Source organism: Vipera berus (genome assembly GCF_964194415.1).
Source record: "Vipera berus genome assembly, chromosome: 2".
Classification (NCBI taxonomy): Eukaryota; Metazoa; Chordata; class Lepidosauria; order Squamata; family Viperidae; genus Vipera; species Vipera berus.
Window position 1 is genome coordinate 134,575,078 of NC_138203.1, and position 140,093 is coordinate 134,715,170.

The 140,093-nt window shown below is 41.0% G+C and overlaps 5 protein-coding genes across 12 annotated transcripts; 1 reads left to right on the forward strand and 4 right to left on the reverse strand.

Annotated features, from left to right (window-relative positions):
- Positions 1-8,830: 8,830 nt before the first annotated feature.
- PTGES3 (prostaglandin E synthase 3) lies at positions 8,831-26,805 on the reverse strand. The gene is made up of 8 exons (XM_081320639.1): positions 26,524-26,805; positions 17,853-17,966; positions 17,645-17,714; positions 16,908-17,006; positions 14,924-15,013; positions 14,457-14,519; positions 13,581-13,605; positions 8,831-10,264 (listed from the first exon to the last, which is right to left on the reverse strand). Coding segments are annotated over exons 1-8 (483 nt in total). The 5' UTR covers positions 26,526-26,805; the 3' UTR covers positions 8,831-10,244.
- Positions 26,806-37,301: 10,496 nt separating this feature from the next.
- NACA (nascent polypeptide associated complex subunit alpha) lies at positions 37,302-61,791 on the reverse strand. Of its 8 annotated transcripts, none has more exons than XM_081317945.1 (11): positions 61,604-61,672; positions 60,036-60,107; positions 53,195-53,302; positions 50,862-50,939; positions 46,044-48,752; positions 44,038-44,123; positions 42,250-42,327; positions 40,936-41,082; positions 40,296-40,424; positions 38,031-38,153; positions 37,302-37,413 (listed from the first exon to the last, which is right to left on the reverse strand). In XM_081317945.1, exons 2-11 carry the CDS (start codon positions 60,103-60,105, stop codon positions 37,399-37,401), a joined length of 3,543 nt encoding a protein of 1,180 aa, XP_081174071.1. In that variant the 5' UTR covers positions 60,106-60,107; positions 61,604-61,672; the 3' UTR covers positions 37,302-37,398. The 8 variants fall into 8 exon arrangements, 7 of the variants coding, with proteins under 7 accessions (XP_081174071.1, XP_081174069.1, XP_081174070.1 ...); XM_081317943.1 differs by having other exon boundaries at positions 46,044-48,755; XM_081317944.1 differs by having other exon boundaries at positions 46,044-48,755; positions 61,487-61,616.
- Positions 61,792-68,021: 6,230 nt separating this feature from the next.
- Positions 68,022-99,338, reverse strand: PRIM1 (DNA primase subunit 1; the record flags this gene model as incomplete). The annotated part of the gene is made up of 13 exons (XM_081315602.1): positions 68,022-69,979; positions 71,356-71,454; positions 75,145-75,236; positions 75,609-75,678; positions 77,204-77,324; positions 78,404-78,477; positions 80,132-80,244; positions 88,750-88,811; positions 90,660-90,796; positions 93,037-93,110; positions 94,250-94,356; positions 97,882-98,039; positions 99,236-99,338. 13 exons carry the CDS (start codon positions 99,336-99,338, stop codon positions 69,960-69,962), a joined length of 1,230 nt encoding a protein of 409 aa, XP_081171728.1. The 3' UTR covers positions 68,022-69,959.
- Positions 99,339-110,057: 10,719 nt separating this feature from the next.
- LOC308661777 (17-beta-hydroxysteroid dehydrogenase type 6-like) lies at positions 110,058-112,884 on the forward strand (the record flags this gene model as incomplete). Its single annotated transcript, XM_081316957.1, has 4 exons — positions 110,058-110,370; positions 110,778-111,036; positions 111,623-111,786; positions 112,664-112,884. The coding sequence occupies 4 exons, from the start codon at positions 110,058-110,060 to the stop codon at positions 112,882-112,884; spliced, it is 957 nt and encodes a 318-aa protein (XP_081173083.1).
- A 4,817-nt stretch (positions 112,885-117,701) lies between these two features.
- Positions 117,702-132,746, reverse strand: LOC308662820 (retinol dehydrogenase 7-like; the record flags this gene model as incomplete). Its single annotated transcript, XM_081318965.1, has 4 exons — positions 117,702-117,919; positions 118,527-118,684; positions 122,510-122,768; positions 132,431-132,746. 4 exons carry the CDS (start codon positions 132,744-132,746, stop codon positions 117,702-117,704), a joined length of 951 nt encoding a protein of 316 aa, XP_081175091.1.
- Positions 132,747-140,093: the final 7,347 nt, after the last annotated feature.

The window sequence follows — 140,093 nt, forward strand, 5'->3', positions numbered from 1 at the left end:
GTGCAAAGTGCCGCTAAGCTTCTATTTATACGGATCACTGCTAGGCGGCAACCAATAGAATTAAAGCAGTCTTCCCGCTTAAAACACAAGTAACAACTCTGGAGACAAGCAGTCTGGAGTTTGAACAGACATAGTAGTTAACTAACAGTAATGGTTTCCAAGTATTTTACACCAATATTTAATATGTGTTTATCAAAATGCCCAGAAGTTAATTGACTCAATAATTAACTTCAATAGAGTTAGATTTAGCTCTGAAAGACACTGAGCATGCACCAAAATTCAGGACAGATTATTTTCTCACTGCTCCTGCTGGTCAGTGAAGAAGGGCTGCTGATGTTTTGAAGCCTTACAAGTACTTTCCTAGCTGAAGATCTTGTGCATATTAGACGTTTTGAATCAGTTAGCATGACTTGTGTGCTGCTAAAACCACTGAAAAGCAACTTGACTGGGTGGATGAATGTGTTTCTCTGTATTTTTTTTCTAGCTCTATGGCTAGGCCTTTGATGGAGGCCGGATCTGCAGAAGTTGGCAGGTGCAGATTATTGGAGGAGTAAATTAGTTGTGGTCTAGATCAAGCCACAGTCAAAGGCAAGGTACAGGAGTCGTTTGAATATCTGGCAAAAGCTTCGCTTGATGCCTCTTTTTTAATTTCAAAAAGTTGACAGAATATCAATGGTAGATGAGCTCAAATATAATTATTTAGCCGTGCCTTCCTTAAAAGCACCATGAACCCCACCCTCTTCAAATTATTGGCAAGCCACAGAGAAATCTATATTTCAACAAATGTGGAAAAACTTTTAAAGACTTAAAAGAAGAGGAGCTATTACAGGTTTGTACAACTCAGACAAATTGCCACCAATAATGTTGTTTGTGTAATATTCTTGGCACATTAACAATTTTTATTGCTTTTAGGCTCTTTTGAAATCAATTCCATTACCACTTTTTAAAAATTCTACCTGATTAGCAGGACAACATAGTGAGTACAATATGAAGCAGATGTTCCAGATAGTTGGATGCAAAAATGCCACATTTGTTAAAAAATCTCACTGGACTAGCTAATCCAATTGTAATCTTTATTATTATTTATTTTATTTTATTTATTTATTTTATTTTAATTCCATTTATATCCCGCCCTTCTCCGAAGACTCAGGGCGGCTTACAAGCTTAGCAGTAGCCTTCCTTCTATGTATATGCCTGCTTATTAGGGCTTTCACCCCCCCCCCAAGCGGCATTATTACAAAGTCAGCTTATTGCCCCCAACAATCTGGGTCCTCATTTTACCTACCTCGGAAGGATGGAAGGCTGAGTCAACCTTGAGCCTGGTGGGATGCGAACCTGCACTAATTGCAGGCAGCTGGTGTTACTTAAGGAGGCATTAGCCCACTGCTCCACCAAGGCTTCTTAATTTAAGAAGTCAAGGGGCTATAGTAACAGAGTTCTCCATATTTAGCCTCTCATGTTTATGTTTAACATAATGTTTTTGGCTCCTAAATCCTTAATATGTGCATAGACATATATTTGGAATTGGATTCTTGATGTTGTTTTGCCAACATCAGCTTGTAAAATGTGATTCCATTAGGCAGCAGTCCAAAAACTGTCCCTGACAAAATACTTGTTTTGTATAATAGTAATTCTATTGATTGACTGCCAACATTTCAGTCTCTGTTATGCTAACAGCAATTAATCTACTGCAGATATTAGCTATCTCCCTGCTTTAGAAATATCTTGGCTGATCTCTGCTGTTCAAGATCCTCTTAAAGATCAGCTCCTATATCTTCATCTGGGAATTGGAGGTACAATCTGCCTGGCCAATGCAAGACGGGTGGCTAGATTCTGTGAAAGAGGGGATATTAACAGTTAGCAACATTATTTTCTCAAAAATCAGTCCTGCAGAAATGAAGGTTCTTTTACATTTCTTCTAATATTTGCCTGGAAACTGTAATCTGCTCTGTATAAAGGTAGACAAGTGTGCCAGTGGACAATTTCATTGGCACTCACCAGCCTTCCTTTTAGTTTTTAAGATACTTTTAGCTAATATAAATTAAACAAGAATCTGGCATTGGCAAAGCATAAACCTTCACCATTATTTGCAAGAATATTGGGGGCTTCTCCCAGCCATCTGGAAAAAATAAAAATAGTGTGTGTATGAGGTCATTGCAGCCCAGGGTTTAACGTGTTAGGAACAACTGCAATGAAAGGGACATGATTAAAAGAGCTACATTATTCTGATGAAGGGAATGTAGGTTTTTTCCCCCACCACAAACCTGGTGCAAACCAATGTTGATTTCAAATATTGTGAAAAGCCAGGACTTGTTTTAGTCAAACTCATTTTTGGAATGCCTGATTCACACACAAAATACACTTGAATTCACAAACTAGAATGGCTGAACTTACACATAATTTAACTTTAATTTAATATAATTGATTTGTTATAATTGCCAGCCCCATTAGATTGTGGGCAGCTTACAACACCTAGAAAACAGTAAAAGCAATTAAACACACATCAAGAGGTAGTATGGACTAAAACATCCAGAACAATAAACCATACAGGGCACATACCTCAAAGATCCCACAAATACATTAACCCCACATCTGGAACACAGGCAGGTCTTAAATGCTTTCTGGAATGTGAGGAGACAGGATCAACAGGGATGGCCTACTTCAGTCCACAAGATGGCAGAAGGGATGTGGAGTGCATCCACTCTATCTGAATGTATGGGTGGGCAGAAACAATTGGAGACAGTTGTCCCTCAGATAACTGGATCCTGAATCAGGAACGGCTTTATAGATGACAATCAGCACCTTGAAGTACACCAAGGAGTGTACTGGCAACTATTGTGGCTTGCGTAGCAGCTGTGACATATGTGAAGTGTCCCTTATTGCTCACACCATGGTATCTTGTACCAGTTGTACCTGCCAGATGGTTTTCAAGAGCAGCCCCATAGGCAGCACATTGCCATTGTCTAGTTGTGTGTTGGCCAGGGAACAAGTGACGACCTGAAGGACTTTCTAGTCAAATAAAAGGCACAGCTGGTGAACAAGATGAAGTAAGATGAACATCACGGTAAGCAAAAGCGAAATACATGTGGTGTGAACCCAGTACTTTTGCTGCGGTTCTAACCTCTTTACGTTAACACATTTTGACTAAAATATTTGGAATGGTGCTTCACTCAATATATGAAGCCATCATGTGACTTTTTGGCTTTGACTTAGTATGCCGTGTACATCCAGATGCATTGTTTGTAATCCATAGTTCATAATTTGGCACATTTTATGAGCCCAGCCAATTAATGTTTATTTTATAAACCTGTATGGCAATAATGTTCCATTTTCAAAAGAATGCTTGCTATAATTAATATAATGGTATCTCCCAAGATTATCTTTCTTAGATAATCTTGGGAGATACTATTATACTAATTATAGCAAGCATTCTTTTAGACAATTCTTTAGATAAGCATTCTTTAGATAATCTCAGTAATTTTTTAGGTTTTTGCATATTTCAGATTGAATTTATAGTATCTGTAGGTATGTGTCAGAGATCAGTCTGACAAAAGCAGCATTGCCCTTTGATGATGGAAGCCTTTTTGTATATCATGACTTGACATGCACATTCAAAAGGGACAGAGTTGAGATGCAGTAGTGTTACTGATGTAGATTATCACCATAGAACCACATAATCTGAGGGGAACAAGAGCTCCTGTTTTAAACCCTGGAAGTCTCTGATCTTGGGACACAGCAACGCTTATAAATAGGAACCAGTTGCCAAGCATTTGAATGTTGATCACATGATCATGGGAATGCTGCAAAGATTTTAACAGTGAAAAACAATCATAAGTCACATTTTCCAGTGGCGTTGTAACTTTGAATGGTCACTAAATGAACTGTTGTAAGTCAAGGACTACCTGTACTCCTTTCTATTGCAGTCAAACTCAAAGCCAATATCCAGGCTGGAGTCCCACCAGGTTGTACTGCTCATCATAGCTTGTGATCCCTCCAATTGAGTGATAGTCCTCTTGCCTGCCTGTACAGGTAGTCCTGGAGTTACAACCACAATTAAGCTCAATCATTTATGTTGCTAAGTGAAACATTTGTTAAGTGAGTTTGCCCCATTTTACGACTTTTCTTGCCAGTTGTTAAGTGAATCATTGCATTTCTTAAGTTAGTAACATGGGTGTTAAGTGACTTTGCCTGTCAGATCACAAAAGTTGATCACATGACCCCAGGACACTGTAAGTCATAAATGTGAGCCAGTTGCCAAGCATCTGAATTTTGATCATGTGACCATGGAGATGCTGTAAGTTGAGGACTACCAGTAATAGCTGCCAATCTCCAAACGTCACCTCCACTTCTCCGTTTTGTATATCCTGTTTTCCTACATACACACACACACACACACACACACACACAGAGAGAGCGCAAGCAGCTTTAGTGTTCGCTTTTGTAAGAGGAGTGGAGGAAGGTGGGTGCCTGCATGGCTCAATTATTACAGGCAGCTGGAATGCCGCTGGTGTGGATGCTACTGTGTTTCCCTGAAAGTAAGACCTACCCCGAAAATAAGCCTAGCTTGATTTTTTGGGGGTGGGCCTAATGTAAGTCCTACCCCAGAAATAAGCAAGGTGCATGCCTAAAAGTCAAGCTAGGGCAGGGATGGGTGGAGCTTATTATTGGAGCCACACCTCCCATGGATCGACATTTACGTTGCTGGCCCACTTCTGTGGCCAAAGGAGCAGTTTCATTCTGCAGCTGAGAATGGAGCTTCGGCCTGCATTTCGCAGTCAGAGGCCTTTCCAGAAGCTGCTCCTTTGGCTGCAGAAGAAGTGAGCCGGCTGGGCAGGGCTATTGGTGCCGCTGCCGTGAGATGAGTGGAAAAGACACCCCAAAATAAGACCTGGTGCCTCTTTTGGAGGGACAAAAAAAAGACCAGGTCTCATTTTCAGGGAAAAACAGTAGTGAGTAAAGTTGTGACTGTATGTATGTATGTATGTATGTATGTATGTATGTATGTATGTATGTGGGAAGTAGAATGGGAAGCTTGGGTGTAGTAGTTTTTCCCAAGCGCAATCAGGAATCCTAGCATTTTCATGCAATATCTTGTTTTTCCTAATTGGTATTATTTTGCAAGCTGCAGAAATTCAGAATTTTGGTTATGACATCCAGATATATTGATGAAAGAGCTGAGACTCAACAATCATTTTGCAGCCATTACATTTGTCTCTTTAAGCAAGATTCTGCTGATTTCAGTCTTATTTTGGTGTTTACGGCAGTTCTACATTTAAGCCCACTTGACTTGATTGATGTTGCAGCTTACTCTGGACAATTTCTGAAACCTAGAACAATAAATAGGAAATAGACCAATCCTTTCTGTTTTCTTAGAAGTAAATTTTATTTTATTTATAAAATTTATTAGCCACCCATCTTAGCATAGGGTAACTCTGGGCAGCTTACAGTTACATATTAGTTAAAACATAAAATGTTAAAAACAAACATTAAAACTAAAGACACATGGGGAAGGCGGGGATGGAATGGGGAGGAGGTGGGATCTGTTCTTACTCAACCACCTCCATTGCACTGTTCCCCCACTGGGGCCCCAAGCCGACTGGCAAAGCCACGTGTTTAGACCCTTACAAAAAGATAGGAGGGTTGGGGCCAACCTCATATCGGGGGGGGCAAGATGTTCCAGAGGGCAGGAGCAACAGCAGAGAAGACCCTCCTCCTAGACCCCACCAGCTGGAATAATTGGACTGATGGGACCCACGGCATGCCTCCTCTGCTGGCACGAGTGGTACGGGCCAATCCCAATGAGGTGAGGCAGTCCTTCAAGTAACCTGGACCCATGTCATGAAGGGCTTTAAAGGGGATCACCAACACTTTTAGTAATCAGTGCAACTCATGGAGCATTCTTGGGGCCTCCAAAACTACCTGTGCTGCCACACCAGCTGTAGCTTCCAAATGGTCTTCAAGAGTAGCCCCATGTAGAGCTATTCAAGTTAAGTTTAGTGGGACTACTCCAGAAACCAAGATTACCACAAACATCCATGAAAATTCTTGGCTGGTTTTGCAACTCAGATAATAGGGGACTTTCCCCCCCCCCCTCTACTGAGCCCAAAGATCTGTAAACTGAATCTTCTGATAGTGGGAAGTGGAAGACAGGAAGGGCATAAGAAAAGCCATATTTCTGTCTTGTCTGCAACATCTTTCTGAATGGTGAATTCTCATTCCCAGCTTACCATTCATGCGTTTTGTTTTTTGAATCTGAAAGCCAAAGATTTGCTCATATCATGCTGTGTAATTGTTTGGTATTAATTCCACAAAAAGTCATAATATTGTGACTGAGCACCATCGGGGAATATGTCCTTTCCTATTCCTTTTTAAAAATATGTTAATATGCGCAATCCTGTAGAGAATAAGGAAGATAACACTGATGGAAATATACAAGAGCCATCAAAGCAAAGGAGGCTGAAACACTTTTTTAAGCCCTAAGAAAGGAAGGTAATGTTTGGAATTTGCTCAGGTGGACACTTTCCTGATTCACTCAAATATAAGAAGGGAGAAGACTTGCAAGTTTGTTAATATAGGCAATCTCAAAGTAGCCTTCTAGCTTTCCTGTAGAGTTGATATTCTAGTGTGGCTGACAAGTCCAATTATGTGTGTTTATTTGGAAGTAGAATTTTGTAAGTGATTCAGATGATTTACTTTTACATGAGTGCTTCTGGTAGTGTAGCATGCAGTTAACAAATGAAAAAAAATTGTAGAACTCTTTAATCATGAAAAAATTCCAGCACCTGTCATGTACCATATGCAAGCTGATATCTGTTCAGATTTTTTTTCATTCCAAACTGAAGCCAAGTTCTCTTGGGTGGGAGGTAAACTTTCAATCTGGCCCTGGTCCAATCGTGTATTAGGCTGCTTATTTTTTTACCACGTAAGAACTAGCTTTCCCACAAGTGCTCTTGTAGCTCTAATCCTAAAACAAACTACAGCAAAATACTGCAAAAACTGGCTTTATTTACAGTATGACTGATCCAAATGGTCACCATATCACAAAAAAGATGTTGAGAAAGGCAACTAAGATGATCAAAGGCTTGGAGACTAAAACATACAAAGAAAGGCTTTGTATTGGGTTTGGTTAGTCTAAAGAAGAAACAGAGGCAACATGATAGTGTTCCAGTATTTGAGGGGCTGCCACAAAGATGAGGGGTTACGTTATTCTCCAAAGCACCAGAGGGCAGGACAAGAAACAATGGTTGGAAACTGAACAAAGACAGAAGCAACCTAGAATTAAGGAGAAACTTCCTGACAGTGAGGACAATTAACTAACGGAATAGCTTGCCCCCAGAAATCGTGGGCGCTCCATCACTGGAGATTTTTAAGAAGAGGCTAGACACTCACTTGTCTGAGATGGCACTATAGGTTCTCCTGCTTAAGCAGGGGGCTGGACTAGAAGATCTCCAAGGTCCCTTCCAGCTCTATTCTATTATTATTAAATAGGTGATAGCATTTGCATGATGTAATAACAATGTCATCTTTCCCTCTCCAAATGCCTCTTCTGGTAGTATAGGAAGGCTGTGCCCAAAGAGATAAAGGTACCCCTTTGATGCATGTAGAATAGGGGTGGGATCATTACTTTTACTATCAGTATTGTGACTGTCTTGACTCCCTCTTTTAGATATCTCTAGACTATAGGAAGTGAGGGACGGACTTGGGAGTAGGAGGAATCTCAGAAAGTCAGATGTTTGGAAGTGAGTGGTATTGGGGAGGCATGAGAAAAAGAATGGACAGGATTTTTTTATACTTGGAACACAATAGGTGTGTGAGAGAGAATAAGTTCTAGTCAATGAACCTGAAAGAGAAGTGAGCAGGCTGAACTGATGTGTGTCAGAGCTGGGGAAAATTCTGAGTAAGAAAGTAAAAGTTTGGGTTTAAAGGAGTGCTTTGTATTTTGGTGCTCAAGCCACAACTTCTGGTTAGTTTTTGGTTAAAATAATTAGATTTTAAGTGAAACGATTGGTTTGAAATTGGCTATGATAATGGCATCCATTTTGAATGAACATTTCTCACAGCAACCATTTTCAGAGACAGCTCACGGCATGTAGAGTTTCAACTATGACTCTGGGGGCTTTAGGTTAGTGCTTAGAAGGGAAAAAGAGCTGGATGAGAATTAAGCAGTTAAAGGAATTTGTAATTCAACCGAAGACAGAATCTTTAGAAAAGATACTCCCCTTGAACAACCAGATCTGTAACAAGAGATTTAAAGGACTTTGCTAAATGACCATGTCAAAGTGTCTATTTCTGAGGAATTCAGATCTGAACTAAAGTATATAGTACCTTTATTGTATCAACACTGAACAATTATAGTGCACACTACTTGTTTTTCAAGTCTTTAGAATTTGTTGATCCAGAGAGTAAAAGCCAAGCTGTTACTGAATATGGAAGTCATGTCAGTTAACAATTTATAGGTTATACCATTTATAAGCTCTGCTTATATGGTAGCTACCCAAATGAGATATGAAATATTTTGTCTTTTTTTGCCGGTACATACAGCCTGTGTATCCCACAAATTAAGTCAGCAAAACATTGACTCGACTAACCTCCAAACTAAAATAATATAAACCATTCCAATCCATAATTTAATTTTCTAGCTTCTTTGATTTTTAGTTTAAATTACAGTTAAAGGTTTCTTGCCTAACCTGCTTGTGCTGAAATGGAAAGATGTTTGTCCAGGCTAGAACCTTATTTGCCAGCTTGTCAAGCAGAGAGATGACTTGTGCCACTTCTACAATTCAAGATAGACTGTGAAAACAAATCCAGCTGAAAAGACAGGATTTCCCCCTTGATTTCCAAGTAATTTTATTCCAAATACCTTCGTTTGACCTCCATAAAATGCACATAAGATTACAGCTTAACTGAAAACACTGAATACATCAACCAAAATATGGAAGTGGGAACAGCATATGACAAGATCTTGGGGCAGAGTGCATTGTAACACACCTTTAGAAACGCTTCTCTGTTCAGAATTAGAGTCTATATTTAATATTCTTCAGTAAATTCTTGTCGGCCAAACTGCAGTCACATATGCTCATTTTAAAAAATAAGTGTTGCATTAATCAGGTGTGAAATGCAGAAGCTCAACATTTTAAGGGATGACCGTTTATATATTAATCAAATTACAACACTTCTTTTAAATTGCTGTCAGTATTCAAAACTTAAAGTCCAATTTTGTTTAAGGGGAATCATTTGGGAATATTAATTTTTTCCCTCCTTCAAACAGCTTGAACAATCCTATATTATCCCAAACTTGAAAGAAAAGTACTTCATTCCAACAAATAGTAAGAATACATGAAGTTACAGCCAGCCAATTGACAGTCATGGAGTCTTCAACAGTTTATTAGAAATAATGTAGACATTAAAAAATCCCCACTGCTTTGAACACAAATTGAGGTTTCCAGGCTTATAAGCTGGTCAAAAAACAAAAGATCCAATAGTGTATTAACATTTTGTCACTCGCTTTCATACCAACAGTGCAAATACAATTTGGTCTAAATGTACAGATTGATAAGCAACAATGTACAGGCTCCCATCTCCATAGCAAGAGATTCATGAGCTCTGAGGATTTAACAACCAAGTGTACACGCTTCACCCATTTTAAGTTTTAAAGGGGTTGCTAATTTTAGCTAGGATATCTTGAACACTAACTAGTGATTAAATACAACAAAGTGAAAAGCATTAAACATTAGTGGAACATACCCTGAAGACACCCCTGGAGGTACAGCATGTTACCAGCTTAAATTTCAAAAGCCAATTAGAACATTGCTTCAGCCAGTTTTGTTCCAGCTACAAAACGTGAGAGGTCTGCAGTCCACAATGTGAGGGGGAAAATTATACATATACCACTTCATGTAAATTGAATTTACCCATTGTAACATCTTACGATGCAAAGAGGCATTATAAACCCTTTTATTGCAACTGATCTGACTGCCTATACCTCAAATATTTGTGTGATTGGGTTTTTGTTGTTCCTTTTTTGGAAGTCTGGAAAACTTTCATGCTAACATTATTGCCTCATGTAGCTTAAGACTGCCCTGAACAATGGTACGCACCAATCAATGAAGCTGCTTAAAACAGGTTGAAGATGAATTAAAGGATGCATTTTCTGTCTTTAGAGCTATCAACTCAAGAATTCTTATCTCAATTATGAAATGTTGTGATGAAGTCTTTCCCCAAACCCCAACATTTGTCAGTTTCTTTTATTCCAGGTCTGGCATTTCTAAAAGAAAAAAGAGGAAAAAAATGATTTTGGCTTATAGTTATAGCCTAACTATTGCAAAAAATATTTTTTTAAAAAAAGTATAACTTTCGACCTTAAAAATGTGACAATATACCATTTGATAGCTAAGCTAGATAGAGTATACAAAGTTTTGATAGCTTTCACAGATATTTGGATTACTACCCCTAATGAGAATATGTCCAGTTGCATACAGATAATCCTCAACCGGTTACTTAGCAACTGTTTAAAGTTCGGATGGATCCCGAAAAAGGGCCTTATGACCCAGAATCAACACTTCAATATCCATACCAGCCCCCATGATTACATGACTGCATTAAGGGCACCGAGCCCACGTTTGTGGCCATTTGCAGCATCCTGGGGTGACATGACTGTGATTTAACTTTTTTTTGAAACTGGCATTTACTTTCATTTTTCAGCAAAAATCGCCCCAGTGAAGAATAGGTTCATGTAACAACTGTGGTATTTGCTTAACAACTGCTGCAAAAGGTTGTAAAATCAGGCAGTCACATAATGACCCACTTTATAACCGCCTTATAGTCTTAAATCAATGACTACCTGCACCTTCTTTCCCAAATGTGCTAAGGTCTGGATATATAATGACAATTTCCCACTATGTTTTACATTTTCCAATCACAGTGCAAGACACACTAATCCTTTCAAGTTCCTCCAGCATTCTTATTCCACAGGAATAGGGGCCAGGGAAGAAGAATAGATTGGTATGCAAATACAAGAGAGGTTACCTAAAAATCAAAGGCAGTAGATTTTAAGCGGGCAATATATTTCTTATTCCAACAAACTCAAAAGGTTTATTACACTGATGGATAATGCATAATAGTTTATGATACCATCTCTGCTAAACCACAACTTGGAAAAAGAAAGCCAACCTCATGTTAAATATTGAGTGAGTAGTAGTTAGCTGTGAAAAGAATTCTACCACTTTGATACTAGCGTATTGTCAGGTTATAAGGAAAGGACCTCACTAAACATGTAAATAAAGGGAAAAATGTAGGTGGTGAAATAGATCCAGTTCAAGTGACTATTATGTAAACAACTTTGTCTAACCTGGTAGATGTACTGATATCCACTCAAATCCTACATAAGGTACCATATTGAGCAAGGGTGATGTAGAATGTAAGACTCAAGTACTGCCTCTGCTCACGAAGTGTCAACAACCAGAGGAAAACTGAAAATAACTGACTGCAGCACTTAAGGCAGGCATGTCAAACTGTTGGCCCACCGGCCGGATGCGTCACTCTGAAACTGCGCCTACCCCATTGCCGCCAATGGGGAAAGTCGCGATACGTCGCGTGATGTCACGTGATATCACGAGTTTGACATGCCTGACTAAAGGATTTGTAACCTAGTAGACCTCAGCAATAGAAATTATTTCTATGCCACCTAGAGTCATTTTATCAGTGAGATGAACAGCACAGGAATTTAAAAGAAAAAAAATAAATAATTATATTTAAATAAAAAATTAGTAGTGTTTTCTTACTAAAAACAGGTTTCCTATTAGGCCACAACTTTCATGCTTAAAATTACTGGCTCCTGGATCAGTGATGAGTGAGGAATTCAAAGCTACAGGGATAAACTAAATATATATATATATTACATCTGAGCTTATTTGCCACTAGCTGGTTTCCCAAATATTGGTCGTTAATCGAAAAAGCCCTGAATAACATGGGTTTTCATTTTCCAAAGTAGCATTCTACAATCTAGTATACTTCAAATACTAAATCCTATCACCTGCTGAAATTTATAGGAGTGTGGAATCACTAACCCACGTGCAAAATCTATCCTAATAGTTGATTGAACATTTAAAATAGATAAAAAGGTACTTGATGACTTGAGCTGCCTTATATTATACAGTGGATATAAAAAGTTTACACACCAGTTAAAATGCTGGATTTCTGAGATGAAAAAAAATCAGAACAAGGTACATCACTTCAGAATTTTTTCTTTAATATAGCACATAAGCTGTTCAATTAATAAAGCATATAAGCTATACAAGCATATTAAGTTGTACTTAAATCTTTTATGGGGAAAAATAATAATTTGATTTTATGACAGCATTCAGTCTTTTGGGGTAGGAACTTATCAGCATGGCACATCTTGCTCTGGGAATCTTTGCCACTCTTCCTTGCAAAAATGCTCCAAATCTATGAGATTGCAAGGGCATCTCCTGTGTCCGATGTTTGAAACTATTCATAATTTCCTCCATTTTGACAACAACCCGAATTCCAGCTGAAGAAAAGCAGAACCAAAGCATAATGCTGCCACCACTATTGTTCACACCTGTGGGTATGGTGTATTTTTGGTGATGCGCAGTGTTGTTTTTACATAAAACATCCTTTTTGGAGTTCTGGCCAAAAGGTTCAATCTTGGCCTTATCAGACCATAGCACATTTTCCCACATACTTTTGTTATTTGATGTAAGTTTCTGCAAAATGTAGCCAGGCTTGGATGTTTTTCTTTGTAAGAAAAAGGCCAAACTACCCAAAGCCCAAAGTACAAGAGATTTTTGTCACACAATCACTACTTTCTAGAAATTCCTGCAGCTCCTAATGTTGCTGTAGGCCTCTTGAACCAATTTTCTTACTTTTTCATAAATTTTGGAGGGACATTCAGTTCTTAATAATGTCACTGTTGTGCTACATTTTCTCTACTTGATGACTGTCTTCACTATGTTTACTGGTATATCTAATGCCTTGGAATTTTTTTTGTACTCTTTTCCTGACTGATACCTTCCAACAATGAGATTGCTGAGGCAAATTAGTAAATGTCAGAATAATCCTACTAAAACAGCTGAACTTTATATGGGCTTGATCAGAGTCACTTCAGTTGACGGCAAATGTGTGTGCTGACTACTATTTAACATCAGTTGGAATGTGATTGGTTAATTCTGAACACAGCCACATCCCTAGGCATACTTATGCAACCATGTTATTGTATGTTTTTATTGTTATTTCCCCCCTAAAAGATTTCAGTTTGTTTTGCAATTGAATTGTACCACTTTTATGTTATTTTAAAAGCAGAAAAATTCTGAAGTGATTTATCTTGGTTTGATTTTTTACAACTCAAAAATCTGACATTTAACAGGGTTGTGTAAACTTATATTCACTGTACAAAGGAAACTTTTTAAAAGAAAATTACCTACAACAGCAACATTAACTATTCTTGATTGAAATAGAAAGGATGAGGTATGGGAGAGACAAACCAGTAAAGTTCCCAGCATTTTCTTAATTTTACAAGAAGTATAATACAAGAAATAAATATCCTAAAACAATCAACTTACTTTCATCATCACTATCTGGTGAATCCTGTAACAAAAAGAGACAAAGTTAACAAGTAAATTCAATGTACTGCTTTAAAAAGCCATATACTGTGTTTCCCCCAAAATAAGATCGGGTCTTTCTTTCTTTCTTTCTCTCTCTCTCTCTCTTATTTATTTAGCCTCCAAAAGAGGCACCAGGCCTTATTTTCAGGGGATGTCTTACTCACTTCCAGCACTGACAGCCCTGCCCAGCAGGTCCAGTTCTTCGGCAACTGAAGGAGCAGCTTCATTTTGCAGCTGTATTCCGGCCTGCATTTTGCAGTCAGGGCTTTCCGGAAGGCCTATGCAGCCGAGTACTGAGCTATGGGTTGAATCCATAGCTCAGTTCTCGGCTGCAGAGGTCTTCCGGAAAGGCCTGTGACTGAGAGATGCAGGCCTGGCTGCAGAAGACGCCACAAAAGAAGTGGACCAGCAAGGAGAGGCCTGGCTGCAAGTTAAGTGGGTGCAGGGTGTGTGGGGCAGATCTACCCCCCCAGCTTGATTTTTAGGTGTGTGCCTCGCCCCAAAACTAGGGCTTATTTTCAGGGTAGGCCTTACTTTCGGGGAAACACGGTGGTACTAGACATAAAGTTATACTGTGGGCCTCCGTATATAACTGGAATCTTCCAGGCCCCAAACAAAAAGTATGTTTAATTATGTGAAGCTTTTTTTAACATCAAATGTAATATTGCAAAATGTGCAAATATCACCTTTGTTCCAAACTACATTCATGTAGACATTTCCAAAAGAAGTTTCTAGTATGATGTTCATAGAAATTCTTATGCATGTTTACATGGTGTTATCAACATTCAGGGTTGAAACATTCAGGTGAAATATGCCTTATAGAAAGCTACTCACATCATCTGCTCCATCTACTTCTGGCAAATCTACATCTTCATCACCACCCATGTTGTTCATCATCTAATTACAAATGAAATATAATATTCAGTAATGTTTCACATTGTTATTTTGGACCTGAATAACCTGAAGGAACATTTTCTCCTTTTTATACCAAGAATTAAACTTTACCATCAGTAATAGTGCTCAGTACCAATTAAGCCATCCTAAACCACTGAAACCCTTTTCAGGTTCCAAGCACTATCACAGAATCTCTCATGATCGTATACATAAATGGCTAAAATCTTTCACACACAAAAATGGAATCTTGTGACACTGACATTCTTATGTGAAATTTCATGATCACCCTTTTTAAAAAAGAACATTCTGTGTTACAAATATATAAATGTTCTGCAACAGCATTTTAATCAATCCAGCACCGTGGAACCATGGTGTCAGCATTCTTCTTATATAAATATTCCACTTACTTCAGAAAAGCGATCAAAATTGGACATGTCTTCATCAGAATCATCTTCCCAATCTTTCCAGTTGTTAAAATCCACACTGAGCCAATTCAGCTATGGATGTAGAAAGTAAACATTTAATTCAGGCAGCTTGTAATCATGTTAAATATGAGAAGTTTAGGAAACGTGAAAGGGAAAAATGTTTATTTGCTTCTCTCCTACTGATAAAGCTTTCCAATCTTAGGAAAACTAAGAGGAAAAGAAAACAAAATCACCTCCTCTCCACTTTGCTGATTAGAGAAAGCCCATTGGCATAAAACTGGATTAGGTTTCCCCCACTGTTCCAAATAGATCACCAATGATCTATCACCAGTCTTCTCTTCGTTAATACCTTCCCCATTTAATTTCCTAGTATTTATTTCAATCTGATTATGAGAAAAGCAGTCTTAATGGGTCTGTGTCAACATTTATACTTACAAATTTGTTCAACAAATAAGGAAGAATTGGAGCAAAGACCAGCCAATCTATTTCTTGGAGAATAAAATGTTGAATATGTACCATATTCATGGAACATGCAAGAAATGAGTCTGCACATGTGACTGCTTATAAAAGATATGGAATGAACAAATATAGGACAATTGTACAGTAATTGCTAAATATTCTAATCTCAAAACAACTGTTTCAAATGTTCTGATCTTGAAACAAAGCAAAGGTGCTTCATATATTGTGTTGTGGTTTATTTCCCAGGCAGCTAATATTTCATACTCAAAGACAAAGACATACATTTTAAGGTTGTGTAAATGCAATGTCTTGGGCTGGTTGATTTGTTGAGCTTTGGTAACATGCACTTTCTGTACATACTTTTAATCTTACTGATTTTGAGCTTCAGGGTGCATTGTTGGTTTAAATTGGTTTGTTCTACTAGGTGGGCTTTACTCTATGTATATTTTCATGCCCTTTTTGTAATTTCCAAAGTGCTTTTAAAAATATCTAAGAGGAATATAACTCTGGAATTATCATTAGGCAAACTCTTTTTTTAACCTGTATTGAGCTTATGTAATTTACTTTCCGATGACTCAGTTCTGTATTACTTTTTTCAAAATGTATTAGGCTGGCTGATTTAGACCTTGGGACAGGTACTTAATTTATTATTGCATTGTACAATATAGGTAGTTCTCAACGTATGACCACAACTGAGCACAAAATTTGTTGCTAAATGAGACATGTTACGTTTTGCCTCATTTTATGAGCTTTCTTGCCAGTTGTTAAGTGAATCACTGCAGTTGTTAAAGTTCACATGGTTAAGTGAATCTGGCTTCCCCATTGATTTTGCTTGTCAGAAAGTGGCAAAAGATGATCACAAGAACCTGGGACATTATGAGTCAATTGCCAAGCTCTGAATTTTGATCACATGACCATGGCAATGCTGCAGCAGTCATCTCACTTTTTTTAAAGCGTCGTTGCAACTTTGAACAGTCACTAAATGAACTGTTGTAAGTTGAGGACTATCTGTATATTAATGAAATATATAGAGGATTTCAATCAGCACAGCTGCAGTGTAAATTAAAATTGATTATTTTAAAACAATAAGTCGTAACAAAGGCTATGATTTTATTAGCTGGGTGGTTTATTTAGTTATTCCTTCCTGTGGCAATGGAGATATACTCTATTTGAACTAAGTGCTAATTGAAATAGTTGAAAATAGTTCTCTTTGTCCTATGTTAATGCATTTACCAAGAGCCTAGGTATTTAATTTAAGGAAGGAACTGCTGAAAACAGGGGATAGCAGACTTGGGGTTTTAAAAATAATACATTCAATTGTTGAAGGATTTTGAATTTTGAAGCTTAGCTATTCTGTTCAAGCTCAAATAAAATATATTTTCCATTTTATACATATCCCAACATATTGTGTTGGGTTGAGTATTCAAAAAACGTAAAGTGTGTTTAGGAGGGAGACTTGTTTTAATAGTTTAAAAGTGATACAAAATGGTACAGTGAAAGTTTTTACCTTGGCTTTCTCTTTTGTTAACCGTGGCCATGACTGGCCGGATTCTCCTTTTCGTAAACAACATAAAACAGATCTGTCTGTTCTTTTATGCTTGGATTCCTAAAAAAATTTAAAAAGTTCCTTTATAATTAGTGTACGTCTAGTTCTAACAACATGAGATAGAATAAAAGTGTTCCTAGGTTATATTATAAAGAAATCAGATTTTATCCAATTAAATGCTCTTCCATCACATATTCTTGTTTTAATATAATTTGCCATTACTTGGTTTCTCTGAATATAAAAAAGATCATTTTAATATGAAAGTGTATTCAATTACATGGCTCCAAGCCCATAATATGGTACAATAAAAATGATGCAAATGCATAAACATAAGGATACACCATTGGAAATACATAAGACTAAAATTCTATTTCCAATTTTATAGAAGAGCCTGCTCTGCTTAAATCCATCTAATGAACTCCCAAACAGCATAAACTCTTCAATGTATATTACTCAATGTTAACAGAGACAACCACTAATAATTCTTTCCCAATAAATTAAGAATTCTACAAACAAGCAGGTATGCATAATGAGCTTTGTTAAAAATTTGGCGTTATACAAATAAATGAGAATAAACAATAAGGATGAGAGTTTGGCAGCTTAACTTTTCTACATAATCATAGCCTTGACTGACTAAAATGTTACAACAGTGTTTCTGACATGTTAAAATTAAGTATAGGAAGACGAAGACAACTTACGTTTGGATCAATAGAATTATAAAGATCAATTTCATTTAAATGTTTGAAGCTATCATTTCCTCCAAGACAACTGCAAGAAAATAAAAATCAAGTACTCTCAATATCAACAAAAGAGCCAATTTATTCATATCAAGCCTGTTCATACTCAGCTTTGTTTGTTGGAGTGGGCAGTTATAATAAATTTAATGAAATAAAATAATTTACTTACGTGAATGTAAGTTTGGCTTTCTCAAATTTTACATTAACATCTTTACTGTCTTCAACACAAAATTCAATAAAGACGTAATCCCTTCGGTCATACCACTTTGCTGAAGCAGGCTGCCTAAAAATAATTTGAGAATTAGATTAATATTAATATCCAACAACCATCTGACATACAATAATACAATATTGATTGCTTAGAAGTCATTAGCAACCCAAAAATTTTCATTCCCCCCCCCGATTAGTTCTTTTCATATAGTCCTATTTTTTTGTTGCATGTATTTTTACATGAAATTAAGACTGCATACAAATTCTGTTAGTTTAGAGTACACAATTATGGAAACTTGCAGTTTGGGACTGGACTAAATTGACTGTCAGCTAGGCCTCCCCTGCAGCTTTGGCTAAAGGCAATAATAGCAATAAAAGGAAGTGTTTTTCTTTAAAAAAAATTGCTTTAAGGTCAAGCATAAAGATAGGCCAAAATCAATGGATGTATTTGAAAAATTTGCAGTTGATCCCTTTAAGTCAAACTATTAAATTATAGAAACTGGAATTATGTAGATGAGAATATTAATATTGAAACCAGAAAAAAGGCATTTTGTTCATTAACCACATGCTTGTCTACTGCATCCTCCATTCTTCTTTTGTAATCTAGACCGTTGAATATTGGGGCTTGCACTAAAACAGCAGCCCCCAAACTTTTGGGCGCCAGGGATTGGTTCTGTGGAGGCCGTTTTGTCTGCAGACTAGGGGAGTGTGGTTTTGCACGCTGCCTAGATCCTGAAGGTGCATGGATGGGGCTTAGCTGTATTTGTACGGCCTAGTTCCTGCTGATCTGCAGATCAGTGCTGGTCTGCGGACTGGAGGTTGGAGACCGTTGCATTTAAAAAAAAAAAGAAAAGAAAATTGAAACTTTCAACTTATCCTTAGTTTATAACCATCTACTTTTGCCATATTTATTATAGGTAGAATTTAATTTCCAGAGCTTGGACATTTTAAGTGGTGTGTGGATTTGATTTATTCCTATGTGTCTTTTGATCACTGAACATACCTCAATGGCTTAATAACTACACATAAAACTATATTTACATAATATTCAAGAGATATTTAAAAAGCTAAAGCGGAATCAAAAAGACCAGAACATAGTATTTCCAACAGCCAACACAAACAAACAAACAAAAAAACACTCTTACCAACTGGGCAAGCAACTTTATATAAGCAAGGAGCAAACCCCACACTCACCAGCACTGATGATATTACCTAGTAAGGTGATGAAATGTAAGAAAACAGCCAAGATCAAACACCAAAAAGTCCACATATTTTCACATTCCTGATTCACAGAAACTCCAAATGAGAGTGCTACAGAACTACAGCACAATTCTTACTGAGATACTGCTAGTGAGAGATAGAACACTCCTTTACATTTATGCTATTGTGATTTACATTAAGGTAAATAAAGTTCTTGGTTCCACAATAAAGCAAATGCATGGCAATGATTTGGATAATCCTTGCATACTAGCTCTCAGAACACCTATGCAAATACTTTTAGGAGTGGATTACTGCCAGGACTCACAATAGGATCCTACGTTTTGCCCAGGAGTCCAATTATATAGTCACCTACTGAATATTGCAAATAAGAAGCAAAAATATAGAATGTCACAAATTCGTAACACACAAGTTCTATTAAACAGTTGCTCATATCACAGCATATAGCCAAGTTTTGTTGCTATGGTCTTGACATAAACAAAGGCAAAGCCAGCACATCAAGATAACTGCTGCAATCAAAGCAATGAGTATCCAAAGGCAGCATACAGCTATGTACTATTGCATCCTCTTTTACTGATTTTACACCAAGTTGATTCATACTGACTCCAAGGTTCAGTTACTAAAAGGACAATCATTACCTTGAGACCAAAGGTGCATTTTTTTTCCTGGAAGGATTCTTGAATCTGGAATTTCCATATTAAAAAAAATCTGTTTAATTCAATAATGGTCTTCAGGCTTCAAAAAAATGAGGATTTTTTTTAAAAAGGCTATTTCTATTGTAGTGTTGCTTCAGGTTTTTTTCAGTGGGAAGCAAAAACATGCCTAAATTCTTGCAATTGTTGTGCCCTACAAACTAGAGACTGGAGTTATATCTGAATTTGATTTCCAATTCCTGGTTTGGGAGGGGGAAAACTAGTGAAAGTTCAATCTCAGATGTAAAGGGTAAATGTTTGCCTCATTAATTTTTGGGTGGTTTACAGAAAGAACTAGGTAGGGAGAATAGTGAATGGTAGAATTTACAGCAATTGTGGCTTAATGTTTTTGCTTCTTTTAGGCATACTCAAATTGGGACAAAGTTGGAAGAACAATGCTCCCTTCAGGTTTTTCAAATATTTAGTTATGTAAGAATTTACATTTTACAAAACTATACAACCTATTTGTCCATTTAAACTTACTGTTCTTAATTAGGATTCAGTTTTGAAAAAAATGAAGGTAAAATATATTTAAGCCTTAAGAGCATATTAATATAATTATAAATGGAAAAAAACAACACTTAAGACCTCAAAGAACAACTGGATTGCAAACTGGCTTATTTTTATTTTAAATTACTAAGAATTTAAGTCAATTCAATTTGGGCTTAGAGCAGGGTCTCCCAGTCCGTGGACCAGTACTGGGCCGCAGCAGCCAGCAACCGGCCCACACAAACAAGCAAAGCCCCATCCGCAAGATTCAGGCAGCACACAAAACCACGCACCCTCCGGTCCACGGAACCAGTCCCTGGTGCCCAAAAGGTTGGGGACCTCTGGCTTAGAGTATTAGTAGGAGTTTTAATGTTTCAGGTTACAGAAACCTAATCTTTAAATCAACTGCTACCATCAGAGATAAGCAACACACTTCCCTGATCATCGGGGGGGGGGGGTGCGAGACGATATTCCAGGGGGCACAAAAACTTGAGTTTAAAAGTTTCAAAATTAGTGTATATGCATGATTCATTGCTGTTATTTCAAACTTTTATAAAGGGTGCGAAGCATTTTATAAAGGGTGCGAAGCATCAGGAGCATTCTAGGGATGCAGGGTATAGAAAAGGTTGGGAACCGCTGAACTAGATGCATAATATAATTTCTACAATCCTAAAAGTCAATTCTATACAACTTATTTTCTAAAAAATATTTGACATAACATGTAATTTTCAATATTACAAAGTACACTTTCAAATTTTGACAAAGATTTCTACTCTAAAAGCTGGAGGCTTTCCAATTACAATGACCAATTCGAGTTAGCTTACAGAAGTAAATAATGCTCATAGGTATAAAACTGCACAATTTCAGTTTTTGACATCAGCATCATGCAATTGTTTAATTTCTTTTACCCCTTTTCTCACTGAATTTTTTGTGTGCAATGTATTAGTTTCTGAAATCTGCTATGGGATGGTCAAAGCATATGGATTTTTTCCTGAGTTGTTAGGCCCTGCTGCCATTCTATAGGAACGCGCCCATATTTTCTTATAGATATTATACAGGTAATCCTCGACATACAACCATAATTGACCCAAAATTGATGTTGCTAAGTGAATTTTGCCCAATTTTACAACCTTTCTTGCCACATTTGTTAAGTGAATCACTGCAGTTGTTAAGTTAGTAACATGATTGTAAAATGAATCTGGCTTCCCCATTCACTTTGTCAGAAGGTTGCAAAAGGTGATCCCATGACCCTGGGACACTGAAGTTGTCATAAATGAGTCAATTGCCAAGCATGTGGATTTTGATCATGTGACCATTGGGGATGCTGCAATGGTTGTAAGCGTGAAAAATGGTTGCAAGTCACTTTTTTCAGTGCCATTGTAACTTTCAAGTCACTAAATGAACTGTTTTAAGTCAAGGACTATCTGTACTGCAAAGATCATTAATAGCAAGGTTTTTTTTTCTGAAAGCATATCTAACAATACTGATATTCTTCTGTGAGGGGATTTTCAAAAATGGTTCTAAATGACTTTCTTATATTATGTATTTTTAAGCACTCAAAATTTAAAAATACAAAACAATCAAACCCACTATAAATATTGATGTACATGGCAAGAATAGAATTGATATATTAACCAAGTTCCAGAATGCATGTGCTGCTATTCATTCAGATTCAACAACATTGTGTCAGAAAGGAATTATTCTGGTATATGCTTTACATAGTTTAGGAAACAGTTTACCTATTGTATCTTCAAGATTCAATTTAAACAAATCTAACCACAAAATAACAAAAAAAGAATATATTGAGCTCATTTGTTGGACTTTAAAGTACCAGACTGTATGTAGCTAAGAAGCAGTTTTAGATGCTTGTATCTGCATTCAGTAGAGCTACTGGTAATCATTGGGATTATCCTTACAAGGACACAAATTTCACAGGGAATAAAACAGAAAATTAAATTTGCTCAGTAGAAACTCAGTTACAGGAAACTTTCAACTACCAAGCAACAATCTTATATAAAAACAAATGGCAAGAAGTGTCATCCACAGTTAAACATCAAAGAAGTGAATGGTTACTTACTTCACCTTATATTCTAAGAACAATACTTTAAATGTAAGAAGTGTTAAGGATTACTGAAATAGCAGGACTACCAGATTCTGTAATAGCTTTGTTCCCTATGCCATCCGTCTGGTAAACTCACAAGATTCGTTTTTCTCGCCATGCACATGTATACATAATCCAAACTAGACTGTGTTGTTTCTCTGTGTCATATATGTGGATATATGCATAATTCTGTATTTATTTTTGTCATATTTATGTAGTGTATATTGGAGGTGGGGACTCTTTGAGAGCTGTATGAAATGAAATTTCATTTTAATATATGCCAATTAGTGTACATTCAAAGTGACAATAAAGTTTCTATTCTATTCTAAATATACTAATTTCCTCCAAATGCCATACATTCAACTTCTTATATAATGACAAAACTGCCATTTTATGAGGTATTAAGTTCTCACTAACCTAAATTATCATTTGAATTGCTATATACAGGGTTACTATTCATCCTGGAATACCTAGCAGTAAATATTGTTAGCTGTAGTTCCATAGAACAATAAATGTGTAATAGGGAGGGAAATGTGTGAAACCACATAGCATGTTTCATTTTTCTTACTAGCTATGCATTTCCAAGTTTTGACATATTTAACATTGGGATATTATTTTGTGACAGAAACTCCATGTCCTTAAAGCCACAAGTATATATAACCCTGCAGGAGCATCCAATTTCTAAACGATGTTCCTGACAGCAGCTAATGATTTAATGTGTTTTCCATTAAGAACTCCAGTTCCCTATAAAACGCCCTACACAGGACTTAGTTGTTGGTGATTTCAATTATCATATTATGGCAATAGTTTATCTTTAAGAGAGATTTTAAGTGTGTACTAATATAAATAATATAACTAATATAAAACTGTATAGGCTGCAAAGTTAGCCCCAAATGAATAGTCGAATTGTTGATATGCATTTCCTTCAAAACTCCAATATCTTCATCTCTTGATTTGCCTCTACATCTTAATCACACAAACCATAGTTTACATAACATCTCACCCATAAAACTTGATTGCAAACCACAGTTTGAAAGTGGTTTCCAGTTTTAATTGAAGACAAAGGCTTATACAAAATAGTTTATACAGAACAGCTCAAATACATCATGTACTGTACTGGTTTATCAAACCAGAAAGTGAATAATGCACAGCACTTTTCAACTTAATTTCCCTTCAACTTCCAGAATTCCTGTTTTAGCATGGCTATTACTAAGAATTCTGAGAGCTGAATTTCATACTTAAGATAACCAGGTTGGAGAAGGTTGAATCAAAACATTTTCAGGGAAGAGGGAGTATATGAGCTTGCAGACAAGATGTTTAAACAATACAGGTAGTCTCTGACTTATAACCACTTGACCTCAAAATTTCTGTTACTGAGACATTTGTTAAAGGTTTGCCCCATTTTTACCACCTTCCCTGCCATAGTTGTTAAGTGAATCACTGCAGTTGTTCACTTAGTAACATGGTTCTTAAATGAATCTGGCTTCCCAACTGACTTTACTTATCAGGTCACTAAAGTTGATCGCAAGACCCCAGACAATGCAACTGTCATAAATATGAGTCAATTGCCAATGGTCATAAGCAGTGGTGGGATTCAAATATGTGAACAACCCGTTCTCTGTGTGGATGCCACTTCCGGAAGTCCATTCTGGGCTTGGGCAACAAAAAATTAGCTACCGAAGTGGTGTGAACCGGCTGAACCCCATCACTGGTCAAAAGTCACTATTTTCAGAACTGCCGTAACTTCAAATGGTCACTAAATGAACTGTTGTAAGCCAAGGACTATCTGTAGTGAGAATCATGATATGGCTGTAGATTGTTTTCATCAGAGATCAGTAAAAATTCTTATATTAATCATCTTATTATTTGAGAGTGACACAAACAGCAAACAAATGATCAAGGCCACTATGAATGTACTAAGCCAAAATGCCTCAATCTCTCAGACTCAGATGTTCCAAGTACAATTTCAGAACCATCTTAAAACAGTATGTTTTAACTGTCTATTACACCTGTATAGCAAGCAGCATTTTTGCATTCTTATCAGTGTAAATTTATTTTGTCAAATGTGGTTTCTCAAAAAACTTTCTAGCTTGATTGAGCTGAACTTCACTATGAATCAACAGCAATATACTCTAAATACAAAAATCTTCACACACCCAAAAGTATTCAGCCCCAAAACATGTGTCAATACTCATATTTAACGAGGACATTTCTAAATGTTCTTAAATCATTAATGCAGAGCAACTGCTCTTTCCACACTAGTTTGGGTAACAGCAAACAAGGGAGCAGTCCAATATGGATTTTTAATTTGGAATCTATCAAAATTGTTTCTGTTTTTGATGAAAGTTTTCACCTACACAATATATTCTCTCCTAGAATTTTCTTCCCTCAACTGTTTTGTGCCAAACTGAAATCTACTTTCAGCTTGGAATAAAGCTATTCTATGATTAGAAAATAAATTCACTGGAGAGCATTTGGAAGGTGAGGCCTCCCTTCTTACAGCTACAGGAAAAATGAAAATGATTAAGTCTAAAGATTATAGCAAACCCTTAGCAAAATCAAAACTAATATAACTACAAGATATTAAGATGAAATCTTCAGCAATAGCTTAATTCTTGATGACTCCATGAATATGAATGAATATATATATATATGCTAATTCTTGATGACTCCATGAATATGAATATATATATATGTGTGTGTATATGTGTGTATGTGTGTGTACATATATACATACACACACGTATGTAATTTTCTTGGGAGTATAGTATAAACTGTCCGCAATTGTCTTTTTCTAAGATTTCAGTTTTCCCATCCAGCATACCATTCTGGTACATCTCAGTGGTCCAGGCAGTCACCTGGAATCAACACACTCCAACACACACACACACACACACACACATATTCAGTACTAACCAGGCTGGACTAACTTTGAGGTAAACTAAGGTTAACTAGACAAATCATTATAAATTCTTACTTATATTGGCAAGTCCTCTGAACCTTTCTAAAGAATCTAAAAGGCTAGGTAGATTTCCATCTTATGTCAGGAACAGACTGTTGCCAGAGCAAGAAAACTCATTCAAAAATGGATTCACAATTTACTTTGAGATTGGTACCAACACTGAACTATTCCCAAATATTCTCATTTCTTAGTTATTATAAATCTATCAATTAGCACTCTAAACAACAGTAAATAGGATTTGCCTTTGGTTTTGATCTTTTTCACTATTGCTCGTGGGACTTTTTTCCCCTTTAGTACAGTATGTACAAGCACATTCCACAGCCTGATCTTCCTTTTACAAGCCACAAGTCTTATTCCCATATTTAAACATACTTACTTCAGTACAATAAGGAATACTGTGAGGAAAAAAACCAGTTTAATCCAATAAACAGCAAGAACTCCAAGCTATTTCATTCACATTCTGATCTTAGTTGCATTATTTTCTCCCTTCACAGAAATCTTGTCCCCCTCTATGACCTTGTTCTCTTAACTCCTAAAATAAAAGCTGATTTATAGCTCTTCCCTACCAGTAACTTCCCTCACCCTCCGTTTAGACAAGTAACCATTTTATTTATTATTTATTTTATTTATTTAGATTTCCTCACAATTTTACCTAGCGCATGCTTTTAGATCTTATATACCAGATATTGCATAACACAACCAACGTTTAGATCTCCACTTTCCCAGGATTTTGACCGCTCCAACAAGTACCACCTAATCGGTAATTTAGGTACAGATTAAGGGAAAGGGAAGGTCGAATAAGTTGTGGCCGATGAAGGTGGAGAGCGCTTCAAGGCAGTGGCGAAATTAGTGCGCTCCGAACGTGCACAGAGGCACTCTTCTCCTATAGATTTAAGGAGGCAACGCCCAGGTACTGAAGGAAGGAAAAACCGCACCACATTCCATAGCAACCCCGCGTTAGGCCGCCTTTCTCTCACCGCTCCATCCTTAACTACTGCCATCCACACACCCGCTCCCCTATCAGGCCTAGGCTCGATAAAGGCATGGGTGGTCTCTGAGAGAAAGAATTTCGCTTTTCCAGATAGTACACATTCATCCATCCGGCTGCCACACGCGAGGGACCATCCGAAGCCACTTCGACCGTTCCCGGCCCGCCTCACTCACTCACATGGCGAGCAATGTTAGCAGCGACGGCGGCTCCTACTCGTGCTCCTTCCTCTTTCTCCGTCTCTCCAAAGGGCTCGGACCGGAAAAACGAAGGCGGGACTGAAAGTCTCCCGGCAAGGACGAGGTGGTGGCAGGGTGGCGATGGGAGCGGCGGAACGGTAAGAGCGGCGGCCACTCGTCCTCGGGTCTGAAAGGCTGAGGCCTGTTACCCACAATGCCGCGCGCGCACACGCGCGCTCTCTCTCTCTCTCTCTCGCTTGTTCTCCAGCAACGGCAGCTTCCAGGCAGCTGGTGACGCAGCAAAATACTCACCCCCGCCTCCACCGTCCCTTTCAGTCGTGTTAAAGTACGCATGCGCACTACTCGCCACCACCTTGCCGCTTCGTCGTCCGCCACAGCGCGCTTACCAAAAGCCGGCGGAAGTTTTGTTCCGCGCATGCACGTCCCCCCCACCTTCCAAATACTCATGCGCAACACTGTCTTTCGCGCACATTCTCTTGCACTGCCTGCCGTCATAATTCAGATAGCGACGCATGCGTGTTTTTAACTTTCGCGCATGTTCTCGTTTTTTCTGGACCTTCTAGGCTAGGGATTAACCCCTATTTTCCAGCGCATGCGCAGAAGAGAAAGATTTACAGTTTTAGTTGCCGGGCCGCTGTTTGCCGGCTTAGGGTTGGCTGGGATGAATCTTGCCTGGTTTGACTTACGCCGCAGTATTATAAAATGATGCGATTTAATTCCAAAGAAATTGAGCTGTACTTTCCGAGTCATACTGAAACTAATCTAAAAGTCGGAGAGCATCTACAATAGCTTCCTAAGTTTCCTTAAAATAATTGTAAAATAAAGCCTTCATCCCCAGAGAAGTGAATTGAGTGATCTGAAAAGTTATCTCTCCGCTTTACATTTCCTTTCAAACTGATAAGACAATGGGACACAAGATGTGCATATGTGCCCAGAACATATAGTAAAGGTAAAGGTTCCCCCGTACATGTGTGCTAGTCGTTTCCAACTCTAGGGGCCGGTGCTCATCTCCGTTTCAAAGCCGAAGAGCCAGCGCTTGTCCGAGGACATCTCCATGGTCATGTGGCTGGCATGACTAGACGCCAAAGGCGCACGGAACGCTGTTACCTTCCCACCGTAGCGGTCCCTATTTTTCTACTTGCATTTTTACGTGCTTTCGAACTGCTAGGTTGGCAGAAGCTGGGACGAGTAACAGGTGCTCACTGTTACGCGGCACTCGGGATTCGATCTGCCAAAACTGCCGACCCTCTGATCAACAAGCTCAGCGTCCTAACCCACTGAGCCACCGCGTCCCAAAAGAATGGACACTGATTCGAGTCTCAACCTGTAAAAGCTTATCTTATTTTCTTTTTGTGATTGTTAGGAAGACATATAAATGACCACACAAAAAGGTTGACAGGCTTTGAACTACCACTTCAGCAATGGACAATCCTGAATAGTATTTGCGCCTCACATGGCGTCTGCCAGCACTCTGTGTAAATGGGACATAATATCCTCCCCTCAGTATGACTGCGGGATCTGTAGATCACATTGTGACTTGCTGTAAGATGAGGGCATATACTGGTCCATTATCTGATTTTTTAAATATAAACAATGCTACACTTCAATGGTCCGATGGCCTAGACATTGGTATTTGGACAAATTTGCATAGAGAGTAGCTTAATTCCTTTGAAACTGGATCAACAACTGGAATAGCTTTAGCAGGTTGCAGTTTGTAGCCAATAGTTGGAGTTGACTGTTGCAGGTAAAGGTATAGATCAAATTGCCAGTGTGCTGTGTGAACTTCTATCTACCACTTAAAAGCTAGTTTATTAAAAAAACATTTATGTGTTGTCATGATTTCCAGAAGGCATCTGAAATCTCTTGCATTCTTGACATTCTGCAAGGAGCAGTGTTTGTATTTCAACATAACACTGGAAACCCATCTTTGATGCCCTAATTCAGTGGAGAGGAGTGAAACTGGGAAAACACTTTAATTAACTTCTTTGTAATTTGTGAAAACAGAGCAGCCAGGGTTAAAAGAACAATCAATGGATAAGTTTGAGAACCTATTAGTTTAAACAAATTTATAAAAGAGTTTCAGAATGGAGTAAAATCTAAAGTAGTCAAATGCAACCTTTCTTGAGCAAAAAGTCATATTTTCCCTTTATGAGGTCTGCTTGGGGCCACATAAAATAGGCAAGTTCAAGGATTTAATCTTATATTTGATTTATAACATCTATCCCATTACAATTCTGTCTCCATATTATGGTGATTTTAGTATGGTTTTATCCTCAATATTGGAAATAGCACTAGATACAGGGAAGTGTTAGTAGCACTGTATTGTGAAAGTAGGAGAAACATGGTACAGCAAAGTCTTTTACTCTGCATAACAAAAATTCATTTTAACAGGCCATTTAGGGGAAAGGGGTATCTGCTATTCCCAAATGTACAATAAATATGAAAATAGGTTATGACAGCAATTTACAACATCTGTTGCAGATGTTAAATTCAAAGGACTTTAATGTAAATTTAACTGTCTTGTACAGTTAGTTCAGATGCAATAGATTTGTCATTTTGGAAGCGGAGGGATGTCTGAATGAAACTTTTTAAAACATTTTTTATCCCACCTTTATTATATTTGCAATAAATAATTCAAGGTGGCAAACATACCTTACTCACTTTTTTTCCTACAGCAACCACCCTGTAAGATGAGTTGGACCGAAAGAGTGACTGATTGAAAATAACCCAGCTGGCTTTCATGCTTCAGGCAGGACTAGAACTCAGCGGGCCAGATGCATCACAACAAAACTGTGCCCACCCCATTGCCGGTGACGGGGGGGGGGGGAAGTTGCAATACGTCGTGTGACGTCAGGGACTTGGTTAAATTAAGGTTTTATTGTATTACTCTTTTTATCCTACCACTCTAACCTATTGTTTGTTAGCAATTATTGATAGTTCTTGTTGTTGTTGTTGTGATTCAGTGTCAGCCGGTGGTTCCGGCAGCTGAGTCGGAAGAGGAGGAGGAGGGGTTTGGAGAGACTTTGGTGTCAGAGGGAGGTTCTGATGCACTGCAGGACTCTCAACCTGGCCCCTCCCATCTTGTTCAGACTCAACTGTATGAGCACGAGGGATTGGAAGAAGACGATCCACAGCTGGCTCTGTTCAGGGACGCTAGGAGCAGGAGGCAATCTAGCAGAGCAGAACAGAGGAAGGCAATGAGGCAACTCGGGAGAAGGCAATGAAAAGCCACGCCTTGGGACTGCTGATAAAAGGGGAGGGTGTGGGAGGTGCTGGTTGCTGAAGGCAACTGTTTGAAGATCTTCTGCTAGAGTCCTGGTCTGTTGTTCTTGTTTAACTTTTGTTTAACCTTTTGGTTTAAGTCTTGTTTAAACTTTTTGTTTCACTTTTGTTTGAACTCTTTGGAAATAAATTTGGTTGGGTTTTTGGAACAGAACAGTTATGTGTTGGAAACATCAAACTATATTCTTTCATAGTCAAAGAGATACTGTGCTGCTATAAAATAATGTTTGCTCTATTAAATGTATTAATGCTCAGTGTAAAGCTTATATATATTTCTTCACTGTAATATGAAAATAATAAATTGTTAAAGCAAAGCAAAACACTTTACTGTAGAAAAGAGAAATTTTCCTGTCATGTCCTTTCTCCAGGATAGAAAAAACAAGTATACCGCATCTCATTTTGTTTCAGTAAATTATACTCTATTTTGTACTGGTGTAAATGTCTCGATAGGGTATCATCAGAAATTGGGAATCATAGCCAGATCATCGTACCTAGCTGAGGTTATAACTGCTGCACCAAAAGCTGTTTTTGAAGCAAAAACAACAAAAAACAAGAACAAAAAAAGCCCACTTTATCAAAGCCAGACCGTCTAACACAAGAGGTCTCCAACCTATGGGCCGCTCAACCCCTTGTTCCACCATTGATGCAAGTGTTGTGCAGGCAGTGGCAGCACCATTAGTATCGCGCGGGTGGTGGCATTGCCATGAACCTTGCGCGGGGAGCAGCAGTACTATGAACGGCAGGTGGGGGGCACACCACACACAGGTGGTGGCATTGCCATGAACTTTGTGCGGGCAGCGGTGCGAGCCTCACACCAGGGGTGGTGACATGAGCCTCGCATGGGGGTGGCGGCATGAGCCTTGTGCTGATGGTAGCATAGCTGCAACCTTGGCGGTGCTGGCGCCACAAGCCTCACACAGGTGCAGTCGTTGCTGAGAGCCTCGCAGGCATGCTCGCAGCCCCGTTTGCATGGTGCGCATGCTCACAGTCTGTTTGTATGCACGTGCACATGTGGCCACATTCATGTTTGCACATCTGCGCGTAAGGCACCTGCCCCTCCCTCTTCCATCGGTCCGCCAACCCAAAAAGGTTGGAGATCCCTGCTATAACACACAGTTCCTCAAAAGGTTTTTAATCTTCTCATCCACTTGCTTAAACCACAAATTTCATTTGATATTTTAGGACAGTGGTTCCCAACCTTTTCTATACCCTGCACCCGTAGAATACTTCTGATATACTCGCATCCCTTACAAAAGTTCAAAATAATGGCAATGAATTATGCATATACACTATAACCATGGTGGCGAACCTATGGTACGCATGCCACAGGTGGCACACAGAGCCCTCTCTGTGGGCACATGCGCCATCGCCCCAGTCCTAGGCCTTCAGCTGGGTTTTATAAAACCTTTTTGCTTTAGGCCTCCGCCGCCGTGTGCAAAAAAAAAAAGGTTCAATTTCAACTTCTCGCAGGAAAAAAAATCACAAATTGATTGATTGAACTTTTTAGTCCCACCCAATCTGCCGTTACCACTGCAGCCACGGCCACCCAATGGGCCACACCCATCTGGCACCCAACGATACATAAGTGAGTTTTGGGTTGCAGTTTGGACACTCGGTCTCTAAAAGGTTCGCCATCACTGCACTATAATTTTGAAACTTCTAAACCCAAGTTTTTGCACCCCCTGGCATATTGTCTCGTGCTCCCAGTTGGGAAACTGTTTTAGGAGATGAGTAACATTTTGATTTTGGAAGTTGCGTTTAATATTTTGACAGGTGAGGGACACAAAGTACATATGCTGCATCAATGACAGGTTTTTTTTATTTTTTGGAAGGGATTTGGAGAGGGTCACTATTTAACAAAATGATTTGATTATTATAGGATTCTAGTGCTTACACTTGTTTCCACACATTTCCAGTTTTGTAAAGACAGGAAAATTTCAAGAGAGTTGGCAAAGGTCCAAATGAGGGAAATTGGGGGGCATGCATACAGCCTTACAGCCACAAATTGGGCACCATTTTAAGCCATACAAGTTAAGAGAATAATTTTAAAGTTGTCTGTCCCTATAACTGTTTCTTTTGGTATCTGGGGAATATTTCTAAAGAAAGAGCTGTTGCCAGAATGGGATTAAACAAACCTAGCCTCTCCTCCTGGCAACGAGATAACCATGAATGCTGATTTGCAATGGGGACGCTGCAATGGGAACAGAAAACATTGAAACAGGTGCATTTTCTCTCATGGAAGCTAACATAACGGCAGGGCAGAATATCAGACCAGGATTTCAAGGTTTGTATGACCTTATTATCAGGTCACTACCAGTCTCACAAGAAACCTGGATAACTGATGCAGACAACTGCAGATGAACTTGTAAACTACAGGAAAATTACCTTTTAATTCAAGAAAGTGGGAGGAGTGCTAGAAATCAGTCAATTATGGTAGTATCCACTGGATTGAGAATGATGGATCCCTTTTGGTCTGCTCGTCTTTCAATTCAAAATTGCCCATTTGTAGTTATCAATACTAGTATACAGTATTTCTTTGACATCCATTAGAGATAATTGACATTAAGCTTTTAACCTAATTACTAACTGCACTGTTGTTTCCTCAACCTGTGTAGTCCTCCACCCTTGCTAGTAGTGTAACGTGCAAATGATGATCATACTTTATGCAGCAGATGAAACTGCATTTAAAATGTATTATCTCATTCATTTATTTAGAGTCTAAATCAGAAGCTCCAGTTTACAGACAAGCTAACATGTTTATACCATCATAGAATTTAAAACCCTAATGAGAAGCCTGAGGCCACCCAGATTTCTACTCTCATCTCTCATTCTGGATTGGGACTGATGGGAACCAGGGATTAATAGTAGAGGGCTGCAAGTGCTCCTTCCCATCTTAAAGACCTGAATTACAATAGGTGGTATAAATCTCAATACTTTTTATGAAACTACTTAATTTTGGTTCTAGGAATCTGCCATTATTTTTGGCACATTTAAGCAATAGGATTTTGAATAATTTTTGTTAAATACAGAGTGCATCTAAATATGCCTTCTTTTGCTGCTAACTCATTTGAAGATGACCTCCACGGACCTTATATATGGGGATGTATTATTAAGAAAACTACAAAAAAGAAGGCAAAAATGTTACCCATATGTATAATTGTATTTTTTAAAGAAATTTAGCTATTTAAACTTTTAATACTTTTTAAAATTGCCTTATAAGTGGACTTTGGACAAAAGTATTACTTAATCTTCCTAGTTATATATTATACAGACAAGCAAGCATACAAACAACACTTCTCCAAATAAACACCTTGCCTGGATCAGGTTAGTTTATCATAAAATGACTGTTCATTTGGTTGATATAATTAGAGATATTAGCAAACATTTTACAACTATAGTACATTGAGAAAGTAAAAACATGGATTGTCACTAAAGGACTATACTTTTTTAAAAAAACTACATTTTAATGTAACTCATTAATCAGATCAGGTACAAATTTAGTGTTTATATACACATGCATAGAATTCTAGCCTTGTCTTAGATGTAAAGCCAGTTGGGTAACTTTGGGCCAGTCACTCTCTCAGCCCAACCCGCACATTCTGGGGAAAATAGGCAAGTAATGGTGTGTATTTAATAAAGGTGCGATACAAACAAAAATAAAAATGCAAAGTGTAAACAAGTCCCTACATTTGCATTTATCTAAAACTTAAAAACGGCTCCCGCTGATGAATCTCGAATGTTTCGAAAAATCCCAAAGTACATTTTTAAAACCCACAACTAATTCCATCCCGTGTGTTAGAAATTAGTCAATCCTCAGATTCTCAGTAGAAATAACATAATTAAGTCAAGCTATGTGAATAAAATTAAGATATTTTGGAGCATGCAGAATTTTTGAAAATAGTACTAAAATATAAGAATTATAAAGGGACGCGGTGGCTCAGTGGGTTAGGATGCTGTGCTTGATCAGAAGGTCGGCAGTCTGACAGGTCAAATCCCGAGTGCCGCGTAACAGTGAGCGCCTGTTACTTGTCCCAGCTTCTGCCAACCTAGCAGTTCGAAAGCACGTAAAAATGCAAGTAGAAAAATAGGGACCACTACGGTGGGAAGGTAACAGCGTTCCGTGCGCCTTTGGTGTCTAGTCATGCCGCCACATGACCACGGAGATGTTCTCGGACAAATGCTGGCTGTTCAGCTTTGAAACGGAGATGAGCACCGGCCCCTAGAGTTGGTAACGACTAGCACACATGTGCGGGGGAACCTTTACTTTATAAAATTATGAAGGATTAAAAAAAATAATTATTTCAGCTGTATTTTTACAGCTTTGGGATTGGATGAGTATGTAATTGTGATTTTGAGTTGTTTTACTTTAGCTGTCCCTAAGAGTTTTCATGTTGTTTTTATTTTCACTGTTATCTGCCTGGGGTTGCTGCAGCAAGATAAATGGCCATACAAGTTGAAATAATCAAATGTTTTGCTACATTTCTATTAATTTTCTAAAGGGTGCAGAACAATCTTATCTGGAAGGGCGCTGATGTAAAGCAGGAGATCCAAATCATTTTTGTATCTATTCTGTGGTGGAATATACATAAACAATCCAGATTTATCAATAGATAAGGATATAGGTGCCAAGGTCCACAAAACAATAATCCTGAATAGTTGCTGTCCTATTTTTATCAATAGGGAAACAAATGGAATTCATAAATGAGCAGTTCCCAACAATGCAAAACCTCTAAATTGCAGTTGTCTACTTTCCCAGGTGATTTTTCCAAGCAGAATCTCTCTCCTTTTGTTTGTCTGTCTCTGGATTTATTGCAAGTGAATTTATAATCTTGAAATGTTTACAGTTTATGCATACTACATAAATGATTTGCATGCAGCAAATACCCAAAGCATCAGGATTTTTGAAAGGTAAATATAGATGTTATCTAAAAACAACCCAGTTTCTAGAGTTACATATTATATGCCATATGTATTGTTATCTCAACATTTTATCTTCCGACTCATTGCTAATATAGAAGTTTGCTGATTTGGATTACTCTTATAAATGTAAAATCAGAGTAGGTCTTAATATCCTCGCCAATACCATTCCCGACTTCTATTTTATTAAGGATTAAGGGTAATTTTACATCACACTGGTAAGATCATTGTAACAGTGTAAAATTTCCTACAGAATGTTCTCTACTTTTTATAATGTGTTTTGCAAGTAAAGAGGTGTATTAGTAAAATCCTATTTGTGGACCTGCAGATTTAGTCCAGTAATAAATAACAAATAAATGTTGTAAACTACCCACCTCTGTTGGTCAGTTGGATAGACATATAAATATGAATAATTAAATAAATAGTTCAAGATACTCTGTATTTTTCTTGACTATAAACTTTGGTAACGAGCCACTTAACCACTATGACTAAGAGCATCTGTATCAAGCCAAAATGGTGCTATTACTGTATGCAATTATATTTAAGTACCAAAATCATGTAATATGCATATTGACATCTTAATGCACGTGTCATTAGCCATTCTGCTGCCCCGTGAATACCTACGATTGTAAGACTGTCTTCTTCAAGAGACCTGGGAACAAATACTGTTTGCAGTTCATGCTATCCCAGAATATTAAAAATATGGTCTACTCCAAACAATCCATACTGACAAAACTTCCTATCATCCTAAAGCATAATGGCTTACTAGACACATATTAAGCCAAAGTAAGCCACAATAATTAGCTTGGTGGGGGAACCTAGTCATTACAAAGAGTTGCATTCTAAATCCAAACATTTTTTTTCAACCTGATGCCAAATAAACCTGTTGAATATACTCCATCATTATTCATAGCCAGCATAGGACAATGCCTTCCATCCTTCTGAGGTAGGTAAAATGAGGACCCAGATTGTTGGGGGCAATAAGCTGATTTTGTAATAATGCCGCTTGGGGGGGGGCGGCGAAAGCCCTAATAAGCAGGCATATACATAGAATGAAGGCTATTGCTAAGCACATTGGTTTGTGCTTAAATTGTAAGCCGCCCTGAGTCTTCGGAGAAGGGCGGGATATAAATGGGATTAAAATAAATAAATAAATAAAAGCCAGTATTCTTTCTCTACTTTGAGTGATTCCTTTCGTGTTTAATGTAACGATGCTTTATGAAAAATATGAATCACTGAGAACTCTAGAACATGGGATTATAATGCATATGTACTGCAGCACTAGCTGTTTGAAAGCTCCATTTACAATATTTTTTCTATTTATTTTAATCCCATTTTATTTATTTTAATCCCATTTATATCCCGCCCTTCTCCGAAGACTCAGGGCGGCTTACAATTTAAGCACAAACCAATGTGCTTAGCAATAGCCTTCATTCTATGTATATGCCTGCTTATTATTATTATTATTTAAGATGTATCAACATGTATAAGGCAGCTGATACCCCAAATATCCCAAAACCATATGTATGGTTAAAAGCACCAAAATGTCATACACTATACACAATTCACTTCCTCATTGTTTATGTCTGCTTACGGTATATTAAAGATTTTTTCTTATTTTTTAAAGCTGCATTTTTCATGTATCTGAAATATATGCAGTTGGTTGAATAATTTTCCAGTGGGTAGAAAGAGGGCATATACTTTTTAGCCCTAATAAAACAAATGTAAAATCATAAAATTCTGCAAATTTATTCATAGGGGGGATAAAATCTAGGTTTTCCCATTGAAATTTAATTTTCGGCATGACCACTCAAATCAACATACGATAAAGAAATATTCAAGATAGGAAAACAAGCAAAGCTGTAACTTACTGTTTCCTTAACATGAGGAAAGACAAGCTATCATGCTGTCATATTCACTTAACAATTTATACTGCTTAAATTTCAGTTATTTGTAAAATCAGCATCAATGTTGCAAGGATGCAATCTGACTGTTCAAGAGCATGTCTCTCACCTACTTTTCTGCAGGATTTTTTTGTTGTTCTCTTCACAAATTGGTTCTGCATAAACAAAGTGAGTAGTATTCACACACAGTAATACTACTGCTGAATTTCTAATGAGAAGCTATAGTGACATCTATTATTTGGTTTGCATTTTAGGTACAATACTTCATATATTATATATTAATCAACAAGGATGAACAAAGGAAGGAGTCCAAATTATGAATCAGCATTAGTAAGAGCTATTGTAACCACAGAAACTGTAGAAAAATCTTTTCATCAATTGCTGAAACAAAGACAACATTTCTCTATCGAGTATATTTTTAGTGAGATCATTAACAGGAAAATTGTGCATACAACCACCGTTTCTATGCTTGCAGCCACATCTATTTAAAAAAAATGACTCACATCAACCCATTTCTTTGGCACTCTAGTGAAATTTCAAAGAATTAGTAGAAACTTTCCAGCAAATAAGGAATTCAAACCAGGACCATTAGCCGCTAATTTTTTTTGCCAATTTGAGGATTCTAACATGTTTTGGAAAGCAAATAGATGTAAAATCTTTTAAACCACCACTTTTATTAACTGATAGAAATAGTACAAATTTTCAGTTCAGCTGTAATTTCTCTGTAACACCAAAAAGTCCTTTCTGGATGGCTACATCGTCAATTCCTGGAAAGAAACAGAAAAGAGCAAGTGAGAAACAACCTCTTTGTTTGTTCCCTTAGGTGGTAGGATGGGAATGGTTCACAGCAAATTGTTTAGCCACTCAACACAGCCAAGTGACCCTGAGGGCTATTATTATAATTGCCTGTGAGGTCAAGGAACAGCAAGGGTGCAATTGTTGCTGTGACAAAGCACAGGCAAAGATACAGTGTCTAGTTCCTGAATAGTTGCCTAGGATATAACATTGAGCACTAAGGCATTTATATAACCACCGAGGAAACAATATTGCTGTATTTGTATTAAAAGCTTAAAAGAGGTTTTACTGGACTATCATGAAATGGAAGTTTCTCCTATATTAAGACACTTCTCTGCTTCACTGCAGAGTTAATCTACAGCAGTTAACCTAATTTTTAGAACATATGGCACCCAATGATATCCATTTCCCTTGTACGCTAACAATTATTAGCAAGCATACTGAGTAAAACCAGAACAATATTCTTGTAATGAGTTGGATAATCAAGTGAAATAACCACTTAAAATGCCCATGGTCAGTTCACCCAACTATCTTCTAGATTTTGGGGTACAGCAACCTAGTCACATACAGCATTCAATCAGGCACTTACCATAATTGCATTTACGATATCGTTACTATTATTCTTTAGGGCACGAACGGCTTTTGCCCGAGAAACATTTGCTTGCGACATAACTAACTCAATGTCTTTCACCTCAACACCAGTCTCATCAACCTGGAAGGAAAAAGATAATCTCTCAAGGCATTTGCCAGGTTTTCTGTCAATCAGGAAAGAAACGCTCTATTACACTGTAATACTCAAGATTTCACAGTAACTATACGAACTTCTTAAGATGCCACAAAATATAGCCCAATGAACAAAATATAGCCTAATGAAATCTTAAAGATTATTACAGACATTCTAGTGAATTTAAAAAACTCATCTGTTTTCATTTTTTATCACATGAGTAGCATAGAATGGTGTTTTCCTGGTCTGGTGAAAAGTATACCAAAAAGAGAGCTTGTTATAAAATCCAGGGAAAACAAATCAAGAAAAAGAACAAAATGGAGACTCACTGCTGTACAGTATATGGTATCATACACATCTAGGAACTTTAAACAGAACTTAATGAACAAAACACAGCTTGACCTGATTGAATTCTGCACTATCACATAGAGAGAGAGTGTGGCGTGATTAGAAAAAAAAAATTATAGAGCAAACCAGTAGGTCTGCTATGTATACATGCTCACATTTCAAAGCACTTCCAACCCTGGGTTTTGCTCCATCCCAGAGTCCGTGCTAGGCATCTACTACTAATACCAGAGAAGTCTATATGCACTGCAGGGAACAGGCCAATCACAGAGCTTGGTGGTGTACAAGTTGTTATCTAGACATCAGTGAATGGCAGCTAGGTCAAAAAGGGATGACGCTCAAGCACAAATTATAGTTATTAGGATCGTGCATGGCACACAAGATAGTTAACAAATGGATGCCTCTAGCAAAAAATCACTGAAACTAGAGATAAGTTGCATTTTTTAATACACAGTATTCCAAATGCTGGAAGGGAGACACTGAAAAGACAATGTTCATTAATAGGCTCGGTTTCTTTCTGCCTGACACTTAAAAGAGAAGAAAATATTTGAAAATGATATTTGAAGATTCAAAAAAGGGCACTTCCCTGGCTGCGAAAATAGAGTCACATGTATACTATATTTTGAAGTACTACCATGACATAACCATAATAGAAACCTGGAATGAAACATACCACCTGCCTATTGTGGACCTGGAGATATAAAGGAAGCTGGATGTTCACAAGAGATTCGTCTTATATACCAATTGCGCCCCTTTCTGGACCGAGATGCCCTACGTACAGTCACCCACGCACTTGTTACCTCCCGTATTGATTACTGTAATGCTCTCTACATGGGGCTGCCCTTGAAGACCACCCGGAGGCTTCAGCTGGTGCAGAATGCAGCTGCACGGGTTGTGATGGGAGCTCCCCGATACTCCCATATTACACCCCTCCTGCGTGAGCTGCATTGGCTACCAGTTGCCCTCCGGGTGAGATTTAAGGTGCTGGTACTTACCTTTAAAGCCCTACATGGCTTAGGTCCGGGATACTTGCAGGACCATCTGCTGCCGGGAACAAATTCCCATCGTCCAGTACGCTCACACAGAGAAGGCCTCCTCAGGGTACCGTCAGCTAGGCAATGTCGGCTGGCGACCCCCAGGGGGAGGGCCTTCTCTGTGGGAGCGCCAACCCTATGGAATCAGCTCCCCCCTGAGCTTCAGATGGCCCAAAACCTCCAATCCTTTCGCCGCGGCCTCAAAACACACCTGTTCCACCAGGCTGACCTAGACTGACAGGCATTTTAATTAATTTATATTTAGTATTTTTAATTCATTTTTAAATTCTCTAATTTTAATTTACTGCACTGATGTTCTCAATTTCATTTTTATCTTGATTTCTGTACTTATTATATGTTTTGTTGTTAGCTGCCCTGAGTCCTTCGGGAGATAGGGCGGGATATAAATCCCATCAATAAATAAATAAATAAATAAATAAATAAATAAATAAATAAATAAATAAATAAATAAATAAATAAAAAAAAGTCAGCACAGGCTGGCCAGTAGACATAAATAGGACACAAAGCAGTACTAGACTCCTTTTCTCAATGCCATTTCAGTTTGATACCTCTTTTTAGCCTAATATACGCTAAGCCCCAGTAAATAACTTTATATCCCCCAGGTAGGCTCTTCTGGTCATACATACATCTCAGCAGACAAGATTACGAGCAATGATTTAGCAAAAACTACTAGGTGCATGTCTTAAACTTCTTGGAAAGTCCACCTCACAAATTTAAGAGGGCACCTTACCTCTTCCTCCTCACTTTCTTCTTGTACAGTGGGAGTCTGTGTGTTTTCCTGGATGTTTGAAATAGCTTCTCCTTGCACTTTGAATTTCTCAGCAGCAGCCAGCTGTGCTTGCTGAGAGAGATCTTCAATCTGGTAGAAATGCATGAGGGGGAAAAAAAAACCCAATGACTTGTAGATTTTTTGGTATCCACAATCAAGTAGTTTACAATTGACAATGCTAGCGGAATGCAAAGAAAGCAAAATAGAGAACTTTATAAATACTACGATGATAGGCACTGCAGTTTGGAATGAATTTTTCCCTTTCGAAAAATGTTAACCACTTCCCATAAAACGAACCACACCCATCCATATGAACCTGTTGTCAGAAAACCCTGCAGAGGAAGGAAGTGTTCTTTGTTTGAATGACAAGCCCAAAGTTCTAACTCAGGGGTGTCAAACTGCAGGCCCGCGGGCTGTTTCCTCATACTGAAGCTGCACCCACCCCAATGCCGGCAATGCAAAAAGTGTCGTGTCGTGATACGTCACGACACGTGACGTGGCAAGTGTGACACCCGTGTTCTAACTGGTTGCAAATCTATTGACTGTTGCAAAAACAAATGGTAAAGATTTCCTTGCTGGGTATTCCCTAAATTTATTTTACCTTTGCTTCTCCAAAGACAATGTAAGTATCTGACGCAGGACTTTTATATACATCTGGCTTGGTGATGACAAAGAGGATATTCTTGGATTTCCTGATCGTAACTCTGGTTACACCTGTGACCTGACGAAGGCCAAGCTTGGACATTGCCTTAAAAACAAAGCATAATTGTTTGAGGAAAAGATTTAAACGCAGAGCACCTGAGTATTTTATTTCACTGCTTTATTTAATTTTATAGCCACCCACTTCACACGTGACTCTAGGTAGCTTACAGTAAAATAGACAAAAACAATTAAAATATATTATATAAAAGTGCAAGGCAGCTGAGCTTTATAAAATAATGATCAACAAAGCCAAGAGGCAGCCTCCATCACAGTCTCGAGTTCCACACTGTGGTTTTAAGGTTTTTTTTTTAAAAAGGACAACAGGGTCAGGGCTAAACCAATCTCAGGGGGAACGAAGTTCCACGGGCCAGGTGCCATAGCATTAAAAGGCTCCTCCTGCCAGCTTATACCCCCTCAATTGATGGCACTCAGAGAATGCCTCTCCTGCTGGATTGGATGGGATGGGTACAAACAATTGGGGAAAGATATACCCATAAGTAAACCAGCTGTGAAGGGATTTAAAGGCAACTACCAGCACCCTGAATTGTGTCCAGAAGCCAATGCAGCTGGAGGAGCATATACAATGAGAAAACAATGCCATTAACTGCTTGTGCCACTGCATTTTGCATCACCTGAGGCTTCCACATGTTCCTCAATGTACAGCATATTGCAATAGTTATGATCTGAAGGTCATAAGGGCTGTAAGATGGGCTGTGTAATGGAAGACACACTCTTTACTATTTGATGAATGTAGAACACCTACACAATCCTTTTCTGAAAGGGAAGTGGCACCTCCCTCTCAAAACCCAATCCAGAATTTTGTGCCATTTTCATCTTTTTCTATAAAACAAGGACTGCACTTCAGAGTTTGACCATTTTTAGAATAAGACTTCTCTGGACACAAAAATTTCCTGATGGAAATCCAACAGACTCGAGAGATTTATTCAAATATATTCTTTTTTGTGATATTACAGTTTTGGGATGCTATCTTTTAACTCACCCTAAGCCCTCTTTCGATCAACAGCTTTTGCAAAATACTGTAAGAAATGACTTGTAGAAACAGCAACCAAAAAAATCATTTTGATGGTTGCAGTAGAACAGGCATTGCAAGACAACCTAGGTGGTATGTTTAAATGATTAAAGATTCAGGGATACCAACACTTTTTGTTGGCTGAATCAAGCAAGCCACCAGGAATTGTTAATCTGATCTTACCTTCCGTGCTTTCTTTTCACTCCGGCTCTGTTTTGCTTTGCTAACGGGTTCTTCATCTATTTCTGCTGCTGCTGCAAGCTGCCAAGAACACCACATTTTTTTAAAAAAAAACAACACCCTGACCATCACAAGAACTCCAATGTGCACATGCATTTCTTCACCAAAAAGCCTCCAGATTAAAATACAGGGCCAGAGTTTTGCAAGACAACTCCCATTTCGTTTAATTATTCCCAGCTTCTTGCACCTCTTCAAATACTGAACTGAAAACTATTATTTCTGTACCAAACTCAGATCATAATGATCTGTGGAGAAGCAGCTTTAGTGGGTAGTGTCCTCTATTATCATTGGAATTTTCCCTGTGTACTCTTTGGAAGAGAAACAAGTTCTGATTGAAACTGAGTGAGGCCAAAGATAAGATGACAAACATTAGAATCCACAGCAGGGAAATTCCTTATTTAGCTCTACAACTGCAGCACTCCCCTTCAGATCAGATGTTAAACAAAGCCAGCAAAGAAAAAGTTAGGAAGGGAAAGGAAGCAAGGCATGAAGAAAAACCCTCGAGGTCTCTCAGGAACAGCTGTATTTCCATTATTTTGGGAGAAAAATACAGCAGAAACAAATTCAAGAAACTGCCCAGTTGCTTCCATTGTAGTTTATCTAACTCATGAAATGTTCTGTTCCTAGCATGATTCATTTCAACCATATCCAAACTCTGGATGTTTTGAATTGTTACCCCCATAATCTTTGCTCCATGCTAGATGTGACTCATAGAATGCAGATATATTATACTTCTTCCTGCTTTATTACTTTGCTGTTACTTTAACTATCTACCTTGCAGAAAATTCAAAAGGAAAACACCCACTTTTCAAGATGTGTAAGGTATGTAGGATACTCTTCTCCTAGTTTCATGTTTGGGAATTGTAGCATATCAATTTTAGATACCAATGCATTGTATCTACAATTTCTCTATCTAATATAGACAATGACATGGATAAAAATTAGGTTATAACCATGGCCCAAATTAGAATGTGCACCAATGTGCAAAATACTGCAAATTAGGGTACAAAACTTTTTGTTTAAGCTGAGGTCTACACATTGCCTTTGAAGTTTTTGCCTTTGAAGTGTGTATGTTGGATGATGGGTACAATGAAAGCTAGGAACAGGACAAAAACTACCACTGAGCTGATCATGGCTAACTTTTTCATAATTCCCATATCCACGCTAGGTAGGAGGTGATATGTAGAATGAGAAAGCACTCCCCAATGCTGCTGGTGATATTGCTGATCCTGATTGGATAGCTGTGCAATTTTTATAAATATATTTCATGTTAGTTTTAAAAACTAGTTGGTGAAAAGTGTCAGCATCTCAGCAGCTGGGAGTCCATCAAAAGATGGTTACCATCTGACCAGGATATTCCATAACATCTATTATTAAAATAGGGGATAAGTGTTTACCTTGGGCAGACAGAACAACGGCAGTTGTGCCATTGAAACAGTATCATCTCCTTGTACGTTTACTAATTTTCTTGATTTTAATAAAAATTACATCACAATGGCTAATTTTGGAGTGCCAGGATTTAGGGAGTGATATTTACATGCAGCCTAGATCTCAAGTTAAGATCACCTGTTGTAATGGATGTCTTGAATATTGCAGTGTTGGATCTAACCTAACTAAATTATGCATTCACAATTGCTGTGTGAGATTTTTGAGGTTGAAATATACTTACTTTTACAGCCCTGCCCAAGCATATCAAATATAGTTTATGGTGTTCTTCTTTCCCTTTCTCACCTGCGCCTGCTGTGTGGTGGCCTGCGTGGAGTCTTGTTCTTCAAGTTCTGGCACTGATTCATCGCTGTCGGATTCTGTTCCAGAACCTACGGAAATCAAAATGCATAATTTCTTCCAACTTGGTGTATCTTGGGAGTGGCAGGCAGGCCCAGGCAAAACATGCAGAGCTTTGCTGCTTGGTCATGAAGAAACAAACTTTCATTCTTTTATTGTGCCAACATCGTTAAAAAATACTTTCAAGCCAACAAACTTCAGAAATGTCTGGTAGTAAAAGAACATATTCCCAACATCACCCACAGACATAGAAAAAAAATATAGACAACAAAATTCTGAAATGGCAGTGATTTAATATAATAGTGGTTTAACTTACGTGGCAATAGGACAAGGAGTTTATCTATGCTCAATCAAGCTTCCTAGGAAGAACATGTTTCTTAGAGCAAGGTGTTGATCACATTCTCAAATAAGGATATTATTTGATTTGAATAGTACTTTTTTAAAAAAAGAACATGACAGTTTCATTCTGGCATAATTTGGCCCATGATGGAGACTAGGAATATGCTATGGATCTGAACATTCCCTTCCCTTTCACAATTTGTGAGACCTAGAATTTAGCATGATGTGTACATAGGACAAACAACAGCTAGCACCAATTAAGAGTGCTTCAAAGTGGATTCAGACATCACTCTAATCCCTATTTTAATTATGAGCTACTGTTCATAGTAGCCTGAAGCAGTTGGGTACACACATGGTAAACCAAAAAAATACTGGTTTAGTACATATTATCTCATTCAGAAGTTTGGTTTAAATTTGTTCTGGCAAACCGGTTATCCTACATCGTAGAACAAAGGAACCTGAGCAAAAGAGAGGAAGATGAAGATTGCTCAAGTTCATGGCACATTCCCAAGGTTTTAAAACAACCACGTTTAAGAAAGATGTTTGCAAGAACTAAAGTACACACTAAATGATCACTCACTTATAAAGTAATAGTACTTTAAAATCTTGTAATAGCTTGTATTTGTGTCTTTCAGAAAGATAACCTCAAAACAATCCTCCCCACCACCATTATATGACTGCCATCTCTGGATGCAAGTTTCAGTGAACTGCTAGCTCACATGCCTTAACATCTGTGTGACTTCAATGCAAGGCAACAAATGGGATTGCTGGTGAGAAAGTATATTTAGGACAGAGGTTTTCTGGAACAAGCACAACTGATGTCCTTGTCTGTCTCGATAATACCACATTAATTTCAGCTGATGCAAAATCCTGATACCTTTATCCCAAATTGCATATGCATGTGACTACATTTAAGTGATTGGTAACGGGACAGAAACACCAGACTACTTGTTTCTACTCTCTAACAGACAACACATGAATTTAACACAAAATATATGTAAGTATTTAATAGGAAACTTCCCATTTATACACACCCACACATCTTCCAAACTGCAGTTGCAAATATAGACACTGCACAATAATCTAAAGAGGGACATCAACATTAGACCACAAATTCTTCTAGAATGAGGGTAAAATATCACCTCACGGCACAGAACATTTATGCAAGTGCTATTAACAATATGTACTAGATATGCAACCACAGGCAAAACACTAGAAACTAAAAAGCAGACTGAAACGACCGTGTGCCATTGGAAACAAAGCAGCGATTACGGTTTCTAGGTTAGTTCTCATCCAGAGATAGCAGCTTGGACAAGGCTTATGACACATCTATTAAACACACACATCATGCCCAGTGATTCAACCTTTCACATTAGTAGTGTATATAAATAAATCATAACATGACATAAATCACAAATCACAGTGTGCGCAACAAACGTCAACTACGATAACTTAAATCTAGGTTTCTTTTGACTTAGTAAATTTTAAACGGTGTTTTTCTAGTCTAAGAGTTAAAGCAGAGGGAATTCACACTCCATGCCTGTGTAACTAAGTTAGTATTCGGTGAGCGACCTTTAATATCCATGCACACAGCAAACCGAAGAGGCAAATACCCTTGTCATTCTTCAGGAAAGGCTGTTTGACAGGAGGAGGTGGTAAAGGAGCAGTTGCTGGAACCTCAGCAAGGGGCACAGCTGTCTTAGGAGAGAAGTCCACCAGGACTGGCTGCAGAGGTGACTCCTCAACATGTACCTCTGGTGGGATCAAAGGTGGCAGCTCGTCGTCTTCAAGGGTAGCAGAGATAGGGCTGGGGGTCATTTCAGGTGCTAAACCAGGTGCAGGTGCAACGGGGGGTGGTTTGGGAAGCACAGAGGAAGGCTCTAGCTTTTTCACAGGGGCAGAAGGAGGGGGTGCAGGAGAAGCCAGCTGAGTGAGAATGCTTGCAATAGGAGAAGTAGAAACAGAGGGATCAGCAGGTGCAAGAGGCAAAGGTGCCATTTTCTGGGAAGGCATCACCTCCCCAGATGAAACGGGAACCTGGTTTGTGTCTAAGGCCGAGACAGTGGAAGTAACCAGGCCAGGGGGCAATTTGGAGCTGGAGACAGGACTAAGGGTTGCTGGAATAGAAAATGCTGCTGCAGGGGAAACGGGAGAAGCCACTGCAGAAGACAGAGGTGCAATGCCAGGAGGAGGGATGACAGAGGCTACAAGGCCAGGAGAGGAAAGAGGTTCAAGAAAAGCAGCGAGGGTTCCAGGAACGGTCACTGGTGCAGGCGCCTCAGAGGGTACTGTAGAGGGTGCTGGGTGAGAAACTGGCATTGTTGGGCCTACAGGAGAAGTTAACGGGGCAGGTGCAGCTGGTGTCCCTGGAGCTGAAGCAGTCTCTGCTACCACTATAGATGATGCCTGAGGTTCAGCAGGAAGTACCTCTGATGCTGATGCTGGATGGGAGGCAGGTATCAATGAGCTAGGAGTAACCCCTTCAGAGGCCACAGGAAGGGCTGTAGATTCAGAAATGGATGCAGGAGTATGGGCGGTAGGTGTTACAGGACTGGAAACATACTCCGCCATAGACAAAGAGCCAGAAGCAAGTTCAGAAGTTGAAAATGGCTTCGTAGCAGATGCCGGCGAGACAAGACCAGGCTCTGCTGTAGCCCCAGGGCCAGAAACAGCTGCAGGCTGAGTTACTGAAGCAGATACTGAAGAAGCAGGAGCTGGTTCGAAAACAGACGGAACCATCTTGGAAGCAGGTGGTGAAGGGCCTATGGGAGGCGTTACTGGACTAGAAACAGATGCTGAAAGGGAAGCAGATTCCACTGGGGGTCCTGTAGGAGCCACAGGACTAGAAACAGTTTTCAGAGGTTGCCCTTTGGGTAGTCCTGGAGCAGAGGGGAGAATGGGCTCGGGAATAGGCACCGAAGAACTAAACTTCACTGGGGGCGATAGAGGAAGCGAGGGGGTAGGAACAGAGCCTGATGATGACATAGAACCTGAAGAGATTTCTGAAGAGGAAGCAGATTTTACAGAAGGAAGTACCGTAGGAGCTGAAGCAGGTCCCTCTGGCTGTGAAGAAAGTGACACAGGTCTAGAAGGATCTACTGGGATTCCAGAAGGGCCTATAGACTCAGAAGCAGATTTCATGATTGGACCTGCTTTGGCTATAGCGTCAAGATGTCCCGATGGGAAAGGGGGTTTCACGGGGGACTTGGCAGGAGCCATCTGTTTAGAAGTCATCATCGTTTTGTCTAGAGACGTAGTTGAGTCAGGGACAGCTGCCAAAATAGGAGTTTGTGGCTGAGAAGAAACAGATAGTGGAGCAGACACAGGGCGTACTTCTGGGGCTGCGGGACCAGATGCCAATTTCACAGGTGGCGGAGTATCAGAAACAGGTTTGCCTGCAGGTCCTTCCGGTAACAATAGCATAGAAGCAGGCTTTGCCGGGACCGTGATAACGGATTCAGGACCAGAAGTGGACTTTACAGGTAGCACGGCAGGAGCAAGCTTTGCTGGAGATAAGGCATCAGCCCCAGAAACTTTAAGAAAGGAAGCAGGGATCTCAGCGCTGGAAATAGGTATCATAGGATGAGATGCGGAGTCTGCAGGTGACCCTGCAGGACATCCCAGAATTGACATAGGCATTGGAGAAATGATGGAACTGGGAACGGTGACAGAATCAGGAAGAGAGGGAACAGGATTGATGGGTATGGAAGGCTGTTGAGAGGGAAGAGAGGATGAAATGTGGGCCCCTGGATTGAGAGGAGGAGTTGCAGTATTAAGGAAAGGAAGTGTTGGTGACAAGGCAGGAGCGCCTGCAGAATTTGGAGGGAAAGGAGTTGGGCTAGAAGGTGAAGCCACAGTAGGAGGAGCTGGAACTTCAGCGGGGATGGGAGCTGTAGCCATAGGAGGAGACACAGGAGCAATTGGGAGAATGAAAGGAGCTGGGACAGGAGATGATGGAATTGGAGAAACTGAGGCTCCAGAAGTTGTCCCTACTGGGCTTATAGGAGATGTTGATGGAGCAGAAGTAAGAGATTCAGAAGAAATTACTGAGGCCGGGGGAGAAGCTACAGGCCCTAAAGGTAGGGATATACCAACAGGTGCAACACCAGCCATAACAGGTGGTTTCATGGGGGTAAGGGTCTGAGATAATATAACTGAGTCAGCAGAAGACAAGGCAGCATCAGGAATGGCTTGCACCGAAGAGACAGAGGTAACCAGTTCTGGTGGAGCAGTAAAAGGACAGGGGCTAGCAAGGGGAGAGTTAGCATCATGGCACAAAGAGGAAGGGTGGAGGGGGCTATAAATAGAAGAGGTGGAAACAGCTGCTAAAGGAGAAAAAGTAAATCAGCATTGGAAAAAGAACATATAAGCAGAATAATTAAGTTTACCTATAAAGTCTCCCACATGGAAGTGCTATTATTTGTAGGGGAGAAATTATTGGAGCTGCTGCCAGGAAAAAAAAATTTCTCCCATCCCAAACAACTTTTCTTGGACACTTATTAATTTTTAGCCATTATATCATTGGCTTGCTCTTGTGTACTGTATTGTATTATTCTTTATTATGTAAAATGTTATATTTTAGCGCAGGGCTTTTCAACCAGTGGTACGGGTATCACCTGTGGTACATTGGCACCTGGCAGGTGGTACGCATCCATCCTAGAAAAGTGGTAGCGGGGGAAGGGAATGAGCTGAACCGGTGGCAGCACTGCAGAAGCCTGAGCGAGAGATGGCTGGAGCTGCAGCGCTGTCAGGGCTCAGCGGAAGTGCCAGGATCAGTGCCAGGCTCCAGCTAGAGCTTGGCACTGATCCTGGCGCTTCTGAGCCCAGAAGAAGCGCCGATCAACTGGAATGTTGCAGTATCTCCAGGGTCTTGTGATTTACATTCAGATGCTTGGCAACTGATTCATTTTTTCAGTGCCATTGTAACTTTGAACAGTCACTAAGCGAACTGTTGTAAGTCGAGGACTACCTGTACTTCATCACTTTCTCTTTTTTTTGTTCGTCAAGTTTTTGACACCTTGCTAGGTGACTGGTGGTACTCGGATGTTGCCATATCCTAAAAGTGGTACAATGGGTGAAAAGGTTGAAAAGCCCTGTTTTAGCGTGTTCCAAACTGATAAAGTTCAGATAATTTGGCAGCATGCACATTTGATGAATAAAACAAAACTGTCTTTGCAGCCACACTTTAGAAAGACTCAACATTTCCCATGAAGACACAGGTAGAATTAAGCACTCGAAAGGCAAAAGTATAATCTTGAGTTGAACTTATTTCCTAGTCACTTTCTTCTGTTAGAGATATTATTTTCTCATTCTAGCCATTTCCCATAGTTTCCTACCCAGTTAGTTGTTCTGAGATCAGCCAAAGTCAGCTACTATACCAGAGGTAGGCAACCGTGGCTCTTTTATGACTTGTGGACTTCAACTCCCAGAATTCCTGAGTCAGCACGGCTGGCTCAGGAATTTTGGGTACTGAAGTCCACAAGTTGTAAAAGAGCCAAGGTTGCCTACTCCTGTACTATACCACAGCTAAGGTTTTCAGGTAGTTGTTAGTTAACAACTGCCTAATTCTGCGTCTCTTTGAACAGTCCTGAAAAAAGTAGATTATGACCGGTCCTCAAAATATGGCCAGTGTAGCATCCCCAGTCACGTGACCATGACTTGGGCATTCTGCAAACAGTGGGCACCTACAATGGTCACAGCATCCCATGCTCATGGTATTGCCATTTGTGGCTCTTATGGCTTCTGACAAGTAAAGTCAGTGGGGAAGCTGGCAGTAAGTCGCAAGTCATGGTCATGTGACAGCAGGCTTAACTACCATGGGTAATTTGCTTAATGACTGCAGCGGAACAGTGTAAGATGGGTACAGTCATGTGATGTTTCACTTAACCACATCACTTAGTGCTGGAATTGTCAGTCCCAATTTCGGACATTAAGTGAGGATTAATTGTAGTTGTTCTTGCTTTGACAACTGGCACAAGTGAATCTTACCACAAATCCAACTTTTTAGCATGTGCTAGTAGCGTTTTCTTTCTCTCTCTTTCATTTTAAGATGGCAAAGCTGCTAATTCAGGAAACAAGTTGCAGCATTTAAGTTTGAAGCGTTCAGTCCAGTGTGGTGCATTGGAATTTGGGAACTTTGTCATCTATCTTAATGAGAAAAGCCTCTGTGACTTCATATAAAGTTTACTGCAGAAGCAAGTCAAGCAAGTCAAACCATACTGTATCAACCCATTTTAGGCAAACCATCTTAATCTATGAACCCAGGCATTTCATAAGCTAAACTAAGGACAGAACGTGAACGTAGTTTTGGAGCCTGGCCTTCAAGTGTAATGATACCAACTACCATCCACTCCCATCAGATTAAAGGCCACATTAAAGTAACTGTAAATATACTGCTTAAGATGGCATATGCTAAGATTAAGAACAAATACCTGAGGCTAGAATGGGAGGCTGAGAACAGACTGGAGGTGCTTCAGCAGCACCAGGGAAAGAAGCAGGAATGGCAGATGCTGAATGAGCAAAATCAACAGTTATTAAAAGGCACACTGATAAAACAAGGTCTACTCTAGAGCAATCTAGAAGACTCAGCTCGATCAATACAACCAATAAAACCTCCACAATTAAAGGATTTTGGATCAATTCATGGACGTCATGAGTATCCAGGGCTATTGATAGCACTGTAAATGCCTCTGAAGCCAATCTACTGAGAAACTATGGGCTTCCTTCTACAGTTGGTTGATTTTGAAAACAGACAGCTGGACTAGATGAGCTGGGGCTGTGATAAAATAGGCCATTGTCTATGTTCTTGTATACTACACATGCATCAGAAAAGCAAACAGTTGCATTACAGTGACCTGCAAGTCTCTTGGGATGAAATTAATTTAGAAAAAGCTAGAAGCATAAGCTCAGAGAGGTAATATAAAATATGCATTTGTTTGATTGCATGGGACAAGGAATGTCATGTGACTGAAGGGCTCTGATATCTTCAAATCTTCCTCTAGTTCAGGGGTGTCAAACTCGCAACATCATTGCTGGCAACACACACACACACACACACACACACACACACATATACGTACACATACATACACACACACACATATACATATACATGCATACACCTACACACCCACACACCAATCAAAAGTCCTTTATGCCTTCATCTAGACCAGACATGTCAAACTCGCAACGTCACGTGACGTATCGGAGCTTTTTCCCCATTGCCGGCAATGGGGTGGGTGCAGTTTCGTCATGACGCATCCGGCCAGTGGGCCGGCAGTTTGACACCCCTGATCTAGACTAATGGGTGAGCTGGGCAAAATCTTTTGCTTGTGTAATAAGATTAACAGTGTGAGTTGGGATGACAACAGGACTGGGATGATGTCCAGAATTCAAGGCAAATATAGCAAAAGAGTGATGTAAAAGCTAGATTAAGCATGTGCTCAGACTATATCAGTATGAAAACCAAATCTGTGAAACTCAATCCTATTCCATTTTGAAGTTGATGCCTTTCTGCTGCTTGCACTTAAAACTCATTTCTTAATTCAAAATATTCCAGAAAAAACGCTGGAACCCACAAAATGGAAGGGTTTAATCTTAATCTCATCATAATTGGCTGTTTTATAAACTATGAAATTACCTGGTCTTAATCCTATATTTTTTCCGTTAGGCAAATAGAAGAGAGAAGGCAAAGACTGAACTGCTGCTTAACAGCTCATTTAATAAGGAAAATGGTCACATTAAAAGATTAGTGGTTCATATGTCAATTCCTGTGCATCAAATCCTAGCAAAACTGGTGAAGCAGTTGTAACACATAATTGTAGGAGAGAACTGAACATATATTCCAAAATAAGAGTAAAAAAGTTCTAGAACAAGGTAGCAAAGCAGCCCAGGATATAATCAGAAAGTGATAAGGTTCATCTTGGCAAGTAGAACTATTTCTCTGTGAAGCACTGTACATAGCCATGAGTCTAGCATTAATTTGAAAGGATTATTTATTGATGTTTCCACCATTAGAAACGTTTTAGAAAAATTAAGATGCAACATTTCATCTGACTTTCCAAATAAAATGCCTATAGGAAATAACAGAAGGCAAACCTTATACGAATAGTCCTGAACTTACGACCAGTCGCTTAGCAACCATCTGAAAGTACAACAGACCCCCCTCCCACCCCCCAAGCTATTTGTGACCTGAATTCAAAGTTCTGATGGCTATTCCCCATCATATGACCTCATTTTGGGTGCTTGGCAACTAGCCCACATTTATGGCTAGTCAGTGTCCTGTAATCATGTGACCATGATTTATTACTTTTTTTGCCAGAAACTGGCATTTACTTCCAATTTCTGGTAAAAAATGCCCATTGGGGACAATGGATTTGCTTAATGACCATGAATTCACTTAATGATTATGGTGATTCCCTTAACAACTGCTGCAAAATGTGTTTTAAAATTGGGTCAGTCATGTGATGACCCACTGGCACAACTTATGAATGTAATTCCAGGCTTCCGGTTGTGAGTCAAGGACTATTTATTAACACTTTTGGAAAGGATCAAATACAGTACTGACCAGCTGAAGAGAACCTAGTTGTTTTTTCAAATTTATCGAGAAAGAGGGAGAATCAAATATAAGGCAGCCGATTAAACAGAGCTGGCATTTCAAAAACACTGGAGTGTTACCGTGCTAATTTTTAAATATATATATATATATATATGTGTGTGTGTGTGTGTGTGTGTGGCAATTCTGCTGTTTTAACTTCAGACCTACCTGAACACTCTAAAGCAGTCCCAGCCTGAGAATCCTTGCCTCCTACCTCAGGATTCTTGGCAGCAACTGGCTTATTCATCGTTTCCATGGGGGCCCCAGGAGCTGGAGCTACAACAATAGTTTCAACCATTCAGAAATCCTACAATGTCCCTATATATGCCTTTTGAGGTTAGCTGCTCAAGTGGAAAATATATCCAATCATGCAGAAAGATGTGTTATCCTCAAGTTGCCAAAGACAAAAGCACAGGAATAATAATAAAAAACACTACAGAAAATGCCAATATTAGAAATAGACAAATCAAATCATCTAACCGAATTAGAGCCATTGTACTGGCAGATTTGAATTAATTAAATGCCTTCTTCATGGCTTCTTCAGATTGTGACAAGTTGTTTACATGCACTCATTTGAATTCAGTTAACATCAGCTGCTGAATGTTAGTAATGATGCATCAAAAGCCAATCTAGATGAACTCATGGTGCATTAGCAGGCACAAATACAACCACTTCATCATAGGATAGAAACCAGTAAAAGATAACTTAAAAAAAAAAAGAGTTGTCAGAAACCGCTTGTGTTAGATTTGAATTATCAGCTAGAAATGCATTTTAGATTTATAATGAGTTTTTTTCCTATACCACCGACATGACAATTTAAAACTGGTCTCTCTCTCTCTCTCTGTTCCAGAAATAGAGCTAGATAGATATTTTTACCGGTCTCATAATTACAAGCCAGTTTACAAGCAAATCTGATTTATAAGTAAATCTGAAGGAATATGGTAGAGGCAAATTAGATTCCATAGTTGTGAATACATGTGGTCCTTTTTTAGTGACTACCTCATTTAGTGACCATTCTCAGCTAAAATGATGAGTAGAAACTTTAGAACTAATCCTTGCATTTATGATCTTTGCAGGTCTGTTAGGCAAAGCAAAACTGAAGTAAGATTATAAACAGAGACACAGTTACTTAGCGATTGCTTCGTTTAGTAACCAAATTGCTAGTCCTAACTGTAGTTGGCAAGTCCCCATATCCAGTTGTCCCCAACCCTTTTGGCACCAGGGACGTCTCATGGAAGACAATTTGGGGAGCACAGAATAATGTCCAGTTTTGCTCGCCTGCCGCTCACCTCCAGTTGTGCAGCCTGGTTCCTAAAAGGCCATGGATTGGTACCAGTTCTGCAGCCCGGGGGGGGGGGCACTTCCCTTAATCAATCTCTCCCCTGCTCTCAGTACTTGAGTGTCCATTTAGACACCCTGTTTCCACTATGGAAAAAGTATACTGCACGTTTCTCCTATAATGGGGGGGCATTTTCTGGGGTAGAAGTTGGGTTTGGAAGTCCATCTGGGGCTGTGGGATGAGGAAATAATCCTTGCTGGGAACTGTTTTCTGTGTTTATTTGGTCAAATGATGGTTTTGATAAACTGTAATTAACAGCATTTTACAAAGGAAGACATAGAGGAACTTCCCATTCAACCCATGCAGTTCTTCTCTAACTTGGATTTGGTGCAAAAGGTGAAGATTGTTTCCTGTCTCCAGTGAAATGCCATGTTTACCCCCCCCCAAAAAAAAACAGAGAAAGAAAGAAAAGAAGAAAAAAGGAAGGAAGGAAGGAAGGAAGGAAGGAAGGAAGGAAGGAAGGAAGGAAGGAAGAGGTGGATCTAAGTGTACAAGCAATTATATCTAGCCGGATGATGCAGAACTACTTTTTGGCTGAGAGCGCACCTGTGTCTGATTTCCACTGGGCAGACTACATACTCTTTAAAAGCATCACTTTCCAAGTCAAATAATTTTTAATTTTAATTTTTTAATTTTAATTCCATTTATATCCCGCCCTTCTCCGAAGACTCAGGGCGGCTTACAAGCTTAGCAGTAGCCTTCATTCTATGTATATGCCTGCTTATTAGGGCTTTCACACACACCCCAAGCGGCATTATTACAAAGTCAGCTTAATTGCCCCCAACAATCTGGGTCCTCATTTTACCTACCTCGGAAGGATGGAAGGCTAAGTCAACCTTGAGCCTGGTGGGATGCGAACCTGCACTAATTGCAGGCAGCAATTAGTGCAGGGATGATTTGCACAAGAGTGACCAGGACTTGGGCAAGTACTTCTAGAGTCAGTTAAAGGTTTAATCATAGCCATTCACAGTTAGATAGCAGAGAAAACTTCCTTTAAAATATCTTGGTGCAAGATTGGCAAAGTGCTCTTCACTGCTCTCCGGTGCTAGAATTGAGGAGAGGGACAACTCTTATATGCAAATGGCTCGGTTACATCACCTTGTTGAAGTCCTCGTGTAGGAAAGGCAAGACCTGGGAATAAAATCTGATGTTGTATGTAGAGCCTCTCTTCATTTTGGGCTCAGTAGTAGAAAGCTCCCCATGTGAATTCATACATGTAGATGGTAGAAAGTCACTTGGATTTTATAATAGTCTGTATGATTTTGTAACTATTTCTAGTTTGGTAAGATAACTCCAATCTCCTGGCACATAGGTCTAGTAATGTGCAGAAGCTCTTTTAAAGAAACTGATAGGCTGACTAGATTGAGGTATCAGTGTTTCCCGATGCAGTTGGGTGCTATTAGCACATTCAGTATAATTCTGTTCTGCAGCTCTGAACTAGTCTCAGGAGCCTGAGTTAATGGAGATTGGGGAAGGCATGTAGGTCTTTGGGCCATGTGGCTTAAAGGTGTTTACTGCCCATAATTCCTGAGACAGGGAGCATGAGATGAAGTTATTTTGCCTTGAGCTGATGGGAGCTATCAGAACATCATCCACCCATGGCATGGGTCCAGAATACCTTGGGGAGCACCTGCAGCCGGCGTCATCTTCCCTCCGCCCAGTACGCTCCCACAGAGAGGGCCTCCTCAGGGTGCCGCCAGTCAAAGAATGCCGACTGGTGACCCCCAGGGGGAGAGCGTTCTCTGTGGGTGCACCGGATTTATGGAACCATCTTCCGGTAGAGCTCCGGATGGCGCCCGATCTCCGCTCCTTCCGGCGCAACCTTAAAACCCATCTCTTTAAGGAAGCGGGCCTAGCCTGATGGGACGGGGTGGGATTGTTATTATGACTTTAATTTTAAATTTGTATTATGGGCACTGTTTAATCATGTTTTTAATAATTTTAATTTTTTTGTATCTGTTTTTATGTATTGCCCTGTTAACCGCCCTGAGTCTCTTGAGAGAAGGGCGGTATATAAATTAAATTAATAAATAAATTAATAAATAAATAATCTGCTTGAACGCCCTGAGGCTGAGGTCCATTACCTGAGTTCTAAACCTCATCAGTTGAACTTATCTGATGCCCAGCCCAGATGTTTGTCTTATTCATCAGCTTTGATTTGCTTGAGCTTTGGTAATGCTATCTTTTCAGAAGTTCTTTTAGATTATCCCAGAGGAAAGAAGCTTTGAGTTTCCTCTTCTTAAGCTACTTATCCTAAACAATTCAGCCTCCTCTCCTAAGGGTGGTGTCTCTGATTAATAAAGCCTGGTCAGAGAGCCTTCCCTTTCCAAGAGTCACAACCTGAGAGGTGTCTTCACTTTCAGTGGAATTGATAGGTGTCTTCTGAATATTTGGGCTAGTTGGTCCTGGAAAAGGAGAAGCGTTTACTTCAGGGAAAGGAAATTTCAATAATACATTGATACAGGCAACAATCTAACCCTGGAGACTGCGAAAATTATACGTTTCAGGCAGCTGGTTTGGAGAAATTGTGTGACAATCTGTTGGATGGGTCTTTTCTGTTCTTTACAAGAGAGATCAGATCTCGTTGGTGTCCAACGTGTGTCCAGGTGCGGTAGGGCATGTACTGCTTGAAATATGTTCTTGACTCTTTGATGGTATAATAATGATGCATATGTCTCTCTTTGCCTGTTCTGTCAAAGGGAACCTGAATAGCAGGTTATTTACTCAGAGGTACACATGTACTCCCTATGATTTGAAGTGGACTATGATAGTTACTATCGCCTTCATGCATATTCTGCGAGCTGACTGGATAAATGAGAAACTCTCCGATGCTGAAACCCAAGGAATGTTTTGTGGGATGGATAAGTTGGAATATGTAAATGGGCCACCTGTTAAGTCTAGCAAGCCTGTGGCATATTTTTTTTCTAAAGATTCTCTCACTGGCTACCATGTTTTCAATCTTGGAACATGCAGTATTTGATATGGCAAGATAGTCTGCTCTTCCCTGTTCTTTTTTCGGATATCATTAATATGAAGAAGAAACCATAAACTCTCTCGCCCATGTGACCTCTACGCTGTGATTTGGTGACAGCGTATAGCAGATGTTTGGTTGTTCTTTGCGACTAGGAAGAAGTGACACACTTGGGACTGTGAGATTATCTTTAGGAATGTTATACGTGATATGAATGCAAAGTTAGGGCAGTGTATCATTACCTAAAGGAGCAGTGACAAATCTGCTGGATTTGGACACCACTATGTTGGCTAAATTCCCTAGAAAAAAATTAAACATGGAATTAAGAAGTTAAGAAATTAAAACTACTTATTTGGCCTCCTCATAGAAAGCCCCACGAAATCTCCAGATGCTATGTTGCTGTCCATTGCTGACTACTAGGTTAAGGTCTCCCAAAAAGGAAAGTGAAAGCCATGAAAACTAAATAAAAGAAAAGGAAAAAGTGTCATCAGGGCAGTTCTAGCCATGCTAGCTTGCAGGCTTGTCTACTCTCCAGAGGAAGCCAGGATCAGGGAAACTATTGCCTTCTACAGCAGAGTTCCCCAACCTTTTGGGCACGAGGAACCGGTTCATTGGAGAAAGCTATTTCCACGGACTGGCGAGTGCGTGGTTTTGTGTGCTGCCTACATCCCATGGATGGGGCTTTGTTTGTTTGTGCAGACCAGTTGCTGGCATGCCGCGGCTGCCCAGAAGAGCAACATCTCTGCTGCCCAGAGCACTCTTCACAGAAGACTCAATGGAACTCCAAAGTTCCCCTACTATACTTTCAAACCACACCTGCCATCCTTAGGATAGAAACCACTATAACAATTCAGCATTGGACAATAAAATTAATTTTAGGTTTTATGATAATTGTAAATCCTATGTTTAATTACTGCCATATTACTCTATAGGTCTCTATCTTTTTGTATCTTTGTTTCTTAAATGTTTTAATAAACACATGACCTTATTTACAAAAAAGATACAACAATCCAATAATAGACAAATGCTACATACATGTGTGTATAGGAGAAGCCAAGTCATAAATCATGCAGTATCCCTTAAGCTTCTAGCCAGAAATGTGGCAAATAATTAAATCTACTTAATTGCTATCCAGCATACAAAATTTCCTCAAGAAATATAATAGGCAGTAGAGTTCATAATAAACAAATCCAATATAGTAAAGGTATGCACACAACACACCCAAACACATTAAAATACAAACAGGGTTTTTAAAAGCTCATAGCTCACAATTCTAATCCATCAAAATGAGGCACACTCTTTGCCAATCTCATGTATAGCCAAGAACAGCATGCTTTATAAATGCCAATCTGTTCTAATCTCATCTGATAACCCCAACAAATTAATATATGAAGAAAAAAAAATCCAGTAGCTTAGTTATTAGTATTCTCCATGTACATTAAAAGTAGCTAATGTCTTCCTGATGTTCTGGATTAAAGCACAAATTAACAGTCAATTAGCACTTGTGGGGAGTGGGAGGAAATGAAATGGAGCGTTTAGTTCCAGCCTTCAATCATGCTGTTGCTCACTCCGAAAACATTGTATCAGATCCCCCAAATATGTATGTAGCCATTTTGTAATGTTTCCTCTAAATCAGGGGTGTCAAGCTCGATTGAGGACATCAGCACTGTGGTGGCCCTCAGGGGCTGGGAGGGCATGGATGGGTGGGTGTGGCCAGCTCATCACTTGCGTTGGGATGTGCTAAGCGGGGCTAACGGAATCTGAGGGTCTCTGGTGGAGGAGGGTGGGACTGGGGCAGGCGCTGGGGCCTAGTCCACTGGAGGAGCCTTACTGTCCTTCTTGGCGGCACGGGCTGCCCAGGACCCTGGGCGGTGGGTACCCGTCCTGGCCCTCAAGCTCCTGGGGCACTGGGACCCTGTGACCTGCCTGGCTTCCTGGGAGGCGCCCGGCCAGGCGTAGGGCAGCTCTGGGGCTGAGCTCAGGTAGAGCAGGGAGAGGAGTTCCGGCAGCCTCTTGGGGATGGGCTCCCCGCCCTTCCCTTTTGCTGGGGCCGTTGCAGCAGGCAGGAGGTTTGTCTCACATATGTAGTGGAACTGGAGGATAAAGTTGGACAGTGCGGGCCCACTGGGCAGGAGCCGCAGCATGGCATCTGCCTCACCGCAGCCCCACCGTCCGTCTTTGCTTGCCACGGCTGGGATGTGACAGCCAGCCAGATCGCGTGCCCCCCCCACGCTTCTGCCCCTGCCTGCTGGGAGGGCTGGCCCGGTACTTGGACCCACCTGCCCTGTGTGGGCTGTGGAACTCTGCCCACCCCTGCGTGCTCGCTGCCTCCTGTGTGTGTGAGGGGGTGCACCCAGCCGGGCTGGGGTGAGCTGGGGCAGCCAGTCCCTTGCCATCTCCAGGGTGGCCCCGCGGGCCAGATCTGGGCCCATCAAGTGCCGGATGCAACCCACAGGCCTTGAGTTTGACATGTCTGCTCTAAATTCTTATTTAACCATACAGCAGCCCTTATAAGGTAAATGTGTATTTTTAATTCCACTACTACAAGTAAGAGGATGAAGATAACAGATGATTTCCTTAAGGCTATTGGGCAAACTCATGGTTGAAAGCATGGAACTCTCTCCACAAAGGAGTTCTATTGGTCTTCATGCTGATAGAGAATGTATTCTAAAGGTATATAAATCATCCAAAATACTAACCTGTCTCAGCCTGAGGCTGGGGCAGCTCCTGTTCTGTTGCTGGGACAGTTTCTGTGGCTTCTCCAGGCATTTCTGATAGAAGAGGAACAAAATAAAATATATGTTTCCCTATATCTTATTATAACATTGTAGAATACTTTACTACAATAAAGACTTAATCTGTTGCAATCACAATGCCGAGGCAAACCACTTACCTAAAGAGCTTTAGGTACAGTCTTAAGGTATTAATCCTAAAAAAGCAATTTATTTCTATATTCAACTAAAAGTTTTAAAGTATCCAAAAACATTGATCTAGTCTTCATTTTTGTAGTCTTATAACTAACTGCCTTATCTCAGTTAAATGGTCAATGCTTATGATCTAGCAACAAAAATTAAGGTCCAATTATTGGTCTGAAGTTATTAGTGTATATTCTGCCAGTTCAACTGTGGAACATGTATACACCTACATGTATACACCTAACGCAAGCATCCACAGCTACGTTTCATTATCAGACATTGCTCCTATTGAAAAGCCTTTACACACAACTTCTACCCCGTCCCTAATAAAGTTTGGTTCCGAAAGCTCCTTTTTTATCACTTCCATCAATGTTGTACCTTCCATATATATCTTTTATAAAGTCAACATCCCTTTGCATGCCACTTCATCAGAAGGATGAACTGAACAAGGGGAATTTCAGTACTCCTTCCGCTAAAACATCTATTTATGCCTGTGTGTTGACACTACCACCACCATCGTTATTCCACTCACCATCGTAAAAAGTTTCATTACTAAATTTTGACCCATCTTTGCTCGGTCCCTTGATTTTATGGGAGTATCTTCCAAGAACAAAACGTGTGAACAGCAAGGAATTCACTCTCCTGGCAAATTCTGTTGCCGTACCCGGTACTTGACCACATGCAATAAAATCGATGAGGTCCCTAAGAGTCGACTCCAACTCTGGCCGCAACCCTTTCCATTATTTATAATAACACAACGCTCAGGGGGAAAGGAGCGATCGTTTAGCAGAGGTCATCCAACCACCGACCGCTATTAAGCACAAACCGAGACCAGTCCGAGATCGTAAGCTCTCCTGCTTCTAAGCTGAAGACCTCCTTGCTTTAGCCCAGGGGTAGGCAACCTCGGCTCTTTTATGACTCATGGACTTCAACTCCCAGAATTCCTGAGTCAGCATAGCTGACTCAGGAATTCTGGGAGTTGAAGTCCATGAGTCATAAAAGAGCCGAGGTTGCCTACCCCTGCTTTAGCCGAAACACCGGAGTCTTCCTAAGGGACGGCCTTCTGCCTGTGCGTTCAATACCGAACATCATTTCCCGTCCCGAAACTCCAGTGAGCCTCTCCCCGGGAACCGAAGTCTTTCCAAGGCCGCCCTGACGCCGCAGAACCCCGAGCAAATGGCCCAAGCGGCCTATTTGGAGCCCCCGCCGAATCTAACCGTCCCAGCTCGCCTTCCCGCCATCGGCACATCCCCTTGAGCGACTTCGGCTTTTCCCACTCAGGCGGCTCCCCGCCAGCCGGGTTACGGAGCCATCAGAAGCAGATGCCGGCGGATACAAACGCTGACACTTACTGTGCGAGACGATCCGGGCGCAAGATGGCGGAAGAAAAAAGGCAGAGCGGTGGCGAGGGGAGCCGACTTCCGGTATGAGTCAGAACAGCTTCCGGGTCCGAAGAGTCTGTTTTACCACGTGCTTTTTCCGGCAATGCTTTCCGACTCTTTCGGAGGTCGCTCGTTAAAGCTTGGGGTGCGTCAAGCAAAAGTTGTGCTTGATTCACGGAGGGGGAAAAAAAAACCAAGTCATCGACAAGAGGAAAAATAAAGACGAATTAGTCTGTTTATGAATAGATGGCTCTTAGTATTTGCTTTGTTGTATGGTAACTAGTTACCAATTTCTGCACCGCCCAGCTTACTTAAATGACACAGGAGTTTTTACAAAACTATAAAAACAGATTAAAAATAGAATGAAAGCAAAGTTAAAGCTGTTAAAAAAAGGTAGAAAGCACTCTCAAGCCACCAATATCTGCTATCACTCTAGATCAGGGTTTTTCAACCTTTTCACCCATTGTACCACTTTTAGGATATGGCAACATCCGAGTACCACCAGTCGCCTAGCAAGGTGTCAAAAACTTGAGCAAAAAAAAAAAGAGGAAAAAAGTGATAGGAGTACAGGTAGTCCTCGACTTAAAACAGTTCGCTTAGTGACTGTTCTAAGTTACAATGGCACTGAAAAAAGTGCCCCCCAAGCCACAGCCGAGCAAGACAACTGCCTGCCCGCCTGGCGGCCCTCTTCTTCCTGTCTGATGTTTTCATTGTTATGAGCATTTCTGTTGAGGATTGGCAGCGGGGGTGGATTGGGGTGGGTGTTTGGTTTTTATTCCACACCCCCCTCGTCTGCTGGGTGTTTGCAGCAGGTTTTGGTCACTGAACATGACCCTGGGACACTGTGATTGTCATAAATATGAATCAGTTGCCAAGCATCTGAATGTAAATCACAAGACCCTGGAGATGCTGCAATATTCCAGCTGATCAGCGCTTCTTCTGGGCTCAGCAGAAGCACCGGGATCAGCGCCGAGTTCCAGCTGGAGCCTGGCGCTGGTGCTTCCGCTGAGCCCTGAGAGCCCTGCAGCTCCAGCCATCTCTCGCTCAGGCTTGTACGGTGCTGCCACTGGTTCAGCTCATTCCCCTCCCCCACTACTACTTTTCTAGGATGGTCGCGTACCACCTGCCAGGTGCCAATGTACCACAGGTGGTACCCATACCACTGGTTGAAAAGCCCTGCTCTAGATCTCCATGCTAATTGGCAGAACTAGGTCCTGACGATCTTCCGGAAAGCCAAGAGTGGGGCCCGTCTCTGGGGGTAAGATGTTCCAAAGGGTGGGGGCATCGGCAGAGTAAATTGTCTCTTCCTGGATCCCAACAGTCAGAATTCTTTCACCAACATACCTTTTCTGCCTGAACGGTCGGGATGGATCGATGTAGTAGAGTCAAGATGGTTCATTTCGAACATCAGTTACAGTGGTGATGAGTGCATTGTGTTGGGAGACTTGAAAAAAAACACAGGTTAAGGATAGATCATAGACAAAATCGATGTGGTTGCTAGGGGTCAAAAACGACTAGATGGCATCAGTCAGTTTCCAAGATTGAGGCCATCCCTTGTTTTGGCTGCAAATTATGAAAAGTTGTAGCTCAACATCTCTGGTGGTGTCGTAGCTGGCGGAAGCTGGGCGAGGGTGCCAGAAAGATGTGCTAGTCTTGAGAAAGTCAGCAGGGAGATGCTGGGTCGGCGGAGAAAATCCTAATGCATCTAATAATCCCACTTGGGGTGTGTGTGAAAGCCCTAATAAGCAGGCATATACATAGAATGAAGGCTACTGCTAAGCTTGTAAGCCGCCCTGAGTATATATATATATATATATATATATATATATATATATATATATATATATATATATATATATATATATATATATATATATATATATATATATATATATATATATATATATATATATATATATATATATATATATATATATTGTTGTCCTGCGCTTAAAATAGACTTCAGCAGGAGTTACCATCAATTTCAGGTAGGGAAAGCTTATCTTGGTTACAACAGAACCAGATTCAGTTCCCCAGCGTCTATGGGAGACTCCCTAAGTGGACCCTTAAGTGAAGTTTGGCCTCTGGAGAACTGTACAGAAGTGGTGTTGCCAGGTTGTTTCTATTACAGATATTGCATAAATGTGTTTGCGCTAGTCTTTTGTAAGCTGTGTGAGATATCCACCTCAGTCACTCGATTTTACAAATTCTTATCCCACTCTTTTTAGTCTTTTTTAAAAAACAAACAAACACAACCTTGGAGTAAGGGGCTATGTGTGAGAACTAGATGGGAAGCCTTCTAAGTCTCTTATAACCAGGGCTTTTTTTCTCATAGAACGCTCAGAACGGAGTTCCGGCACCTTTTTTGGATGGAACCTCGTAGGGTAGGCAAGGCGGGTTGTATGACATGTGTGAGTTCCGGCACCTTTTTCTTTTACAAAAAAAGCACTGCTTATAACCAACAAGATTCTGTGTAGAGATCAAACAGTAATATGAAGGAAATTAGTGGGCAAAAGAGGTTTTTAAGTATTTGCCTCTTTGCTGTTTCAGCTTGCTGCTTTTAACTCTGGGTCCAGCACCAAAGTAGAGAGGAAAGTTTTAAAATTTAACTGAAGTGAGGCAAAATTAATAGATGACTTTTTTAAAAACTTTACATATTAACAAGATGTATTGTACTATTGAATCATAATTACCCCATGTTTGAATTACTGCTCATTTAAAAACAATGCAAGCCTAGTCTGAAATTTTGACCTGCCCTTCATTTTTTTAGTCTAAAATATGAAATACAAAGTTCTGTGAATCAATAGATATCTATATTGGATTTGATGTTACCAGAGTAATAAAATGTATGCTGTAGCACTCTTGAACTCATTGGGAATTAATTCCAAGTAAACATGCATAGGATTAAGTTGCAAGTAAGATTCTTTTCAATAGGCTGCATGGTATGGTTTTTTTCCTGTTCTGGAGCATTATAATTTCTGTTGGAGACTTTTCCATGTTGCCATGTTCACATAAACCTAAATTCATATGCTAATCATGTTGCATATCAACACCTTCTATAATCTTGAGTGCCTTATATTTATGGACAATACTGCTCTTCCATTCTTCCAAAATAGGGTGTTTTTTGTGCTCTAGACTAGTGCAAATGCAGTCTTTCCTCTATTTGGGAACCACATTGGGTCTTTTCCAGTCTTCTGGTAGTTCCAGTGCTCCAGGATCACTGTTTGGATGCAAGAATTAGTTAACAAAGCAGGGAGATCTGCATCTCAAATCTTTTGACAAGATCCTCTGCTTGTGAGGAAAGTACCCCACGTATCCTTACACAAAAAACAATACAATTCTTCAAAGACTTAGTAGTTCTGCTTCATGGTGATCCTGAGGTTTTCTGTGCACTCTACTATCCACTGAGATAATTAGTAAAGTAGCTGTTTTGGCCAATATCTTAAAGCAGAGGTGCCCAACCTTTTGGGCACCAGGGACTGGTTATGTGGAAAGGTTTTTCTGTGGACCAGAGAACACATGGTTTTGTGTACCTCCTGCATCTCATAGATGGGGCTTTGCTTGTTTGTGTGGACCAGTTGCTGGCCTGCTGTGGCCTGGTACAGCTCCATGGACTGGGGGTTGGGGACCCCTGTCTTAAAGACTATTGTTCTTTGTGCAGACATACATGCTGATCCTTTCAATGGCTAAGACTGCTTTGCAGGGTGGTGTTAGAAAAATAGGCATAGGCCTTGTATGGAATATCTGTTGCCCCAAAGTTCTAGCTACAAACAGCCAGGAAAGCAATTGTTGGTCAACTGAAGGAGTTAAATCCCTTCCAGGTACATGCATCAGGCTGTTGTATATTCTAGAAGCAACTCCGATGGGTGTGTAAAGGTTAAGCAAACTTGTCACTTTTCAGAACTAATTTTTAATGAAATATTTTTTATAAATTATAAAGATTTGGTGCTGGCTTCCGGTTTGCGCGCGTGGCGCTTCCAAACATCCAGGAAGAGTCCGCTCCCTGCCATCCAATCTTTCTTCTTTGGAGGACTCTGAAAAGGGTTGAAAGTCACCCTGGAGGGGCGACCACCACAAGGAGGCCCTCCCTGTGATTGCAGAAGGGCGGCAGCCCTCCGCTTGAATCTGGAGCAGCTCCTTTGGCCCAAAGAAGAGACCGGCCATTAAGATGGCCGATCATTAAGCCGCTCCCTGCCGAAAGCCGAAAGCCAAAAGCACTACCTAGCACTAAGAAGCAATCTGGAGTACCTGGGTGAGATTTTACCTTTCTTATTCCCTTAACCATCTTCCTGTGGGACTTTTCTGAAAATTTCCTCCCCATTTTTTGAAAGAACGGCGTTTATATACTTGGGGAATAGTTTAAAGCCTTAAAGCCTTAAAAAAAATCAAGTGACTGAGCAAAGAAATTAAGCAATCTTATCTGTACTTACTAAAAAGCTTCTATTTTTTGTGGGGATCTACTACCCTATTTTCTGTTCAAGCTGTGAATTAAGGAAAAAAAGAATGGACTAATGCTACAAAAGTTTTGTATTAATTTGGAATTTTCTTTTACATCACATTCTATATGCTATTGATGACATCTTGTGGCGAAACTTGGTACAGCAAGTAAATCTTTTTCCTATTGTGAGAACTGACTGAATAAGAGAGCTGTCCTTGACATTACTTTCAAAGATAAGTGTGGGAGCACCTGACACCGAAAACAACTCTTTTGGAGGTGGATAATCATTGACTCTTATTAAAATAGCCTCTATGGAAGATTTAGCTGTAAACAACAACAAAATGGATGAATACATCCCACCACTTAATTACAAACTGATACTGGACACGATTTTGGCAATGACAGAGCAAATTAAAGCCACACTGCAAGATAAATCTGACATCTTAAAGCCACCAAATCAAACTGACCTTAAATGAGGAACTAACAATAAAGCAAACAGAAGTGGAAACTAACACTAAAATAGGAGACTTCAAAGAACAACAAATGCAACCTACAGAGAACCTTAAAGTCCAAATTTCAATGTCAACTACAAAACTTACAACTCAAAAAGCAATAGAACCCGAAGAAAGCAACATTAAAAGTGAAGATATTAAAGGCCTTCAAATACACTATGTTGAGGATTCAGCTAATCAAATGACAACCATAACACCAGCTACTACTTTCTACCTAACCCAGATAGAATTGGAAGAAGAAAAATGCCAGACTGATCTAATGACAATTACACCAAACATCAAAAACGGAGCTATTAAAGCAAAATTTTAATGGTTACAAAGGGGGCACTTTCTTTGCAAAACTGATATTTGGATGGTCTCCCTGGATTCAAATAAGGGGTATAGGAAGAAAGGGAGATACATTTGAGAATTTTTAAATTCCAAAAGGAAAGCCTGATTGGCACAAAACGAAGGCGAGAGATAGATTCAAAAAACTGAACTTGTCTCTTTTTTGGGATTCCTAAGGATAGAGTTCAAAAATATCTTTTAATGGATTAAGGGGAATCTCTAAAAAATATAAACTGATTTTACATTTAGGTTTTAGATCTGTGAGGGAAAACAAAATTAAGCTTCTAGAATATAACTCTGAACTATATTATAGAATCTGGAATGATATAACTAAAGATAGTATTTTAACAATTGATGAATGGTTAAGATGACATATTGAATATATTAGTTGTAATGATATAGACAGAAACTCATCTTGTATTTAACTTTTAAAGGGAAGTTGCTTATTAGAATCGATATATATTATAGAGTTTGGAAAGGTATAATATATTTTGCTATAATTGGTGAATAGTTAATAGACGTTACTGTTAAAAAATAAGAATGTTTTGAAATGAACAATGTAAGTTTTGTAGACAGGATAATTACTCTTTATTGAAATAGGGAAATGTGGGTTACCCAAATAGTAAGCTTTCTTCCATTTATCATAGGCTACCCTAGATTATTTTATTGCAATTAGGTAAAACCTAAAAGCAGGATATTGATATATATTAGTGAAAATATATTGAAAATTATTTCAATCGACTAGGTCACAATTAGAAATGTATTAATTTGATTAATTTGACTATGTTATAACTAAGGGAATCAGAGAGGGAATCCTTGTTGATGTAACCTGAGCTATTTACAAATAATTTGATACTGTTTAGTTTTGACTACCCAACCACCGTATTGCTTCACAAATATTTGAATGTAAATATTAAAAAATTAATAAAACTTGAAAGGTAAGATTTGGTGCTTAAGTATAAAAGAAAACAAAGCAGACTAAACAAAGTAAATTGAAAGAAAAGGAAGTTAAGAATGTAACACAGGCACACTGTTTTTACCAATTTATAGTGTTGCAGAATCAAGAAATTCAGATCCCAGAATCACAAGAAGTTTGTTTTATTTTGCGCAAAAGGTTCAGAACAGAAAGCAGTATCAATGTCTGAACATGTTTTCAGGGAAAAGCAAGTATAGTCTCCAAAAGTAGCAAAACACGGAAATGTAACTTATGAGCTCTGATTGGTTACATGAGTTCTAGGCCCCTTCTAGCTCATCCCTAGCCCCCCCTTAGTGATGCTAAATTATAGCTAAATGTCTTGCAACCTTTGACCTGTGGCAAAGATCATAGGTGTCTTGCTAAGCATCTAAGTTTCTGGCACCATGTTTGTGGTTAGCTACAAGTGAGACATATGTGGTTAGCTGTAACTGAACTCTGTGTGGGCCTACGAGGTGTGACCAACAGTTGAACCTGTGGTTTGGCATCTTCTATTTCCTTGTTCTTCTTCCAACTAATATACACATTTTCTTTATGCCTCACTTTTATGTCCTACCTCACTTTTACGTCATGCAGCATTTTTATGTATTCTTTGTATCTCTCTTTATGGCCTGCCTCAATAGAACCAACTTTTACAGCAGCCTTTTTTAACAGAGAAGGGACCACTCTGGAGGTTAGGCCAATTTTCATCTGGTTAAGAGATTACAGAAACTACAGAACAACTATCTCTGCTACATTAGGAAAGACTGCTTTATTAGAAGAAAATGGAGCTGAAAAGCCTGACTTTTATGCATTGGATGACTGCATTTTACTCTTGTTTTTTACCTGATTTTAAATTATGGATAGATATTTTACTGTAACATGGTTGTGCATTAGCTCAGCAAAGATTGCTACTGACAGCATTTATCTGCATGTGGACCTCCAGTTCTTTTTCTGTAGTATATATACAATTTTATGATTCAACCAATTTCAACAAGGATGATGTCATCTGAAAGCTATAGTTTGCAATACTTGTGTTTTGATTTTAGAAATCCCTGACAGTTTTATATAGCATTGAGGTAAAATCCATCTAAAAGTAGGCTGCTTTAGCTTTTCAGTGAGGTACTAGAGTAGGGGTGTCAAACTGCTGGCCCATGGGCCAGATGCGTCATCCGGAAGCTACGCCCACCCCATTGCCGGCAATGGCAAAACAGTCCTGATACGTCTCGCGACATCACGAGTTTGACATGTCTGTACTAGAGGGTAAAAAACAGATCTACAGGCTATCTTTGGCAAATGACCATTCATTCATGACTGTTTGAAGTTATAATGGTGTTATGACCAGTTGTCAGAATTCCAGACATCCCAGGATTCCTGCTGTAATGTGACCATAATTTGGGCACTTGGCAATAGGTTTGCACTTACGATTAGTTGAAATCCATTTACAATCTTTCCTGCCGGTTTCCCCAGAAAGTCAGTGGGGAAACCAGCAGGTAAGGTCACAAGTCACTTGGGTAAGCCTCTCCTATCTATGCACTCCCCCCCCAGCAGCAGCCACTTACCTGCCTGCCTGGGACTTGCAACTTCCTACTGGCTTTTCCACTTACTTTTGTTATGGGAAGTGGGCAGGAAGTTGCCTCACTTAATGACCGTGGGATTTAGTTAACAATGGTAACTGAGACTGCAGGGATCGCTGTTGCTAAGCGATGCTGCTGCACTTTATAACTGCATTGCTTAGCAATGAAAATTCTGGTTCCAACTCCCATTGTAAGTCGAGGATTACCTGAACTAAATAAAGCATATATGTGTATGTTACAGTATTCATAATATAAACCCCTATTGTTTCCTGTTTGACATGTGTACCCCACTGATTACACTCCCATGTTATGCAAAACCAAATATTTATTTTATGTTGTGTTCAGCTGTTGGAACCTGAATGGCTTATTAGCACTTTTATCACCTCATCAGCAAGAAAAGTGTGTTTTGACTGTGTCTGTAAATGGCTGGTTTGTGCACAAATCTAGCAACAGTCAAGAGGTGTACAATTATCTCACCACAGGAAACTGCCCTGTGACAATGCACTGTGTCTTCAAAACTTCAGAAATCCATCTGCATGTCTTTAAGAAAAAAAGGAAAGATAATTTTAAATACAATTAAGACACATTGTGAAGATACTTAACATGTTATACAACAAATTATATCAACTACCTCCAAACTGCAGAGCCGTTAACTACATTTTTTTTTCTGCATGGGTGTACAAGTGGTTACAGGAGTTGTACTCCAGCATACCTGGAAAGGCTGTTGCAGATACAGGTAGTCCTCAACTTACAACCAAAATTGAGTCCAAAATTTCTGTTGTTAAGTGAGTTTTGACCCATTTTATGACCTTTCTTGCCTCAGTTGTTAAGTGAATCACAGCAACTGATAAGTTAGTAACCTGGTTGTTAAGTGAATCTGGCTTCCCCATTGACTTTGCTTGTCAGGAGATCGCAAAAGGGGATCACATGACCTCGGGACACTTGCCAAGCATCTGAATTTTGACTACGTGAACATGGGGATGCTGCAAAGATCGTAACTGTGAAAAATGGTCATAGGTCACTTTTTGCAGTGTTGTTGTAACCTTGAACATCACTAAATGAAATGTTGTAAGTCAAGGACTACCTGTAGCTAATGTTGAAGGTAGTGGAGAGGGGGAGGTATATTCTGCAAAGGTTTTCTTTTTTAAATTTGAAAACACAAATGATTTGGAGATGTCTACAATTTCCTCACAATAGGCAATAAGTGGCAATCAGGGTATTTAGATGAAAGTACTTGTCACGTGAAGCCAAAATTACTGTGCAATAATTTGGATTAAATTCCAAAAAAATGTGCTAGTGTGGTACGGGATTGCAAATATAGCACCTGTTTGTAACTCTTTAAAACAGACCCACCCTCTCCTGGAATTGTACAGCTGCCCTCTCTTGATGATTTATTTAATTATCCAAATGTTCTGGGCTCACATGATAACACTGAATCATAAACTGATCATATAATTTATGCAACCCACACAGCCACAGAATTGACTTTTGTGATTCAATGTCATGCATCCACAAGCTAAGAGTTTCTATCCCAAGTAACTTCAAATCGACATCCTTGGTCTGTAATACATAATACAATGTTGCCTGATATTGCTAACGAGCTACCTAGCTCACAGCCTGAAGTAAGTCCTAGGTTGCTTAACTGTTTCAATAAAGAAGCCAGTTGCCTCATTCCCACATCCTACCATTTACAAAGTACAATGCCAAGTTCAAAAAAGCTACTTCATATTTAATAGAATGTATAAATTTAACTTATCTCTCTGTTAGCAATAGCCAAGAACAAAGAGAAAAAACACTTTATTTTTTGTATCAATTTATGTTGCTGCCCATGTCACCATCATGAGTGGTGTCACTGAAACAATTGGGAGTGGGGGTGGAGGGGTTGAAGTTGGCATCCTTCTGAAACAAGCCCTTACCGCTATCTTTCAAACGTTGTCCTTTGTAAGATTTCTCCATTTCTTCCAAGAATTGTTCAAAGACTTTCACATATGGAGCTAAACTGGTTTTCTTATAATCTGTTAAAAAAGGGAGGAGAAAAAAACTCATTTTATTTTCAAATTTTAAAATCACAACTATTTAAGCAGACACAAGGAATTAAGTTTGGCTCTCAAGTGTCCATTTGCTCCAATCAGTACAAAAAAACCCTAAAACTTCACTTCCAGGTCAGATCCTTTATGCATTCCTGATTTGACCCAAGGACATGCCAGATTTAATTCTGATTATGTTGCATTTTTCTATTTGTAAACATTTCAGAAAACTTATCTGTTACGTCTCAGTAAACCATTTGTCTTGCTATGCTGCTTATTACTATTATTTATTTTTTACAACAAATGGGGTAGCCTTCATCAAATGTCTATACCCTTTACACACTTCCCAGAAAAGCAAATCTCTTACAAAAGATGTCCCAAAAGTGCTTTTCCAAAAGGTAACCGGACTTTAAAAAAATGCTGACCTTGGTAATGCATACACTAAAATTGACACTTCCAGTTTTGACGTCGCGGCGATACAGACGCAGAAAGAGGGGGCTGTCTTTCGCATTTGGTTTCGCCCTGCTGGGGGACCCTGAAAAGGGTTGAAAGTCGCCCTGTAGTGGCGGCAAGCAAGGAGGGGACTCTCGCTGATTGCAGGGGGTGGTGGCAGCTCTCCCGTTTGATCCAAGGAAGCCCTCCAAAGCAGGGGAAAGACTGGCTGCATTCGTGTAGCCAGTCCGAAGCTGCTGACAACGGAAGTCAACAAGCACTACCAAGCAACTTTACAGCAACATGGATGAAACTGGGTGAGACCTGATCCTTTATGATTTTAAGACCTCTTCCTGAATATCTGCCCAAAGCACTCCCCCCAATGAAAGAGGGGAAGGGAATTTCCACCCCATTCCCTCAGAAAAGAAAAGTGGCAAATTAATTACTTGGGGAAAATGGCGAAACCCATAAGACCTATTTGGAATAAATATATACATACAGCTTGAAAATTTGGGGACTAAAAGTGTTTTTAAGACCTTTTTTTAAAAAAAAGAAAGACTTGAAAAGTTTACAATATAAGTTCTGGATCTAAAAACTGAAAAGCAGTGTTGATGTCATCTAGTGGTGAATTATGGCACTACAACTTATTTATGCCTAAAAGAAACCTGGCTTGAAGCCCAGAATTAGATAAGACTTTGGCTGGCCTTGGAAGCTTTTACTACTCAGCTGAGAAAAAAGGAACAGGCTTGGGGGCTGCTTATCTGGGTGGCAGAGATAATAAAATATTCTAAATTTGGCCTGTCTGAATTTTGAACATAAATATTGACTTTCACAACTGTATTGTGGAATTATTTTCTTGTAGAAGAAACATATGGAAAACATGCTGCTTGGTGGCGTCCTGCAGGAACCCTACCCAGGGCGCGCATAGTGCAGGCGCAGAGCGAGGCCCCACCCTCCCCAGGGACTCATTGTGCAGCAACCGGGCCAGTGGGATCCGTGTCGCCCTTCCCCCCCTTCTTACTTCACAAGTAAGCACCTGATGGGGACAGAGCCATCCACTCCCTCGGCAGGTAGGGGTTTGAGACTGCTCGCATTGTGGCCCTGAGTGCCAACATCACAACTGGCCCCTCCTTCTTTCCCCCCTTCTCTCTCTCTCTGTTGCAGCCTCACTCTCTTCCATCTTCTTTTCCTCCGCCCCCCGCAACCTTGCAATACCCCTCACATTGCCTTCCGGGGATCGAGACTTTTCCCCCTCTTCCCGAGGTGCCCAACTTTACAGAAGGGAAAGCAAAGCGGCCAAACGGCACGCACCCTCCCGGAGGACTCATCCCGCAGCAGCAGTATTGAGGCCCACGTTTGTTTTGCTGATGCGCGCCAGGCGAAGCCATCAGAACATGGGTGTGGAGGGAAAAACGTGCCCGCCTGATTCCCCCCCTCCACTGTTTTGCAGCATTTAACCCTTTGCCATCTCCACGACGACCAGCTGGAGGGACAATGGGAGAGAGGGAGGGAAGGAAGGAAGGGACAAAAAGGGAAGGAAGGAAAGAAGGGAGGGAGGGGCAAAGAGGGAGGGAAGGAAAGAAGAAAGATAGGGACAGTGGGAGAGAGGGAGGGAAGGAAGGGACAAAGAGGGAAGGAAGGAAGGAAAGGAAGGGACAAAGAGGGAGGGAAGTAAGGAAAGAAGAAAGGTAGGGACAATGGGAGAGAGGGAGGGAAGGGACCAAGAGGGAAGAAAGGAAGGAAGAGAGGAAGGAAGGGACAAAGAGGGAAGGAAGGAAAGAAGAAAAGTAGGGACAATGGGAGAGAAGGAAGGCACCCATCCCATTCACCCTCCTCCACCAGAGACCCACGGATTTCCCCCTCCCACAGGCACCCTGCAACCTGAGTGATGAGCTGGCCATGCCCCCAGAGCCATTGACTTCGCTTGTCAAAAAGTTGCAAAAGTTGATCACATGACCCTGGGACACAGAACACCATAAGTATGAATCAGTTGCCAAGCATCCGAATATAAATCACATGACCCTTGGAATGCTGCAACAGTCATAAGTGTGAAAAATGGTCAACTTGCTAGGCGACTGGTTTTTGACACCTTGCTAGGCGACTGGTGGTACTCGGATGTTGCCATATCCTAAAAGTGGTACAATGGGTGAAAAGGTTGAAAAGCCCTGACATAAAGGAGATAAAAGAACAATTTTCTAATCTAAATCAACAAACTCAGAAAACAACCACAAGGAACCACCAACCCAGAAAACAGAAGGAAAACTAGAGAATGCTGACACAAATATTGACGATCTAAAGCAGGGCTTTTCAACCTTTTCACCTACTGTACCACTTTTAGGATATGGCAACATCCGAGTACCACCAGTTGCCTAGCAAGGTGTCAAAAACTTGATGACAAAAAAAAGTGATGAAGTACAGGTAGTCCTCAACTCAAGTTCGTTTAGTGACTGTTCGAAGTTACAATGGCTCTGAAAAAAGTGACTTATGACCATTTTTCACACTTATGACTGTTGCAGCATCCCCAGGGTCATGTGATTTACATTTGGATGCTTGGCAACTGATTTATACTTATGATGTTCTGTGTCCCAGGGTCATGTGATCAACTTTTGCAACTTTTTGACAAGTGACGTCAATGGCTGGGGTGGGGGGGGGCATGGCCAGCTCATCATCCAGGTTGCGGTGTGTGTGTGTGTGTGTGTGTGTGTGTGTGTGTGTGTGTGTGTGTGAAAATCCGTGGGTCTCTGGCGGAGGGGGGTGGGACTGGGGTGGGTGCCTTCCTTCCTTCCCTCCCTCTCTCCCATTGTCCCTACCTTTCTTCTTTCCTTCCTTCCTTCCCTCACTTTGTCCCTTCCCTCCTTCCTCCCTCCCTTCCCTTTCAATTCAACATACACAGGAGAGAAAACAACTACAATGCTCCTTTCTTTGCATTACTGATATTCAATAGCTAGTCACCAAATGATAGCATTGGGGCAGAAGGAAGGAAAGGCATTAACCCCGAGGTAGACTTGCATTTATAAAGTTGGTTTGATTTGCTACTTACCCCGAGAGAGGGAAATCATAGTTCCAATGAGATACAGTCCTGATACAGGACTATAAAATAAGACAAATTATGCATAATTGAAGAATTTAGTGCTACCAATGCAGCATTTCAATCTGTTCCTATCTACCTATGTATCAAGCAAATGATACATTCCCAGTGACAACAGAATTGGCTAATTATTTATCCTGATCTATGACAGCACTCACCTCGGCTTTTACGAGAGCTTTCCGGCAGACCTTCAGTTTCCTTTCCATTCCCTTCATCTTTCCCAATCATGTCCAGCTCATGACAGAGTTGGCTAACAAATAGAACAAAAACATTGGAAATCCCACAGAATTTGGCCAACCTATATTGACCATGATCATTTCACTGTGAGCTTGTATCCAGTAAATTTACAATTTATGCAGTGGAATCGATCAATCCACTCCTGATTTATGTTTGAAGAGACTGACTGGGTATACCTATCATATTAGGTGATACCATGCATTCTCTTTTGCTTGAGCCACTGAGTGAATGTAGGCACTATGATGTTTAATCCAACCAATTGTTGATTATGCAGCAAAGTGGATAAAGAACCATAGCCTAATGTGTTGAGTGAACCTAGGCACTATATCATTCCCACACCTTCTACATGCAAGTTTGTCATAGATCCCAAAGAGATGAGCCATACCTTATAGTGGGGACAGCAAATGGATCAAAGTCATCCAGTTTCTTCAGGTCAATTGGAACTGAAATGCGTCCTGAAAGAGGTCAAAAGCAACAGCTTCCTATAAAAGCAGAGTTCTCCAACCTTTTGGCTTTGTGCACTGGCCGGTGGGGGAGGGGGGAAGGGAGGAGATGGTTCCATGCGAGTGGTGAGCAAGCACGCACATACACAGCTCAATTTGCATGAGGGGTGGTGGGCACACACATAAGCCGATGCAGAAATGGAGTCCCCATGTGCTTGCACAAGTGGGGACAAGCACCCATGTACATGTGCTCACCCGCCACTTGCGTGGCCTGGTTCCAAAGGGCTCAAGGCCCAGTAATGGACCGCAGCCCAGGGGTTGGGGATCCCTGCTTTAAAGACTACTAGTGGAAGAGCAAAAGCATGCAGCAAGGGATTATATTTCTGAACAATTCCATCAACTGGCTAAATGTCCACATGGAAGTTCTCCAGACCTTGGAAAGGTCTTAATACAGGTAGTCTTCAACTTACAACAGTTCTTTTAGTGACTGTTCAAAGTTACAACATCACTGGAAAAGTGATTTATGCTTATTTTTCACACAACTATTGCAGCATTCTCATGGTTATGTGATCAAAATTCAGACCCTTGGCAATTGACTCATATTTATGACAGATGCAGTATCCTGGGGTCATGTGATTATCTTTTGTGACCTTCTGATAAGCAAAGTCAATGGAGGAGCCAGATTCTAATTACTAACTTAATAACTGCCATGATTCACTTAACAACTGTGGCAAGAAAAGTTGTAAAATGGGGCAAACTTACTTAATAAATGTCTCACTTAGCAACATAAACTTGGGGTCAATTATGGTCGTAGGTTGACTACCTGTATTGTCCTATACTCAAAGCATACGCTAAAGCACCATTCTGAGCATACTGGGAAACTCAAAACAGCAACTTCATGATTTAATTTCTTAACATAGAAGAGTCAAAACATGCTTATCAGTTGTTTGGCCCTTGGATCCTGGTTGTTCTTCCTAAGATGACATACTAATATAGAACCTATTTAAGGATTTTCAATTTAAAATATTGCTTTATATTGATTAAAACTCACAAACTCCACAAAGACCACATGCCCATTTCTATAGTTATCATTTTATCTCATCATTATATGCAGCACCCTACCCCCCCCCCCGAAAATGACCCCTTTAGTCATCAAACAACATTTGATTTTAGCATTATTTCTTCTTCCAACTGCTCATAGCTGAAAACACTTAACAGGGAAATGTACATTTCAGAAGCAGCAGAAGGAATAACTAGCATGTTAGACAAAGCAGTATGTTGCTACTAACGATGCTTAAATCCTCCCTGTTCTCTATGCTCAATTTTGCATATGCAGCATTACCTTATTTTATCTTCCAAAAAGCATGAAAGTAAGCCAGGCTGAGAGATAGCAAGTGGCTGAGACCAAACAGTGATCTCCAGGGTTGAAATGAATTCCCTGTGTTTCCACCTCCGCCTTCAACATTCCCTGCCATTTTAGGCCCTTGTCGGATTTCCATCAAAAGGAAATATGCACGAGCATTGTTTAGCAACTGACCTGTCTTTGGGTGAACGCTGAAAGGGCTCTTCAGCAAATGATTGATGCCTTTGCTAACGTTCATATCCAGGCGGGGAAAACAGTATTGCAGCATAATCTCCCTTTCAGCATGTACCATTTTCTTCAGAAGAAAGAGAAGAAGATTAATGCAAAAGAAACTGGCCTAAGTCAAGACAATGCCCAGGTCTAGCTAACTCAGTATAAGTAGTCCTTGAATTACAACAGTTTAGTGATCTTTTGAAGTTACAACAGCACTGTAAGAAGTGACTTATGACCATTTTTCACATTTATGACCTTTGCAGCATCCCCACGGTCACACGATTTACATTTGGATGCTTGACAACTGGTTCATATTTATGACAGTTGCAGTGTCCCAGGGTCACATGATCCCCTTTTGCCACCTTCTGACAAGCAAAGTCAATGGGGAAGCCAGATTCACTTAACAACAGTGTTACTAATTTAACAACTGCAGTTATTCACTTAACTAATGTGGCAAGAAAAGTCGTAAAATGGGGCAAAACTCACTTAACAAATGTTTCACTTAGCAATATAAATTGTGGGCTCAATTGCAGTCGTTAAGTCGAGGACTACCTGTATTGCCCAGGCAAACCAGCTTCCTGCCTTTCTAGGATTTCAAGGCTGTCTTTCTCCTCCCTGTTTGGAGACTGAACTTTAGGTTTTGCATACAAAGCAAGCACTTCTTGTACTAAGATACATCATCATCATTTTATATATTTACACATTATCAACCACCAAATTTATATGCTGCCTGACTTCCTATAACTCTTCTCCAATCCATTAGAGCTTTTTTGTAATTCAGCAGCCAAAAGGCTTTCAGAATAACTGTAGCTCCTTCTTCAGATGCCCAATTTTCAATAAGCTATAAACAAACCCTTTTATGGTGGAAGAAAGAATAGGGAGAATCAGCATATTAAAAATAGAAAGTGTAGTTTTATTCTGGATATGTCAACTTTCTGTCTTAATGACTCTCATTTTATCTCCATTTATTGATTTTCATAGGCCCTTGTGCTCTCAAAATCCAGGGCAACTTCAAAAGGCAGAAGTATCCAAGTTTAAATAGCAAAGCATTCCCCAGTCTTGAGTTATTGACCTTTTCAGCACTATAATTTAAAATGGGAGTCTCACCCATTAGCAAAGTCCCATCCCCAGTGTTAATTTTGCATATACTATTTAATTCACCTTTTTTTCCAGAACTTCCCAGCGCTGCTCTGAATTGTGCTTTTTACGGAATTCCGCACGAAGATGATCTTGATCTGGTGGCAGAATTGCTAAGGACTTTCAAGGTTAGGCTCTGAAGCAAAATAGCCAACTTTTCGTACTCTCTCCAAGGGGAATAGCTTTGCCTTCTTTCAAAAAGACTTGCATGTCAATCTTCTATTCCTGGTATACAGTAGGTCAGATGGACCCACTGACCAAATCAGTTCTTTCCAATTCAGTGTATCTCAACCTTGGCAACTTTTTAATATGTGTGGATTTCAACTCTTGGAATTGTCAACATTGAGAAACTCTGTTCCAATGGTCAGTTATCAGGGCAAAATGATGGATGTCAGCTGTCATTCAGGTATTACCTCTGAATGCTCATCTCCAACATTCCTAGTCACGCAGGGGTAGGGAACCTCGGCTCTTTTATGACTCATGGACTTCAAGCCCCAGAATTCCTGAGTCAGCTATGCTGACTTAGGAATTCTGGGAGTTGAAGTCCATGAGTCATAAAAGAGCCGAGGTTGCCTACCCCTGCCCTAGTGGATATGCAAACGCTTCCTCAGGCAGATCACCATTCTGTAAATGTGGAGACTATTTCTCCACTTTAAGATGACAGGCTGCTCACTGATAACTTGAGTGATTGGCTAAACAAAAGTCATGCTTACCAGGTCTCATTATGCATCTGGATCCTCCTATGAATCTTCATGGGACCTCATTGCAATTAAGTCTGCTTAGAACTGATGCTTTAAGTTATATACAAACCTTGCATGTGCACTATGGAAGAATAAGATGGGAAGAACAGGACTTCTTTTTCCTGTGCATGTATCTCCCATTTTGGAGGAGCCCTCCTGGAAAAACTCTCTTCAGGAAGAAAATTAGACCAGCAGGGTCTAATTATTCTTGACCCTTTCTATCTAAACATCCTGTTCTACTGGCACAAATAATTTGGGAAAAGGTATCTTAGGAGTTGATTCCTTTTAGGATATCAGTAGAGAACCATTAGTCCTCCTGTTATTGCTGAAATACAATTCCCAGCATTTCTCACCATTAGTTATGCCAGCTTGCAACTACTGGGAGTTGCAGTTGAACATCAGGAGTTTAACAGGTCTCCACCCTATTGCAAATAAGCCATCTATGCTGTTTTCCAACACTGATGGTTTCTTGCTATATACATCCTCCCTCCATTTTAATCTTCTTTGCTGCCTCTTAGAAATAATGTCACAACTAAAGACAAAGTGCAACCGAGCATTGTCTGTTAGAAGGAAGAAGGCAGAGGGTGAAGGAAATGTTTAAGGAAGATGTTGTCCAAGAAGCCTTGGCCAATTAATGGATTCTGTGTTGATAAGGTTTTTTTTTGAGGGAGTGGGAGTTTGTTACATTCTGTTAGAAATAATTTTACTTCCTGGATATTGCAACAATCCAGATGCTACTCTGTAGATATCTGGATTATGTTTTAAACCAGGGGTCCTCAAACTTGGCCCTTTTATGACTTGTGGACTTCAACTCCCAGAATTCCTCAGCCAGCATGCCTGGCTGAGGAATTCTGGGAGTTGAAGTCCACAAGTCATAAAAGGACCAAGTTTGAAAACCCGTTTTACACATTGTCTTGACTATTTATTAGTAATCTGGCCATATAGTCATAGAAAACTGCTTTTTGCCTATTTTTGTATAATCTCAAGTCCATCTTTGACAGTCCCCAAAGGATATTCTCTGGAACCAAAGCTAACACTTTTTCCCATTTTTCTTTATTTTCAAGTATGTCCTGACCAACGAGAGCATATTCTTTGAAGTAACGTGTCACTATATCCAGTGATGCTCTGAAAAAGAAGAGAGGAAAGCATCAAAGAGACAAATGGTTCCTGAATGTTTAAGATTTTATAAGAGAACATCAGGCAGATGCTACTTTCTCATGCAGAGAAAAATAAAACAACTTCTGCTGAAGTTGCCTCATCAGCATTTAGTTTGCTCCTGCTTGAAACTGGAGGCTTTTTACCATTTACAGTGGTGTGCAAAGTAACAAGTCCAAATTCTACATTGATCTCACTTTCAAGTATAAGGACAAAAAGGCACGGAAAGGACAAAACTTTACTCTGCCGATTTTGCCAATATGCTAAGCACTTCTTTTAAGGCCTGTGTGTATATGCAATAAAGTAATGTAAAAAGCGCCAAACAGTGTATATCATCTGAGAATCCAAAGTACACATCTAAGGGTTTCTAAGTCTAAGCTAGTTTCTTCATGTCAGTATTGGGCGAATTAGAGGAAAGATTTTAATCAGCACATTAGTATCACTGCCTAGAGACCTTTATCAACCTGCTCATTCAAACCAGAGCTATCATCAGGATAGTATTAAGTAAGTCACCCTTGGCAATAGCCAACAAGCTTATCTGTGGTTAAAAGCTTCAGACTCTATACCAGGGGTAGGCAACCTTGGCTCTTTTATGACTCGTGGATTTCAACTCCCAGAATTCCTGAGCCAGCTGGGAGTTGAAGTCCACGGGTCATAAAAGAGCCAAGGTTGCCTGTTGTTGTTAGTTGCGAAGTCGTGTCCAACCCATTGTGACCCCATGGACAATGTTCCTTCAGGCCTTCCTGTCCTCTATCATCTTCTGGAGTCCATTTAAGCTCACGCCTACTGCTTCAGTGACTCCATCCAGCCACCTCATTCTCTGTCGTCCCTTTCTTCTCTTGCCCTCAACCTTTCCCAGCATTAGGCTCTTCTCCAGTGAGTCCTTCCTTCTCATTACGTGGCCAAATTATTTGAGTTTCAACGTCAGGATTTGGCCTTCTAAAGAGCAGTCAGGGTTGATCTCCTCTAGGACTGACCGGTTTGATCGCCTTGCAGTCCAAGGGACTCGCAGGAGTCTTCTCCAGCACCATAGTTCAAAGGCCTCAATTCTTTGGCACTCAGCCTTTCTTATGGTCCAACTTTCACAGCCATACATTGCAACTGGGAAGACCATAGCCTTGACTATATGCACTTTTGTTGGCAGGGTGATGTCTCTGCTTTTTAGTGTGCTGTCTAGATTTGCCATGGCTTTCCTCCCCAGGAGCAAGCATCTTTTAATTTCTTGGCTACAGTCCCCATCTGCAGTGATCTTGGAGCCCAGGAAAATAAAATCTGTCACTACCTCCATTTCTTCCCCATCTATTTGCCAGGAATTGAGAGGGCCGGATGCCATGATCTTGGTTTTCTTAATGTTACGTTTCAACCCAACTTTTGCACTCTCCTTCTTCACCCGCAACAAGAGGCTCTTTAGTTCTTCTTCACTTTCTGCCATTAGAGTGGTATCATCTGCATATCTTAGATTGTTGATATTTCTCCCGGCAATCTTAATTCCAACTTTTGATTCATCTAGCCCTGCCTTTCTCATGATGTGCTCTACATATAAGTTAAATAGGCAGGGTGACAGTATACAGCCTTGCCGGACTCCTTTCCCCATTTTGAATCAATCAGTGGTTCCGTGTCCAGTTTTCACTGTTGCTTCTTGACCCGTATATAGGTTTCTCAAGAGACAAATAAGATGGTCCGGTACTCCCATCTCTTTAAGAACTTGCCAGTTTGTTGTGATCCACACAATCAAAGGCTTTAGCATAGTCAATGAAGCAGAAGTAGATGTTTTTCTGGAACTCCTTAGCTTTCTCCATGATCCAGCGTATGTTGGCAATTTAATCTCTAGTTCCTCTGCCTCTTCGAAATCCTGCCTGTACTTCTGGTAGTTCTCGATCCACATACTGCTGGAGTCTAGCTTGTAGGATTTTAAGCATAACTTTACTACCATGTGAAATGAGTGCAATGGTGCGATAGTTTGAACATTCTTTGGCACTGCCTTTCTTTGGAATTGGAATGTAAACTGATCTTTTCCGATCCTGTGGCCACTGTTGCGTTTTCCAAATTTGCTGGCAAATTGAGTGTAGCACTTTTACTGCATTGTCTTTTAAGATTTTGAATAGCTCAGCTGGAATACTGTCACCTCCACTAGCTTTGTTGTTGCACAGCTTTCCTAAGGCCCACTTCACTTCACATTCTAGGATGTCTGGCTTGAGGTCAGTGGCCACCTCATCGTGGTTATCAGGGATGTTAAGCTCATTCTTGTATCGTTCTTCTGTGTACTTTTGCCACCTCTTAATCTCTTCTGCCTCTGTTAGGTCCCTGCCATTTTGGTCCTTTAGCATGCCCATTTTTGTATGAAACGTTCCCTTCATCTCTCCAATTTTCTTGAAGAGATCTCTGGTCCTCCCTATTCTATTGTTTTCTTCTATTTCTTTGCACTGTTCATTTAAGAAGGCATTCTTATCTCTTCTAGCTATTCTCTGGAATTCTGCATTCAATTGGGTGTATCTTTCTTTTTCTCCCTTGCCTTTCGCTTCCCTCCTGTCCTCAGCTATTTGCAAAGCTTCCTCAGACAGCCATTTTGCTTTCTTGCATTTCTTTTTCTTTGGGATGGTAGCCTACCCTGCTCTATACTATGCTTTGTCAATGCTTCTTCTAAAAGGCAGCTGAGTTGGAAACAGATCACTTCAGTAGGTGGTCTGCTCTTTAGCCACATCAAGAATTGCACCTATCCTGATTCATACCACCACAATGCAGTGTTCTGTTTATTTATATGTATTTATTTGATCTGATGCAATGCAAGTCCAAATAATGCTAAGCTTTTGCTTAGACCACACTTCCTTAAATCCTACGATTCTCAGTTCAGTTCAAAACTGCTTTAGCTTGGAGTGAGGCATCCATGGCCTCTCAGTATTGTTTTTTTATTGAAAAGTTTTACAGTACATTTTATCTTTAACAATCCCCCCCTCCCCCCACCCCTACCTAACCCTCCCTATCCCTCCCCCCCATTCCCCCTCCCCCCCACTTCCCAGAGCTAAGTACAAGGTATAAAAACAAAGAACAATCATAAACATCCATATGCTAACAACAATAAACTATTAATTCTATCGCCCTCTAGCTCATATAAAATGGCTACAAGCAATACTAATGTTACATATAAAAAGAAAAGAAAAGAAAAAAGAAAAGGAAACTTATTCAAATGCTAAATGAAACTTTTTAGTCCCATATTTGTTCTGAATATAATCAATCCACTTTTTCCACTCCATAATATAACGTTCTTGCGAATGATCTTTCAAGTAAGCCGAAATCTTTGCCATTTCCGCCAGGTCAGAAACCTTTAGTGTCCATTCTTCTATAGTCGGCAGTTCCTCCTTTTTCCAATATTGACCTATTAATAGTCTTGCTGCTGTAATTAAATTCAACATCAACTTAATGTCCACAACAGTAGCGTCTGTAATTATGCCCAGCAAAAACAATTGCGGACAAAACTTTATCCTTTGCTTAAAGATCTTCTGCATATTCCACCAAATTTTTATCCAAAAAGCCTTAACCTTTTTGCAGGTCCACCATATATGAAAATACGTTGCATCTTCACCACCACATCTCCAACATTTAGGTTGATAATTCGGATACATACTTGCAAGCTTTTTAGGATCTAAATGCCATCTATAAAACATTTTATAAAAGTTTTCTCTTAGATTTTGGGCTTGCGTGAATTTTACGTTCCTCACCCAGATCTTTTCCCAAATATCCATTGTAATAACTTCTTGGATATTCTGGGCCCATTTTATCATACAGTCTTTAACAAGTTCTGTTTCTGAGTCAATATCTATCAATGCGAGATAAATCCGTTTAATATGTGCTGGACCCTGATTTCTAATTTGCTTTATCAAATTTTCATCAGTCATTGAGAAACCAATTTTCTGGTCTTCTTTCCACCTGGCACGTAATTGAGTATATTGGAACCAAGTTTGAACAATCTTCTCATCTCGCAAGAGATTGTACGGCTTCAAACACCAGACGTTCCTTTCCAAACTTAAGATCTCCTTATACGTAGTCACATCATGTTTGAAGCCTACATTTATGTTTTCTATTGCATGTTTCGGGATTGCCCACAACGGCATCTTGCAGTCTAACTTATGTCTATACTTCTTCCAAACTCTCAACAATGCCTGTCTTAAAATATGCACTTTAAATACATTATCTACCTTCTTATCATACAACAAATATGCATGCCAGCCAAATAACAAGTCGTGGCCCTCAAGATTTAATAATCTCCCTTGTGTCAAATTAATCCAATCACTTATTCCTGACAACGCAGCAGCTTCATAATATAATTTAAGATTAGGCATTTTAAGACCACCTCTTTCACGAGTATCCTGCATAATCTTAAGTTTAATTCATGGCCTTTTACCTGCCCACACAAATTTATTGATACCCCGTTGCCATTCTTCCAAATTAGAATCTTTTTTAAGAATCGGTATCATTTGGAATAAAAATAAAAATTTAGGCAGGACATTCATTTTCACTGCTGCAATTCTCCCCAGTAAAGACAATTGCAATTTTTCCCAACTCTCCAATTCTTTTTGAATTTTTCCCCATAACTTTTCATAATTATTTTTATATAACTTTGCATTTGAGGGTGACAGATACACCCCCAAATATTTAACCCTTTTAACAATCTCAAATCCAGTTAATCCTTCTAAAAGGGCCTTTTGCGGTATTGTCATATTTTTGGCCAAAATTTTTGTTTTTTGTACATTAACCTTAAATCCAGAAACCTTCCCATATTGCATTATTATCTCCATCAGGTCCACAACAGAGCTTTCTGGCTGAGTCACCGTAACAACCAGATCGTCTGCAAACGCCCTCAATCTATAATCCTGATCTCTAATTTGAATACCCTTAATTTTTTCTGAATTCCGTATTTTTATCAATAATATCTCCAATGTTAAAACAAATAATAAAGGTGATAACGGACACCCTTGTCTTGTGCCCTTCTCAATATTGCATACTTCAGTCAGACTATTGTTAACTATTATTCGGGCAGTTTGTTTTTGATATAATGCCCTAATTGGTTGTAAAAATTTATCCCCAAAATTCATTTTATCTAAAACTTTCATCAAAAATTGCCAATTCAATTGATCAAAAGCTTTCTCAGCATCTAAGAAAATTAGCGCCGCAGGGATCTGGTTGTTCCTTTCCAAAAACTCCACCACATCAACTATATGCCTCACATTATTTTTCATTTGTCTACCACTAATAAACCCGGTTTGATCCCCATGAATCATCTGTTGCAAAACCCTCATCAATCTATTAGCTAATACCTTAGCAAATATCTTGTAGTCTGTATTTAAAAGTGATATTGGTCTGTATTTTTTTACTTGAGTAGCATCTTGATCTTCCTTCGGAATCAAAGAAATAAAAGCAGTTCTCCAAGACGGAGGCACCTTTCCCCCCTTCTGAATTGTCTGAAACAATTCCCTTAATGGCTTTATCAGCTCCAATTGTAGATGTTTGTAGTAGACCGCCGTGTGTATATTAGAGGCCGTTTGTTTTTTCCTTAACCTGTAGGCTAGCCACCTACCTGGTTTATTGGCATTGCAAAAAGTGTTATGCCTAGCAAACCGTAAGTTAGTTGCCACCTGATCAGCCATCAACTTATCAAATTGCCCTCTTAACAAGTTAATAACCTCTTTAATCTTCACATCCGATGGATTCAAAATTAGGGCCTTTTCTTTTTCCCTAATTTCATTCTCCAGTTCTTTCCTCCTAATTTCCATATTACGTCTGTATTTATTATTCATATATATTAACACCCCTCTCATATAAGCTTTGCTAGCATCCCAAACCATGTCCATAGCAGTATCCTTGTTCATATTAATTTCAAAAGTCTTTCATCTGCTTTTTACATTCTTCCACATTTCTCTGATTTCTAAACAAATTCTCATTTACGCGCCAGGAGCGCCTATCTCTATTGTCCTTATTGATCTCTAACCAGACTGGACTATGGTCAGATATAGTTCTTGCACAGATCTTTATTTTCTTAATCCTAGAAAAAAAATCATTAGTCAGTAATATAAAATCAATCCTAGAAAAAGATTGGTGTCTATCAGAAAAAAAGTATAATCCTTTTCATGTAAATGCGTTTCACGCCAAATGTCTCGTAATTCCAGATCATCCTTCATTTCAAAAAAAGATTTAGGCAGTCTAGCATGACTCGGGGCATGTTTAAAAAACCCCGATTTGTCCAGCTGTACATTCAAGACACCATTCCAATCTCCCATAAAAATAAAAGATTTATAATCCAACTGGGTAATCTTTGTATGTAGTGAACTATAAAAGTCAGCTTGTTGTTGATTTGAAGCATACAGTCCAACTAAAAGCGTTTTTTTGCCTTCTAACAGCAAATCTATCATAACATATCTTCCTTGCTTATCTACTTCAATTAGTTCCGCTGTCAGAGTATTCTTAACATAAATAACCACTCCATTTTTCTTATTCATTGCAGAAGCAATAAATTGCGTACCCAACCTTGAATTCAACAAGTACTTTTGGTCCATAACCCTAATATGCGTTTCTTGCAAGCAAATAACGTCAGTCTTAAATTGTTTTAAATATTGAAAAACTTTCTTTCTCTTCTGTGGTGAATTTAATCCATTAACATTCCAGGTTAGAAACTTAGTCACCATTCTTGGCATCCCGAAGCTTCTGGAGCACGTCTGCCAGGACCCCTGTAACTTCCTTAGGCCGCGCCCCTCCCACAGCTTCACTGTAAGTACGCTTTGGAGGTTCCATAATTTTCTGCTGATCTTGTTCTTGCTCTTGTCTCACTCGTCTTAAAGCGGCACGCGTCATCCTCTGCTCTCCAGCAGCTGCCGATGAAACTGTAATTTGATCCCCTCCAGCACCATTCTCCTCTGTCTGTGTTCCATCAGCATCTTGAGGCTTTCCCTCGCCATATCCCTTTACAGCTTCCAGAAGTGATAGAGGGGTTGCTTTTAAAACTTTGCTGTAAAAATCACGTGCCTGAGTCACGGTAACCAGACGGTATCTTTTACCTTCATGCATCACCACCATGCCCACTGGAATCTCCCATCTAAACTTGATGTCACATTTCTTAAGTTCCTGTGCTAGGAAGGCAAAATCTTTCCTTCTCCTTAAAATCTTTGGAGGAATCTCTTTTAAAACCAAAACTTCTTGCTCAGCAACCACAAACTTAGTATCATAAGCAACTTGAATAACTTCATCCCTAATTGCTCTCTTTGTAAAGTAAACAACCACATCTCTAGGTAACTTCCTCTGCCTTGCAATCCAGGAGTTCACACGAAAGATTTTATCTATACTTCCCTCAATTTCAGCTGCTGATTGGCCCAGTATCACTTCCAAAGCCTCGGAGATCAGCTGCTTTAAATCTTCTTTAGGATTCTCTTTTAAGCCCCTGATTCTGATAGCAAACTCCATCTGATGGTACTGGACCAGACTCAAGTCTCCATCCATTTTATCCCTTATATTTTCATTCTCTAATACTTTTACTTCTAATATAGAGTTCTTTTGACTAAGATCCTCCACTTTTTCATCCAAGCTTTGCACACATACAACCACATTTTCAATTGTAGACAAGATGTCTGCCCTCATTGCTCTAAACTTCTCTTCCAGCTTCTCTTCCATTTTCTCCTCCAGCTTTTCCATCATATCTGACATTAATTGTGTTTGCTTTTCAAAGGCATCCTGTAAATCTTTAAGAGTCAGTGCCAGAGCAGGTGTGGGAGGGAGCAAAGCTTGCAACGAAGTCTGTTGCACCGGGGAAGCCCCCGCACTCCGAAGAACTTTAGAGGCTTTCGTCGCCATCTTCCCCCACTTTCACTTGTTGCGCACTTTCACTTTTAATCCATAAAATCCGTTGAGCTAGAGAGTAAAGATAAAAGTCCACTTCACCTTGACCTCCTGTACCGCTCTGCCTGCGTCTTGATACTCAAGAGTCTTTCCTTCTGGCAGGGGTGGTTGCTAACGCTTGGCTCTGCTCCAAAAATCACAGAGCAGAGACGCTGCACAGCCCGGAGCAAACCCAGGCTTCGGGGGGGGGCTCAATCCTTCAGCCGCCCAAACGTAAAGCTCAGGCGGCCCCGGAGAGCTCAACCCCTACCTGGGGCCTCACCCCCTCCTCTTCTCCCGGGGAGGGGGCTTCCGAATCACCAAAACAGCTGATCGGCGCTGTTTTTCAGTGATTCAACAAAGCTGCAGAGCGGACAGCCCAGAGATGGCTGTCTTCAGCGTCGCATCACCACCGGAAGCCCGGCCTCTCAGTATTGTTGAACAGTACCAGGTATTATTGCCCAAAGCAAAAATTGCAATTCGGCAATATTTGGAAAGTTCAAGGCTCCCTATTTGAAGTGTTGTTAGATAGATTTTAATTGGAAACCAGAGGGCACCAAGTACTTCATGGCACTTGCACACATTATTGAAAACTTGAAATTTACATTAACTTACTTGATGAAAGGATGAATGTGGTTATCTGAGAGGGTTACTTTCTTGATGGTTCCTTCACCACCCTAGAAATGTTCAAGGAAAAGCAAGGTTAGAGTCTGTTTATGCCTGCTTTCCTCCCCTTTGGACACTTAATGGCACTTCTGGCCACACATGTCCCAGAACTGGGACATTGTGCTGAATTTTCTGCCTCACTTGTCTCTTTTCCCAATGTTTCAATTGCCCCTCATGGCACCATTTAGTTCAGCATCAGGATCAACATTAAAAAAAACCGTCACACTATCCTGAAGGAAAAGCTAAGGGTAAACTTTCAGCTAGGAAGTAAGCATTTCCTTAGTATTGGAAATTGATTTCTGAACCAAGGGAACATACAGAACTAATTCACATTGTTTTTCCCTAAGAAAATCAAGAAATGGCAGCCCAAGGTGCTACATTAACAATGAGCAATGGGGGAAAGAATAGTACCAAAAGCATCTGCTGGAGTCCTGTACCTTTAACAGCGATAGGGAAGATAGAATATTTAAAAAGTGTATCTTTTCTGATTTGTGCAAGTGCAGAAAATGCCCTCTTTCACCCTATTATTAAAAATACTGAAACCTCATCTTCCTGGGCATCTAGGCAACCTGATAAGGCATACAGTTGGCTTTAATTTAAAGCAGAGGTCCCCAATCCCCGGTCCGTGGACTGGCACCAGGCCGTGGCATACCAGCAACTGGGCCGCGCAAACGAGTGAAGCCCCATCCGCTGCATGCAGGCAGTACACGAAACCGCGCCCCCCTCTGGTCCGTGGAAAAATCTTTCCCCGCAGAACCTGTCCCTGGTGCCCAAAAGGTTGGGGGATTCTGATTTAAAGGGTTACCACTAAGAGCTAAGCAAAGAGCATTCTGTGCTGAGAAATCTACACAACATATGCAGGGAATGGGAGAGAACAGAAGAGAACCTCATTGGTTTCTGAACATGGAGAACACACTGAACTTATTCATATATTGTACTAAGCCGTGTGTGTGTGTGTGACACATTGCCCTGTGTAAAACTATATCAGTAGTTTTCAAACTAGAGCGGGTACATTCATGTTGTGCTAAGACAAAACTAACTAGGCCACACTGCCCTAGCTTATTATGTACTGTTTCTCTATGTCTCACACAAAGGACAAAACGACAGGCTCACGTAATAGCTGTGTAGGCAAGCATCTGACCTGTGGAACTGCGCTCACATGGGCAGCTGTTTCACAATCTTGCTGCTCCTTCACATTCTCTATTGACTTTTTTTTTGCCCAGGATTTCAAAAGAACACAGAAGTCCCTCTTTACTGATTCTCTGCTTCTCCCATTAAACAATTAAAAAGGAGAAAACCTTTCCTTGAATGATTTCCATTCCGACCAGCTGTGGTAAAAATACCAACAATGCATGCCTGTATTACAGCAGATAATTATATTGTGAATTTTATTAAGAATTTACTTCTCTTGTTTTCTTTCCCTCTATTTTCTCAATTTGAAAGAGAATGGGAAGCGCATAGATTTTATGGATCCATAAACCATTCTAGGAACCTTTATGGTTGAAGAATGGATTAAATATAATGTAAGTAAATCAATAGCACGTCCATTTACTGTCTTTTCTCTTTCCAGATGCAGGCTCTGATATAACAGCCTATTGCCAAGACTGTATTCATGGGTGATCAATTCCCTTACTCTTTTGATGTGAAGGTTTACTTATTTCCCTGCGTAAATGACAGATAGGTAAGCTGAGCACAAGAGATGGATCTGCTGTTCTGTAACTTCTAGCATCCACTCTACTTGCCCTGACAAAAAAATGATGCCAGTTGGAAATCAACAGTGCAGCTATTAAAATTTGCCATTGCAAAATGCAGCCGTGCTCTGTTCCAAGAGGCCATTTCCCCTGGCTACAGGAACACACCTTGACTAGGGAGAGATATTCCACTGCAGCAGAGCGGAGAGTTGAAGACCACTTCCTGACAGCATCATCACACACCCAGCAATGGACCCCTCTGCGTCCTGAATACACCCACAGTCTATGCTGAATGCCAAAGTCCTCTGCAAGGGCAGAAGCAAAAATATACACTGTTTAGATTACCAAGGAAACAAACAAACAAACAAAACTTTGAGCTATAAAACTTTTACATTTATTTTGTTCAGTACAATCTGTCACTCAAACCATGGCAATTTGTAAACAATGACTTATTGTAGAATGTGTGGCATGAACTCCATTATGGCTTACTTATAGTTAAAGCCATGGCTTCAGACAGCAGATCAAAGAAAATAGCAGCTTGCTTACAGCTACAGCCAAAAGGCTGCATTTCTGACTCAAAACAATGCAAATAAGAAAAATGAATAGGAGTGCTAGTAGCCGGTTTACTATTTATTTATAGCTTATTTGATTCTGTACATTTCTGTGTTTTACTCTATGTTTTAATCTTCTGTTTCAATTTTTTTTAGTTTTATTATAAACTGCTTCAATATTTTTTTAAAGTTGAAGCAGTAAAAAGATGACTGGTAGACCACTAAATATGACTATTTAAAAGAGTACATGTATTGTTCTCTGCTGTAAAACATGTGAAGAGAATCAATGAGAGTAGACCACACAGCTCTAAAAGATAGTTTAGTTTAGTTTATTAGACTTATATACCGCCCTTCTCCCGTAGGATTCAGGGCGGTTCACAAGGTTTTTTAAAAGAAACAATACTACAATTACAAAAGTTAAAACAATTAAAATGATTATATTAAACCTTGAATATAAAAAACCTAGCAGCCCGACTGATTCTGGCTGGTCTTGAAAACCTAAGCAGAGCTGGTCTTCAATCATCCTTAGATGGGAGACCACCAGGAAATCCTGGGACTAGTTCGGGAAGACAAAGTAGTCCCAGAAGGTGGCAATGAAATACTGTTTGCCGAGCAAACTATGTATCCTGACATGTTCACATAGTCACCAAGTGTGGTGCTCTACTCAAGAATAGGCAGGAGCTTCAGATGGGAGCTAAGACATGCATGAACTGAGGCACAGAAGAGCTGAGCACTGCAAAGAAAACTTAGGTAACCTGCCAAACCAAAGACTATTTAGCACATATCTACTAAAAATAGAAATGGGCTGAGCTATCTTTCCTATTGTCAAACAAGAGATGAGGTCAATTCTTCTCAACCCAGTGCACTCCAGAAGTCTTAGAACTGCTGCTCCAATATTTATTTATTTATTTATTTGATTTGATTTGATTTGATTTGTATACTGCCCTTCTCCCTAAGGACTCAGGGCGGTGAACAGTGACATAAATATCAAAATGCACAAATACAGATATTGGAAACAAAGTAAACCCTAATGCCCAAATGCAGAAGATAAGTTACCTTAAAACAATAATTACAACAGAACCCGTCAGACCAGACCGGATTGCTCAAACAGATAGGTTTTTAGGTCGCGTCGGAAGGAGCGAAGGTCGGGAGCCATCCGGAGCTCAACCGGTAAACGGTTCCATAGGTCAGGCACGCCCACAGAGAACGCCCTCCCTCTGGGAGCCACCAGACGGCATTCTCCGAACGGCAGAACCCTTAGGAGGCCCTCTCTGTGGGAGCGCACTGGACGCATGACTATAGTTCCCCAAAGTGCCAAATGAGGGAAACCCAGATTAGCCACTGTCCAAGAATATTGTGCCAATTCATGACTCTGGTTCTTTCTTTCTCAAGTGTAATGGGCATGCAAACGTATAGGTTTCTCCTCCAACTATGTAGGACCAAGATCAAGGAGTGGGAGGCTAGGAATAAATTAACCTTGATATAATTTTATAATAAATCAAAGAAATAGAGTTCACATGACTATCCCTGTACAGTTAATAATTTTCCTACCATATTAAAAATTGCACCTGGATGGTACCATGTCTTGGAGGGATGCCTGGGGGCAACCCAGGTCATCCATTGCTGTAACACATAAGGGAACTATAGAACGTAACATCTATACATATCCTTTACCTTTTACCTTTCTATGACTTGCAACATGGAACACATTTTAAAATTGTTACCAATTAGATATAATTTTGCCCGCCCTATTGCCTATAGTTGGGAACTTCTTGAAACAAAGACATGTATTCTCTTTTTCTTAGGCTAGGCACTTTGTGCAATCAAGAGTGTTGAAGAAATCACATAATTCTGAAATACGTCTAGGCCAGTGATGGCGAACTTTTTGAGTACTTCTAGGCTGCTCGAAGGCAGGCATGTTCTAGCTTTGGTAGAGGAAGAAGGTTAGACTGGACAGCTTGGCCATAGGGATTAGATAGCTATCAGCCACTTACCCACAAGGGCTCGGTCTATAATGTGGATGGCAATTGTCATGAGAGTCCAGCATTTGGAGCAGATCTCTGCAGAGCTGAAGAAGACAAAATGATTCCTACTTGTATCATAAAAGGAACTTACGTGATCATAGTCAATACAGGTAATCCTTGACTTACAACCATTCATTTAGTGACCATTCGAAGTTACAGTGGCACTGAAAAAAGTGACTTGTTTTTCACACTTACAACTGTTGCAGCATCCTCATGATCACTGATTAAAATTCAGATGCTTGGCAACTGATTCATATTTATGACGGATGCAGTGTTCTGGAATCATGTGATCACCTTTTGCCACCTTCTGATAAGCAGTCAATAGGGAAGCCAGATTCCCTTAACAACCATGTTACTAATTTAATAACTGTAATGATTCACTTAACAGCTGTGGCAAAAGTCATAAAGCTCAACTGTCTCGTTTAGCAATGGAAATTTTGGGCTCAATTGTGGTTTTAAGTTGACCTGTGCAATCTTGAATTCTCTTCCAGGCTGTCAGTATGGCTAGTGGTAAGGATGGGCTTTGTAGTACCACTCTGTAATTTAGTGCTACAGTGCTACACTGTTAGGTACACTTACGGATAAGGCACTTATACAGCGAGAATTCCAAGCACTGGTTTGAGTTGCGTATGTTGACTAAATCATGTTGCTTTGAAAAGAAGACAGAAAAGCAGAATGCCTTCCCACCAATATCTTGGACAGTGTATGGTAGAATTGTTGCCTTGAGATTTTAAAAATAAACACAGTTAAACATAGCTGGGAATGAGAACTCTTTGTTCAGAATGGGAAGATCTAGATTCTCAAAGGCAACTGGCAATACAGGCAGGCGTTTTTATTATCTTGTCCCCTGGCAATCTTCCCTGCCTGTTGACATAAAATTATAATAAATCATAAAGTTTGGAATCAGATACAACAATTCCTTGTGTGTTTGCTTGAAAATAAGGTCCATTGTGTGCAGTGGGGTTTACTTTTGAGAAGTATTCATAACACTGTGGCCCAAGGGATTCTACTATTCAGAAAACCAACCTTTTTGTAGCTCAGAGGAATAGAGACTTTGCTAGGAAGGGCCATCTGAAAGGTCTGTAGATCCAAGTACAGTACATCATGTTCTTTGTGCATAATATTTGCCCGCTACAAATTGGCTAATGAACATCAAATAACGATCACAGAAAGATAAGGATACCTGCAGCATTCCCTAACATCATCATAATCTGTCAGGTCTATATCAAACACCAATTCCTTTTCCTGAGCTTGAAAAGCACCCATGTGGACAGTGTTATGCTGGATAGGCTGCAAAGAAACAAACAACCCAAAATAAGCTCAAGTATTAGCATCATACTATAATTTATAATCTAAATTTTTATTCCTTCATAACATTTTAGGCTTCTGCATTTTTGTTGTTGTTAAATTATCCTTGGCCACTGATATGCTGTCAAGTCATTTTCAGCCACTCAAACAGCAAATCTCAGAGGAAAGCCTTGAGGTCTGGATAGGTACTATTCGGGAATGGCTACAGAGGTTTTCCAGAGTCATTCGCTGTAATAGAAAGTAGGATACCAGTTGTTTGAGGAAACAGTTCCCTCCAACTGACATAGGAGAATAAATAATAAGGATAAATATTCCGAGATTATATATAATAGCTGCAAAGCCTTTTCTAAATTCTTATAATTATAAAACCTGAATGAGAGCACTATTCAATGCCTATTTTCTCTATGTATCCTAATATATAAATTACACAAAGGGAAAAAACAGCCCAATCTATCAAAAACAGTGCCATAAAAAACAGAATGGAAACACAAGTTAAGATAGGCAAGAAAATAGTAAGTGAGCACCTGTCCAGACGAGTTCAAATCACCAGGACCAGATGGATTACACCCCAAGGTTCTCAAGGAACTGGCAGATGTGATCTCAGAACCACTGAACTATATCTTTCAAAGACCCTGGAGCATTGGGGAACTACCAGAGGACTGGAAAAGAGCTGATACAGTTCCCATCTTCAAAAAAGGGAAAAAATGGATACAGGAAACTACCAACTTATCAGCCTGACCTCAATACTTGGGAAAATTCTGAAAAAGATAAGCAACGAAGCAGTGAACACCTAGAGGCAAACAAAGTCATTACCAAAAGCCAACATGGGTTTGTCAAAAACAGATCATGCCAGATAAATCTTATTGCATTCTTTGACCAGATGACAAAATTAGTCGACCAGAGGAATGTTGTGGATATAATTTACTTGGACTTCAGTAAGGCATTTGATAAAGTAGACCACAACCTACTACTTGATAAGGTAGAAAAATGTGGGTTAGACAGCATCACCACCAGATGGATTCATAGCTGGTTGACAGGCCATACTCAGCGTGTGGTCCTCAATGGAACTGCATCTATATGGAAGGAAGTGTGTAGTAGGGTGCCCCAGGGCTCTGTTCTGCGCCCAGTGCACTTCAACATCTTCATCAATGATTTGGATGAGGGGATTGATGGGGAACTCATCAAATTTTCAAACAACACCAAGCTGGCAGGAATAGCTAACACTCCAGAAGATAGGCTTGAGATACAGAAGGATTTGGAAGACTTGAACATTAGATGCTATCTAATAAAATGAAATTCAATGGTGAAAAAAGTAACTGTGAGAGGGATTTCAGAGTCCTAATGGACAATCACCTAAATATCAGCCAGTAGTGTGCTGCAGCTGCCAAAAAAGCCAATACAGTGCTAGGCTGCATTAAGAATCAAGATGATGTGAAGTGTTAATACCACTTTATAATGCCTTAGTAAGGCCACACTTGGAATACTGCATTCAGTTTTGGTCACCATGATGTAAAAAAAGATGTTGAGACTCTAGAAAGAATACAGAGAAGAGCAACAAAGATGATTAGGGAACTGGAGGCTAAAACATATAAAGAATGGTTGCTGGAATTGGGTATGTCTAATTTAATGAAGAGAAGGGTAAGGGGTGACATGATAGCAGTGTTCCAATACCTCAGGGGTGCCACAAAGAGGAGGGAGTCAAGCTATTTTCCAAAGCGCCTGAAGGCAGGACAAGAAGCAACAGATGGAAACTAATCAAGGAGAGAAGCAACCTAGAACTAAGGAGAAATTTCCTGACAGTTAGAACAATAAGTGGAACAACCTGCCTCCAGAAGCTGTGAATGCTTACTATTTGTGAATAGTAAACACACGGATGTTCAGGTAACATACCAGGACAGGTTTCATCTGTTAATCCACATAGGTTTAACATATTTGTAACATCAACAAAGAAAGTAGGATATTTTATTTGGCCATATGATTAGAAACACAAAGAATTTGTCTCCGATGCAGAAGCTCTCATTGTACATGCAAAGCAATAGAATCACCATTACCATCATCCCGCCAATAAGGGGTGGGTGGGTAGAGTAAAGAAGATAAAAAGAATAAGTGATACTACTATAGCCATATTACATGGGTATTTAAATATACATAGACATTGGGCAGGGGGAAAAACTGTCCCTGTGTCTAGTTGTTTTGGCATGCAATGGCCTATAGCGCCACCTGAGGGGAAGAATTTAAACAGTTTATGTCCAGGATGATGGGTCTATAGATATCTTCTCAGCCCTTCTTCTGACCTGCGCAATATACAAAGTAAATATACAATCTACAAGTAAAAGGCAAGAACTGTAAAGTTAATTTTGTAGTTTATCTTGGTTTAGAATTATCTTCACATGGGCTTGCTGAACGGCTTATTTTAAGGAAATAAATCTCAGTTTATTGCTGACTACTGATTACAACTGTGGTTTAATGTGATGAACTAATTATAGTTTTTAATTTTCTGATTTGTACTTGATCCATCCAAATCTCAAAATAATCCCTAAGAAGCAAAAGAGTAGAACAAAAATAAAACAGAAGCATTCCTACACCAGTTTTTAACATGATACATGGATATAACATAGAAATCGGAAAGCACTGTATATACTTGTAATATATTTATGTAGGAATCGCACATTTTTCATGGTACTTATGTTTAAAATTTGAGGATCAGTTCATCCACAGGGGCTTATCTGGGAGTATATGGAATATATGGGTATTTTTAAAAAGCTGAATATATATATCATTTATATATTCACGGATAAGACCATCTGCAGGTAAGCCAAACCCAATTTCTTGGGTGTATTTTGGCATCTAAAATTCTGAGTATATACAGTACACAATAGTTTCAAAACTATGCTGATGTTATCTGAGGGATAAATAAAGTCATTCTATTTGTTCACAGAGAAAAGGGGGTCAAACTTTCTCCAAAGCACCTGAGGGCAGGACAAGAAGTAACAGATGGAAGCTTTTCAAGATCCAATCTAGAACTAAGGAGAAATTTCCTGACAGTGATAATTAATTAGTGGAATAGCTTGTCTCCAGAAGTTGAGGGTGCTCCCTTACTAGTTTTTGAGAAGAGATTGGGCAGCCATTTCTCTGGAATGGTATAAGGTCTCCTGCTTAAGCAGGGGGTTGGATTAGAACAAGGCCCCCAACCCAAAGTCTGCGGCATGCCAGCAACCGGTCCACACAAACAAGCAAAGCCCCATCCGTGGGGTGCAGGCAGTACATAAAACCATGCACTCTCTGGTGGGAGCCGGTCCTGGTGCCCAAAAGGTTGGGGACCTCTGGACTAGAAGACCTCCAAGATCTCTTCCAATTCTGTTGCAAACCCTCAATAATCCTATTGTGCAACAGTGGCCTTCCTTAAATGTTACCCTTCAGATTTGCTAGGATGCATTTAGGCACTTCAGATTTTGTAGGCACCTGGCTGAGGAAGACTTCTTCATATCAGAATATTTCATTCAATACCTTGTGTGAATACACGGCTCCAATGTCAATTTTATATGGACACAATTTTTGGATTTCTTTTTCCAACTCCTGTGGGGTGTTGAAAGACTGATACCGCACGTAGATATCATCACGGAGTGTGAATGAGAACTCCCGTCGCTGAAAATAGTTCTTTGATACTACAAAAGGAAAATACACACTCCTATCATGGTTTCATGGTAGAACATAAGAAAATTTCCTCACATCTCAATACCATCATGAGATGGTAAGTCACTATTAGATTGTCTACATCAAAATTTCCTTAGAGGGTTGTTTCAAGAATATAGGCAATGCATATTATGTAGATTGAAAGCTCTGAAAAATGCTATATATCTATTATTCCGGGTCAGTCCTTTGATATAGGCCAAATCGGGAAACAGACACTTCGGGAATTCTAAAACTGTTATATCTTGATATTTGTTGTTGTTAGTTGCAAAGTCGTGTCGGCTATTATAACAGAATCTTACTTATACCAAAGGAAGTCAAATAAGCTATGTTTATGTCTCAAGCTTTTTTATTGTTCAAAGCAAGCCCCCATTTTGCTAAAAGTCTCTGTATACTATCATTCCCTATATCCTGGTTCATAGTGACAAAGAATGCAAACTGGAAGAATTGCAGAGGACAATTGATCATACCTATTCTTTAAACTAAGCTGAGACACCAGATTGTTTGGGTTCCTCTTTCAGAATTGTTTCCAAACCAACTTTATAACTTTTCCAAATTACAAAAATCCTTGTAAAATGCTTTACAGCTGCTAACCAACTTTGTTTCCTCCCATATTTGATTCTTTTGTAGTATATGTTCTAAAATGTTTTTCTGTCTCTAAAATCCAGCTTAAATGAGGTAGGTTCCTTTCTTCGTCTAGTGTAACCAGTACCTGGTACTCAAAGATACACTGCCTCCAAATTATGGTGAATGCTTTGTTCCTGCTTCATGAGTCAATTTAAGTGATTTGGAAAAAAGCTACCAACACCTCTTGCATTACTGAACACATGCACGCAGTTAAACACAATATAAAGAAATCTGGTCAGCACTTGTTGCAAAATGCCCTCATTCAGAGACCCACTAGCCTGCTGCGCCAACATCAATGCCCGTGTCCCTATCGTTCCCGTAAAATCCCATAAAAAGCGTGTTGACCTCCCTTAACCCACCTAAACCTCAACCCGGAAAGCTCCTCCCTTCCAATCTTACAGAAGTGGAGCGTTCAGGAGCCGAATTTTGCACATGCTCAGAGTCACGCATGGCTGAGCAGTTTCCTGCGGACCTTTCCTTTGCTCCTTCCTCGGCTTTCCGCGCCCTCCCACTGTTGTCCCGAAACGCCTCGCCCCTTCCTCACCGTCGCCGTAGCGGAGCCAACGGCCGTAAAGGCCGAAGGGGAAAAGGCGGCGATAATAAAGGCGCAGCAAGTCAGGCAAAGAGCCGGGATCGAAGCTTGCCATGACCGCGGCAAAACAGGAGAGCGCGGGAGAAATTAGGCACCGCCCCTTTCCGCTTTACAGCCAATCCGAGCAGCGGACGCATGTCTGACGAGATGTCTTGGTGCTTCTGGGAATTGTAGTTCCAGAAAAAAGTCGGACAGAAAGGGGCTTGCCGATTGTAAAGTAGCCTCTGACGACCTCCAGTGGTTCCCCCGCCCTTCTCTCTCTCTCTCCCCGCCGTCTCATCGTGAAGTGTGTGTTTTGCCCGAGAGCTTATCTATTCATTTATAGTCTGATTTTCTACCTCAGCGAATATTCAGATATCTAGAAACAGTGGATTATTCGAGGATTTTAAAAATGTAGCGAGAAGGAAGAACACTCGCAGTACAGCCGAACTTTCCTTCAGTCTGTGAGGAAGCCTCCACAATGGAAGCTTAATTTCCGGGGTCCTTTAGACTAATGTTTCTCAAACTTAGCAAATTTAAGATGTCTCCATAACTCCCAGAATTCCCCAACTATAAACACTGCTATAGCTGCGATCTAGTTTGCCTAAATACAAACTGGCTAACAGTACTTGTTAAAGTCTGGTGATAGGTGGATTTTTGTTATTGGCAAAAACATCCACCAGTCATACTTCTTAAGCAGTTCGCTGCATCCTATGGGCATTTCCCATTGCACCTAATTTCAGCACAAACATCTTTTCCCTCCCTGCTTTGTCCCCAATGACATGTTCTTAATTTCATTCACAGTCGATTCTGGGCAACCTGAAGTCATATATACCTAAATATTGTGACTTAAGGGCAATTGTGTTTGAACATGGTAACTGCATCAAGACTCATTCATTCATCCATCCATCCATCCATCCAACATAGCCAACATACTTTCCTCCTATTTTCCCCATGATAATTTGTGAGATGAGTTGGACTGTGAGAAGGTAAATGGCCCAAAGTCACCTGGCTGGCTTTCACAGCTAAGGTGGGATTAGAACTCATGGTCTTCAGCTTTCTAGTCTGGTACCTTAACCATTATGCCAAATGGCAAACTGGCAAATGTATGAAAAGAAGGAAAGACTGAAATACCCACGACAGAGGAATAGTTGGTGAAGATGACAGAATTTGTAGAGGTGGCAAAACTGATTTGTGTAATTGGAGAAAGGCATTTTTAATGACTAATAACACTTTATGGACTTTTTGCTGAAAACAGAAAAAGTGAACTTGTAATTTATGGGTCTAATGATTAGAAAGAATATGGAAAGAAAGAAATCATTATGTAACCTTAGAGAGACAGAAAGAATGAAATATAACTGTCTTTATAAGGGCTATAAAGAAGATTGGAAGCCACTCCTTTATATCTTCTTTTGTTTCATGTCTTTTTCATTCATTTCTATTTATCACTTTTTCTTTACTTTCTTTTTAAATTCTGTATTGTTTTTATTTTGTAAAAAACCCTGTAATAAACATTATTTTTAAAAAAATGTTAGCTATTTTTACAGTGTGTAGATTACTCTATCACTGGGATGATTTTAATTTCAATAATAATAATAATAATAATAATAATAATAATAATAATAATAATAATAATAATAATAATAATAATAATAATAATAATAATTTGGAAGGGACATTGGAGGTCATCTAGTCCAACCCCCTGCTCAGGCAGGAAACCCTATACCATTTCAGACAAATGGCTGGCCAGTCTCTTCTTAAAAACTTCCAGTGTTGAAGCATTCACCACTTCTGGAGGCAGGTTGTTCCACTGGTTAATTGTTCTAACTGTCAGGAAGTTTCTCCTTAGTTCTAGGCTGCTTTTCTCCTTGATTAGTTTCTATCCGTTGCTTCTTGTCCTGATTTCAGGTGCTTTGGAGAATAGCTTGACTCCCTCTTCTTTGTGGCAGCCCCTGAGATATTGGAACACTGCTATCATGTCACCCCTCACCCTTCTCTTCATTAAACTACACATACCCAATTCCAGCAACCGTTCCCTATATGTTTTAGAGTCTCAACATCTTTTTTACATCGTGGTGACCAAAACTGGATGCAGTATTCTAGGTGTGGCCTTACCAAGGCATTGTAAGGTGGTATTAGTACTTCACGTGATCTTTATTCTATCCCTCTGTTAATGCAGCCTAGCACTGTGTTGGCTTTTTTGGCAGCTGCAGCACACTGCTGGCTCATATTTAAGTGATTGTCCACTAGGACTCCGAGATCCCTCTCACAGTTACTACTATTGAGCAAGGTACCACCTATACTATACCTCTGCATTTGATTTTTCCTGCCTAAATGTAGAACCTTACTTTTTTCACAATTGAATTTCATTTTGTTAGATAGTGCCCAGTGTTCGAGTCTGTCTAGATCCTCCTGTATCTTAAGCCTATCTTCTGGAGTATTGGCTATTCCTGCCAGCTTGGTGTCGTCTGCAAATTTGATGAGTTCCCCATCTATCCCCTCATCCAAATCGTTGATGAAGATGTTGAAGAGCACTGGGCCCAGAACAGAGCCCTGGGGCACCCCACTACACACTTCCTTCCATGTAGATGCAGTTCCACTGAGGACCACACGCTGAGTACGGCCTGTCAGCCAGCTATGAATCCATCTGGTGGTGATGCTATCTAGATTGTAGATTGTGTTGATCAATAATCAAAATAAATGATGATTGTTAAGTTCGGATCGACGACATTAACAGCGAGACAGATTGTAGTAGCATTGTTTATTGATTACATGTGGAGCGAACTGGGAGTGACCAGTCCTGGTAGCTATATATATGTCCAGCAGCCGCTGGACGCTAGCCAACCCCCTGGCAGGGATCTCCCGCCTTGGAATCAATACCCAACCCAGTGTCCCGGAATTCCCGCCGGTGGAAAAGCCACTCCCAGGCTATTCTACATACATAACACCCCTTCCCCCCCAGTTAAGAAACTATTATCTTATATAGTCCTTTAGATATGCTGGGGGTCTATGATCCCTGGCAGGATATCTCCCAGGTGAACTGTCCGGTCTATTGCCCCTTTCCAGGGATGGCCTTACGGCCTGTTGGGGAACCGTTTCTGGCTGTGGTTCCGCTGGCTGTTGTGTTCCTATAGGAGCCGTTGGCTGTGACTCAGTGATCCCCCCAGTCAGTTCGGTTCCGCTTGGTTGTGACCCTGGGGACCCGACTGTTGGTGAGTTGACCCGCCGATCAAGTTTATTGTTATTATTATGCGTTTGATAAGCCCCGCCAGCCGCCGGCGGGGTGATCTCAGGGGACCTTTTCCTTAGCTGATCAATGTGCCTCCGGATCTGCCGTTCCCCTTCCCCCTGTATGATGTAAGATAGTGGCCCCACTTTGTCAATGACTACCCCTTGTGTCCACTTTTCCCCTTGTCCATAGTTCCTGGCCCACACTAATTCCCCAATGCTCAGTGATCTGGTTGAGCAGTCCTGTTCCGTTTCTGCGGTCAACCTATCAGGGTGAAGTCTGTCTAATTTAGTTGTCAACCTTCTGCCCCACCTCATCTCTGCTGGGCTTTTCCCAGTTGCAGTACACGGCGTTGTGTGTTGAGCCAACAAGAACTGAGCCAGTCTCTGGTGCCAGTCTCCCATAATGATTCTCTTCAACGCTTCCTTGGTAGTCCTGACGTTCCTCTCGGCCAATCCGTTGGAGGAGGGATGGAAGGGGGCCGAAGTCACGTGTCTAATCCAGTTGGCCTTGAGGAAATCCTGAAATTCATTAGATGTGAATTGAGGGCCATTGTCAGACACCAGTACATCCGGTAACCCGTGAGTGGCAAAGAGTCCCCGTAAGACCTGTATTGTCTTTGCAGATGTCATACTTTTTACAGGCACTACCTCTAACCACCGGGAATAACTATCTACCACTACTAAGAAGGTCTGGCCTTGGAAGGGCCCTGCAAAGTCTATATGTATGCGGGACCAGGGGTTGTGAGCCATCTCCCACCTGTGTACTGGTTTGTGTGTCTGTTCAGGTCTTGACTTCTGGCACTGGTAACACCCTGCTACCTTGTCCTCGATTGCCTTGTCTAATCCTGGCCACCACAAATGACTTCTGGCTAATGCTTTCATGCGAACAATTCCTGGGTGTCCCTCATGTAATTCTGTGATGACTGTGTCCCTCTGTTTCTCTGGCACCACTACCCTGTTTCCCCACAGTAAGCACCCGTGGTGTGATGACATTTCATCCCTTCTTCTGTAGTATGGTGCGAATTTGGGGTCTGGGTTTTCAGTAGGCCATCCTCCTTGGACCCATGCAGCTATTCTGCTGAGTATTAGGTCCTTGCTAGTGGTCTTGGCGATGTCCCGTGCCGTCAAAGGGCATTCTGGGAGTTCCTGAAGTGTTAAAATTTGACCCGCTGGAGCTGGGTCTGTTCCTGTGTCTTGTAGGGGTAATCTGCTCAATGCGTCTGCGTGACCCATTTTCTTCCCTGGTCTATGTTTGATGGAAAATGTGTATGCAGATAAAAAGATTGACCATCTGAGCATTCTTGGTGACATGATTTGGGGCGTCTGTTTGTCAGTTGTGAACAGACCTAATAGTGGTTTGTGATCTGTGAATATTGTGAAGTTCCTGCCGTATAGGTAATCGTGGAACTTCTTTACCCCAGCCACTATGGCCAATGCTTCCCTATCAATTTGTGCATAATTCCTCTCTGCCTTGGTCAGGGTTCTGGAATAGTATGCAATTGGCCTTTGCTCCCCGTTGTCATCCATGTGGCTTATCACTGCCCCCACCCCATAAGGTGATGCGTCACAAGCTAGGTAAATTGGTTTGCCTTCAATGAAATGTGTAACTGTGGATTTGCTGGACAGTAGGTCCTTCAGTGTTTGGAAACTCTGTCTGTGTTTTTCTTGCCACTGCCATGTGGTCTTTTTGTCCAGTAGCCTGTGTAGGGGTTCTGCTATGGCTGCTTTGTGTGGCAAGAATGTGTGGTAGAAATTTATGAGACCTAAAAATGCTTGGAGTTCTGCTTTATTTTTTGGTTCAGGGGCTAATTTGATTGCTTTGATTTTTTCCTCAGTAGGATGTATGCCCTGAGCATCAATCCTGTAACCTAAAAATTCAGTGGATTTTACCCCAATGAAACACTTTTCTTTTTTTAATTTAAGTCCTGCATCTCTAAATTTCCCCAATACCTTTTCAAGTCTGTCAGCTAGGATCTCTTCAGTTTTTCCAGCAATCAGGACATCATCAAAGTAAGGACATACTCCAGGTATGCCCTTTAATGTCCTCTCCATCACTTGTTGGAAGATGCTTGGAGCTGCAGCAATTCCGAATTGCAATCTGTGGACTCGGAATGCCCCCTTGTGGGTAACAATCGTTTGAGCTTCAGCAGCTTCCCAGGAAACAGTGAGTTGCAAATACGCCTGCGCCAAATTGAGTTTGGCAAAGATGGCGCCATCCTGGATCGTCGCGAGGACCTGCTTCACCGTCAGGACCGGCTAAGCATGCTTTTTCATTGCTACGTTTAAAGTTGTTTTATAATCGGCACAAATCCTCACGTCCCCGTTAGGTTTAAGAGGAGTGACGATTGGTGTCTCCCAGGGACCCCCTTCTACCGGTTCCAGCACTCCCTGGCCTACTAGTTTTTCTAACTCGGCCTCGATTTTTTGTTTAAGTGCAAAGGGTACCCTTCAGGCCTTAAGCCTGATGGGTTTTACTGCTGGATCCAGGTTAAAGTTAATGGGGGGGCCCTTGTAGTGTCCTAAAGAGCCATCAAATACGTCTGCGAAATTATCGCAGATGGATTTGAGGGTTCGGCGTTGTACGGTGTTAATTCCCCCCACCCAAATACCTAGGGCCTTGAACCAGTTGAGGCCAACTAAACTGGTTCTCTGGCCCTCGGTGACCAGGAGGTCCAAAGGGCCCTTGAATCCCTTATAACAAACGTTGATGGTGACCTTCCCTTTTATTTTTATGGGTGTTCTCTGGAAGTCGGCTAATTGTATTCGTGTTTGTTTGAGGGGAACTCTCTGCCCGCTTCTGGCTTCAATGTGTGCCAGGGTACTACCCGAGATGATGGATACTGATGCCCCTGAGTCCACTTCCATTCTGCATGGAATACCTTGCAGTAGGACTTCAATTTTTAATTTAGGGCTCAGTAAGTGGTTGACTCCCACCCCCTTCCCACAGTTGGAGAATTGTGCCTGTGGCTTGTGGGTCTCTTTGCCACTATGGTGGGGGGGGTTACCTTACCTGTGGCCCACGCGTCGATGTCGTGAAGTTGATTGTTGCGGGGTCTGCTCCTGCAGATTGTTTGGATGTGCCCGGTTTTCCCGCAGCTCCGGCATTTTGCGTTGCAGAATCTGCAGGTTGATCGGGGGTGGCTGCCGCCGCAGCTACCACACTTTGCCTCGGGGTCTCTCGGTCGGTTTGGGCTCTCCCTCATTGGTCTTTGTGGATGCGGTGGTTGTTGTCTTCTGGAATGGTCTGTGCCTTCTGGACGGTTGGTCCTCGCCAGCATCTTCCCGACTCTCCGGGTAATTTCGTCTATGTCCGATTCCCACAGGTAGTCCTCCTCCCCACCGTCCACATGGCTTTCCAGGTTGATTTCGCCCGCAGCGCCATTGCTAGTGTGGGGGGGGTCACGTTTCCCTGTGGACTCGTATGTGAGTAGTTCGTCCAGGACTTCCTGCAAGTTCCCGGTGGGCTTCGCGATAATTCTATTTTGCAATTGCTCGTCTCGAAGCCCTAAGACCTCTCTATCTCAGATCTGCACTTCCAAATTGTCATATTTGCAGCGTAGGGCTGCTTCCCTCACGGCAGCTACGAATTGGGTTATAGATTCGCCCAGCTTCTGATTTCTTTTCTCGAAGATTCATCTCCAATAAAGTTCCGACCTCTTGGGGGTGAAGTGTACCTTTAGTTTAGCAAGGAGGTCTGCGTACGACACGCTAGCCACTGGTGCTGGTTGACACAGCCCTACGGCGACCCGGTAGACTGGTGTGCCGCTAATTGTAAGGAGTGCTGCTGCCTTCTTTCGGTCGTCCGTTATGCCGTTCACTAGCATGAACCCCTCGACCTGGCCGATGTACTCTTCCCAGTCCTCCGGGTAGTTAGGGTCGAATTCCTTCAGAGAGCCGACTTGTGCCATGTTCGCTTTTCTGTGCCGCGGTTGCCGGCTGCCGATTCGGCTGACGGTGATTCAAATCTCCCGCTCCGCATGCTGTTTTCTTCCGCGCTGGTTCTCTGCTGTTCCGCCGCCGTATCCCATCCTCGTCGCCACTGTTAAGTTTGGATTGACGACATTAACAGCGAGACAGATTGTAGTAGCATTGTTTATTGATTACATGTGGAGCGAACTGGGAGTGACCAGTCCTGGTAGCTATATATATGTCCAGCAGCCGCTGGACGCTAGCCAACCCCCTGGCAGGGATCTCCCACCTTGGAATCAATACCCAACCCAGTGTCCCGGAATTCCCGCGGTGGAAAAGCCACTCCCAGGCTATTCTACATACATAACAATGATGACCATTGAATGCCAGATTCCTGTTAAAGTAATGTTTTTTGGTTTATTCTAACACCATTGAAATGAAGCTTCACTGTGTATAAAATTTGCTGAGCGTTGTTCCCCATTGCCTTGGAGAGAAGTGGAGGGGCTGCAATGACTTCAGACAAAAACAGGATAGGGATTATTAATGGGATCAGCAAATCGTATGCAGTCATGTTGTTTTGCCAGCTCAAGGATGACTTAGCAATTAGGAAAGGATCAAAGTCTGGTGGCCAAAACTGGAGGTTCAGAGCTACAAGGAAGCCTCAGAGAAAACCAAATTGGCAATTTTTTATTTGCATTGAAATTATATATGGGATTATGAAACTAGAGAGAATGAATTGTGAAATTGACTATTGATGTAATTGGTTTTAAATAAGCTTAACTGCGTAGCAACCAGTATGTGCACTTTTTTAATGATTCAGTAAAACAACTAATCATAAAAAGGGTGACTTGTGTATCTTTACTAAGGGTACAAATTCCAAAGTATAAATTGTCTCTTTCTATCCACCTTTCTACCCTGGCAAGCACTCAAGACTCAAACAAAATTTCAAAACAAAAATAATATAAACATATAGATTAAATATAACAATACAACAAATAGTGAATCATTTAATGGTGAAAAGTCTAGTGGCAGAGATGCCTATTTACAGATCTCCTAATTTTTGAGAAAATGCTGGCCAAATACTTCTTGGGGAAATGCATTCCACGGCTTGGAAAAAAAAACATCAGAGAAACTCTTTCCCACATGCCAGCCTGGCAAGTCTCTGACAGTGCAGGGGCCTGTTTCTGCTGAGCTAAACAGCCAGATTGATAACAGGAGAGGCAGCCCTTTAGGTAGTCAGACCCCAAACCATTTAAGGCTTTAAAACTGAATACAACACATTTAATTGTGCCCACTAAGCAACCGGCAACCAGTACAGACCATCCATGTCAGACATCACACATTTTCAGTGGTTAGAAATCTAGATGCTTCATTTTGCATCAACTGCAACCTGTAGACCCATTTCAAGAAATACCCTCTGTGGTGCATATAGTGGTATGTTTCATTTTAGCTGTGACCTGTACATTATGCAGATGGATAATAGTGAGATCTACACATCTAAAGTTAATCCTGACTTACACCCTAATGGACTTACTTCCTGCCCAGTATGGTCATAGGTTGTGACAGTAGTAAAGTGAGTGACTAACCCAATTTTATGACTTTTGCGGTAGTCATTAAGCCACCATAGCAGTCATTAAGCCACCATAGCAATCATTAAGTGAACCAACTGTTCTCCAAGGGCTAGTTTTACCAAAAACCAGAAGTAAATGCTGTTTTTTGGCAAAAGTAGCATAAAACACATTCATGTACGGAATTGCAGGACACTACAAATGGTTGTAGTAAACATATGCTAGTAAAGTTATGCTTAAAATCCTACAGGCTAGACTCCAGCAATATGTGGATCGAGAACTACCAGAAGTACAGGCAGGATTTCGAAGAGGTAGAGGAACTAGAGATCAAATTGCCAACATACGCTGGATCATGGGGAAAGCTAGGGAGTTCCAGAAAAACATCTACTTCTGCTTCATTGACTATGCTAAAGCCTTTGATTGTGTGGATTACAACAAACTGTGGCAAGTTCTTAAAGCAATGGGAGTACCAGACCATCTGATTTGTCTCTTGTGAAACCTATATGCGGGTCAAGAAGCAACAGTGAGAACTGGACACGGAACCACTGATTGGTTCAAAATGGGGAAAGGAGTCCGGCAAGGCTGTATACTGTCACCCTGCCTATTTAACTTATATGTAGAGCACATCATGAGAAAGGCAGGGCTAGATGAATCAAAAGTTGGAATTAAGATTGCCGGGAGAAATATCAACAATCTAAGATATGCAGATGATACCACTCTAATGGCAGAAAGTGAAGAAGAACTAAAGAGCCTCTTGTTGCGGGTGAAGAAGGAGAGTGCAAAAGTTGGGTTGAAACGTAACATTAAGAAAACCAAGATCATGGCATCCGGCCCTCTCAATTCCTGGCAAATAGATGGGGAAGAAATGGAGGTAGTGACAGATTTTATTTTCCTGGGCTCCAAGATCACTGCAGATGGGGACTGTAGCCAAGAAATTAAAAGATGCTTGCTCCTGGGGAGGAAAGCCATGGCAAATCTAGACAGCACACTAAAAAGCAGAGACATCACCCTGTCAACAAAAGTGCGTATAGTCATGGCTATGGTCTTCCCAGTTGTAATGTATGGCAGTGAAAGTTGGACCATTAGAAAGGCCGAGCGTCAAAGAATTGAGGCCTTTGAACTATGGTGCTGAAGAAGACTCCTGCGAGTCCCTTGGACTGCAAGGTGATCAAACTGGTCAGTCCTAGAGTAGATCAACCCTGACTGCTCTTTGGAAGGCCAAATCCTGAAGCTGAAATGCAAATATTTTGGTCACCTAATGAGAAGGAAGGACTCACTGGAGAAGAGCCTAATGCTGGGAAAGGTTGAGGGCAGGAGAAGAAGGGGATGACAGATAATGAGGTGGCTGAATGGAGTTACTGAAGCAGCAGGCGTGAGCCTAAATGGACTCCAGAAGATGGTAGAGGACAGGAAGGCCTGGAGAAAACTTGTCCATGGGGTTGCGATGGGTCGGACATGACCGCAACTAACAACAACAACAACAACAAATGGTTGTAAATGTGAACCAGTTGACAAGTGCCTGACATGAGGTCATGTGACCATGATGAGGGGCAGTTGTTGGAACTTTAGAACTGGGTCATAACTAATCCATCATAACTTCAAAAAGTTACTAAATAACCAATCGTAATTTGAGGATTACTTGTACAAAAATACCAAATTTCTTGATATGGAATGGTAGTTCATTTGTAGCAGGAGAGTAGTGAAAATTCACCTCTAGTATGTCTGTGGAGATTCTCAGTCACCAAGATCATAGCTGTCTCAAAAGCAACTTTCACCTCTAGTAATTTTTCAAAAGTACTGATTTATTCCAGGTAAAGTTGCATAGACAGAATTCATCTGCTGAGGAGATTTATTTGCTAAAGGGAAGTGCAATGAACTACAGAGCAGCTATAGCAAACATCATTTTGTTAACCATTAATGTGTGAATTGGATGTTCCATACCAATTCTTCTGGAAACATACTGTTGCCCATCGACATCAGAAGGACAACAGATAGAAGAAAAAAGACCAGAAAAATTGGCTTAAAAACAAAACGAAATAGGAAACCCAAAGACCTTAAATTTTATCTTGTTTTAATATACAGCAAGCATGTGGTTCTACCTGGCATTGGCAATTTTGCTGTACTTTGTGATACGATCCTATCGGGAAAGGCAGCAGGTAGACAACCTGAGAGAAAAATACGTATTCATCACTGGCTGTGATTCTGGTTTTGGAAACCAGCTGGCCAGACAACTGGATGCCAAGGGTCTGCGCGTGTTGGCTGCTTGTCTCACCCAAAAGGGAGCACAGCAACTGGAGAGACTCACATCGGACCGGTTGAAAACCACCTTGCTGGATGTCACCAGTAGCGAGAGCATTGAGGCAGCAACCGTATGGGTGAAAGAATGTGTGGGGAATAAAGGTACAGTGGCTCAACTGTAAATAGGCTTCTCAATAATCTGGAGCAAATTATAAACGGTTAGGAAAGTCTCCTTGGAGATTAAATATTTCATAAGACTTATTAGGAAGAGCTCCTTATGAAATATTAGGAAGAACTCTTTATGGTATATTTAATCCTAGATCATGAGTAGCTGATTAAAACATTATTTCAAGGTGTTTTGGCTCTTAATTTAATTTTATTCAAGGAAATTTCCCCTTAGCCTAAAGAACACACATAGAAGATTTTTGAGGACTCCCAGTTAAACTAAAAACATTGACGAGAAGAGGAAAAATAAAAAAAAAAAAATCAACTCTGCTCAGCCTGGGCAGCCAGATTTTCAGTCTCTTTCTTGTGTAAAGTTTTACATACTTGTTGTCTTTTCTTTGCAGGACTCTGGGGCTTGGTAAATAATGCTGGAATTGTGCACCCTGTATCCCCCAATGAATGGCTGATTAAAGAGGATTATATGAAAGTGCTGAACGTCAATCTAATTGGGCTAATTGATGTGACACTGCATATGTTGCCCTTGGTGAAGAAGGCCAGGGGAAGAGTGGTTAACATGTCCAGCATCATGGGTCGACTTAGCACCATGGGAGGTGGCTACTCTCTCTCAAAGTATGGAGTAGAGGCTTTCTCTGACAGTCTCAGGTAATCTCATGCCACTTCAAAGAGCAGGTTTGTGTGGGTGTCTGAGAAGGAGTAAATGTTTCCATGTTCCTGTTCAGATAGATGAGGAGGAGGAAAGTGGAACTCAGCCAAGGACTTTGCAAGGTGTGTCTATTATATCTGACCTGATTTAGGAAAATGGACCAAGTTATTATTTGGTTAAACTGCTGATGAAAATAGTTTATTCTTTTAAAATATTTCTGGTTCGAAAAGTTTAGCAATACAGTTAACATATTTATTTTGTCTTCTTTTGAATGTTTAAGTTCCTCCAGGAACTTAAACTGGCAAATATAGTAGTATTATCACCATAATGACCCTGTCACATAGGCAAGGCTGAGAAAGGTATAATGGGTGGCTTTAGTTCAGTACATGCTTGCCGAAATAGAAGAATTAATAATCAAGTGAAACAAAAGATAAGAATTGCTTAAATTTCCATGGCAGGATTGATGTAGAAATGGTATTTTCTCACCAGATTGAAAATGATCATATTTCTTGAAATCTCTCCTGCTCTGCAGAGGAAAAAGCAGCACCCCCAGGTAGTGACTTTGAACTGATAATTTCTTTCTAGGCGTGAGATCCACTCATTTGGGGTGAAAGTAGCCATAATCGAGCCAGGCTATTTCCGCACATCCATGACTGATATCCCAAACAGTCTTAAGACCCTGGAGCAACAATGGATCAAAGTCCCAGAGGAAATCAAAGAAAGCTATGGCCAGCCTTACTTTGACGCATGTGAGTCTTTATGTGGGCTTGCAGGCTAATTGGGAGAATCTTACCAGGAATCAGAAGCTGGAAGGGACTGTTGCTCAGCTTCAATTGAAGACCACCCTTTTGTCACATGCCCTGAAGTCCATTTTTTGGACCTCTTGGTTGGGTGTCAGTGCTCAGCTGTATCAACATCTTTGATCTAAGCTTGTCCATTTTTCCTCTGGTTATAAAAAGAAGTGTCCTGCCCACAGCACGGAAAGCAATTGGCACTTAGGTGTGTGCTTGGGGGAAGAAGTACAGGAATCCACCGATCAGAGGCCATGTTCACTCAGTTCAGGACAGAGGTGCCAGACATCATGGTGGCCAAAGTGAATAAGTGGGTTGAAATCTGGAGGCGAGTTTTTAAATAGTCTTAATTTCCAGATATTTTATAAAGCTGCAGGTGAGGCAAATTCTTCTGGGCTATTGGATGAGGAAGTAATGCAGCCTGGGAAAGTCAGCGAAGAATGTCTTTGAATTTCTCGGTGTCCTAACCCGTGATCTCAAGGCACCAATTGGAACACTCATAGGCTGGACTTCTGCTTTTCCATGCTGAGCTGTAATAACAGAGCTCATGGAGCTTACCTGTGCTTTGATTTTTGTAATAACTCTGGGGAGAGACTGACTTTTCCCACCTTAGAATTGTTTGAGAGTCAGAGAAAGTTGTCCTTAAAGTTAAAAGCTATTACTGTTTCATTCACATAGTATTGTGGAGGATGTTTTATTTATTTATATTCTCTTTAGTATTTTGGACCCCACATCTCCATACTGACTTCCTTTCTTTTCCTTCCACTTTCTCTCTTTCTCTCTCTCTCTTCTCTTTTTCTCTCCTCTCTCTCTTTCTCTTTCTCTCTCAAAACAGTTTGTGAGATGTTCAAAGACCAACTGGCAAGTCGTTGCTGCACAGATCTCTACAAGGTGACTGACTGTATGGAGCATGCTTTGATATCCAAATGCCCCCATACACGCTATTCTGCTGGCTGGGATTCCCGGTGGATCTTTGTTCCTCTTTCTTATTTGCCTACTTCCATTGCAGATTTTGTGCTGACTCATTCTTATCCTAAACCTGCTCAGGCTCTGTAAAAGGAATGGGGTGGAAAAGCTGGGAGGAAGGAAGTCTATTCCAATTGCCACATTTGGCCAACACATTCAGTTGAACGTATGTCAGTGTCAGTCTTTCACAAGACCCCCTTATCTTCACCATTTGCAGATCTCCAATGCTTTAGGCATAGTGGCATCCATAGCTTTGTGTGTGTGTCTGGTCTGCAGCCTGCTGAGAATATCTTCAGCTAATTGTAGCTCTCACTTTCTTCATCCAAAGTAGCCAAGGTCAGAGAATGCAAGCTAATCGTTGTTTTTGAAATTTCTCTTCTAAACCTATTCAGTTACCGATATTCTGCCTCTGAACTTCCAATGGTCCGTTAATTAATGAATATCCTTTTACCCTTTCTTCGCAAAAATGGCAAATAACTTACTAGTATCTTCCCTTACCCACACATGCTGTTCATGCATTTCTATATGTGTATTTGTGTGTGTTTACATTTTGGTAGCCTGATATGAGGATGGCTGCAAGAGAAGATAGTTGTTAAAAATTTTTAAAAAAATACATTGAAAAGCCTCAAAATGTTTCAGATTAAATTTCTGTTGCTGAGAAAGTTGTTAAGTGAGTTTTTCCCCATTTTAAGACCATTCTTGCCACAGTTGTTAAGTGAATCACTGCAGTTGTTAAATTAGTAACACATGAATAAGTTAAGTTTGGCTGATGTTTTAGCCACTGCTTGGAATGAACAAATAGCAGCCTTGGACTGGGATAAACCTATGTGGATTCTCCACGTACATGGATCCCAGAGGGTCCTCTCATTTTTGGAAAGACTACAGGAGATGAAGTAGTATAAGAGATACCTAGAGCACTACAGGAGGAAGTCAAAGAGCGAGTCTGACCAAGCACAGATGAAGAACTCATATTAAGGGCTACATGTTGGTAATAAGGGTGGCATGGTGGAATCTCCAGCTGAAGTGAGGGGAGATGTGAAGAGCGGGATGTATTTAGAGTCCTTGCGCAGCTAGAGGAGTGCAGGCCTTACCTCCCACAGAGTCCCTGAAGTCTTATCTGACTGTTTCTAAGAGAATGAAATCAGTCTGGTGAGAATCAGTAGGCATTGCAGCAATAAAAAGGTCCATTTCATCAACTATGGCATGGCCCTGGTTTCTTATGCCTGAGGTGATGAAACATACTTTTTGCATCCACTGACAATTGCCTGACCATCCCATTTCAGGAGACTTACCCCTTTTAAATAAGAAACAGTCACACTGAAATTTGCAGGATGTTCTGAGGATTATGCAAAGCATCTGCCAAACATTTGCTCAGATCCTCTCAGTGTTTGACTCAGGTTGTACTGGTTTTGTGGCTAAGTCTTATGTGGTTATTTTGGCCTGGTTCAATCTAGTTATTCCTGTCGAAGTTGACAAGGATATTGTGTGGCTGAGCTTTGCCACTTGTATATTACACTCATGCCTATCCTGGTTAACCAAAACTTCCATGGGGATGACAGATAGATGGGTCCTGTAATAGTATGTGAGAATGACCTGAGTTATTTGGTTATTTACAGTTTTTATAGACAATGCAGTTCAAAACACTGAGTGGGCACAACAGTTAAAATTCAATAGGCAACAGAAGAATAAAACAAAATAATAAAAAAATAATGACAATAAATTATCTTTGTCAGGTGAGTGCCAATAAAGATTTAGCTGGCATCAAAGACCTGGTGAAATAAAAGTGTCTTTAATGATCTTGTAAAATCCATGAGGGTTGGAGGTTCACAGACATCTGGGGGGAATGTATGGGGGCCAGTACAAAAATGTTGTAAATATTATGGATTCCATCTGTAGTGAGTTAACTCAACAAGCCATCAAGGGAGAGAAGAAAAGAGAAAAAAAAAGCAAGAAGACAAACAAAGAACAAATCTATCCAAAGAACATGGGGATGCAATTTAGTAAATGGCCTAATTTCAGGTGAAATCAGAAGCTGGCCCAATGTGAGATACTGATCATCAGGCAGAAAGCTAAGTGTAGGTATGCTTAAGTTGCTGATCAAGCCATTTTGGAAACCTCAGCTAGCTCTATTGGTTAAGAATTCCTGCAGTATCCAGAGACCTAGAACTTTCCAAAAACAGGCAGTGATTCATGACCTCTGCAGAAATGAAGTAACTGGGAAATAAGCAATGATTACAGAAAACCTATAGGAAAGAAGAGGAACAAAATGATTCCTAAAATCACAACTTGTCTTTTGGTGCATGGTAGGTGTGTCTTCTGGCAAGCTGCAATGGAAACCAATAAACAGATATTCTGCAAGAACTGATTCCCAAAATGATAAAGACTTAGGCAATTATGAAATATACATCTCATATGAATCATGAAGGTTTGCCAAGCTTGAGTTAGTTTTATATTCCCAAACTGGCCCAGGACGAAACTCATCCCTATGAGATGTTTCTGATTTTATTTAGTATTCTATTGTGATTATTCATCCTTCCAATTAAGAATATCTTATGGCTATCTTCTTATTGAGACAGCTGTAAGATATTCTTAGGGTGCCAGTGCGGAAGTAGTGTATTTATATTATTTATTTAAAGAACTTAAATGGTGGCCTATCTCACATATTGTTCCTAAGTCATTCACAACAATTGATAAAAACGATAGAATAGAACCAAGCACCGAACCAAACCATTAAGCGCCTGATTCAACCCACTTCCTATCTCAATGCTTGGGGAAAGAGCCAGATCTTCATGGCCTTCCAGAAGACTAATAGGGTAGGAATCCCCAAACCTCAGATAGGAGTCTGTTCTGAAACCTGGGATGGCTACAGAGATGGAGTCCCTCTGAGGTCAGATTAGAGCATTAAAGGGAAGGGATTTGGAGTGCCACCATCCTAACTGTCCTAATGGGACAGTCAGATATTCTTGGGCAGAGACAGTCCCACAATAATCTAGTCCTGTGCCATGTATAGTTTAAAGTGTCAACTCTGCAAATGAGCCTGGCTGCAGCCATTTTTCTCCCCTCATTTGAGGTTGCCACATGAAACGGAGGGAGGGGACTTCTCAAGTCAAAACAATCAGCTGTCCCATGGTAACCAGGGTCATCTGTTGCTCCCGCGGCCATGGACTGGGTGTTGTATAAGAAAGCCCACCAATTGCATTTATTGGGGAATGTAGTCAATTACATAATTTTTGGGGTGGGAACTTTATACTTTGTAACTGAGGGATTGTTATGGGGAATTCACACTTGGTTTCACTTTTGACTGTGCCGATACTTTGTAACCAATAAACACGTTCTTTGAGGAATTTGCACGCCTCAGAGCTCTACTTTATTCCTCTCTGTCTGTTGGAACCATGAGATTAAAATGATAAGCAGCACCTTGAATTGCTCCTAGAAGCAAGAGAGAACCAGTGTAGCTCAGGCAATAGCAATATAACTTGGATAAACTGTAAAGGGGTGATGGAGGCAGAATTGTGAGTGTGTGGCTTATTCTGCAAGAGTTGTAATTTATGGATGGTTTTTATGGGCAACCCCATGTAGAGTACATTGCAGTAATCCAATCAGGATTTTCTGAACATTATTTAAAGGCAGCCTCAACCTGTGTAATATCTGTTTGTCACTCACTCCCATGGAGCAAAATTAGGGACTTCAGTGACTGGAAATTGAAATGATTGTGTAAAATTGGAATGAGTAAATGAGGGCTGCAAGTTTTATGCAGATACAGGGTGTTTTGTTTTTTTTGCCGAGTTTAGAATGGAGCTCTCCATTTAGTTTAGTTTAGTTTAGTTTATTAATATTTCTATACCGCCCTTCTCCCAAAGGACTCAGGGCGGTGCACAGGGCAAGAATAAAATACAAAATTACAAATTTAAGCTATCAAGTTGGAAGATCACTTAAAATCATTTATTAGAGTATTACAGTTACATCATGAGAATTAATATGTGAGCACTGAGGATTGAAAAGAGCATTGCATTCTGAATAAAAATAAAAGGAACATTTGCAAGGGAAAAATGTGAGAAGGGCTAAGGGTAAGAGACGTTCTCAGTGCTTTCCGGACTTGGGCTTGAATATTTGCTTTGTTCACAAAGGCTTGAAAATAGACCAAAAGGAAACTTTTGTCTACAATGTATGGAATGCTTTCCTGCCAGTTATGGTTCCTAAAAAGGAGGCTTTTCTTGAAGGTTAAGGCTTGTGGCAAATGATTGGCAATACATTTGAGAAAGGAAAATTTAAAATACAAGAAAACCCATGTTGCTTAGCCAGTGCAACAGTACTGCAAAAACTATATTTCAGGTACTAAAAAGTCAATACTGTGTGGTCAAGAGAATTTTTTTTTTGCCAAAGTCATTCAGAACTGTAAAACTGACTGCAGTCCAAATGGTTTGGCAGACTCATTTAGCCACTGAACTGCTGTCCTGCAGCCTCTGCCTGGCCCGTGCTTTCTTCCTTGCTAAAGCTCAAAGATTATGTCACTACACCCCACTAGGCTTCTGGACAAAAGCTTTCTCAGGTGGTTCCTGGCCTTGCTGATGATGTAACACAGTCTGGAATATTATTGCAAAGGTACCTCCCTTCCTAGAATCACACGGGCCATTTAGGCCATCTATTCCAACTCCTGCACTCCGTCCAGAAATCCAAATGAAAGCATATTAGATATTCCTTTGTTTGAAGTGGAATAAACAAAGAAACAAATTTTTTGCAAATCTTTCCTTTACTACAAAGCTTGAAGACTTTTCAGTTCTTAAACAATGGGGCTGAAAATATGGATTATTGTTGCATTGGTGAAATGGTCTTACCAGTTTTCACTATAACTGAAACCAATTTGTTTGCGCATTTGGACGACTGTAATACATTTTCTACAATGGAATCTAAAGTGCTTGTGCTGGCTTTGGAAGACTAATCCGAAATATGTAATCTATTATTGCAGTTGGCAAATAAGAGGCAGGCAGTAAGAAGAGTTTTGCATCCCAGCCGGCAGAGTAACGGGTACGAGGATAGCATGACGTCAAAGCTTGTTCTATGCAATTGGTGACCAAGCAGAAGTTCTTGTTGCCCATCTTACTGATATAGCAGGCATATTTGAGATCTAAGAAATAAGAAGCAAAAATCAGTCAATGGATTATCTTTCTATAGTAGCTTCTATGCTATATTTTATATAGAAAAATATGAGTATTCCAACTCTCTATTCTGGGAGAAAGGCATAGTGGGAGATAAGGTGTCAAGTACCCTTGTTGCGTGTGAACAATGAAGAGCAATATAAAAGGTTCAGTTCTCAGCCCAAAGAGAATACTGAAAATATGATGCTTCAAAAGTGGAATGGCTTTGGATTGGTAGGGACTCTCAACTCAAAGCCAGGGCCTGTCATGAGGTCAACTGAGTCACTTCAAGCAGAATGAATTAAGCATCTTGAAAGTGTCATTATTGTCAAGCCATTCATCGGTTATTTATTGTGTTATTTTATTTGTATTACCCCAAGATGGAGAAACATGGGATTTTCTATCTGGTGTGAGAAAATAACTTGACTAGTTAGCATCTTCACTCCAAATGAGGACATGCAGGGCAAGTGTTGCTGATTTACTTCAAGTAGCCATATGTCTTTTTTGGCTTTGGTTACCTTTGTGATTCCTGCCTCTGCTGGTTCTCAATAACTCATACATAGACAAAAGTCTTTCTAGGGTTCCCCTTTTACTTACAAGCATCCAGGTATGGCTGTCCATAATATTCTTTGACGTGTGGAGGCATTTGGCTGAACACACCCTGTAAGTGCTGTTCTAGGTTATTGAACATGTGTGTGGCAAATCCCCCGGGCTCAATGATGCTGACTCTGACTCCGAAAGGAGAAAGCTCTCGCCTGTATTGGGATAAAAGGATTACTTTTGCATAAAGAGAGCCAGATGGGTAGAGGGATTAAGGTCTTGGACTAGGAACTAAGCTTTTACTCTACTCTTGACACAAACACTCCTTGGGTGACTGGATTTGCTTACTCTTTCTCAGTCAGCCTAACTCAGGAAGTTATTTTTGTTGGAGAAATAGGAGGTTGAAGCAATATACACTCTCCCTTGAACTCCATTGTGGGTATTTCAGTCTTTTCCTTTTTCTGCACATAAAAAATTACAGCAGTTATCCCATATGAAACAATGTTTCACAACTCTTTTCTAATTGTCTATCCCAGGGTTCCCCTACCTATGGTAGAAGGCCCGGTACTGGGCCATGGCTTCTTGGCCACCAGGCCCTGGGATTAGCTGGTGAGCTCACCCCTCCAATTGTGGTAGCACTGCTGCACCAGTGCTATCGGCCCCATTTACATATGCATAAGGATGCTAGCACCACTGCTGGTGTCACTCAGGGGCTAGCAGCCTGTTTGCGCATGAGTGCCCAGGGCCGCCTGCATGCACATTTCCCTGCTCCTCCCTTTCCTTCTGGGCCGCCAAGCCGCAAAGGTTGGGGAGCTCTGCTCTATCCAGTTGTCAGCGCTGCGACAATTGAGAAAACTGTAGCCATTTTACCTTTTCCTTTCATTGTGCTTCTTTCTGCTTTCTGGGATTTTAGATGTAGAAGTGGGGTAGGGGGAAATGTTTGAGCATTTTCAGTTAGCCATAACAATTGCAGCTGTGGGTGAACTCAAGACCTGTGTTAGATAAAGTTTTGGTGGGCTAAGTTGGGAAGACAGCCGCGTTTTGGATTAATTGGTGAATGTGATTTATGACAGCCTTTCTGGGGTGGGAACTTGTTGCTTTGTATCCAGGGGAGGGAACTTTAGTCTTGGGTTCAACTATGTAAGTGCCGATAATTTGTTTCCTCAATAAAATGTTCTTTAAGGAAGAATTCTTTGCCTTGAAATTTTTTCATTGGTTTCATCTATTGGAACCATGACACCAGTTCTAGTTTCAATTGAATATTGATCTTTAAAATTCTTTGTATCTTTGTGTGTATTTGAACTCAAAATGTTCAGGCATTTTTGCCTGAGCGGTTCCAAACAGCGCTTGGGTCCCCACCTGCCTCCTTTGCTCATAGCTTGGGCGATGCCATGGTGGAAGCCTGGGAAAAGGCAGCCACGGAAGCTGCCTTTGCTTCTCGCGGCGTTGAGGAGGGCAAGGTCTAATTACTTTGCTACCCTTATTGCGTCCGCAGATAATCGCCCGACCACCCTGTTTAAGGTGACCCGCTCCCTCCTTAATCAAGAGGTGAAGGAGGATCCCTTACAGGGTTGTGCCGAGGAATTTAGCCAACATCTGCTGGACAAAATTGCTCGGATCCGGACCGGTTTGGATTCCGACTGGGCAGAATCTGACGATGAGAACATGAACAGTCTTGTTGATGTTATCTGGGAAGAGTTCGATCCTGTGACTCTGGACGAGGTAGACAAGATCATGAGGAAACTGAGCTCCACTACGTCCTTATTGGACCCGTGCCCCTCCTGGCTGGTTTATGCGGCTCGGGATGGGACACGAAGCTGGATCCATGCAGTGATAACTGCTTCATTGAAAGAGGGCAGTTTTCCCACCGCCTTGAAAGAAGCGGTGGTGAGACCCCTCCTCAAAAAGCCTGTCCTGGACCCAGCTGTTTTAAACAACTTTCGCCCGGTCTCCAACCTTCGCTTTCTTGCGAAGGTTGTTGAGAGCGTAGTGGCGCATCAACTTCCTCTGTTCCTGGAAGATGCTGATTATCTAGACCCGTACCAATCGGGTTTCAGGCCCGGACACAGCACGGAGACGGCATTGGTCGCTCTGATGAATGATCTCTGGCGAGCTCGGGACAGGGGTTGTTCCTCTGTCCTAGTCCTATTAGACCTCTCAGCGGCTTTTGATACCATCGACCATGGTATCTTACTGCGGCGTCTCAGGAGGTTGGGAGTGGGAGGCACTGTTTTTCAGTGGTTCTCCTCCTACCTTCTGGAACGTTCACAGTCGGTGTTGGCAGGTGGGCAGAGATCGACCCCGAGGCCTCTCGTTTATGGAGTTCCTCAGGGGTCGGTCCTCTCACCTCTCCTATTTAACATCTATATGAAGCCGCTAGGCGAGATCATCCGTGGTTTTGGAGTGGGATATCATCAGTATGCTGATGATACCCAACTTTTCATCTCAACCCCAAACCACCCCAGTGATACCCTCGACGTGATGTCCCGTTGCCTGGAAGCGGTCCGGGTCTGGATGGGGAGGAACAGGCTTCAACAAAACCCGGACAAGACTGAATGGCTGTACATACCGGCATCTCAGGAAATTCAGATTATTCCATCTCTTACTATTGGGGGTGAATTACTACGACCCGTAGATAAGGCTCGCAATTTGGGTGTCCTCTTAGATTCACAGCTCTCCTTAGAAGATCATATAGGAGCTGTGACTAGAGGGGCCTTCGCCCAGGTTCGTCTGGTGCGCCAGTTGCGACCCTATCTGGACCTGGATGCCTTGCGTACAGTCACTCATGCACTTGTGACCTCTCGTTTAGACTACTGCAATGCTCTCTACATGGGGCTGCCCTTGAGGACCACTCAGAAGCTTCAGCTGGTACAGAATACAGCTGCGCGAGTTCTTTTGGGGGTCTCCCGATACTCCCATGTTACACCTCTGCTCCGTGAGCTGCATTGGCTTCCAGTTGCCTTCTGAGTGAAATTCAAGGTGCTGGTGATGACATACCAAGCCCTACATGGCATGGGTCCGGATTACCTACGGGAGCACCTACTGCCGGCGTCAACTTCCCTCCGTCCTGTACGCTCCCACAGAGAGGGCCTCCTCAGGGTACCACCGGTCAGAGAATGTCGGCTGGTGACCCCCAGGGGGAGAGCATTCTCGGTGGGCGCACCAATCCTTTGGAACCGCTTACCGGCTGAACTACGGATGGCCCCCGACCTTCGCTCCTTCCGGCATGATCTAAAAACTTATCTATTCGAACAAGCCGGCCTGGCCTGATGGGTTTGGGGTTTTAACATTATTTTAACTAACTTACCACATTGGGCACAATCATTTAACTTTAAATCTTGTATCCTGTATTCTTATTTTCATTGCCCTGTACACCGCCCTGAGTCCTTCGGGAGAAGGGCGGTATATAAATCAAATAAATAAAATAAATAAATAAATAAATTTTTGCAAGCCCACCAGTATGATAAAATGACCCTTTGTGTTGCCCACATTTCCAACATAGATTTGAAGTATCTTTAGACATATTTTAGATAATTTTTCTGGAGTTATATGCCAAAATTGCATCAATTATGTCCAATGATCCTAGCCCATTTTATCATGTATGGTTTCACTTGTTTTCTTCCATTTCAAATTTCATGAAAAGTGTATATATTTTAGCCATTATATTTTTATTTGGCATAATGGTTAAGGTAACTGGATAAAAATGGAGAGGCTCTGAGGTTTAGTCCTCCCATAAGCATGAAAGCTGGCTGAGTGACCTTGGGTTAGTCTCTCTCTGTTCTCCCAACTCTCCTGATTGGGTTGTTATTGTGTATTCAGTGTTCTATCATCTATCGTAAATCTTACTCTTACCTGTGCACATGCAACTGCATGAACATTTTGAAAGCTGCAGGACTGGCACAGGCAGGCCAAATGTCTATCTCAAACATGTTCCCACTAAATGTAAGCCAGAAGGACTAAGTGCCTTGCTGCTTCAAATGTAACAGGGAAAAATAATTTGCTGCTAAACATGAAAAAATAGCTATTAAGTTTACATTTACCTCAGAGTGTCTGAGAAGGCTTCCACAGCAAACTTGGAGAGGGAATACCCACCTCCGCTGATTGCCAGTCTTCCCAGAACACTAGACAAGTTGACCACTCTCCCTCTGGCTCTCCTCACCAGGGGTAGCATGTGGAGTGTCACGTCAATCAGCCCAAGCAAGTTGACTTCCAGCACCTTGGCGAAGTCCTCCTTCCTCAGGCACTCATTGGGAGCAACTGGATGACCAATGCCTGCGTTATTTACTAACCCCCAAAGTCCTGTGAGGGGAAAAAAAGTGGATTCAGGAAAATCTTCATAATTTTGTCTTTGAATAATCTTAGCTGGAACCCCAATTTCCTCTGGCCTAGAAACCAAGACGCTGAGAGTTCTAGTCCTACCTTAGGCACAAAAGGTGGCTGAGTGACCTTGGGCCAGTTATTCTCTCAGCCCAACCTCCCTCACAAGTTTATTTTTGTGGGGAAAATAGGAGGAGGAAGTAATACAGGTAGTCCTTTTCTTATGACCACAATTGAACCCAACCTCTCTTGCTAAGTGAGACATTTGTTAAGTAAGTTTTGCCCAATTTTACAACCTTTCTTGCTACACTTGTTAAGTGCTTTGAGCTACTTATAATATAAAGTAATAAAAGTAAAGGTTGCCCCTGTCCAGTCATGTCCGACTCTTGGGGATCAGTGTTCATCTCCATTTCCTAGCTGAGGGAGCCAGCCTTGTCCAAAGATACTTCCATAGTAATGTGGTTAGCATGACTATATGCCGAGGCACAGAGAATGCTATTACCTTCCCATCAAAGTGGTACCTATTTATCTACTCACATTTGCATGCTTTTGAAGTGCTAGTGAGCAGGAGCTGGGGCACGAACAGGAGCTCACCCTGTCTCATGGCACTTGGGTCTCATCCCTGGTTTGTCAATTTTCCAGCTGACAAGTTTAGCATCTTTAACCACTGAGCCATCACACAGACCCTCTCATAAAGTAATAAAGGCAAATAATTGGAGCTCTGTGAAATATGAAGGAAGGCATTAACTCTCCTACGAATTTTCTACTCTGGCAGCATCCCTTCAAAATTGTTTTATTGATAAGAAATGCTTGGCGAAATATCTGCTCGTTGTTTCTAATTTCTAAAACTACCTGATGTTTGCTTGGTATTTGTGACCTTGTGTATAAACGTTTGTTCGTGGTGGCTTGTTTTCGGAATAATTTCCAAGTGATCTTATTCTGCGGAATAAAATTGAAATATATAAAAACCTCCAAGATCATTTTAGCTTGACAGCAAGTGAGATGGGATGCATGATTTCTGCATCTGCCTGGATAATGCATTTTCACAAATGGCTGTCCTTCATATTTTGCACTGATTCTGCTGGAATTTTTGTGGCTATTCTTTTTCTTGTTCTAGTTATATTTATGCCCTCTGAGAAGATTAAGACAGGGCCAGTCTCATGAAGCTATATTATCAGCAGAGATTGGTATGTCGAACACAAATCTCCCTTCCTTCAGAATACCTGCTACAGAGTGCCAAAATATTACTGAGATATGACTTCTGGCAGCCAACTCAAGTTCTGAACAGATTGAAATGGCAAAACTTTTTTTCTTTAATGTTATAGTTTTTTTATATTCCCTTCTTGTGTGCAGTATCTTAGCTTGTATGTGAGCAGTAGGATTCCTCTGGGCAAGCCTATTTGATAAGATAGAAAAATGTGGGTTAGGCAGCATCACCACCAAATAGATTCGTAGCTGGCTGACCGGCTGTACTCAGCATGTGGTCCTCAAAGGAAGTGCATCTACATGGAAGGAAGTATGCAGTGGGGTGCCCCAGGGCTCTGTTCTGGGCCCAGTGCTCTTCAACATCTTCATCAACAATTTGGATGAGGGGATAGATGGGGAACTCATCAAATTTGCAGACAACACCAAGCTGGCAGGAATAGCCAACACTCCAGAAGACAGACTTACGATACAGGATCTTGACAGACGTGAAGACTGGGCGCTATCTAACAAAATGAAATTCAATGGTGAAAAAAGTAAGGTTCTACATTTAGGTAAGAAAAACCAAATGTTCAGGTATTGTATAGATGGTACCTTGCTCAATAGTAGTAAATGTGAGAGGGATCTTGGAGTCCTAGTGGACAATCACTTAAATATGAGCCAGCAGTGTGCTGCAGCTGCCAAAAAAGCCAAGACAGTGCTAGGGTGCATTAACAGAGGGATAGAATCAAGATCATGTGAAGTATTAATACCTCTTTACAATTCCTTGGTAAGGCTACATTTGGAATACTGCATCCAGTTTTGGTCACCATGATGTAAAAAAGATGTTGAGACTCTAGAAAGAGTACAGAGAAGAGCAACAAAGATGATCAGGAGACTGGGGGCTAAAACATATAAGAAAAACCAATAAATTTACATTAAAAAATGTAAATTGCTGAAATTGCTGAAATTGGGTATGTCTAATTTAATGAAGAGAAGGGCGAGGGGTGACATGATAGCAGTGTTCCAATATCTCAGGGGCTGCCACAAAGAAGAGGGAGTCAAGCTATTCTCCAAAGCACATGAAGGCAGGACAAGAAGCAACAGATGGAAACTAATCAAGAAAAGAAGCAACGTAGAACTAAGGAGAAATTTCCTGACAGTTAGAACAATTAATCAGTGGAACAACCTGCCTCCAGAAGCTGTGAATGCTCCAACACTGGAAGTTTTAAAGAAGAGATTGGACAGCCATTTGTTTGAAATGGTATAGGGTTTCCTGCCTGAGCAGGGGGTTGGACTAGATGACCTCGAAGATGACCTTCCAACATTATTGTTGTTGTTGTTCTTATTCTTATTATTATTCTGCACTTTTATGACCATTTGTGCAAGGCATTGTGGTGATTTAGGTCCACCTTGAGGTGTACATGGTTTTGATGTACGAGGGTCTGTAGGGATGGTTGTTATTAGTATATACATGCTTCTTTAGTGTGTCTATTGCCTTCCCTGGCTACTTCCAGCTCCTGTCACCACCTCTATTCCACTTGCAGGATTAGTTGGAGACAGAACTTGCTCATTATCAGTCACCTATATTATCTATTTATACTATATTATCCAGCATTCCCTTCAAGAATACTGCTGGGCTAATTCTGAATGTGAGTTTAGCAAATTCTATAGTCTATGGATTCTGTATATCTTGTCTTAAGTCCTAAGCTCTTAAGTACCACATTCTATATCCTGTAAATATTTGAGAAGCGTTATAAAGAATTTGACTCCCTCAAGCCTTTTTTTTATTAAAAAGTTTTAGAATACATTTTATCTTTAACAAACAACAACAAAAAAAGAAAACGAAACCCCCCCAGCCCCCTTCCCTCCCACCCTCCCCAACCCTCCCCAACCCCACCCTCCCTTTCCCCTCCCCCCCACTTCCCAGAGCAGAATACAGGGTATAAAAATACAAACAATCATAATCTAGCTTACGCAAACAATCCTGAACTATATAGACTGAAGTAGCCGAAGGACCACTCGGGACGACAGGTTACTTAACAAGGGCTTTATTTAGAGCAAGGCAAAAACAGAATAACTTGCCCGGCTTTTATAGCCGGCAGCTGTTAGTGAGGACCAATCAGGATCGTTCCTTTTGGCGCCGCGTCTAGCTGAACCAATCATCGCCGTCTTCTCTTGACAGTTCTTATTTCCGCATGGCTCGGTGTTTTGACAGCCGCGAGCTGTCAGTGGCCGCGCCTGCGCCCTGGCGGGGAACTTTGACAGCTGTCAAAGTTCCCGCGTGTTCTCCTGTCAGATTTGTTTCCCTCACAGTAATAATGGAATAAATGGTTTTAACTTATTGCTAACGTCTTGTTTACGTATATAATACACCCCTTACCCCTCTCCTGGAGCGTTCCCTCCCCCTTGTTGGTTGTTGGAGCCGGCCCACTGGTAGTCATTTAAATATGCTGGGGCTCTTCTGTTCCTGTTTGAGCGCCTTGGGGGTGGTACGATGTCTGGCTCTGGTGGTGGTAAGTTCTCTTGATCCTCCTCCTCTTGATTTGGTATCGGCAACATCTCTGCGAGGGGTGGAAGTTGGTGGTCACGGGGTTGAGGGTCTGGGCGGTGTTGTGGGTGTCTTGGCCTGAGCTGATCTACGTGCCGTCGTAGATTGCCGTCAGTAGGCGTGTATATTAGATAAGAAATGGGTCCTGTTTGTTGTAACACTGTCCCTTGGACCCATTTGTTTTTGGCTGTGTATGATCGTGCCCAGATCATTTGCCCAGGTTTAAATGTGTGGGGTGGGGGGGGGGTGATCTGGCTCTGCGGTGTAAGTGTCAGGATGTAGTCTGTCGAGCCGTGTTATCAGTCTCCTCCCCCATCTTAGTTCTGCTGGTGTCTTGCCGGTTGTCGTGCAGGGAGTTGAATGTTGTGACATTAGGAACTGGCTGAGTCGACGCTGCCAGTTCCCTTTTACGAACTTTTTTAATGCTTCTTTAGTTGAGCGCACCATAATCTCAGCCATCCCGTTCGTCGATGGGTGGAACGGTGCAGACGTGACCAGTCTAATACAGTTCTTCATAGCGAACATCTGAAATTCACGAGAGGTGAATTGAGGTCCATTGTCTGAGACCGTGGTGTCTGGGAGGCCGTGGGTGGCAAATATTTTTCTAAGGGCTTGTATGGTGGCCCCTGAAGTGGTTTTTCTAAGGGGAATTACTTCTAACCATTTAGAATAGCTGTCCACTATTATTAGGAAACTCTGCCCTTGGATTGGTCCTGCGAAATCTAGATGTATGCGTGACCATGGGTTTTTTGTAGTTTCCCATTTGTGTATTGGGGCTTGTGGTGGCTCGCTTCGTGTTGCTTGACAGGCGTAGCACCCTCCCACATATTTTTCTATCTCTTTATCAATGCCAGGCCACCAGACATAACTCCTGGCCAGGGCTTTCATTTTGACTATGCCAGGATGTCCTTCGTGTAAGATGTCTAATGTTTGGGCTGTGTTTTTGTCGGGTATGACTACCCTGTTTCCCCACAAAAGGCATCCCATATGTGAAGACATTTCATTTTTCCTGTTATAGTATGGCTGGAATTGAGGGTGTGGGTTTTTTGCTGGCCATCCTGTTGTTGTCCACCTGAGGATTCTGTTGAGTATTTTGTCCTTAGCTGAATTGTTAGCTATAATTTTAGCAGAGAGGGGGCAGTTAGGAAGTTGGGATATTGCCAGAATTAGCCCAGCTGGGTCTGGGTCTGGGTCCTTGCCTTGAATTGGCAGTCTGCTGAGGCAGTCTGCGTGTCCTAATTCCTTCCCTGGTTTATGTATTAATTTGAATGAATATGCTGATAAGAAAGTGGACCAACGCAGTATTCTTGGTGAAAGAATCTGCGGGGTTATTTTATCCCACGTGAATATTCCTAGTAGGGGTTTGTGATCCGTAAATATGGTAAAGGGTCTCCCATAGAGGTAGTCATGGAACTTTTTTACCCCTGTGACTATTGCTAGTGCTTCTCTATCGATTTGGGCGTAGTTCCTTTCAGCTTTTGTCAGGGTGCGTGAATAAAAAGCTATGGGTCTTTGGGTGCCATCCTTGTATAGATGACTTAATACCGCCCCAATTCCATAGGGAGATGCATCGCAAGCGATGCATATTGGTGTGTCTTCTCTGAAGAGAGTTATTGTTGAACTGTTACAGATAATTTTTTTAATGACTGGAAGCTATGTTCATGGGCTGTGGTCCAGGACCAGGCAGTTCCCTTGTCTAGGAGCCTGTGGAGAGGCTCTGCTATCGTGGCTTTGTGGGGAAGGAAAGCATGGTAGAAATTTAATAACCCCAAAAAGGCTTGGAGCTCTTGTTTATTCTTTGGACTGGGAGCTGTCTGAATAGCCTTTAGTTTTTCTGTGGTGGGGTGGATGCCTTGGGCGTCTATTTTGTACCCTAGGAATTCTGTGGAAGTGACTCCGATGGAGCACTTTTCGCGTTTTAGTTTGAGACCGGCTTCTCTGAGCCGGCTCAGCACAGCTGACAGTCTGTCAGCTAAGTTTGCTTCGTTTTCTCCGGTGATGAGAACATCGTCGAAATAGGGGCAGACCCCGGGTATCCCTTTTAAGGTTTTCTCCATGATACCTTGGAAGATACCCGGGGCTGCCGATATGCCAAATTGGAGTCTTTTCACTTTAAAGGCACCGCGGTGGGTGACAATTGTCTGAGCTTCCGCGGTGTCATCTGTGACAGGCAGTTGCAAGTACGCCTGCGTCAGATCAAGTTTTGCGAAAATGGCGCCGGAGCGGATGGAAGCAAATACGTCCCTCACCGCTGGCACCGGGTAAGCATGGGGGCTGAGGGCTAGGTTGAGGGTCGCCTTATAGTCTGCACATAATCTAATTTCCCCATTAGGTTTAACAGGGGTGACTATTGGGGTCTCCCAGCTTCCCCCTTCAGTAGGTTCCAGCACCCCTAGTCCCACGAGGCGTTCTAGCTCGTTTTCTATTTTTTCCTTAAGGGCAAATGGAACCCTCCTAGCCCTTATCTTTATAGGCTGGATGGTTGGATTTAATTGTAAGGAGATGGGCGGGCCAGTGTATTTCCCTAGTGTGCCATCAAAGACGTCTGCATACTTGTTGCAGACGGCTTCGAGGCTAGAGGCTTGAACTGTGTTTACCCCGGTAATGGCGATGCCCAGAGGGCTGAACCAGTTCAGCCCGATTAGGTTGGTGCGGTTTCCTGGAGTCACTAAGACTTCTAGGGGTCCCTTGAATTTTTTGTATTCTACAGCAACCTTAGCCTTCCCTTCTAGCAGAATGGGTTTTTTTTGGAAATCTGCTAGATGGACCTGGGTTTTTTTAAGGGGAATTTCCCTATTGCTTTGCTGGCAGATCTCCTGATACGTTTTGAACGATATTAAGGAGACTGCTGACCCGGAGTCCACCTCCATGAGGCAGGTGACCCCCTGAATCTTTACCCTGATCCTTACTTTGGAACTTAGGCTATGCACCTTATCTATTGTTTCCACTAGGACCCCTGGCGTTCTTCCTATGTTGGCCTGGGTGGTTGGCCTACCTGGGGGATTGGCCTCCAGATCATGCACATTGTTGCGGGGCCGGCTTCGGCACACTGGTTTGATGTGGCCGGTTTTTCTGCAATTGTGGCATTTTGCGTTCCAGAACCGGCAGCTTCCCCGGGCATGGTTGCCCCCGCAGCTGGCACAGGTGGCCCGTTACTCATTTTGTGGTGGCGGGGGGGTTCTGGCTCTTCGGCGATCTGACGTGTCGCTTCTCCGCTGTTGCCGACGTTCCATCCTGCGCTGAAGGGCCTCACCGTCCGTGAAGTCCACCGACTCGTCGCTGTCACTGAGGGTTGCGTTCTCTTGGTATACAGTTGCTGGGCTTTCTGGTGTTGTGGTGGTCGGTTTTTTCTTGTGGTTATATTCGTAGGCCATTATCTCTCGGGTCAGTTCGGCTAGACTCATGTCAGGTTTTGAAGTCAATTTTTTCTGGAGACGCTCGTCCCTCAATCCTATCACCACCTGGTCCCTGATGCGGTCTTCCAGGTCGGGAAAACAGCAGTTACGAGCAGCATGCCTGACCCCGGCGATGAAGTCGTTCGCGGGCTCGTCCGGTCGCTGCTTCTTCTGGGCAAATTGGACTCGCCAATACAGCTCCGAGCGGGCCGGCATGTAATGTTTGTTGAGCTGGTCCACCAGGTCCGCGTAGGAGACTTCGGTGATGGGTACCGGGCTGAACAGCCCGACGGCAGCGTCGTATACCGGGGGCCCACTGATGTACAGGAGGGCGGCGGCTTTTGCTCTGTCGTCCGTGATTTTGCTGACAAGGAGGAATCCCTCGACTTGCCCCAGGTGTGATTGCCATCTCTCCGGATGGCGTGTATCGAATTCCCTCACACGCCCGAAGTTGGCCATGTCGTCCGGTCCTGGTCTCGCTCCGTTGGGAAGTTAAAACTTCCAGTGACAGCTCTGGCCAGGAACTCTCTTCCTCGGCCGTGACTTCAGCTCAGGAGCGATCCCACCTTCGTCGCCAGTGAAGTAGCCGAAGGACCACTCGGGACGACAGGTTACTTAACAAGGGCTTTATTTAGAGCAAGGCAAAAACAGAATAACTTGCCCGGCTTTTATAGCCGGCAGCTGTTAGTGAGGACCAATCAGGATCGTTCCTTTTGGCGCCGCGTCTAGCTGAACCAATCATCGCCATCTTCTCTTGACAGTTCTTATTTCCGCATGGCTCGGTGTTTTGACAGCCGCGAGCTGTCAGTGGCCGCGCCTGCGCCCTGGCGGGGAACTTTGACAGCTGTCAAAGTTCCCGCGTGTTCTCCTGTCAGATTTGTTTCCCTCACAGTAATAATGGAATAAATGGTTTTAACTTATTGCTAACGTCTTGTTTATGTATATAATACATAGACTATCGAACTTTAACTCATATAGATAAACTCCAAACATATATATATACATCATATCAATAATTATTCAAAAACAAGATAATACTTTTCAATCTACCCAATAAAAACAATCACAAATAAAACAATTTATATCAATTGTCTAAGGCTGTTCTTCTTCCCAACTAAGCTTTAAATTCATATTATCCTGATATATTATACAAATTAAAATACCATAGATTACTTCCAAACTTAATTTTTTTTAATATAATCACATCATTCTTATATTCTTATATTCTATTACGTACTCCAATATTGCCCATAAAAGTATTACAAATTAATTTCAATCACACATAAAACAATTTATATCAGTTTTATAAAACTATTCTTCTATCCAACTAAACTTTAACATACTAAAACCAAGTTTATACAACCTTTCCTTCTCCTAATGTATTATACAACTTAAGATACCATACATTACCTTCCAGGCTTAAAACTTTCCATCCAAATAACAAAGCATAACCTACAGTATATCAATAAACACTACTACAAATCTTCCCAATTAAATTTTCATAATCATCTTAAAACTAAAGCAATACTGGTTGGTTTAATCTTTTTTAAATTGGTTTTTTAACTTTTGTATGGTTGATTTTTAACTCCCTGTAAACCGCCCTGAGTCCTCAGGGAAAGGGCGGTATATAAATGCAATAAAATAAAATAAATAAATAAATAAATAAATAAATTTTATAAGGGTGAAAAATGAATCCCCAAATATTTATTACATTATTATCTCTTGCAATTATGCAACTAAATCCTCAGGTTTGCTTCATTCTTCCAGAAGCAGCACACCTCTTCCAATTTCTGGCCTTCTCCCGTGGTGATGAAATTTGACCCACTCCTGTAGCTTTCACATCTGTCTGTGTTAACCCTTCAACATCTTGTGGATTCTCTCTGGAACGTTGAGGCTCTCTGTCACCTTTTTTCTTTGTAGACTCCAAAGACGGTATGGGGACTGCTTTTAAAACATTACTGTAAAAGTCACGTGCCTGAATCACCGTGGTAAAACAATGCCTCGTACCTTCATAAGTCACCACCATTTGACTCCCTCAAGCCTTTTTTTTGTCTCTGTGTGCTGAACCCACAGAAATTCAAGGACATTTCTTTCATGAGAGAGTTCTTATTTCTATGTCTCTTCTTATTGCCCAAATGATTAGGGAAAAACCCTCTATGCAGTAATGGGATTCAGCCAGTTCGCATCAGTTTGGCAGAACCAGTAGCTAATTTTTTTGTTGCCCAGGGACAGATGGACTTCCGGAAGCATCATCCACACAGAGAACCGGTTGTTCTCATATATGAATCCCACCACTGCCTCTATGTATAAAATCAACTTAAGAAACAAACTAAACAAGTACATAATTAACAAATCAAGAGTTTGGTTTAAATGTGCACTTGACTAATTAATGCATAATGAGAAAATGTACTATGTCTCCTGGAGAGGTAAAACCTGGTAGCTTGAAAGAAGCCCATTTTTTTTTGCATTGCTCCCGCATAAAAATTCCACACAGGATAATAAACAGAGTACATCACCTTTGTTCCCCACGCAGGTTTTCACCCACTCAGTTGTTGCTGCAACATTCTCAGTGCTGGTGACATCCAGCAGAGTGGTTTTTAACCGGTCTGATGTGACCTTTTCCAGCTGTTCTGCCGCTTCTGGAGTGAGACAAGAGGCCAACACCCGCAGACCCTGAGCATCCAGCTGCCTGGCCAGCTGGTTCCCAAAGCCAGAATCACAGCCTGTGATGAAGACATATTTTCCCGTCAGGTTCTCCACCGTTTGTCTTTCCAGGTACCAACGGTAAAGGAGGAAAAGAACAGCCACCAGGACAGGCAGAAGGAGCCACATAGCTGAAACCTGCCTGGAAGAATGAGAGAGAATGGAGAAACTAGCTGTCCTTATATCCAGGTACAGGTCAAATATAATACCTATCCTGTTCCAAAGTTGAACATCAGTTAAGATGATAAGATCAGAACATCTGCATGTGGCAAGGGATCATGAAGTTCAGAGTAGATACACCCACTATCTATTTCTGATTTACCATTGTAGAGGGGCAGGATCTGGTTTCCAGTGTGATTAGAATCAGAGGGCACCTGCTCACCTACCCCTCTGAGCAACAATCAAAAAACCACACAGCATATTTTCTCAGAGAGATAATTCTGTTCTCCTTGGAAAATATTATGAGGTGTTGTGCAACAATCCACCTTAGAGTGATCTACAATGGAACAGTCAGCAAAAGATATTGATGTTGCTTTCTTGTAGAACCATAAGATTTGTACATCCCAGAGTGGCTTAATCACTTTATATATATTAAAAACTAAAATGCAAGTAATTATTTACATATCCTGCTGCAAATAACAGAATGACCATCAAATAGAGTTCACATGTGTAGTCATGGTAACCAATTGATTGATTCCATTAGATCAGTTCAGTGAACTACCATATCAGTACAGCACAGGTACAGGTCAAATAAAGTAAATTATCCTGTTCCAGAGTCGAATAAAAAGACAAATATTAGCCATAAATACATTGAGTTCTTTCTCCACCAATATATATGAAATGTTCTACTCAGTGGGGCTTTATACTTCTCAAGCTTTCACTTTTCTTATTCCTCCCTTTATCCAAACTTCCAACATAGCCAAAACCTGTTGCTTGACCTGGAGGTGGAGGGAGGGGTGCTGCTCTTTGCTACTCATGGGGTGGCTATCATCCTACAGAGATTTCATTGATTTAATTGAACAATTAAAATTATGTGGTCATCTGGTCTCCCCCATTGACTTTTCTTTTTGGAAGCTGATATGACCATGGGATGCTACAACTATTGTAAATACAATTTACATATTGTAGATATGATCGTTGCACCCGAGTTTTGAACATGTGGCTTTAGGTATGATTTGACAGTTGTAAGTGTGAGGAGTGGTTGTAAGTCACTTTTTAACTGCTGTTGCAACTTTGAACAGTTGCTAAGTAAATGGTTGTGATGTGAGGACTACCTATACCAGCAAAAGATCCAAACAAAGCTGTAGGAGGTGAGCAGGCAAGAGCAGAGTTAAATGCATCATCGGTTTGGAATCCTTGCGCAGCCACAAGAGAACCAAATCCAGTTCCCCCATGTATTCTGTGGACTCTTATCTTGCTTCACTGCTGGCAGCCAGTGCCCTGTGTCATCATGGTTCAGTCCAAGCCGGGGATAAACAACATGGCAACTGCTTTAGGAAAAAGGTTACAGTTTATTGAAGAAGAGAGCCAGACAGAAATATGGCTCTAGCAGAAAAAGGGCTAAGCACATGTAGGAAGTGGGTTTTTGTACTCTCTGGAGCCTTTTATTTGGAGTTGTTTCCTGTTTCAGGCTTTGTATTTCCTGTGTCACATATTCTGACCTGAGTCTGGGTGTGCCTGTCTGGTATTCTGTTGGTGGTGGGCTAATCCTATTATGTCCCAAGGGTCATATCCTGCTTCCCTGGGGCTCTGGCTGATGACTCTTAGATTTTTGTTGATTTTAGGGATCTAATCCCATCTTCCTGACTCCAGTCTTTCTTTTTTTAATGTAAATTTATTGGTTTTTATAAGAGTGGGGAGAAAAATAAGGGGATAGGGTGTGGGGTTGGGATAGCGGGAAAGTTGGGGGAGGGGTTGGGTTTTACCCCAATTACATTCAATATTTAGCAAATAGCATATTGTCTGGGTTGATATACATCAATAGAAGTAGTAAGAATAATAATTGATAACAATAATAGATATAGCAAATTATAGTAAACAATGTTAAATTTTCAATCTATAATATTTTTCTTAGTAAAATAAGGTCAAAAAATAAGTATCACATTCCTTTCTCTCTAATTTGTTTATCTAGCCATTGATAAAATTTATTCCAGGTTCTATAGTAGACTTAATGCTCTTTTTCTTTAATCTCTAAATCTATCCATTTCTGCACAGTCTAATATTTTCTTGATAAGCATTTCTTCAGTTGGTAAACTCTCATTTTTCCAGTATTGGGCATACATAATTCTTGCTGCTGTTAATACATGTAATATTAAATACCCAGTCTCTTTATCATAATTGGGATCTATCATTCCTAACAAAAACAATTCTGGTTTAAGTTCTATTTGTTTTTTAACCATCTTCTCCAACCATAAATGCATTAAGCCAAAACCTTTTAGCTTTAGAACATGTCCACCAGAGATGATAATAGGTACCTAGTCTTTGGCCGCATTTCCAACAAACATTTGAAGTATTTTTAAACATTTTCACTAGTCTCCCTAGTGTCATGTGCCATTTTATACAAATTTTCTTTATATGATACAGCTTTAGTTAATCTAATATTTCTATCCCATAACTTTTCCTATTCTTCAAGTTTTATAGTGTGACCAACATTTTTTGCCCAAATTATCATTTTTTCTTTAACTTGTTCTTCCTCCATCTTTAGATTAAGCAGAAACCTGTAAAGTTTTTTAATCAGCTTCTCATCTGTTTTTAACAATATACGATCGAGTTTTGTCTGTTCATTGTAGAGCCCCGTTGTTTTCAAGTCTTTTTCATATCTTGTTTGAATTTGTAAATATGGCCATCATGCTAAATCAATACCTTGTTGATATAGGTCTTGTCTAGATTTCAATCTTCCTTCATTATCCAATAAGTCCTTATATTTTACAAGTTTATCATAATTAATTACGTTTGGGTAAGCAAAAGCTTCCATTGTTGAAAGCCATTCAGGTATCTTAATATAAGTTTTTCCCTTTATTTTCTCCCCATTCTAATAAAAGTGTGTTTCTTATGGTATGGTTCTGAAAGTATTATGGGCTTTATTCTTCCCATACCATAAGAAGGCATACCAGCCGGGACTTCCAGTGGCTCCGCGGCGACGGAGACAGCCTTCCCGGGCTGCCCGCGGCTCAGCTGAGTGATTTTCGCCCGAAACAGCGCCGATCAGCTGTTCGGGCGAATTTGAAGCCCCCTCCTCGGGAGAAGAGGAGGGGGTGAGGCCCCAGGTAGGGGTCGAGTTCTCCGGGGCCGCCTGAGCTTGCAGCTTGGGCGGCCGAAGGATCGAACTCCCCCGTAGCCTGGGTCGCTCCCAGCTGGCCAGCGCCTCTGCTCCTGACTTTATGGAGCAGAGCCAGGCGTCTGCGACCACCCCTGCCTGAAGGAAGGACTATGGAATAAAAAGAGCAGGCAGAGCGGTACAAGAGGAAAAGGTGAAGAGGATTATTTTATTCTACTCTCGAGCTTGATGGACTTTTTAAACTCTAAGTGAAAGTGCGTCACAATTGAAAGTAAAAGATGGCGGCTAAACCTCCCCCTAAAACTCTTCGGAGTGCTGGAACTTCCCCGGTGCAACAATCATCATTGCAGGCATTACATCCTCCTGATGTAGTGACATCGAAGGACTTACGAGATGCTCTGGATAAACTTTTGGAATCAATTAATCAATCAATGGGTGATAAATTTGCAAAGATGGAGGAGAAATTGGAGAAATTGGAGGAGAGAATAGAAGAGAGGATGGAACAGAAGTTCAGCGTGATGAAGGTAGACATTTTGTCTTCAGTGTATAAAGTGGCTGAATGTGTGGAAGATTTGGATGAAAAAGTCAAAGATTTGACTCAAAAGAATGCTATATTAGAAGCAAAAGTATTGGAGAATGAAGATTTAAGAGACAAAATGGATAGGGAATTGAGTCTTGCTCAATATTTCCAGATGCAGTTTGCCATTAGAATCAGAGGTTTAAAGGAGAATATTAAGGAAGATTTAAAGCAGTTGGTTTCTGAGGCTCTCGAAGTGGTATTGAATCAGCCAGCATCTGAAATAAAAGGAGGCATGGATAAAGTGTATCGTGTGAACTCATGGATTGCTAGACAGAGAAAGCTGCCTAGAGATGTGGTGGTTTATTTTGCAAAAAGGGAAATTAGAGATGAAGTTATACAAGCTGCCTATGATACTAAAGTCGTGATTGCTGATCAAGAAGTTTTGGTTCTAAAAGAAATTCCTCCAAAGATTTTAAGGAGAAGGAAGGATTTTACATTTCTGGTGCAAGAGCTCAAGCAACGAGATATAAGGTTCAGATGGGAGATTCCAGCTGGGTTGATGGTGATGTATGAAGGTAAAAGGTACCGTTTGGTTACTGTGATGCAAGCGCGTGATTTTTACAATAATGTTTTAAAAGCAACCCCATTAACACTTCTGGAAGCTGCAAAGGGATCTGAAGAAGGAGAATATCAAGAGACTGAAGATGGACAGATAGAGGAGAATGGTGCTGCAGGAGATCAAGTTATAACACTTTTGGATGATCCCAGAGAACAGAGGGTGACGCGTGCTGCTTTAAAACGATCAAAAAAGATAAAAGAACAAGATCAGCAGAAGTCTATGGAACTTTCACAACGTACTTACAGCCAAGTAGTGGGAGGTGGGAAAAGATTTGGATGAGGAATGTAAAATTTATATAAGTTTGAAATCTAAGAGAGAATTTTTACAAAATGTTTTATAGATGGTATTTAGATTTTAAAAAGCTAAGCATGTATCTGATGTTGTGACTCAGGGCCAGCCTGTGGGCCCGGCAGCCGGCTCGGATGTATCGGATGACTCAGATGAGGGGGAGGAGGGAGACGAACCGGCTGATGATGGCTTGGAGGCTTTGCAGAGCCCTCAGCCGGGGACCTCTTCTCAGCTGCGTGAGCCCGATAGTGCGGAGGATGATGACCCACAGCTGGCCCTGTTCAAGGACGCCCGACGCAGGAGGCAGTCGAGCAGGACTAAGCAGAAAAAGGCTGCGGGTCTCCTCGGGAGGAGGCACAGGGAGACCACGCCCTGAGCTCTCAATAAAAGGAGTGTTTGGGGAGGGGCTGGTTGCTGAAAGCAACCCTTCTGCTTGAGGATTCAAGTTCCGGAGTTTTGGTTTCTTGTTTTGTTAATTGACTATTAAATCTTGGCAAACGCTTTTCAGCCTTGGACGCTCTCCAGTCTCTTCTGTTTAAATAGGGGTTTGCCTTACTACAAGGCCGGAAGAGGGCTGGTTCAGAACATCTGAATTATTAGCCTAAATGATGGAGGTGTGGTGATAAAGACGTAATATATTTTCATATTTTCATATATGGTAGACTTGCAAAAAGGTTAAGGTTTTTTGGATAAAAATCTGATGGAATATACTAAGTTGATGTTGAATTTAATTACGGCAGCAAGACTTTTGATAGGATAGTACTGGAAAGAGGAACTGCCGACCATAGAAGAGTGGATTTTAAAGGTTTCCGACTTGGTCGAAATGGTGAAGATTTCGGCCTATTTGAAAGATTACTCGCAGGAACGCTATATTATGGAAGGGAGAAAATGGCTTGAGTTTACTCAGAATAAGTATAGGGTTAAGAAGTTTTATATTTGAATAAGTCTTCTTTCTTTATTTTTTTTTCTATATTAGTTTTTTTTTATATATATATTTATATATATTTAATATTACTAAGGTTTGTTTTATCCTATATAAGCTAGAGAGTGATAGATTTTAGAGTTTATGGTTGTTAGTATATGGTTGTTTATGATTGTTTTTTTTTATATATACCTTGTACTTAGCTCTGGGAAGTCGGGGGGGGAGGGGGGGAGGGGGGAGAGGAAGGGGGGGAGGGAGAAGGGGGGGGAGGGGGGATTTTTTTAAGGGAAAAATTGTATGTTAAAACTTTTTAATTAAAAAAAAAAAGAAGGCATACCAGCCGATCTGCAGGTCATGCCCCTAAAGATATAATGGTCTTTTATCTCTGAGTGTTATCCATACTTTAATCCACATTAGAATAGCTGTTTGGTAATATAACTTCCAATCTGGGAGTCCCAGTCCTTCCCTTTCTCTAACAGCCTGTAACATTTTCATTTTAATTCGTGCTTTTTTCCCTTGCCAAATAAATTTCAATATTTATTTTTATTTATTTTATTTTATTCAATTTATATACCACCCTTCTCCCGTAGGACTCAGGGCGGTTCACAAGGTTTTTAAAAACAATACAACAAATTACAAAACTGAAAATCAATTAAAAAGATTATATTGACCTTGAAATAAAACCCCAGTTAAAATACAATTAAAATCCCAATTAATATTCTCAGTACAGGCCAGAGAGCTCAAAGAGCCAGGTCTTCAGGTCCCAGCGGAATGAGCAAAGGTCAGGGGCAGTCCTAAGCTCTACAGGCAGCTGATTCCAAAGGGCAGGTGCACCCACAGAGAAGGCCCTCCCCCTGGGTATTGTCCGCCGGCAATCTTTTACCGGCGGTACCCTGAGAAGACCCTCCCTGTGGGAGCGCACAGGACGATATCCCAGACCCATGCCATTTAGGGCTTTATAGGTCATCACCAGCACCTTGAATCTCACCCGGAGGGCAACCGGAAGCCAATGCAGCTTGCGGAGTAGAGGTGTTACATGGGAGTATCGGGAAACCCCCATCACAACCCGCACGGCTGCATTCTGCACCAGCTGAAGCCTCCGGGTGGTCCCCAAGGGCAGCCCCATGTAGAGAGCATTGCAGTAGTCCAATCGGGAGGTCACGAGCGCATGAGTGACTGTGCGCAGGGCATCTTGGTCCAGGTAGGGCCGCAACTGGCACACCAGGCGAACCTGGGCAAAGGCCCCCCTGGTCACGGCTCCTATATGGTCTTCAAAACTGAGCCGTGAATCCAGGAGGACACCCAAGTTGTGAGCTCTATCGATGGGGGGTAACACCTCACCCCCCATCATTAAAGGTGGAATAGACTGGTTAGTCCGAGATGCCGGTATGCACAGCCACTCAGTCTTGGCAGGATTGAGATGAAGCCTGTTTCTCCCCATCCAGACCTGGACCGCCTCCAGGCAATGGGACATCATGGCGAGGGTATCACTGGGTTGGTTCGGGGTGGAGAGAAAAAGTTGGGTATCATCAGCGTACTGATGATACCCCACCCCGAAACCACGAATGATCTCACCCATCTGGAACCGTTCAGGGTCCATTAGGCACCTGGGGTGGAACCATCTGGTTGGTTCTGCAGCCCAACAGCGGGGGGTGGCATAACAGAAGACCAGCCGCAGGAGATGATGGTCGGACCATGACAGGGGAACAATGACCGGTGAACCCCCTCCCAAATCATCCAACCACTGTCCAGACAGGAACACCAGGTTGAGATTGTGACCCCCCACATGAGTCGGGCCTTGAAATACCTGGGTCAGGTCCATGGCCGTCATGGAAGCCATGAACTCCCAG

Excerpts from the sequence above, each read along its gene's own strand:
- PTGES3 (XM_081320639.1), bottom strand. Across the intron at positions 17,007-17,644 it reads ATAATTCTATTGATCCAAAC|GAATCCAAGCATAAAAGAAC; the intron begins GTAAGTTGTCTT and ends AAATTTTTTTAG. Across the intron at positions 15,014-16,907 it reads TAACAAAAGAGAAAGCCAAG|CTGAATTGGCTCAGTGTGGA; the intron begins GTAAAAACTTTC and ends CTACATCCATAG.
- NACA (XM_081317943.1), bottom strand. The coding sequence starts at position 60,105 with ATGCCTGGAGAAGCCACAGAAACTGTCCCAGCAACAGAACAGGAGCTG. Across the intron at positions 53,303-60,035 it reads CCAGCCTCAGGCTGAGACAG|CTCCAGCTCCTGGGGCCCCC; the intron begins GTTAGTATTTTG and ends CTATTGTTGTAG. Across the intron at positions 38,154-40,295 it reads AAGAAAGTGAGGAGGAAGAG|GTTGATGAGACTGGTGTTGA; the intron begins GTAAGGTGCCCT and ends TTTTCCTTCCAG.